The 144,179-nt window shown below is 41.9% G+C and overlaps 3 protein-coding genes across 3 annotated transcripts; 1 reads left to right on the top strand and 2 right to left on the bottom strand.

Annotated features, from left to right (window-relative positions):
* Positions 1-23,094: 23,094 nt before the first annotated feature.
* hagh (hydroxyacylglutathione hydrolase) lies at positions 23,095-52,604 on the bottom strand. The gene is made up of 9 exons (XM_041206238.1): positions 52,444-52,604; positions 50,238-50,404; positions 48,918-48,982; positions 46,760-46,877; positions 45,874-45,982; positions 36,789-36,892; positions 35,324-35,425; positions 27,035-27,114; positions 23,095-25,601 (listed from the first exon to the last, which is right to left on the bottom strand). The coding sequence occupies exons 1-9, from the start codon at positions 52,505-52,507 to the stop codon at positions 25,502-25,504; spliced, it is 909 nt and encodes a 302-aa protein (XP_041062172.1). The 5' UTR covers positions 52,508-52,604; the 3' UTR covers positions 23,095-25,501.
* A 14-nt stretch (positions 52,605-52,618) lies between these two features.
* fahd1 (fumarylacetoacetate hydrolase domain containing 1) lies at positions 52,619-54,325 on the top strand. Its single transcript, XM_041206239.1, has one exon. The coding sequence runs from the start codon at positions 52,763-52,765 to the stop codon at positions 53,420-53,422; it is 660 nt and encodes a 219-aa protein (XP_041062173.1). The 5' UTR covers positions 52,619-52,762; the 3' UTR covers positions 53,423-54,325.
* Positions 54,326-59,388: 5,063 nt separating this feature from the next.
* On the bottom strand, positions 59,389-122,546 carry meiob (meiosis specific with OB-fold). The gene is made up of 14 exons (XM_041206249.1): positions 122,477-122,546; positions 119,650-119,730; positions 117,696-117,753; positions 110,826-110,957; positions 109,303-109,375; positions 99,181-99,376; positions 94,643-94,743; positions 93,529-93,581; positions 93,324-93,419; positions 89,950-90,042; positions 82,186-82,339; positions 80,805-80,994; positions 70,171-70,257; positions 59,389-59,553 (listed from the first exon to the last, which is right to left on the bottom strand). The coding sequence occupies exons 2-14, from the start codon at positions 119,725-119,727 to the stop codon at positions 59,443-59,445; spliced, it is 1,422 nt and encodes a 473-aa protein (XP_041062183.1). The 5' UTR covers positions 119,728-119,730; positions 122,477-122,546; the 3' UTR covers positions 59,389-59,442.
* Positions 122,547-144,179: the final 21,633 nt, after the last annotated feature.

Here is a 144,179-nt window from a genome sequence, read left to right as displayed (position 1 = left end):
TTATTGCCTGTCTGGAATTGCCCTTGCAAAGCTGATAATGAGTTGCCACCACTGCAGTCTGTAAGTACACCCATAGTGCTGTTAAGACAGGACTCCCAAGAGATTGAAAAAACCGCAAGAGGAGAGTCATTCGGGAGATTGAAAACACCGCGAGAGGAGGGGTGATTGGGAGATTGAAAGCAGCGCGAGAGGAGAGTCATTCGGGAGGTTGAAAACAGCGCGAGAGGAGAGGTGATTGGGAGATTGAACATAAAAGAAGGGGAAGCTGAACAGAAGCGACCAGCGTGTGAGCGGCCCAGTGAAGGAGTGGAGCTTTGAGGCTTTGGCTCAAGAGGCTTCGGTGAGCAGAGGCTGAGGACAAGCTTGCTCCCAGTGAGGTAAGGCCGGGTAAGTTCCTTTAATTAAATTAGGAGTAGGTAATGGAGGCAGCAGTTAGGGCAGTCAAGTGCTCCGAATGCAGCATGTGGGAAGTCTGGGACAGCACAATTGTCCCTGATGACTACACCTGCAAAAGATGCATCCAGCTACAGCTCCTGACAAACCGAGTTAGGGAGCTGGAGCTGGAGCTGGATGAACTTTGGATCATTCGGGAGGCAGAGGGGGGGGGGGGGGGGTGTGGTAGTAGGGACAAACAAGCTGTGATAGAAGCAGATCATCAAAAGATGTCAACGACAATAGTACAATAGAACACATAGGTGTTAAAATTAAAGTTGGTGATATTATCTACAACCACACCCCCCACACCCCCCTCCACCTCTTTGTCTCTCTATCTCTCCGCCCCCCCCACACACACCTTAAACCAGCTTATATTTCAACTCTTTCTTGGACTCGAACGCAAGTTCTGTCGAAGGGTCATGAGGACTCGAAACGTCAACTCTTTTCTTCTCCGCCGATGCTGCCAGACCTGCTGAGTTTTTCCAGGTAATTCTGTTTTTGTTTTGGATTTCCAGCATCCGCAGTTTTTTTGTTTTTATTTGACTGGTCCAGTTAAGTTTCTGGTCAATGGTAACTTTCCCCCCATCGCCACTACCCCTCCCCCATGACCCCCCAGTATGTTGATAATGGGAGATTCAGTGATGGTAATGCCGTTGAATGTCAAGGGAAGATGGTTAGATTCAGTCATGTTGGAGATGATTGAGCAGCAATGTCCTGCCCTGACCTCCAACAACCACAACCATCTTCCTTTGTGCTAGGCATGACATCAACCAGTGGAGAGTTTTCCCCCTGGGTCCTATTGACTCCAGTTTTGCTAGGGCTCCTTGATGCCACACTCAGTCAAATGCTGCTTTGATGTCAAGGGCAGTCATTCTCATCTCACCTCTTGAATTCAACTCTTTTATTCATGTTGGGACAAAGACTGTAAAGAGGTCAGGAGCTGAGTGGCCCTGGTGGAACCCCAACTGAGCATGTTATTGCTGTGTAAGTGCCACTTGACAGAACTGTCAATGACTCCTTCCATAACTTTGCTGATGATCGAGAGTAGACCGAAAGGGCAGTAATTGGCCAGATTGGATTTGTCCTGCTTTTCATGGGCAGGACTTACCTGGGCAATTTTCCACATTGAGAGCTGTTTGTAGCTGGAACAGGTTGAATAGGGGCGTGGCTAATTCTGGAGTAGTCCATGTCCAATTACAGTAAATCTGGACAATATCCAGACTTGGGCTGACAAGTAGCCAGTAACATTCATGCCACACAAGTGCCAAGCAATGACCATCTCCTACAAGGCAGAATCTAATCATCGCCCCTTTACATTTAATGGCATTACCATCACAGAATCCCCCACTATCAACATCCTGGGGGTTACCATTGAGCAGAATCTGAACTGGACTAGCCATATAAATACTGTGGCTACAAGAGCAGGTCAGAGGCTAGGAATCCTGTGACGAGTAACTCACCTCCTGAATCCCCAAAGCTTGTCCACCATCTACAAGGCACAAGTCAGGAGTGTGGCGGAATACTCTCCACTTGTCTGGATGAATGCAGCTCCCACAACACTCAAGAAGCTAACACTGTCCAGGACAAAGCAGCCCACTTGATTGGCACCACATCCATAAACATTCACTCGCTCCACCACCGACGCACAGTAGCGGCAGCATGTACCATCTACATGATGCACTGCAAGAATTCACCAAGGCTCCTTAGACAGCACCTTCCAAACCCACGACCAGAACCATCTATAAAGACAAGGACACCAGATAGATGGGAACACCACCACCTGGAACGTTCACTCCAAATCATTCGCCATCCTGACTTGGAAATATATCACCGTTCCTTCACTGCTGCTGGGTCAAAACCCTGGAACTCCCCTTCTAATAGCACTGTGGGTGTACCTACACCACCACATGGACTGCAGCGGTTCAAGAAGGCAGCTTACCACCACCTTTTCAAGGGCAACTAGGGGTGGGCAATAAATGCTGGCCCAGCCAGAGAAGCCCACACCCTATGAATGAATTAAAAAAAGCACAAGTCTTGAGTACTACTGCTGGGATGTTGTCAGGGCCCATAATATTTTCAGTATCCAATACCTTCAGCTATTCCTTGATATCATGTGGAGAGATTTGAATTGGTTGAAGATTGGCACTTATGATGCTGGGGAGCTCAGGGGGAGGCCATGATGGATCATCGACTCGCCACTGCTAATTGAAGATGGTTGCAAATACTTCAGCCTTGTCTTTTGCACTGATGTGCTGGGCTCCCCTGTCACTGGGCTGGGGATATTTATGGAGACTTTTCATCTGGTTAATTGTTTAATTGTCCAACACCAATCATGACTGGAAGTGGCAGGACTGCAGAGTTTAGATCTGATCCAAAAACAGAAAATGCTGGAAAAACTCAGCAGGTCTGACAGCATCTGTGAAGATGGAAAAACAAAGTTAACGTTTTGAGTCCGTATGACCCTTCTTTAGAATCTGATCTTTTGGTTGTGGGATCGCTTAGATCTGTCTATCACATACTGCTTCTGCTGTTTAGCCTGCATGTTGTAGCTTCAGCAGATTGGCACTTCATTTTTAGGCACACCTTGTGCTGCTCCTGGTCTGCCCTCCTGCACTCTTACTTGAACCAGCATTGATCTCTTGACTTGATGGTAATGTTAGTGTGGGGTATATGCCGAGCCATGAGGTTATGGATTTTGGCTGAATACAATCCTGCTGCTGCTGATGGCCCACAGCGCCTCATGGACGCTCAATTTTGAATTGCAAATATATATTGACATTTAAAAACAACAACAGCTTGTATTTATGTAGCCCATTCAATAAATGGATATTACATTAGTTAATGTAATAAAACATCCAAAGGCGCTTGACAACAGTGTTATAAAGCAAAATTTGACACAGAGACACATAGGGTGATATTAGGGCAGATGGCCAAAAGCTTGGTCAAAGAGGCTGGTTTTAAGGACGGTCTTAAAGGAGGAAAGAATGTTACTGATGAGAAAATAGGCAGTCTCGGTGATGGTACAGATATGTGGTCAGAAGTTCATCTATTACACCAAAGTTTCAAACAGGCTGGTCTATTCTCAATCATGCACCAGGGAGTGTGACTGAGTCGATAGCTAGGGAACAGAGTTTGTGGTGGGGTTGGATTTTTGGGGGACTCCATAGGTAACAGTGCAGAAGTGGGAAGAAAAATTATTGTAGTAGGACAGTTTGCATTGTGGTTTCCAGGTGCTGCTGAGGTTGTTGAAGGACATTGGCAGCACCTCAATAACTGTCTTATCCACTAGACAGTATAACTTAATGCACCTCCCTTCCAATCACTAATAATAGTTACCAGTAAGGAAGGTGAAAAAAAGAAAATTCTTATAGCCAATTTCAGGAATAATTCTGGGAACTACTTTCTGAGCTCCAAGGAGAACTTTGTTGTCTATGCACTTCACTAATCAAACTTAACATGCAGACTCCAAATATATCATAATATCATAACGCACTCATTCTTACCAAAACACTAGTTGCTTGACTGGTGACCACCAGAGAGAAAGCACTTCCAAACTGACTCTTTGCCTCTGTACATTATAGACGCATCTTCTACTCCTATCATACAATATCTGATTGAGAAAAATGTACCCGAGAAACATTTCTCCACTTCGATTTAATAAAGCTGTAGGAGTGCTCAGGCCTTGTTTGAAATATTTTACTATTTAAACCTATTGAAGATCAAGAAGGGCACTTAGAATGTTAGCAAAATACCTTTCCCCATTGTAGTGGTTCTTTTTTTTGCGAAAGCAGAACGCCACAGATGCTGGAAATCTGAAATAAAAACAGAAAATGCTGGAAATACTCAGCAGGTCAGGCAGCAAATGTGGAGAGAGAAACAGAATTAAAGGCCAGGATTTTATGGCCCTGCCATGGTGTGTCCCCCCCCGCCAGCGGGACTGTAATATCCCGCCAGGCGGGAGGGGCCGTAAACTCCCGGCCAATGTTTCAGGACTATGACCGTTCATCAGAACTGGGGAAGTTAGAAATATAATAGGATGAGCAAATGAAAGGGGGATGGGGGCGAATGGTAGTAAGAAGAATAAAAGAGGTTTGTAATTGAGTGAAGGGCAGGCGAAATTAAATGACAAAAAATTTCATGTTTCAAAGCCAAAGGGAGTGGTAACCATAGTATTAGGGTGTTTGGGACTGTGAAGGTTAATGTGGGATTGGGGAAACAGTACTGCCCACATTACCATGTAGAGAGTCATGTGGGAGTAGTAGTGTGCAGTAGGGAGTTTGGCAGAACTCAGCATGCAGATAGCCCCTGGTGAGGACTGTAACCTTGGGCTGAATCTTACCTACGTCGGGTGGGCTGGGTGGGAGCAGGTGCAGAGCCGATCGCCACCCGCAATCGGATGTGTGCTGCCATTTTACTTGAGCGGGCCAATTAAGGCCCACCCAGTGTAATACGCACTCAGTGCTACCTGTGCGGAAAGGAGAAGGAGGGAGAGTCGGAGTCTGCGCTCTTTCATGGGGCTGCCTGAGGGAGATTAAGTGCATAATAAAACTTTTTTTATAAATAAAGTGAAAAATTATTTACACATGTCCCAGCTCATGTGACAGTGTCACATGAGCTGGGACGTGTTTGTCAATTCAGCAAAATGTAGTTATTTATTTTATTAAACCTTCGGGAAACCTCATCCCACCTGTGGATGAGATTTCCTGAAAAACACGAAGGCTGTTTGGGCTCTTAGCCTGCCCGCCAACCTTAAGGTTGGATGGGCAGTGTTGTCAACAACTCTAATTGCTTTTTTAATGGCCTTAATAGGCCACTGACAGTTCGGTGGGCATGCAGCTGCCTCCGGCATGCTCTCGCCGAATGAAATATCGAAGTGATGCGCCTTGATGTCAGGAAGCACGCCCAACGTCATCGCGAGCCATTTAATGCATCAGTGTGCCGGGTCTGCCCCTGCATGCCAATGACAATATTCTGCCCCCATGTGTATATATATATATATATATAATTATGTGTTATTAATAAACAGTTATTGTTCCATACAAGCCTCTAGACCTCTTCATGAGACAACATATAACCTTACAACAGTAATGACTGTGGCAAAGAAGCAAAAGATGTGCCTAGAGGAAGTGTGAATGGCAAATAATTACTATTCAAAAGCAAAGGAAATAGGGGAGAAATGAGAGAAAAAAACAAACCAGCAAAGAAACAAGAAACAAAAGGTGCAGGGGTAAATTGTTGAACTCAATGTTGATTCCTGAAGGCTGTAAAGTGCTGAGCTGAAAGATGAGGTGCTGTTCCTTGAACTTGCTTTGAGCTCCATTGGAACACTGTAGCAGGCCAAGGACAGTAAGGTCAGAGTAGGAGCAATGTGGAGAGTTAAAATCACAGACAACTGGAAACTTGGGGTTATGCTTGTGGACTGAATGGTTGTATTCCACAAAGTAGCCACCTAATCTGTGACTGGTCTCCCCAGTGTAGAGGAGGCCACATTGTGAGCAGTCACTACAGTATACTGAATTGAGTAAATTGTAAAGTAAATTGTTGTGTCTGGGGCCTTGCGCAGTGAGAAGGGAGAAGGTAAAAGAACAAGCGTTATGTCACCTGTGCTCAACTAGAAAGAGGGTGTTGGGGTGATTGAGGAGTAGACCAGGGTGTCATGTCCCTTCGGAATGCTGAAAGGGGAGGGGAAGTTTTAAATCATTTGTTTTGCAGAAATTAACATTTTTATGGGTATGTAAGGAATGCATTTAAAACCTCCATCCTACTGTAATTAGGATTGTGCAGCACATCAGTGTACCATCTTCACACAGATATGAAGCAATTACATCTAATTAGCAGTGGCAAAAAATGTGCTGTTCTCCATATGTGTGTAACTCCTGGGAACTATACATCTTAAAGATAAATGGTTTTAATTTTGTTGTTTAACGCAGCACCAATTAGTACCAATAATAGGTTTATTACAGCAACATCCACCACCCTCAAAATGCCTGCAGTGCTACACAAAAATATTCTAATTAAATATTTAAAATGCAAAAATTAGATATGCTCAATTAACTTTATTACTGATTAATGGTTGATGCTGGAAAAATAAACATTGCGCAGATGGTTGTATCCTGCTGACATTAACATTCTTACAGCCTTTTCAAATTGCACCTAATTAACATTAATTATGCCTCAATTCTAGACTGTATACTCCAGCAAATTAAATGAATCTTCCTACCTTGTCTCAGTAAACATTCAAATATCAGTATTAATGAAATAACCTATGAATATTATTGCATCTGGTTAGAAGTGCACCAGACACAAGAAACATATAAACTCTTGGCTTAAAGAGATCAGCAGCAGTGCTTCTCCCTGCCTGTTTACTTTTCTCCTTTGTGTAAAGCAGTTAGCCTCACAGCAGCAGCTCTTCTCCATATCGACAGTCTGAACTGGGAACTCACCAAGTGAGGAATGGTAGATTGCAAGTGTGAATCGTATTCTTTCTGAGTGTGGCATACCGGAGTATTGACAGCAATGTCTTTTTTAAGCTGCACATTTCAAACCTGAAATATCCTAAAGGAAATTTTCTCACTTTACTAATCTATAATTTTGATAAATGCATTCACTAACAGGAAATATAGCATGAATTGATATGAAAAAAGTTGTTGGTCCAAATCAATAGGCATTAAGGTACTCACTTCTAAGACTGTTGCGGCTTCAGTTCCACAAATGTTTTATCAAGTGCATGTTGGCTATGATTTTTTTGTGTGTATTAAGTAGCAATAACAGACTGCACCTGGAATTAACTGTAACAAGAGCATCTTTCTCATGGAATTAACTTTATTACTTTTGAGAGTGCAGAAAAATCTGGATGATTTGTGCTGGGTTACCAATTAAGGGACAATCTCTGAGCCTTGTGGTAGAACACATGCTCCAACAATGCTGATTCTGGAACTTGACCGTTAACTCACCTTTTTTTCTTTATACAAACAGCACTATCTCCGAGTGATAAAATTGGGTCAGTTTGACAGAAAAGGATGGGGTTTCTTCTGTTTTAGTTGTGTAGGCATCACAGAATAATATTTGTATCCTGGCAACATTTACATGGGAGGTTTTATTAGCAGAATAAAGGTCAGCTCTATCTGAAAGCAAAATAGCAGAATGTGTTAATGCCAGAGAAAGAGTCAGCGCTGTCTGAAAGCAAAAACATGAGAACAAGATACAGTCTGACACTTGGGGAAAAAGAAATAAAAGAAATTCAAAATAGAGGACAGAGTTCATGGTCAAAAGCTGTTGAGCTCAATGTTGAGTCGAGAAGGCTGTAAAGTGCGTAATCGGAGGATGAGTTGCTGTTCCTCCAGCTTGCATTGGACTTCACTAGAATATCGTAGCAGGCCGAGGACAGAAATGTGAACATGAGAGCAAGATGGTGAACTGAAATGGCGCGCACCTGGTCATGATTGTGGACTGAGTGATGGTGTTCTGCAAAGCAGTCACTTGATCTGCATTTAGTGTCCCCAGTGTAGAGGAGTTGGCATTGTGAGCAGTGAATGCAGTAGAATAAATTGAAAGAAGTGCAAGTAAATCGCTGCTCCTGGAAGGAGCATTTAGGGTCTTGGATAGTTAAGAGGGAGGAGGTAAAGGGGCAGATGTTACACCTCCTGCGATTGCATGGGAAGATGTTGTGGGAAGGGGATGAAGTGTTGGGGGTGATAGAGGAGTGGAACAGGGTAACACGGAGGGAATGGTCCCTTCAGAATGCTGACAGGAGAGGGGAGAGGAAGATGTGTTTGGTGATGGCATCATGCAGGAGTTGATGGAAACGGTTGAGGTTGATCCTTTAAATGCAGAGGCTGGTGGGGTGGAAAATGAGGACAAAGAGGGACCCTGTCATGGTCCCCAGAGGCTGAGGAAGGGGTGAGAGCAGAGGTGCAGAAAATGGATCAGACATGGTTGACCATAGTGGGGAAGGAGCCCTCAGTTGAGAAAAAAGGAGGACATGTCAGAAGCACCGTTGTGGAAGGTAGCATCATCAGAACAGATGCGACAGAGACAGAGAAACTGGGAGAATGGAGTGGAGTTCTTATAGGAAGCAGGGTTTGAGAAGGTATAGACAAAGTAGCTGTGGGAGTCAGTGGGCTTGGAATGAATATTGGTAGATAGTCTATCACCAGAAATAGAGATAGAGGAGTCAAGAAAGAGAAGGGACCATTCCTTCGTGACGCCCTGATCCACTCCTCTATCACCCCCCAATACCTCATCCCCTTCCACGGCACCTTCCCATGCAATCGCAGAAGGTGCAACACCTGCCCCTTTACCTCCTTCCTCCTCACCATCCACTGCCCCAAACACTCCTTCCAGGTAAAGCAGAGATTTACTTGCATTTCTTTCAATTTCGTACACTATTCACTTATCACAATGCAGTTTCCTCTACACTGGGGAGACTAAATGCAGACTGGGTGACCGCTTTGCAGAACACTCAGTTCACTCAGTTTATAAACATGACCCTGACCTTCCAGTTGCTTGCCATTTCAATTCACCACCTTGCTCTCAAGATCACATTTCTGTCTTTGGCCTGCTACAATGATCCAGTGAAGTCCACCACAAACTGGAGGAACGGCACCTCATTTTCCAATTAGGCACTTTATAGCCTTCTGGACTCAACATTGAGTTCAACAACTTCAGGTGGTGAACTCTGCCCTCCATTTTGAATATTTTTCTTTTTTCCCCTAAGTGCCGGTGTGTATCTTGTCCTCATGGTTTTATTTTCAGACAGTGCTAACCCTTTTCTGGTATTAACACCTACTCTGGACCAAAGCTTTAGTCTTTAGTATTATCATTACCTTGTCTTGTGTTCCATGACATCTTTATCATTTAATCTCTCCTGCCCTCTAACCTATCCCTGACCTTCTATTTTGTCCCACCTGTCCCTCCCCACATTTTTCAATAGTATAAAACCCATCATATTTCTGCCTCTCTCCGGTTCCAAAGAAGAGTCATATTGGATTTGGAACATCAACTCTGTTTCTCTCTCCACAGACGCTGCCTGGCCTGCTGGGATTTTCCAGCATTTTCTATTTTTGTTTCAGATTTCCAGCATCTGCAGTATTTTGTTTTTATTTATATGGAGCAGGTATTTCTTGTCAGCGAGCATGGGCAGGGCCCACTCGCCAACGCATCAGATGATGTAGGGATGCTTCGGACATGTGTCCCAACATCACCCCGCGTCATTTAGACTTTCAGTTCAGCTCGGCTACGCACCCACTGAACTGTCAATGGCCTATTAAAACCATTAAAAAACTAATGAACTTGATTGATGGACCTGCCTGTCCAACCTTAAAGTTGGCGAGCAGGCCAGAAAAAGCATGAAACCTCATCCACGGGCAGGATGAGGTTTCATGAGGGCTTTTAAATGTTTATCAAATGTTTAAATAGAAGTTAAGGAAATGTCCCAACTCATGTGACAGTGTCGCATGAGGGTACATGTCAGGGAATTTTTTTTATTACCTTTCTGTCAACTTTTGAATCGGAGCCAATCTCCCTGAGGCAGCACTTAGCCTCAGGGAGATCTGTGCGCTCTTCTGTGTACATACGCGAAAGAGCGCACTCCCGGCTGAGGGAATCCCCCTCCCGGCTTCCTGGCGGACGTCACACTGGGCGGGCCTTAATTGCTCAGCCCACATAAAATAGCGGTGCCCCTCCACCCCCCCCCCCCTGCCGACAGAGGGGAAAATGCTCCCCATAGGTAACGCTAGCTAAAGCAGGTTGGGTAAAAATCTGGCACTGATGTTCTGCATGGGCTTCTTAGACTTAAGTAGAATGTTGAGATGCAGCTACAGGACAGCTTGTACTTTTCTGGGTTTAATAGGCCTTTGGTCAGTTCTCAACCCAAACTGCTAGAGCTGAGAGCACCTCTCCACTTGGAGAGCAAACCAAAAAGATGCATCCTTTAAAATTTACCATTCCACTGCGTTGTTCTCTAAAGGATTCTGATTGTTTTTAATGTGCAATTTGTGTCAAAGTGGTTTAGCTTCTTAGGTAGAAGAAATGCTAAACCTTGCTCCCTGTCTCATTTTGTAAAAGGCAGCAGACCCAACCTCAGCCAGCACATGGACTTCAAATTAGCAATGGCATTGAAATTGCTGAGAAATCTCTGGGCTTTGCAATATCTTTAGATAAAGGAGACTTCTGTGAAGGAATAACTGGCAGCTGGACTTGACAATTTATCAGTTTTCTCATTGAAAACCTTAAGTCCCACTTGGTCTGCTGAAATTCCAGGAGTGAAGAGTGACCATTTCCTACTTATTGGTATAGATATCTGCCAGTTAGGAAGCAGGAACATCTATGGAAAGATATTTTCTGCCTGAAGGAAGCCACATGGAAGAATCAATACAGACTTGAAATTATGAAGAATTATTCCCATTTTGTCTTCTTTGCTTCTGTTGACTTTTCCAACACTTTCTTACTGCCAATAAAACACCGACTAATTTTCAATTAAAGTTACATTCAAATTTCTCATTCTGAATATTGAAAAAATAAGTTCTGGGAAATATCCAGGTCCCACAGAATCTCAGAATTTGCAGCATATAAGGAGGAATTCGGCCCATCATTTCTGTACTCGGTGGAGTCATACAATCTAATTCTTATTCCCAGCTTTTCCTCCTATCCTTTCATGTTCCTACTTTATAAACACATATCCAATTCCCTTTGAGGTCTCTTATCTGTGGTAAATAATTTCGCAACCCTCTCTGTAACAAAAAAATGTTTATAAATCTCCCTCTTCAGGTGATATTCTCAAGCCTAAACCTTCTTCGCCGATTCCCAAACAGCGGAAACAATCATTCACCATTCACCCTGTCAAAATCTTCCAGAAATGTACAAACCTCTATTAAGTCCTGTCTTAATCTTCCCTGTTCCATTGGAAAAAGCCCTACTTTACCTAACCTTTCTACATAGTTGCAACTGAAACATTGCTTGGTTATTGCATTAGTGAATAAACTGCAATTGTGATAGATTTGGATTTACTATCCTCAAAAAGGGTCATCACATGTGCTGTGCCTTACAAGAAACTGAGTACCCTGTGCTATTATACTCATTCACTCCTGAAGGCATCAGCCCCAATATTTTCCAATGTCTTTAGTAGGGAATTAGTGTGCATTTATGCCAAGTTGACACCATTGTTGATTTAGATGCAGATGGTCTTCCACAGCATTGGTACTCATTAGATTTACCCAGTCTATATGCAGATTGAAGGCACCCATGATCACTGTATTACCCATGCTACATGCTTCTCACACTCTGTGGAAGAGCAAGGTATCTCTGACAACAACTGCTGGATTTTCCTGTTTAACTGTAGGCATGTGTACCACAGAGTTCCTGTCAGATTTGATTTATTATACGGTTAATGGTAAGTGCTGCGAGGTTCCCCACTGTTGACATTGCAAAATCCAGGCCAATAATGTTTAATTCTTTGTACTCTTCCCAAAGTGCCTCTCTCCTAAAGGTCATAGTAACTTTTGCTCTCAATGGTTTGGTACCAGACCAGGCAGTGTAGTCACCCATTACCACTATTAGGATAACAACTTAAGCCTTTTTTAGAAAAATGTCTTCATGTCCTAATAGTTTGGAATCGTTTCTTTCAGATATAAGTAATAAATGATTGATACAATACTTTTCATTTCAAAACATTTTACAAATTACTTTCCTTGACAAAAAAGACAGAAAATGAACCTGTGCAGTCAAAATTATTTGCAAGCGAATGACATTAATATGTTGAAAATGACCTAACAGTTATGTTTGTTTAAATTTTATAGTAGCACTAAATGGTTGTATGAGTAAAGTATTTAAACCATTATGGAGTTTTTGCTTTGGTTGTACATATATTCAATCAAATTAATCATACTTGAATATATTAAAGTGATTTTTAAAAATCTTTTAAATTCCAACCCGGATTGTTTTGTTTAATTGTATCTCATGGCTTTGTTTTGCCCATTTGGGAACCAGAGTCGTGAACTATGGCCTCTCTGGTTACCTCTTCAATCACTAGATACATATAATTGTCTTTAAAGGTGACAATAACTTTTACCAAGTAAATGAACAGATGTGGCACGATGAACTGGAAACTGAACTTATTCATGCTGTGGGGGAGTTTCTGGCTTGAATGTGAAACTTAGTAGCACTTTCTGAATAAGTTTCTTCAATTTAAGAAGTAAGGGTCAGTTCACATTTCCATGAAGGTCATTGTTAAGTTCCTAGATAAAAACTAGGGTATCAAAGATCCATATTAAGTGCATTCCTTCATCCAGAAACTTCAGCTCACTGGTGACTCAGCAGTTAGTCATTTATACATTGCTGCAGGTAACTCCAGCAACCCCATAATCAGTTCAGTTAATAAATCATTTACTATTTTTGTGTACAAAACAAGAAATAGACCTTTCCTATTTTACTAATTTTAAAATGGAGATCCTTGCCTAATAAGGGAAAGTTGAGAGGTTTGGTTAAAACTTAGCTTATTCATCTTTAAGTAAAGTTAACTAAATTAAATTAATAGATGTATTATTGCCTCAGCTCCAGTGTAACCATTGATAACAAATATAATGAGAAGAAAGGTCTATTGTGGTTTACTTTAGATCTGCTTAATCATTGTAAACTGATCACATGTAACTTTGATGCTTAGTGAGTTAACGAAAAGTCCACTGACTTTGAACAGTGCAGGAGATTAAAATCTGGAGAAAGTGGAAATACAAATGCATATTAAATTAAAAATAATTTGATACAGTTAGAGAAATCACAGTATACTGGTCCCACATTAATCTATTTTTATCTAACACTACCTGTAACCATAATAAAGAAATCAAGAGTAAAACTGTGGATCAAGTGCAATTCAGCTTTCTTTTTAAAACTTTCCCAGCAAATTCTAGTGTAATAAGATTTATTGATGGATTAACAATGCACTAGGGCTATCTCAGGAATATCCAATTGTTGCATTATCATGAAGCAGTGTAAGTAATGCCTGAATCCATAGCTTGACCCATTTAAGATGAATAAGCTTAATGTTACCCAAACCTCTCAGCTTTCCCTTATTAGGCAAGGATCTCCATTTTAAAATTAGTATGATAGGAAAGGGCTATTTATTGTTTTATTCACAAAGCATAATAAATGATTATTAACAGAACTGGCTGTGGGGTTGCTGGATTACCTGCAGCAATGTATAATTGACTAACTGCTAAGTAACCAGTGAGCTGAAGTCTCTGGATGAAGGAATGCACTTCATATGGATCTTTGATACCCTGTTTTTTTTTCTAGGGACTCAACAATGTCCTTCATGAAAATGTGAATTGACCCTTACTTCTTAAGTTAAAGGAACTTATTCAGAAAATGCTACTAAATTTCACTTTCAAGCCAGAAACTCCCCGGTGAATGGAAAAGTTCAGTTTCCAGCTCATTGTATCACGTGTTCATTAACTTGATAAAAGTTATTGTCATCCTGGAAGGAAATTATATGTATCTAGTGATTGAAGAGGTAACCAGAGAGGCCGTAGTTAGCGACTCTGACCAGAGAGAAGAATAAGAATCACTGGAGGAGATCCGCTTACTTTGTTCCAGTGAGCTCAGCACTGCCACCTGATTTACAGTCTACAAATTGGCGTAAGGCTAAAGCTTGCTTTGCAGCAACACTAATCCTGTAGTGAGTGCACCGTAAGAACACATAGGTAAAATATACACTCCATGTGTTGGATTTGTTTTTGTCTTCGACCTTTTCCTTTCCCGGAGGCAATACCTTTCCACTGATGCTGTAAAACTCATGGGGATTCTGAGCAGAAAGTCAGCAGGGCTACTTGAACTGTTGGACATTAGGGATGAGAGTCAACTTGGTTACGTCCCCACCTGATGACCTGATTTGCACACTTTCCAGCAGGACATTACTGGACAGTGATTAAAGAGGAGGAACTTTGGCTAAACTTTCCCCCTTCCCTAATTCAGAGGTGCTGAGGCCAATGATAAACGGACAGTTTGTTAACAAAGTGCACAAAGCAGTTTCTAGTCTTCACGTGGAAGAGTTATCAAGCTCTTCTAGTCTCTCTCTGCATAATGTTTTTAAACTGTGCATCATCTTAGTAGTCATTCTCAGAATCCATTCCACTGCCTTTATGTAACTGTTTTGAATAAAACTGACCCAACATTCTACATGTGGTCTCACCTGTATTTAATTGAACATTATGGATAATTTTGTATAATATTTTCAAGGCAGAGGTGGATAGATTCTTGATAAGCAAGGGGGTGATAGGTTATCGGGAGTAGGCGGGAAACAGACTTCAGGTTACTATTAGATCAGCCATGATCTTATTAAATGGTGGAGCAGGCTCAAGGGGCCAAATAGCTTCCTCTTGCTCCTTGCTCATATGTTCGTATAATTTCCATTGACGTAGATTCTACTCATGTCCACTATTTGTCTCAGCAATTGCTGCAATTAAATGAGGCAACATTCTCAGCATCTGGTCAAAAATCACATCAATCATTTTTCCCTGATCTGTCCTATTTAGTGAGACATGATTCAACTGGTCAACAAATCTGCTACAAGCCTAAATCTATAAGCCTGACATTCACCTGCACAATTGTTAATTATCTGAAGACCCATTCATCATGCTCAGAACTTCCAGCTTTCCCACACAATTAGCCACAAAACCTAAACACCATAAATACAAACTCTCATCAGGATCATTTATAAACTGTATGAACAGCTGGGTCCCAAGCACTGATCCTGGAGCACTTCACTGGTCACAGTAGCCCAATTAGAACTATTACTATTGTTAACTACCCCCTGTTTCCTATTATCTAACCAATTTGTTATCCAATTTTCAGCTTCCTCCTTGGTCGTTATGGTCACCTTGTCCATAAACCTCCTGTGAACGGATCAGCAAATGTTTTCTGAATGTCAGGCAAAATAATAAATCATCATTTCCCACCAATTCAATTCCTCATTTGTTAGACATTAACGCTCCTTTATAAATCCATGCCAGATGAATGTATTCTTTTTGTTTTAATAGATGGTCTTGAATTGTTTCTCTTATGATTGACTCCACTATATTGTCCCAATGCAGGTCTCAAAATAACAGACCCATAATTCCTGTAATTGTACTTTTGACCTTTTTTTGGATGAACAAACATTAACTATTTTTTCAATCTCTTGCTACCAACCTATAATGAGTGGTGAAAAATTTCAACCAGCACCCCCTATTATCCTCATTTCTATAAGTACACTTCAATATATTCCAGCTGGTCCTACTTTCTTGTGAATGTACAATGCAAACTGTCTGAGGATGAAAAGTTCATTGCTGATAAGTTGACCTTTATTCATCCAGTTCCAGCACCGATCACTCCCAGATTAAGGACAGCAAACCCTAGATAGGAGGCAAAGCTTCCCCAAATTGTTCTGACAAAGTGTCTCCAAAGAGCAACTCCATTGTGTCAGTAAGATATTTGGATTTCCCAAAGCAGCTATCTTTAAAGTAACCTGAGTGAGATTGAAATTATTGTTACGAACCTGCGCTCATTAAGCACTGCACCAACGCTGATGCACAGAATCTTTACACTGCAGATGGAGGCCATTCAGCCCATCGAGTCTGCACTGGCTGTCTGAAAGAGCATTCTACCTAGTCCCAGTCCCCTGCCTTATTGCCATAACCCTGCACATTATTTCTTTTCAGATAGCAATCCAATTGCCTTTTGAATACCTTGATCGAACCTGCCTCCACTGCCCTCTCAAGAAGTTTGTTCCAAACTCCAAGCACCCTCTGGGTGAAAAGATTTTCCCTCACATCACTATTACTCCTTTTGCCAATTATTTTGAATCTGTGCCCTCTAGTTCTTGATGTTCTCTTGAATGGGAACAGCTTCTCACTATTTAACCTGTCCATACCCCTCAGGATCTTGAATACCTCTATCAAGTCTCCTCTCAGCTGTCTTTTCTCCAAGGAAAAGAGTCCTAAACTCTCCAACCTATCCTCATAGCTACAGTTCTTTATACCTGGAATCATTCTTGTGAATCTCCTCTGTACTTTCTCCAATGCCTCCACATCCTTCCTCAAGCATGGTGCCCAGATGATTTATTTAAGATACGTACATTCTTTCGTCTTTCAGTTTAGGTTCCAGGACCCTGTGCTGTATATTCCAAACCACCGCGCTACCAACTCTTAGTCTGCTGAGAGTTTTGTTCAATTTGTTCAATTGGTACTTTTAGGCTTTTAATATATCTGTTAGTAGATGTTGATAAAATGTTTCCCCTACAATTATTTCTTAATTTTTTTACTACTACTGGGTTGTACTTGAATTCTGATGCATCTCCCATCTCTCCAGTTATTCAATTAGAAATATTTTGGAGACTAAAAATTGTGATGAAATACTTTAGAAAGTACAAGGATCCCATTCAACTCCTCATTTTTTAACATTAATGTGACCTGCTAGACTGAGACCATCTTATTACAACAGTATTAAAGACCAAACTGAGTGTGTCTTTCCCTTTGTGCCATAAAACAATCACAAATTGTAGAATTTACCTTCTGCTTTGAAAGGTTTCCAATGTAATCACTTTAATTTAATGCAATTAAAATTGTCCTTGCTATTCAAGTTGATTACCAAATATATAAACATTGGTGATCACATAAGGTGTGCTTGTAAGTGTTGAATTAAAAATGATTTATTTTTTCAATATGATACAAACTATTTAAGAAAAGGATACCTTAATTGGGATTGTTAGGTGTTTGATAACTAGTATTGCAAAGTAATCATAATCTCACAATTAAAAATCCAACTTTATCATTGGAAATAACAAGAAGCTACTCATTTTAATTAGCAAGAATCAAGGGTCAGGCAGGAAAGTAGAGTTGGGATACAAGAATCAACCATGATCTTATTGTGTGGCTCAAGGATTGTATGGCCTAGACCTGCTCCTTTTCCCTCGATAGCCTCAAAGTGCCAATGCATTTTAAATTTTGACAGGCCAAGAAAGTGACATCTCCATGGGGAGAATTTTTACCTCATCGGGCAGATGCAGTGGGTGGGCCAGGGAGCAGCCACAAAACCAACCACCACCCGTGATCAGGCCAGCCAGCGTGAAATACATGCTGAGCGCGGCCGGAGCAGGGGCGGGACGAGCGTGAGCGGTGAGCGCTAAGTGTGTGCATGCGCGAGGTTGTGCTCAGGGAAAGCTCCCTGAAGGCACAGAGCTGCCTCAAGAAGCTGAAGATTCCTAACGTTAAAAATAAAGATTTCAAAAATAAAGAAAACGTCCCCTCATGTGACTCTGTCACATAAGCAGGGACATGTTAAAAATGAGGTTTACAAATTTTCATTGTTTTTTTAATCACTGTTCGAAACCTCATCCTGGATGAGGTTTCGCAAAAAATGCAAAGGTCGCTTGGCTTATTCGCCCACCCGTCAACCATAAGGTTGGACGGGCAGCAAAAATTTTACTTAGTTAATTGATTAATGGGCTTAACAGCCCGCTTAATTGTCAGCAGGCGTGCTGCCAACTCCCTGTGCTCGCCCGCCAACCGAAATATCGTACGAGTGCGCAATGGTACTGGGACGCTCGTCCGACGTCACCGTGCGGTATTTCATGCTCATGCATGTCGGGTGCGCACCCGCACACCGGGCTGAAAATCCTGCCCCATGTTACCACGAACTAAGGTGTTATCTACACCCTAGCCTGGTTCAATCCCCCTCCCTCCAAGCTCTCCCAAGTTAAACCCATCGAAATCTCAGTGTAATCTCAGTGTCCTGCTTGAATTGTACTTCTGACAGCTTTGCTAAAACCTTCCATTTTCTCCCAATATCATGCAGCTCCTATCCCTATTTCATCTTCAGAATCAATTTCTCCAATTTTCCTCACCTATCTCTCAAACTTTAATTCATCCAGAATTCCATCAACTGCATGATATGCATGTACCTACCACATCTGTCCAACTGGCCTCCATCAGCAACCCATCAGGCAGCTTCAAGATTCCCATCCTTATTGACAAATACCTTAACGTGTTCACTCCAAGCTACTTCTGCAACCTGCTCCAATCCTACACCCAGCTCACACCATTTACTCTTTGAGGGTCTGGATTACTGTGTTCTCACATTTTCCCAGCTTTCCCAAGCATAGCAGAGATGGGTGAGCTTTGAGCTATCATGGCTTTCATTTCTGAAACACTCTTCCTAAAATCATAGAATAGTTCAGCAAAGAAAAAGCATTTGACCCATCAAGTCTGCGTCAGCTCTTTGAAAGAGCAATCCAGTTAGTCCTACATGCCTACTCTTTCCCCATACCCCTTCAAATTTTCTCCAAGTATTTATCCAATTCCCTTTTGAAGGCCAAAATTGAATCTTTATCAACCAATCCATCAAATGGTGCATTCCAAATCCTAATCACTCATCACATAGAAAAATGTTTCTTCATGTTACCTCCTTTTTTTGTCAATCATTTTACAACTGTACCCTCTGGATTCAGCCATTGGAAACAGTTTCTCTTTATTTAGTCTATCCAAATCTCTTATGGTTTTAAACACCTCTATTAAAACCCCTCTTAGCCTTCTCTGCTCTTAAGGAGAACAAGCCAGCTTCTTCAATCTATTCACTCAACTGCCATCCCTCATCCCTGAAACTATTCTAGTAAAACTCTTCTGTACCTTCTCCAATGCCTTCACCTTCTTCCTAAGGTGTAGTGCCTAGAATTAGACACAATACTCCAACTAGGACTGAGCTATTTTTTAATATAGGTTTAGCATATATCCTAGTTTTTGTAATTTACACCTGTATTTATAAAGTATTTATAAAGCCCGGGATCTGTTATGCTTTATTTTAACTTGCCCTACCACCTTCAAAGATTTGTACAGATTAACACCCCCCATTTCTTTCTTCTTGTACTTTTTTAAGATTGTACCATTTAGCTTGCATTGTCTCTCCTCATTTTTCCTACCAAAATGTATCACCTCACACTTTTCTATGTTGAATCTCATCTGCCTTGTGCCCAGCCATCCCACTATCCACTTGAAGTGTATTACTATCTTCCTCACTGTTTACTACACATCCAGGTTTTGTGTCATTTGTAACTCTTGAAATTGCGCCCTGTACTTCTGAGTAAAGTTCCCTTTAAAATGTCATTATTGTGCAGTTAGTTTTTCAAGTGTGTGGAATCTTTAATATTTTTTGTGCATGACTACCATCCTCTTGCCATATTTAATAAGGCCTGTCTGATATCTTGCAGTGTGTTGCAGCTTAATGGGAACATTACTCCTAAATCATTAATGCATATAAATGAACCAATCTACCCAGCCCTTTCTTTCCACTTTTCATCCAGACAACAGCCTTTAAAGGAAAGCACAACACCGTTCAGAGCGATCAACTACTCCTTTGATACCAGTCTCAACCCAAAACATATAACTTACATTATTGTCAATTGCTGTATCTTATTTGCAACATCAGGGATATATAATCACAGCCCAGATCGAGGCTATGGACTCTGTTTCCCCCATCTTTTCAGGAAGAGAGTTTCAGAGACTCACAATCCTGAGTGAAAAAATTTCACCTCATCTTTGTTTTAAATGGGCAACCCCTTATTTTTAAACAATGACCTCTCGCTCAACCACAAGAGGAAACATTCTCTCCACATCTATCCTGTGAAGAGCCCTCAGGATCTTATATGTTTCAATCAAGTCGCCTCTCACTCTTTTAAACTCCAGTGGATACAAGACTAGTTTGTCTAACCTTTCATCATAAGACAACCTGCCCATTCCAGGCATTAGCCTGGTAAACCTTCTCTGAACTGCTTCCAATGCATTTACAGCCTTCCTTAAATAAGATGACCAATACTGTACACATTGCTCCAAATGTGGTCTCACTAGTGCCCTGTACAACTGAAGCGTAACCTCCTTATTTTTGTATTCAATTCCCCTCGCAATAAAAGATAACATTTTATTAGCTTTCCTAATTGCTGTACCTGCTGTACTTGCTGTACCTGCATACTAGCCTTTGCTAGTGCGATTAATGCACTCAGACACCTAGATCCCTCTGCATCTCAGAGCTCTGCAATCTCTCACCATTTAGATAATATGGTTCTGTTTCATTCTTTCTGCCAAAATGGACAACTTCACATTTTCCCATATTATACTCCATTTGCCAGATCTTTGCCCACTCACTTAACCTATCTTTTTTTGAAACAAAAAACAGACAAGGGCTGCATATGTAAAGAAAGTAAGCGAGAGCTAGCTGTCTGCATAAAAAACAACAGCACCTGCCATTCACCCATTCCAAATGGGGTTACCATCGCTAGCTGGACATATTCTTGAAGGTTTCACCACCTGACCCCCTGCCTTCAACTACCCAACCTTAAAAAAAGATATGTAAAAAAAAACCTCCAATATTTTACATAGAATTTACAGAAACAGGTCAATTGATCCAACTGGTCTCTGTCATTGTACATGAATCCCCTCCCAACCCTCTTCACTTCATGTTATCAGCAAGTCTTTCTATTTTATTCTTACTATAACTCCCCCTTAAACGTATGCGTGCTATTCACCGCTATGGCTCCATGTGGTAGCAAGTTCCACATTCTATTCACTCTCTATGAATATTTCTCCTGAATTCCATACTGGATTTCATAGTGACAATCCTTTTCTGATGACCCAGAGTTTTGGATTTCTCTGTAAGCAAAACATTTCCCTATGTCTACCTTATCGACCCATTCAATTGGTCAAGATTTGAAATTGACAGGTAGGATAAGATGATCTAATTCATCACTCCTGCCCCATGCCTTGATAACCAGAGCATCGTGACCAGACATACGAATTAGGAGCAGGAATAGACCACTCGGCCCCTCAGAGCATGCTCCCCCATTTAATAAAATCATGGCTGACCTGATTGTAAGCTCAACTCCGCATTCCGCCTACCCCCTATAATCTTTCACCTCCTTGCTTATCAAAAATCTGTCCACCTCTGCCATAAAAACATTCAAAGACTCTGCTTCCAATTCGTATTGAGGAAGAGAGTTCCATAGACTCACAACCTTCTGAGAAAAAAATCCGCCATATCTCTGCCTTAATTGGGCGACCCCTTATTTTTAAACAGTGACGTCTAGTTCTAGATTCTCCCACAAGAGGAAACATCCTCTCCACATCCACCCTGTCAAGACCCCTCAGGATCTTAAATGTTTCACTCAAGTCGCCTCTCACTCTTTTAAACTCCAGCGGATACAAGTCTAGACTGTCTAACCTTTCCTCATAAGACCGTCCATCTCTGGTATTAGTCTAATAAACCTTCTCTGAACAGCTTCCAATGCATTTACATCCTTCCTTAAATAAGGAGACCAATACAGTACACATTATTCCAGATGTGGTCTCACCAATGCCCTGTATAATTGAAGCATAACCTCCCTCCTTGTGTATTCAATTCCCCTCACAATAAACAGTAACATTCTATTAGCTTTCCTAATTATTTGCTATACCTTTTTTTTGATTCATGCACTAGGACACCCAGATCCCTCTGCATCTCAGAGCTCTGCAATCTCTCACCATTTAGATAAAATGCTTCTTTTTTATTTTTCTCCCCCATCCTCAAAGCCATGTAATCTCCTGAAGGGAGAAAATAGTCATTAAACAACTAATAACAAAAGTGTTCAAAGAAAATTATAAAATCTAAAATGTTTTTGAATGACGTGGTCCTCACAGCAATGCCCAGGTGATGAAGTTTTCATCTCTAGAGATTCTAGGATAATTATGGAGCATGCCAAAAGCCATTGTAGAATAAGAAAACAAATTTAGTTATGACTTTTTATTTACTACTTTACAACCTTAAAATCTCATTGACCCTATTGCCTGTAACAGTGGTTCCCAAATGCACCAAGGTTGGGGATGAGGATGGGGGGGTGGGGGGGCAGAAGGGAGGAAGCCTGGCAGGTTAATATGCTGGGATCTCAGGCCTCGGCCAGGAGAGCAGAGGCCGCCTCAACTAGATGCCCCTTCTCTACCTGGCCTATGCACCCTGCTGCTCCTCCCCATCCCACCAGCTCCTCCCCCGGGTCTTCAGTTCTGGTCCTGCCAAAAGCCCCCTGGAATCACCTTCCATCTGGTTCTTGGTGCTTCTTTGCTGAAATTGGACGCAGTCCCAGTAGCAACCACCGTCCCTGATGGCGCTGCTGGGACCAGAGAGCTGCCAACCAATCAGATGACCGGAAGCTCTCGGAGGTGGGATTTCCCCCTAGTGGGGGCAGAAGGCCCACCTCCAGCTGATTAGCACTCCTTGGAGCAGGGGTGCATTCCCCGCTGATCTTTTTGGTGGTGAGCCTACTCCATAAATCTTTCCCCAGCAGGATATGGATACATTTTGCTGCAGTCAAAATGTTTCTGGAATGATGGATTTATTGATGTGACGACACTTCAAAAATACTTCATTGTTTGTAAAGCTTTTTGATGTGTCTGATATTCGTGAAAGGCGCCATATAAATGTAAGTCTTGCCTTAAAAAATAAACTAGTGTGGAAAATGCACTGGTACAATAGAAGTTACTGTAACTCTTTGTAAAATTGTTTCATGATTCTGTAAATGTAAAATTGACATTCTTCTTCTTCTTATGAAATCCAGTTCATCTTTGAAACAGTGATTTGATTTCAATGTGAAAAAATGAATACCATAGAAAAGCATTTTATTTTCTCGATATATTTTACTAAGTGCAAAATTAACACTTCAATTCCAAGAACGCTGCTAAAAACAAAAGCGCAATCAGCAGGTATACAGTGCACTTGTCAACTGAGAAGCTTACTGGTAAAGAGATTCTACTAGAGGAAGCCAAGAAACAGGGATCAGGACACAAAAGTCATTCTCCCAATTCTAATGTTAACAAAAGAGTTGGAATAATTTTGAAAACATGATGTTGCACAGTCAACATCACATTTTGCAATCACTTTTTGTTTTGATCAATGTCTCATTATTGACTGCCTACACAGGCTTCTATGTTGAGATGGAAGGTTCTGGATTAATAAGCAAGGTATAACATGAACAAATTCAATCATGTTAGCTACAAGTCTGCAGGGAACCAATCTGCAACACACAGCAGTTAATTTTGGTTAAAATCTTAAATCAATGCATCATTCTCTAGTTTAGCCTCAGCTTTTAGATCATATCTTTGAGAGGGATCACTAAATATTTTTATTGTGGCAATCACAATGGGTTCTCGCATTCTTTACTCATCCCTCATGGCCCTTGACTTTACAAAAAGGAATTCCCAAATACACATCCTCTACACAATTGAAGACCTTCAAGGAAGGAGGCGAAGATTAAATGTGATGCGTAACATAACAGAAATTGTTATATCGTTAAGAAAGACACAAGTATATTAGGCTGATCCTAGTGGTGCAACAAAGAGAGGGAAACAAATCTGGTGTTCATGTTCCCAACTTCATGTGGGCTTTTCACAATTGACAGGGTGCAGGCTGTTTAATGTTTTCAGTTTTGATTCTTCTAATGAACAGATTCTTAACTGACAGTAAATCCTACCCTTAAACTAAATCAAAATGTTATACTCATTAAACGACAATGTAACATTTCCCATTTAATACCACCATCAGTCATAACTACATGAAAGGAGAATGATCTAATATTAAAGAGGATTTCACAATTTTCAAAATTCAGAAAATAATAAATGGGATTGTGTGGTGGAAAGTCAAAATGAGAGTCTGATGGAGTAGACACTTCAAGGCAGAAATGATACATATCCAAAAATAGAGTGACCAAATTCAGCCTGAGCCTGCATCTAAATTCAATTGTTGTTAACAGAGTTTTTTTAAACATCACAGACAGAATTTTATGACCCCATGGCGGGTTTGCAGGTGGGAGGCCAGTAAAATTCTGCAGGTGATTTTCCCGCTGCCAACCTGCACACCCGCAACCTCGCTGTAATTTTACGGGCAGTGGGCAAGGCCTAGGGTGCTACATCTGCACTCCACCACTTAATCGGCCACTTAAGGACCATTTCCCATCCACACTGCAATTATTTGGCCACAGGATAGAGGTTGGGGATGAGGGCTTGGGGGGGGGTGGGGGGGAAGGGAGGAAGCCTGGCAGGGTAAACGTGCAGGGATCTCAGGCCCCGCGCAGAAAAGGTGTGAGGGTGGGGGTACCTCCTCCACAGACCCTTTTTGGATCAGAAGCTCCTCAACTAGATAGCCCCTCCCCATCTGGCCTATGCACCTGATACTAAGCACCCCCCCCCCAACCCCCTCCCCGGGGTCTTCGGTTCTAGCCCTTCCAAAAGCTTTCTGGAATCACCTTCTATCTGGTTCTTGGCTCCTCTTCGCTAAAATTGGACTCAGTCCCAGCAGCGGCACCACTCCTGTTGGCACTGCTGGGACCAGAGAGCTGCCAACCAATCAGATGACCAGGAGCTCCTGGAGGTGGGACTTCCTCCCAGAAGGGGGCAGAAGGTCCACCTCCAGCCAATTAGCACTCCTTCGAGCAGGGGTGTGTTTCCCCACTGACCTTTTTTGGTGGTGAGCCTTCTCTATAAATCTTTCCCCAGCAGGATATGGGTACATTTGGCTGCAGTCACTTTCAAAATGTTTCCGTAATGATGGATTTATAATGGATTTGAGTGGGGCAAGCTGCAGTTACATTTCTTTTCCCCCATCTCTGGGAATGGAAATTCTTTGCAAATGCTTGGTGTTCATCACTCAATAATACATGATTGCCAAGTTTAAGTGACAAGTTAATGCTGGGATTTCAAATTGCAACGTTCTGCTTGAATATCAATGCAATTATTTGCTTGGCGCTTGGAAAATGGAAGTGCATTTAAGTGAAGGGGGAATGAAAGAGAGAAATGGAAGAAAGTAGGTCACAATAAGACTAAACCCCCATCCACGGGAAAACTTTTTGACAATCATAAATGATTTGCAACACATGAAAATCTATTTACATTTTACACATTCCACCAGCAAAGCAAATTCAATTTATTTAATGGAACATTCACTACTGAACACATATTTTGCAGCACACTGCCACTCCAGGCACACTAGATGATGCTGTGCTGGAGGTAAGTGTTAATACTTTCCATTGTTAATCCTTTGGTACTTGAAATCGATCTTTTTCTTTTCTGATTGCATCCATTGTAGAAATTGCATCTTTCTGTCCAACATGGTCTTGTACATCCTTCTCCCTGTAAAAAATAAAGTTGCTGTTTAGCACTTATCTGTCCTTCAATCCCAATCATGAAGATGAAGCCTGTGCTCAAATCTCAACCACAAAAATAATTACTTGGGCAAGAGGAAATAAATCTTGAAAGATGCTGTTTAGTATAGCAGAGGAGCTCTTTATTGGAATAGCCTAAAGCTGCAAACAAATTCCAGAGGATTGGATGCATGAAGGGATCAGAATGAATGAAGGAGTGAAACATGATAGAATCCAATGGATTACTTCACTCTAAATAGACTAGTTTGCAAGTTTCTCAGTGTTGGTTACAGAACGGTGTCCCTGAAAGAAGTCTTCATAGTCTTCAGTAGGTTAACAGCAAGCCTTTATAAACTACTTATGACTGTATACATATAGAATATGAAGGTTACGGCTAGGAGCTCTCTCAATGTTTAGGTTTTCACATGCCTCTGCTCAACACCACACTGACATGAGGTCTGGGTCTTGTGCCTTCTTACATACTGTATGGACGGTACTGTACTCAGTCTCACATTGACCTTGTATGGACCACACCCTTATATTATAACTCAGTTTCTCATTCCTCCATGCCCAGAATGTAACTCATCCCTGACTGGCTGGGGAATGAAGGCCTGTAACTGTGCTCTAACCAGCAAGCAGCATAAACTGAAACAAAATATAGACTGATGCTGCCTAGAGAAAACATGAAGGCCCACATAGATCAGCTCATTGGCAATGGAGCCATAAACTGCAACTTTAAATGGTAAATTATCTGGAAATGATCAGGGCCTGGTGTCATTTTACCAAATAGAAAAAAAGGCATGGTAATGGGGTTTGTCGAATTAAAGAAGCAAATCTGGTGCTTAAATTGATATGTCTCAGTGGCCGGTGTTTCCATAGTTAAAAAAAATATAGTCTATACAGGGCCCTTACTAAAAAGCAATTGTAAGGTGCTGTTTTGACCTACTTCAATTGACTTGTATATAATTGACTCGAGTGCTGAAATGAAGATATGCATGTGTCATGTCATGGTTGGCTGACTATTGTTCCTTTCATTTCGGTTTGTTGGGTGCAGGGCCAAGTGTTTGCAAGGACATCCTTAAGAGAGAAGAAAGTGGTAGAAAGTTGCTGAGCACTTTGGAGTTGAATTAGCATTCAACAAAGCCTGGACTATTATAGGGAATGTGTCACTTTCCTTCTCACTTTAGCTTCCCGCTATATCATAGGCAGTTTTTAAACTTTAATTTTGAGATTCCACAAAATGGAAATTATGGTCATTTATGTTGTGGTCATTCATTAACACAATCCATAACACTAATAAAAGGAAATTAATTCAATTTTTTGTGACTGAATCTTTTTCTCTTCCTTCCACGGCAATAAGTCTGAATTCTGAAGAAAGCAATACAAAGGTCTTAGAGAAGATAAACATGGATTTCACTGTACCTCACTCTCATGAAAGGGTTATAACTGAACTCCTCTCCAATAGTGGATGGGATGGTAGGTTTTCCAAGATCATAGTGTTCCTAAAAACAATTACAAAAATGCTGCTAATAGGCTAAGATTTAAATTTACCAAAAATTAGTAATGAGTTATATTATAACCGTTAACCACAAAGAATACATTAGATTCTTAATTTGAGGATCCAACTTAAAAAGAAACTAATAAATCTTGATTTAAATGTTATTTTGGTCTCAAGATCCACAAAACTTAAGGAAACAAATTTCCTCCAAAATATTTAAGCCAGTTCCAAAGAATAGTCATAAAAGACTCAAAACATTGTTTCTCTCTCCACAGATGCTGCCAGACCTGCTGAGGTTTTCCAGGAATTTCTGTTTTTAAGCCAGTCTACTTCCTGCTTGCCTATCCTATGTTAATGGCCAGATGTTTTGAACATGATATTTACCAAGCCTCACTGTCCTTTATGACTTTTCCTAAAGATGACTCCTTCCTGCTGAAATTCAGAAAAGGGGTGGAGACGTAAGCCTCTGAGTCAGAAGGTTGTGGGTTTGAGTTCAATTCCAGAGATTTGAGTACAAAATATAGGCTGACACCCCAGAGCAGTACTGAGGAAGTGCTACACTGTCAGAGATGCCCTCTTTTGCGTGAGGCATCAAATGAAGGCCCCTTCTGCTATTTCAGGTGGATGTAAAAGATCCCACAACCCTATTTTGAAGAAGAGGGAATGCCGATATCATGGTCAATATTTATCCCTCAACCAGGCTGAATAGTACACTCCAAAAACGAGGGCGATTTCCACATCAGCAGACATATTATTGGACATGACGATGTCGGGTGATGTCTGATGTCATCATGCCGATTTCAAATAATATATGGGTGGGCTTGTGCTATGATAATCTTAATTAAAGGTGCAATTAAAGTCATTAACAACCCAATTGACTGTCATAATATGCTTTGAAGGCAATAATATGCCGGAGCGGGTGACACAATCCAAGGGGTGGGGCCTGGTTGGAGAGCTCAAGATGGCGGCATGAACAGCAATGGCAGCCGGAGCTCTCACAATGCAATCGGCCTGGCGGTTGACGACTACTCGAAGTCTTGGCCCAGGTTTCTGGTTAGGCCATGTCCTCTGCAGGGCGTTGGCATCTGGCGGTATTCCGACTGATGAAGAGCAAGCAACTGGGATGGAAAAGATGATCATGCAGGCTATGAAAACTGAGAAGGATCCCTTCAATATGCTTAAGCCTAAGGGGTATGCTGGGACCAAAGACGATCCTCACATTGTACCAATTGTCACCAACAAGAGACTTGTAGGCTGCATTTGTGAAGAGGACAATAGTGCAGCCATCTGGCTCTGGCTTCATGAGGGGGATGCACAGTGCTGTCCCTCCTGTGGGGCTCATTACCAGCTCGTACCCCACCATCATTGAATGTGGACAATACTGGGTACACCCCATTCACTCATCTTCATTTGATGGATCTTGCTTAGTGTTTGTGGTTCGGGACTCAACACATAACACTCCAGGCTGCATGTCACCGTATTCTTACAGAAGTATAAAATATTAAAAATGAAGTTTACATCTAAAAAATAATACACCTTTAGAGTCAGAGTCACGCCATGTGGGGAATCCATTTTATCATGGATAAGCTTGTTAGGATGGGTTTAAAAGCTGCAGCTGAGCACAGAGTCTCAGTTTAGCAGTTAGTACATCAGTAACTGCTGGGAGTGCTCATTTGAATGAGCAGACAAAGCATTCTGATATCATTTGAGCTAGAGGCCTTTTCTCAGTTGTGGAGCACTTTGTTGAGTGCTAGAGTTTGTTCCTGCCCATCACACAGGGCTATAACATATCTGTGGCAGATGGCCATTGTGCTCTTGGTGGGAGACATAACCTCCAGTGAGGACAGGAGGAGGAGGGGGAGGGGGAGGGGGAGGGGGAGGGGGAGGAGGAGGAGGAGGAGGAGGAGGAGGAAAAAGCAGGAGGTCCAGGATGCACTGGTGCATGGAGGGGGCGGAGCTGCACCAGAGCCTGAGGGTCCAGAGCCACTCAGAGACCCTCAGCGGAGGCGCAGACGGTCTTATGCAGCCCCTGGAGTCTACAGGCAGAGATTGAGCTGTATCTGTAATTGTCAGAGAGTAAATGCAGGAGAAGAATCAGGCTATCAAGAGCCATAGTCGCATCCCTGTGACATGCTCACATCTGGGGGAGATCTCTTCCAACTGCGTAAGGGGGCAACGGATGCCGGTGGCTTTGAAGATTACTGTCATGCTCAAATTCTTCATGACAAGATCCTTCCAGGTAGTCTGCAGAGATCTTAGTGGCATCACAACAACTGTTGCACACCACTGCATAAATGTCTTCACTGATGCAATGTTTCAAAGGTCAGGGAATTACATCCCCCTCACACAGGATGTCCAGAGTCAACTGGAAAGAGCACAAAGATTCATGGTGACTGCAGCATTCTCTAGGGTGCAGGGATCTACTGATTGTACTTATGTCACCATAAGGGCTCCTGCTGGCCAGCCCTGCACCTTCAGTAACGGGAAGGGCTTCCACTCGCTGAACATCCAGCTGCTCTGTGATCACCATTGGCGGATCATGCAGGTATAAGCCAGGTACCCGGGCAGCAGCCTCGACTCCTTCGTTCTTCGAAACTCACAGGTGCCAGACCTGTTCAGTGGCCCAGATCCCCTGGATGGATGGCTCACAGGTGACAAGGGGTATCTGTTGAAGAGCTGGCTAATATCGCCTGTGAAGGTGCCCAGAACTGAGGTGGAAAGGAGGTAAATGAGAGTCACAGAAGCACCAGGCCCACAGTGGAGCAAGTCTCCTGAAGATGAGATTCAGATCCCTGGACAAATCTGGAGGAGCACTGCTTATTCCCCGTCAGCTGTGCCCCTGATGGTCGTGGTTTGTTGTGCCCTCCATAACCTCACTATCCAAAAAGGAGATGCTCTGGAGGATGAGGACTCACCAGGTACAGGCCAATCCTTGGAGGGAGAGGGCAAGGATGGGATGAGGGAACATGGCGACGTTCAGATTGAAGGCTCTAGCCTTGATTGCATGGATGGCCATGTTACCAGGGATGCCTTAATATGCCAGAGGCTTCAATAGTGTTCAATGCCACTGCATCAGACATGCTTGGGCGCCATCTAGGCGATCCCTTCCCCATGTGTCATGACTGAGTTCTGTCACCGTAATATCCACACACTATTCATTTCCCTGCATGAACTCATGACTCCTCTTGCCCTCCTTCAACATTATCAAGTTCTCCTTAAACTTCAGATACAAGTGCCACAGCCACAGCACATGATGAAAACATCAGCATGAGGGTATGTTAGATGTACGTTTATTTGCAAGCGTGAAAGGATTATTAATAGCAAACAATAAGCAACACACCGATGTCTCCCTCTTGGTGACTAACGTGGATCTTTTCTAAAGTGTTGACAGGTGCTCTGGTGCACTGGTTCCCCTCTTGCTTGTAGCTGATCTGCCACCTCCCTTGCCCTGGATGTCCTCGGCAGGCATCCTCTGTGTGGCTGTGGCCTTGAGCTGCCCAAAACTTTAGAAGACTCCTGCTGAGATGCATGAGAATCTTCAGTCACCATGACACTGCACGAGGATTGTGTGAATGGCGGGTGGACAGAGGAGATGCCAGCCCATCAGAAGTGCCCCAAGAGATGCTTCCAGATGGCAGCAGCTGGTACTCATCTTCTGCTACTGGGACCTGCTGGTCCTTCCTGCCAACCTGTGAGGACCCAGGAGCTGGGTAGGTGCCCAAGCTCCCAGTTCCCCAGTCGCCCTGGCTCTGGGCCCCTGAGCCCCGGTGTGCAGATCGGAGCGCATATCAGTGATTGCATCTACAATGCGCACAGTTTGCCCCTGCCAATCTGTCTATGAAAGAAGCTTGGCACTCCAAAGAGTGGGTGAGCACAGCCCACATGGCCTGGATGGACACCTCCATAGTCTGGGCCAGAGCAAGAAACCCCTTTGCTATATCCGCCACATCTTCATGGACCTCGTGCTGTACATCCAGCATCTGCCGCCTTATGGGTGACTCCAGAGACTCATCTTCTGACTCATAATTAGTCTCTGGATCACCCCAGACGCTCCTCTGACTGCCTGAGGCCTGCTCCACCCTACTCTCCGGTAGCTGCATGTGCGAATGTGAAGTGCCCTTATCAGTGTGTGTAGTCTCTTTCCGACATGCTGGTCCCTACCGAGGTGCCAGTATCTGTGATGCGCCTGGTGCTGAGAGAGGATGTAATGCTGCATCCTCTGAGAGTTCTACCTCCTCCTTGGAGGGAAGGGGCAGCATGCCTGTGGCAGAGGGTGAACAGAAGAGACTTCTACTGTGACGAAGACACATAAGTAAGGGGGTCAGTAGGCATCAAAGACTTGGCCAAATTAGCACTATTACAAGATGCTCATCAACATTTCTATTGTCCACATGAGTGATGAGACTCTGCAAACACTACGTACATTTGAATGATCATCTGAAGGTTCAGATGAGGAAGCTTGTCAGGGTTCCAATGTCTGAGCTATATTAACCAGCTTCATTGAATAATGCCAATCCTCCACTAAACTTCCACTAGCCTTGACCCCTTTTCTAGCTGACTGACGATTTGCCATCTCACCAGACCCAGGCCTTCATCCAATCTTGCCTTTGCCTAAACTCCTGGAGGACTCTGGGTCCGTGAGCATCAGAACTTCGTCTTTGAAAGGACTCAGAACTTCCAGGTTTGGTGTTCCTCTGCCTGTACAGGTTCTCTCACGGCTGTTGTGGGCTCGCTTCTCCTGAAAATATTTGTAAGAGTGCAGTCATTAACAATTTTAAATAATCTTATAGTATGCCAAAAACCCATTATCACCTCAGTACTGGCCAGCCTGGATGCTAGGCTCATGCGTTATTTGCCGATTCTGCAAACCACCCACCCAACTGGACCAATGCTTGAAATGCGTAATGACATCATTGAAGACAGCTGTGTCCTTGTTGAATCATGCTGCCTTTGAAGAGCAGCCAAATTCACTGCCCTCCTGCATTCATGAGCACACTCTGTAGCATGTTGGGCCAAGACTATACATACTGGGGCCATGGTCACTTGGCCGACATTGTTAGGTCATTTAGCCTTTTCTGGCATTGGGACGAAGTCCTTCTGACCAGCCCAACACTGCTGACCTTCTCAGCCACCGCCTCCCACGCTGCATGTGTCTGGCTCAGCTTCCTCCTCTTGCCTGGAGCTGGAATCAACTTTTCACTTCTGGCAGAGACCACATGTAGGAGGGCTCTGAGTGAGTCCTCGTTGAATCTAGAGGCTGGTTTGGCCCTTCTCCCCCACTTCTCCCCTTACTCCAATGGCACTGACATCTCTGTAACATGTAACAACTGTACAACTGTTCCATGCAAAAAGGTGGGGAACTTGTTCAGCTTAAAAAGAAAGCCACCTCTGAACATTACCAAGGTTTGGAGACAGCAGAACTCCAAATAAAATGCACTCACTTTAGAAGCCTGCAAACTGCTCAATGACAAATTATTCTGCAGAGTTTGAAGCGATCCTGCACTTGCTGGGTCCCTGACAGTGTCCTGTGCCGGGGGCCCTTTAAACTACTGGCCATGACCTCATTCCGGGCCACAGCCAACGACATAAGAGGCTGGACATCCCACCCTACAGCAGTCATTATGCGGGATGAAAGATGAATACAAAAGTAGGGAGGTTATGCTTCAATTATACAGAGCACTAGTGAGACCACATTTGGAATACTGTGTACAGTATTGATCACCTTATTTAAGGAAGGATGTAAATGCACTGGAAGCAGTTCAGAGAAGGTTTACCAGACTAATATGTCTTATGAGGAAAGGTTGGACAGGCTAGGCTTGTATCCACTGGAGTTTAGAAGAGTAAGAGGCGACTTGATTGACACATATAAGTTCCTGAGGGGTCTTGACAGGGTGGATAGGGAGAGGGTGTTTCCTCTTGTGGGAGAACTTAAAACTAGTGGCTAAAAGCAAAACACTGCGGATGCTGGAAATCTGAAACAAAAATTGAAAATGCTGGAAAAACTCAGCGGGTCTAACAGAATCTGTGGAGAGAAAGGCAGAGTTGACGTTTCGAATCTGTATGACTTCTTCAGAGCCCCTTTACCTCCTCCCTCCTCACCGTCCAAGCCCAAACACTCCTTTCAAGTAAAGCAGCACTTCACTTGCACTTCCCTCAGTTTGGTCTACTGCATTCACTGCTCCCAATGCAGTTTCCTCTACATTGGAGAGACCAAATGTAGACTGCGTGGCCGCTTTGCAGAACACCTGTGGTCTGTCCGCAAGCATGACCCAGACCTCCTGTCGCTTGCCATTTCAACACACCACCCTGCTCTCGTGCCCACATGACCATCCTTGGCCTGCTGCAATGTTCCAGTGAAGCCCAACGCAAACTAGAGGAACAGCACCTCATTTTCCGATTAGGCACTTTACAGCCTTCTGGACTTAACATTGAGTTTAACAACTTCAGATCATGAACTCTCTACTCCATCCTCGCCCCTTTTTATCCTCTTTTTTCAATATTCATTTTATTTTTTATCCACTTATTTTTATTTATTTTCTTTTTTATTCATTGTTTTATCCCCACCTTTTATCCTATTTTGATCTTTTTTCCCCACCACCACCACCCACTCCCCAACCCTACCCCCAATAGGGTCATCTGTCACTTGTTCATGTTGCTCTTTCCAGAGAGCTTACCCTTGTCCTCCTATTATCACATTCTGCTTTCTGACCTTAATGCCACCATCAGCACCTCCTTTAGCCAATACCACTACTATTAGCACCCCTTTGTCCTTTTGTTCATGACATCTCTGGTAATCTCTCCTTTGCCTCCACCTACCACTGGCCTTTTATCCAGCTTCACGTGCTCCACCCCCCCTAAAAACGGCATAAATTTCATCACATTTTTACTTCTCTTTAGCTTTGGAGAAGAGTCATATGGATTTTAAATGTTAATTCTGTCTTTCTCGCCACAGATATTGCTAGATTGTAGAACTAGGGGGCCACGGTTTAAAAATAAGGGGTTGCCTATTTAAAACAGGGGTGAATTGTTTCTCTCAGAGGGTTGAATGACTTTGGAGCTCTTTTCTTGGAAAGGTGGTGGAAGCAGAGTCGTTGAATATTTTTAAGGCATAGGTGGATAGATTCTTGGTAAGCAAGGGGGTGATAGCTTATCGGGGGTAGGCAGGATGCAGATTTGAGGTTACTATCAGACCAACCATGATCTTATTAAATGGCGGAGGAGGCTCGAGGGGCCGAATGGCCTACTCCTGCTCCTTGTTTGTAGGTTCAGTTTAATTAGCTCCAATTGACGTCTTATTGGGCGTGTTTCCAAGACAGGTCCAAGAATCGAAAGACCGCTGACTTCAGGGTGTGGAACCCGCTCTCAACGCCCCAGCCATTTTATTTAGCCCAACATCACTAAAACAAGGGATCTGGCCATTATTATATTGCTGATTGTGGGAGCTTGCTGTGCACAAATTGGCTGTAAACTATTTTGAGATGTCCTGAGGTTGTGAAAGGCTTTATATAAATGCAGGTCTTTCTCTTTCTTTTCCTGCCATTGCAATTTGTGTGTCTAAGTCATGAAGCAAATCTTTTCCCTACTTGGTGATCTGCTCTGCAGTCTTATATAGAACCCGTAAGTGCTAGTTCTGACTCAGACACAGGAAACAGGGGTAGCAGAATCACTGACCGGTGGTCATTTTGCTTCTTATTTTCATTTGTTACTGGCAGCTAGATGAGGTCAGTTTCTAACTTGCTTCTGTACCATCACTAAAGGGAAATATTTATTCCCAGTAGATAGCGGATCAGTAGTGTTCGCTCCAGCAATGGCTGAAGATAACAATTGCTGTTGTATGTAAGATGCATATGGTAGTAGGCTATACAATAAAACAAATCCAACCAGCTTCTTAAATCACGCAAAGAATAAAGTCACAGCATTAGTGAGGTGGTTAAATTGGGTCTGTTACTGTGAAACTTTAAGCTTCACATCCTTCTCAAGTCCTGTTTCATCCAATGGCTGGAGCAGAAAACCTGTTCCAGGGCTACCTGTGTGTGCGGCATTGAACTCAATCGATGCCACAGATGCACCTATGTTTCTTTACAGCTAATTAAAATGGCTGGTAGATCAGGAATTGATCATAAGATGGAAATGGACAGTTCACACACTAGTGTATCAAATTCCATGTGTGCTTCATTCTAATGACTTGTAACCTTCATGATGAGTAAGCTTACCTTTGCCCAAGCTAATTTCTGTTTGATTGCTTCATTGTTTGGTTCAACATGTTGGGCAAATTTGAGATTGTTGATGGTATACTCATGCCCACAGTACACCCTCTAAAAACAAAATATACTAACTTTAATATCACATATATAAAAATTTGGAATACAACAATACAAATTTAATTATAATTCCTAATAATACTTGCAATGGTACCAGAAGTTTCTCATCTTGTTCTTTCCCACTCCAGATTTTACTGAAGTAGTTGTAAAGGAAAAACTAGTAAAACTTGGAAATGAAAGATACCAATATTGTCTGAACTGGTCTTGTATACTTTAAAATAGAACTCCACTATTACTGATTTTTACTGGGATTTGAAAATTTTGAACTGGTTTTTCACATGTTATAGTATCCTTTTCATTAATTTCCTTTTTAAAAATTCACATATTTTGATGAATATTTGTGCTGATCAATGTAAGAGTACCAAAGTTCCATCAACAACGAGTGTGCAATTTTTACGTTATGTGTCAACTTGGCTGATTTGGTAGGGCTCGTCTTTGAACCAGAGATAGTAGGTCCAAGCATTCGGCCAAGATTTTAGCGCATATACTTGGCTGACATTTTGCTGTCAGACTGAGGGAGTGAAGACAGAGATTCCATCTTCAAGAGAGATATTAAACTGAGAGCCTGTCTACCTGTCTTGGTGGCTCAGATGAATATAGAAGATTGCATGATACCATTTAAAAAGCAGGGAGTTCTTCTGGTGCACTGGCCAATATTCCTTCTGCAAACAAACCCTACCAAAAACAAATTAACTGGCCACTCGCCTCATTTCCTGTTTGCAGGGCTTTACTGTACACTAATTGGATGAGGTGGTTGCCTAGATAACAATAATGACGGCACCTGAAAAGTGATTAATTGGTTAATTAATTCATTAGTTAATTAATTGTCTATCCTGAGGAGGTGATAAGGTGCTTTATAAATGCAGTTTATTCCTTTTCACTTCTGAAAAGCACCATCTACTATATTTCATTTCAGTAACACTCTATTCCTTGCATTTCCCATCCATATGGAATGAAATTACTAATTCAGTTCCAAGTTACAGACATTTTAAGGTAAAACTATGGCCAAGACTCATTTCTCACAGGATCCTTACAAAATGGCCCCTTGGGTGAGGTCTTGGAGAGTGCCTGGACTGTAACCCAGTAAGCACCTAAGACCTTCAGGAGTGGAGGAAGCAATGGGAACAAATACAAGGGCAGGAAAAGGAGCAAGGAAAAAAATACCAGAATAAGAGGATGTCAGGGACATTTATTTTAAAATAATTGCTGCAGAAATATAAAAGTGACAGAAAACAGATGATAGATTTCTTCTAAAAAAAATTTGAAAGTACATGTCAAAATGTTGATATCAAAGTGCTGAATGTCTAAAATGACAAGTTAACAGTTAGAATCCTTACTCAAAAGGTAAAACGTTTACCGTATCAGATGGCAATTTGCCGAGAATGTCAATCAGAGCACGGTACATCTCCTCACCAGATCCTTCAAAGAATTTCCCACAGCCAGCAACAAATAGTGTATCACCTGTGGGGAATCCAAAACCAACTTAGAAATCATAACAGGGACAACTGGACCTTGAAACAGATTTTGTAAACATGCATAAGTAAAAGTAAATATTTGATAGGGAAAGAGAAACAAACAGATAAAGGCAAAATGTCACCATCAGCACCTCCTTTAGCCAGTAGCACCATCATTAACACCCCTTTGACCTTTAGTTCATGACATCTTTGGCAATCTCTCCTTTGTCCCTACCTATCTCTGACCTTCTATCCAGCTTCACCTGCCCCACGCCATTAAACAGTATAAATTTCACCACATTTTTACTTCTCTTTAGCTCTGAAGAAGAGTTATATATGGCCGCGAAATGTTAACTCTGTCTTTCTCTCCACAGGTACTGTTAGACGTACTGACTTTTTCCAGCATTTTTTGTTTTTGTTTGAGAAAAAACAAGAGTATGACTGGCTTTTAAACAGTGTGAATCCATCACCTTTAATATTCTAAGTGCACCTAATACAAGGACATTAAAAAAATGTCAAAGGATTTAAATAATAGTCAGTATATGCCATATCTCTCACTTGACTTTATGTTAAAATCCCCCTTTGATTTGGGCTTTTATTTGGCATTTTTGTCAAATTCTTTTTCTAACTGTGTTTATATTTCCATTTATATTGATGAGTGATGATTTTACAAACAGAAAGTGTAAATCATGACCTAATTCTACTTCTTTCTAGATTTCCCCTCTGCTGTCCATAATCACTTTGATGTGTGCGGCAGTTCAGCTAATTTAGATTGTGGGCACTACACAGACGGATGCTAAAGTCTCTTATTGGGTTCTAGTCATGAGGCCACAGGAAAATGAAGTACCCTTGCAGGCATTAAAGGCTTGGGCTAGAATATCCAAGACCCTTGGGAGAGCTCGTGAACAGAACAGGGAAGCCAGGGTGTGAATGGTCAGTGTGGAAGCCAATAATTTGCAGCCAAATGTCACAGGGTATTTCTGAGAAATCAATTTTTGCTTGTTAAATTTGTTAACCTGGCAGTGCAGACACACAAGGTTTCATGGTTTACAAAAAAGTAAACCAGTAAAACCATGGGTTAGGTAAGACACCCTGGCTGTTTTGGCCATTGCATGAATTTCGATAGATGTTTAAGACTGTGAATACCAGTTGTACCATGGTAAGGACAAGGAAAGCAGAGAGAGGTTTAATGACCTCGCCACAAGGGAAAAAGTAGACAGTGGAGATGGCGGTGTAGTGGCACTGTCATTGGTCCAATACTCCAGAGGCCCAGGCTAATGCTCTTAGGGGACATGGGTTCAAATCCCACCATGGCAGCTGGTGGAATTTAAAGTAAATTAATAAAATCTGGAATATAAAGCTAGTCTCAGTGATGGGGACCATTATAAGCAATCATTGCTTGTTGTAAAAATCCATCTGGTTCCCCTTTAAGGAAATAAATCTGCCATCTTTACCTAGTCTGGCCTACATGTGACTCCAGATCTACAGCAATGTGGTTGACTCTTAACTGCCCTCTGAAATGGCAAGCCAAGCCACTCAGTTCAAGTATAATTAGGGATGGACAACAAATGCCAGCCTTGCCACTGACACCCATATCCCATGAAAGGATAAAAAAAACTTTAAGATTTAAAGTTAGTTCATAAAAATAAAACTATGAGGGGTTGATTGAGTACACGGGGAGCAACTGTTTCCAGTGACAGGGGGGGTCAGTAAGAAGGGGCACAGATTTAAGGCAATTGGCAAAATAACTAAGATAGTTTAATTGGCATTTTGGGCTGGATTTTGTGGGCAGTAATAAAGCAACATCACTCGCTAATAATCTTAAAGGAAGGTGCCCATAAAGATCTTGTGATCTCCGTGGTGCAGGTTTCTCCTTTTCGCACGTCAATTTTAATCTGGTGCCAAGTCAAGGAGATCTCCAGGCATCCAGCAGCAGTGATGTCATCAAGCAAGATAAGCAACCAATCACATTGAAGTAATCTCACAGACAGCAAATTAGAAAGTAAAACAACTGAATCCTTTTACTTTGATTTTTAAATTTTACAGATAGCAAAATGTATGATTTGGACATGCACATGGGGTTAAGGGAGGAACTAAACTGTAATAAACTTTTAATTTTCTTTTTTAAATGTGGAATTTCATATCATAAGAGAAATTTAATATTCAACTAATAAAATTACACTCTCAGGGCCAGTGAGTCTGTTCAGCAGTATTGAGATATTAAAAATTGTTACATCTCAACAAGGTGTAACCTTTTCAAGGGTTTTTACTGAGATCGTAAGAATGGAAGTTGTCATCAGTTGAATGATTTCTAATTGATTGCAGTCTGTGGTTGCCGCTACACTGCAGCTTGTTCAGAAATATAACGCCACTGGAAGAAACTTCTTACTTCTATGTTTGACTACACATTTGCACACTTGAGATGTTGCTGTCAGTTTCAGAGGAGTTATGATGATGAATACTGACAGTTTTGTCATTATTACTAAAGCAAAACCCAGGTCAGTGTCAATGTATCAGTAATTACATTATTTTTTCTGACCATGCTTTAATGAAGCTTCATGTTCGATACACTCTATGCCATCGTCAGATGGAGACTCGGTTCTACAAGACAGATTCATTCGGACACATTACTGGACCAGATGCTGAGCAGCAATTCAAACTTAAAACAGACTATAAATTATATACAGATTAGCATTGCAAAGCCCACAGCCCCTCCCCACCCTAGTAATTACACTGTTAATCTTTCAAAATGATATTTTAAACACTCAACTATATTTTAACTCAGTAAATATTTCAGTCTTTTCAACCCAAAAATGTGTATAGATACTGGTTCTCTGAAACAGCTACAATAAACATTTCACCTTGGACCTTGACAATCTGCTGCTTGACTGCAGTTACACTGTACAGCAATTACATTGTTAAAGACAACTGCTTGTTAATTGGTTTACCTATCAATATATTATAATTGGATGCAGCTGTAACATTCTGGTGTAGAAGGGACTAGAAAAGTTTGTTGCATGGAAGAGCTGGCTTGAGAATAAACCAGCTTGAGGTAAAAGACTAGTTTTGGACTCTTTCTTCCATGACAAGCATTTATTCTTAGTAACAGTCAGAATGCAAGGATGGGACAGTCTCATGCATAATAAAGACTGCCACAAGTCAGATTCACTTTAAACAAATATCTGTAATGTCCTAGTGCATAAATATCAGTAAAGCAGCACCACGCTCCTCAGTTAACATTTGAAGCATACGATTTGCATAAAAATATCCCACATCATTAAGAAAAATTTGGTCATTATCAGATTTGTTTTTGTGGGAGCTTGCTGTGTGCAAATGGGCTGCTGGATTCCCAGGGTTAGATTTTCAAAAAGCACCCATTTGGCTGTAAAGCGCTTTGCCTAAGGATGTGAATGGCACTATTTAAGTGCCAGTCTTTATTTTCTTTTACTGCAATTACTTCTGGCTGCTTAAGAAAAGGCTGATGTTGTTGGTGTCACAGTAAGTATCTCTGCAGAAGAAGGTGGTAATAAAGAGAAGGAAGGCCACAGCTACTGATGGAGGGCATCTTGACCTCTTGCATGTTTGATCTTTTCTAAAACTAACTTCAAATAAGGTTTTAGACTCAGAATCTAAACAGACGTTTAGAGCACAGGAGGCCATTCATGTCCACATCATGTCCACGCCAGTCAACAAAGATCTGACAACACTAACTCAGTTTTCCAGCGCTTGGCCCATAACCCCGGAGGCTATGGCAATGCAAGTGAATATCTAAATATTTCTTAACTGTTCGAGAGTTTATGACTCAACCATCTTTTCAGGCAGTGAGTTCCAGTCTCCCATGAGGGACCTTATCAAAAGCCTTGCTAAAGTCCATGTAGACCACATCAAATGCATTACCTCATCAACACTCCTGGTTACCTCCTCAAAAAATCCAATCAAGTTTGTCAAACATGATTTAACAAATCTATGCTGACTATCCCTGATTAATCTGTGTTTCATCAAGTGCAGATATATTCTGTCCTGCAGAATTCATTCTAGGAACTTCCCCACCACCGAGGTTAGACCGACTGGCCTATAATTTCCTGGTCTATCCCTTCCTCCCTCGTTTAATAATGGGACAATGTTAGCAGTCCTCTGGCACTTCACTTGTGGCCAGAGAGGATTTGAAAATTATTGCCAGGGCCCCTGATATCTCTTCCCTTGCCTCTCTCAACAGCCTGGGATACATCTCATCCGGGCCTGTGGATTTATCCACTTTTAAGGCCGCTAAACCCGCTAGTACCTCCTCTGTCTCTCTCATGTTAATTTCCTCTAATATTTCACAGTCCTCCACCCTGATGCCTATAACCTTTTCCATTGTGAAGACTGATGCAAAGTATTCATTGAGGACTGTACCCATATCTTCCAGGTCCACACACAGATTACCTCTATGGTCCCTAATTAGCCCTACTCTTTCTCTAGTTATTCTGTTGCTCTTTATATATTTAAGAATTCCCTTTGGGTTTTTCCTTTATTCTACTCACCAAAGCTTTCTCATGCACTCTCTTAGCTTTCCTAATTTTTTCTTTAAGAATCCCCCCTGCACTTTTATACTCCTGTAGGGACTCTGCTGTATTGAGCCCTCAGTATCTGTCATAAGCTTCTCTTCTTTCCTTAGTCTTAAAACTTCATGTCCCTTGACATCCAGGGTTCTCCAGACTTGGTCCCCCCTTTGTCTTTATAGGAACATATTTGCCCTGTACTCTCGCTATTTCCTCCTTGAATGTCTCCCACTGCTCTGACACAGTTTTATCTGCAAGTAGCTGCTCTCAGTCCACTTGGACCAAATCGTATCTCATCTTAGTAAAATTAGCCTTTCCCTAGTTTAGAACTTTTATTCCTGGCCTAACCTTATCCTTTTCCATAATTATCCTAAACTAACTGAGTTATGGTCACTATCTCCAAAATGCTCCCCTACTGATACGCCTTCCACCTGCCCGGGCTCATTTCTGAAAATTAGCTCCAGAACAGCCCCCTCCCTTGTTGGGCATTCTATGCACTGGCTAAAAAGAGTTCTCCTGGGTGCAACTTAAGAATTTTGCTCCCTCCCTACCTTGCACACTAAAACTATCCCAGTTAATAGGCAGAACTTTCTGCCTGTCAGGCAGGTGGGCCCGACCCAATCTCCGGTGGGTGGGGAGCTGATCCCTGCCGGAGAAGCGGGCCCCGCCGCCATTTTAAGGGGGTGGCCAATTAAGGCCCGCCCAGTGTGACGCCCGGCAGGAAGCGCTATTCACTTCCTGTGCTGGCGCGCGGGGGAGGGGGGGGGGGATTCTCCAAGTGCGAGAGTGCAGCCTCAGGGAGATCACTGACAGCTGTATAAATTTTAAAAATAGAAAAATAAAAAAAATTCTTAACATGTGCCCCTCATGTGACAATGTCACACGAGATGGGACATGTTAATAAATTTCACTGAAACTTTAATAAACTTTTTTAAACCCTACATGAAACCTCATCCCGCCACTGGATGAGGTTTCATGTTTTCTCTATTTGCCGCTGGGGCTCCTGGCCTTCCTGCCAACCTTAAGGTTGGACGGGCAGGTCCTTTAATTGTTTTAGTTATCCTGTCAATGGCCTCAATTGGCCATTGACAGGTCGGCGGGCGGACAGCTGATCTCGCTTTTCTGAAGATTTAAATGGGGCGCGATGATGTCGGGGGGGCCCGCGTCATTTTCATGTCAGTGAGCAGGCTCCGCCCCCTGCTCGCCGACGGAAAGATTCAGCCCAATATTTGGGTAATTAAAATCCCTGAATATTACTGCTTTATTATTCTTACACTTCTCTGAAATTTGATCACATAATCGATCCTCTATCTCTCCCTGTTTGGGGGCCTATAGTACATACTCAACAGCATGTTTGCCCTTTTTGTGTTTTTTTACTTCTACCCATATGGCATTATTTGATGATCCTTCCAAGATATCATCCCTCCTCACTGCTATAATTGATTCCTTGATCAATATTGTGACACCCCCCCCCGCCCTTTTCAATCCCCTTCTCCATCTCATCTGAATACCGTATAACCAGGAATGTTGAGCTGCCAATCATGCCCTTCTTTTAGCTAAGTCTCAGTCATAGCTACAATATCATACTCCCACACACCTATCTGTGCCCTCAGCTCATCGGTCTTATTCCTCAGACTCCTTGCATTAAAATATATTCCCTTTAGCCTTGCTAAACTCACTTCTTTCTTATCTAGCCTATGTTTCCTCTGCCTTCCAGACTTACTAGCGTTTTAACTTCTAATTCCATCTCAGCTCCTCCCTGAACTACTTTTCAGGATCCCATCCCCTTACCAATTTAGTTTAAATCCGCCCCAACAGCATTAGCAAACCTCCTCGCGTGGATGCTGGTCCCTCTCTTGTTCAGATATAACCCGTCCAACTTGTACAGGTCCCACCTCCCCCAGAAATGGTCCCAATGCCCCTGGAATCTAAAGCCCTCCCTCCTGCACCATCTCTCCAGTCATGCATTCATCTGCTCTATCCTACTGTTCCTACACCCACTTACCTACCACTGCGTGGCATGGGAAGTAATCTGGAGATTACTACCTTTGAAGTCCTGCTTTTCAATTTCCTGCCCAACTCCCTAAAGTCTGCTTGAGGGGCCTCATTTCTCTTTCTTCCTATGTCATTGGTCCCAACATGGTCCATGACCCCTTCAGAATGCCCTGCAGCTGTTCCATGACATCCTTGACCCTGGCACCCGGGAGGCAACATACCATCCTGGAGTCACGTCTATGGGCACAGACGCACCTGTCCAATCCCCTCACTAACAAGTCAACAACCACTATTGCCCTTCCACATTTCTTCCTCCCCCACTGAGCAGCTGGACCAGCTGCAGTGCCATAGCCTTGGCTCTGGTTAGCCTCCACAGAGGAGCAGTCACTCTCACCATTTCCCAAGGCTGAAAAACGGTTTGCGAGCAAGATACACTTGGGGGATTCCCTCACTACCTGCCTGCTCCCCTTCTTCTGTCTGGCAGTCACCCATTCCCTCTCTTTTTGCACTTCCTTAAGCTGTGAGGTGACCACGTCCTGAAACGTGCTATCCGTGAACCTCTCAGCCCCGTGAATGCACCGTAGTGCCCCCAGCTGCCATTCAAGCTCCAAAACCCAGAGCTTGGGTTGTCCCAGTCAGAGGCGCCTCCTGCACACATGGTCATTCATACCGCCAGAAGAGTCTAGGATTTCCCACATAGCACAGGATGAGCAAATCATGGGACTGAGCTCCCGAGACATATCTTAACTAAATGGAATATGGACCCTTGCTTTTATTTTACCCTTACTCCTACTTGAGTCTCTCTGTTTTAACCTCTGTCCCAGAATCTCTCTGCTTTAATCTCTCTGTCCCGAAGTCTCGCAGTTTTCACCTCTTGCTCCCAAAGTTAAACTGAAGACCCTGCCGCTCTCCTCGCCCTTTTCAAACTGGTCTCTCCTACTCTCTGCACCCTTTTTAAGAGGCATTGTGAACTAAAAGTGCCAACAACCCTTGAAACTCTCCATATTTGTGTCAAATAACGTCTTATAAAATACTGATAACGTGTTTCTTAAAACAACATGGCCTGGAAATTCAGCAGGGCAACAACAAAGGTGTTGAACAGCGGTCCTGAGCTTCCAATATAGCAGGCAGCAAGTGATCATTTAATAATAAGTCATACTAGTAGAAAATCTTTCCTACATTTTCCATTCAAGTCCAGAGAAGGAACCTAATTCCTATTTGAGGCCCCATCACCTAAGAATGCATGGTTTGGGCCGAGGTAGCTGTTGTTAGCTGCATTCAGGAAAAGCAGGTCTAAATGGGGCCTATAGCTAGAGGTCCTTAAAAGAAGCACTGCAGGCAGCCACCAGCAAGATAAGTTTTCAAAACACACTAAGCTGATCAAAGAGCCAGGATGAAGTGGGCTGCTGCTGGTCATCGGGATCTATCCTGCCCCCACCCAATCATTGATATTCAATGCACCACACTCACTTCCTCTATCCCCTAAATCACCGACACTAACTCCCCCGTCATTCCGAATGCCACCACTATATGCCCCTCTCCCTCCCCATCCCAACCCCCTTCCCCCGACACTGCCGCTTATTAACTGTATATTTGGGGTTTAATTGTATACAGGTGGTGGAGAATTAACTGGGGATTCAACCATGCTCATAAATACAGGAGCAGGCTGAAACTGTGATTGTTCAGTTGGAGAATTGGGGTTGCATGTAATGTGTGTGTCTGTAAAGTGTATAAAGACTAGGTTCCAGTTCTATTCTTCAGCAGCTGGGCTAAGATATGACACCAGTAACCTCCCTGTTTACCGCTTACTCTTCCTTCTTCTCACACCCCAAACACCAAACACTTCCAGTAACTACCTCCCTAATTATTCCTGCTAAGTACTCCTTCCTTCCAGCTACCCCAACTGCCCACCCCAGTTACCTTCACTCTCAACCTCCTCCACTTCCTGGTTACCTCCCTTCCTCACTCACCTGACCATGCATTGCAGGGGGCCCCACCAGCTCAATGTAAACAAGGCTCAAGACCTGAATGGAGAGTGCCTCAAAACTCACAATTCAGGCACAGATTGGTTCTCCGCATTGCACGCGCCCAACCCGAACACTCAAAAACGGGTGGGCCCAAATGTCTTAATTTGAAAATTCATAAACTTGGTTAATCAAAACTAGCAACATGAGATTTCTCTCTAGACAAATGTAAACAGAGTCAATACAGTAGGCAGTCAAGAATGTTTCAGATCTAATCTAATCTATAAAAACTTAAAAGAAAGTCATTAGGCCTTATTACATTAAGATTGCTTAGTACTCAACAAGCCACACTCTCAGCAGAGGCAAATGTGGCTTACTTTTAATTGAAAGTAACAAATATCTATTGAGTATTTAGTACAGGCTAGAACTATCTATATGTTGAATGATTATTTTGTTACATTGTAGAGGGAGGTTTCAGCTACACTCACCAGTGAATACAGCTGGTGCTTCACTGCTATTCTCTTTTGTCACAAAGTAGCAGATATGTCCTGATGTATGACAGGGTGTAAACAGGCATTTCACATTCAAAGAGCCAACCTGAATGGTTAAGCACATAACGTCTTGTAGTTAGTTTAATTTTTAAACACCGTTTTATTCACTCTAAGTATCATTGACCTAGCCATTTTGTTAACATTCTATAGTATCTCTTTTCCCCAACCATTTTGATTTCATAAATTAAACTATGAACAAGCTTTATATAAAAAAGTAGAACAGGCAGAGGACAATCTATAATTCATTTTCCTTGTGCAAAAAAAATCCTTATTTAAAAATAACACTGCAGGGGATAAGCTGCAAAACTTGGCCAGTAGATGAGATGGGTACATTCAGAGGTGGAAGGTCACCTAACACTTGCCCTCAGTGGTAGAAAATTGAAAGAACTTCTAGCAAGGCTGCATTTATGGCAAAATATTGCTTTGGGGGAGGGGAGAGAGAGAACAAGCAGACATACAAAGCTGACTCATTCAAACTACTGTAACTATATCTCCTGGGAAACCAGTTAATCATCAAGAAGTCCATAGCCCAAACCACTTCAAGCTGGGCAGTGTACTGAATTAGCCTCCAGGGAAATGAAAGACAGCAAACTTGACCTTTCTTAATGAGGTGGCAATTATCTGTCTTGGAAAATGGATACTGCAGCAGCAAAATAATTTGAATCTTATTCATAAGCTCATTTATAAATTCACAAACGCGATTGAAATTAATTTACATAACACAGCTATGGCTGACAAACTGAAAGCAACAGGAGCTTATTTACGATGATTATGATACAGGTGATCCTTCTAGTTAGTATATGCTCAGATTCTGGTGATGTACCTGGAATGTTTTCTTGTGTGTCACTCTACAAGTGAGAGCTCCAATCCGGTCATCACCGCCATAGACCTGAAGACCTGGTACTTTCTTTACCAGCTCCTTGTTACCTCCAGCATGGTCCCTGGAAACAAAATGGCAGGACAATATCATCAAAACTAGGTATCAAATAATACAGGAAATTAGCTATTGCATGTGTGCACAGTTGCAGGGCGGGTGGTGAGGGAGATGATAGATACCCACTGACAGAAACATTCTCTCTATAACCAGACTGTGTATCAATTGTCCCCTTGATTGGCACTGCAATCTCTCTCAGTTTTTATTGATAATCCCCATTGCTTTCCTTATCCATTGCCACTGTTCCAGCCAATTTTGCATGGGAACACCATCTCAGTGCCATTGCTTGCACTTCGTGCTGTTGTCTTATTTTGCAATGCACCATTATCCCAAGGTCCTGCACCCTCTATATTATTCACCAACTCCCATGTCACCACCATATCCTTCTCTATAATTCCCTAGCTATTCCTATCAGCATGTTGATACAAATTAAGTTAAAGAACATATTCATGTCCTTACCACCAATGCTATCCTCTTCTTGCCTCTTGCTGAGGCCAAATCAGTACCGTGCATAATCTCAGCATCCTATTCAACCTCATATAGCATCAGCAGTATTCCTCTCACTAAATCCTCTAACTTCCACCTCAGCAACAGCATACCTCTAAATCCTCCAACTTCCACCTCAGCAACAGCATACTTCTCACCTAAGTCCTCCAACATTCACCTCATCAACAGCATACCTCTAAATCCTTCAACTTCCACCTCATCAACAGCATACCTCTCACTAAATCTTCTAACTTCCACCTCATCAACAGCATACCTCTCACTAAATCCTCTAACTTCCACCTCATCAACAACATACCTCTCACTAAATCCTCTAACTTCCACCTCATCAACAGCATACCCTTCACTAAATCCTCCAACTTCCACCTCAGCAACAGCATACTTCTCACTAAGTCCTCCAACATTCACCTCATCAACGGCATACCTCTAAATCCTTCAACTTCCACCTCAGCAACAGCATACCTCTCACTAAATCCTCTAACTTCCACCTCATCAACAGCATACCCTTCACTAAATCCTCTAACTTCCACCTCATCAAAAGCATACCCCTCACTAAATCCTCCAACTTCCACCTCATCAATAGCATACCCCTCACTAAGTCCTCTAACTTCCACCTCATCAACAGCATACCCCTCACTAAATCCTCTAACTTCCACCTCATCAACAGCTTACCTCTCACTAAATCCTCTAACTTCCACCTCAGCAACAGCATACCTCTCACTAAATCCTCTAACTTCCACCTCATCAACAGCATACCCCGCACTAAATCCTCTAACTTCCACCTCAGCAACATTGCCTTCCACACCCAACACTGCTGAAATCCTTATCCACACCTTTGCCACTTCTAGACTGAATACTTCCAATGTCCTCCTTGTTGACCTTCCAAATCCCACCCTTCACAAACTCCAATTGTGGTCCCCACCATCCTGTGCTGCATTAAGTTGCTTATCTCTATTGGCTCTCTGTAACCACCAATTTAAAATGTTTGCTACTCATGGTCTTATCTCGCCATACCTCTACAATCTTATCCAATCTTACCTCCCAACCAATGTCCTTTGGTTCTCAGACTTTGAATGCCTGTGCATCTCTCCCCTCCTTATTGCATCATCAACGGTGATAGATCCTTCACGCTGCCTCAACCTTACGCTCTGGAGTTCCCTCCCTAAAGTTCACCACACCCTTTCCGCCTTTAAGCATCTCCTCAAAACATTTATTTTTGCTCATACTTTTGGTTATCTCATTTAACTCTTCCACTACTGCCGCATCTATTCTACAGACTGCCCTTGCGTGTTTTCTATGTTAAAAGCACTATATAAATGTGAAATGCTGTTCTCTAAATCTTGCTTTTTTGTTAAGTCTAGACCTGAATACAGAAGCAACTGACACACACCTGTAAGGAATAGACTGAGCTAAGAACCCAAAATCAACTTGAATCCTGAGTTTTATTGCAGGTTTATACTGGCTACCATAGGTGTTTTCTCTGTTGGATATATTATTCACTCCCTTTTTAAAGTTCGCTTTTAAAAAAACAGCACATGCTTACCAGTGGTGATGTGTGGTAAGAACTGTGGTCAGTTTTACTCCATGCTTTTTGACTGCTTCAACTACCTAAAATAAGAAAACACAGACAAAACAGAGATAACTCACTTGGAACTGAACTTTATTTGCAACTTTCAAAGCTCAGATCGTCAAAAATGAACTTCAGTAATTTGGTAAGTGAATGTTATGAACTATAATTACTAATTTACAAAGAAATTGGAAAAGTATATCACTGGTGATATGATGTAGAAACCAAGTGAAACAATGGATTTCATATCCTATTTGTAAAATCTATCAGAATTTTCCATTTTCTTCATCTAGGTGGTTACATTACACATTACACACATAACATTCATTTTTGTTGGTCAGTGGGTTCGGATAAGCTCTGATTGCATGATATGGACTGTGCACCATTTCTCCATAAGAATGCAGTTCAGAAAGCTATTAGGCATAGGTTGGCAATTGCCAAAGCTTAGGGCCCTCTCTTATTGTGTATAGGCACACTACAGGAGTTTCAGCAGTTTAACTGGTCAATCGTCAATATATTACATTTTTATAATACTTTTCATGACTTCAAAAAGTCCCAAAGCACTTTACAGCTTCATAATGAAATACTTTGAAGTGTTGCTATAAAGCAGACTTGACAGCCAATTTGCACACTCCCGCAAACAGCAATGTGATAAATGATTAGATCATCTGTTCTTGGTTAATCGATTAACCTTCTATCCAAAGTTATATGCCTGCATAACAACATTGTCTAAAGTATAATTTAATGTTGGAAATAGATCAGTGATTTATCTACTGCAAAAAGTAACTTTACCAAACAGTTATTTTAAATTTGAAAATTGTACTGTTGTGCTCTGTTAATTTGAACTTTAAATGCCGTATTTCCAAATTTTATATTAAGTTGAACCAAGTTAATAGTCAAGTTCTTTTTGAAATATACTTCTGTAAGAGCTGATTTTAAACCCTATAATAATAGTATTACAGATGTAGCAGAATAAAACCACTATAAGTAGATACTTCTGTGAGTTTTGAATTAATTGATACTCAACCAGTACTGTACTTCATTCATGTTAAAGGCCAAACTGTGGTTATGCTGCGTTAATTGAATTGGCTTTTGTAAGATCACCCAAGAGCTGATTTAGGGAATACATATAAACACCTGAAAAGAATCATAAACCCGGCCCATTTATGTTACAGCCACAAAGCACGTACAAGAGAGAACTTCTGATCTGCTTCAATAGCACTATAATCAAATAAGAAAGTTTACCAACATCTAACTAGCCGAAATATTTCAAAAAGATTTTTTTTTTCTGCTTACCTTCTGTGGCTCCACTGGATCCACTATTGCTGCTTCTCTGGTCTCATTATCAATGAGGAGATACATATAGTTATCAGCCAGTGCTGGCAACAATTCAACCTTCATGTTTGCCTGAATAATGGTTTCAGACTTTCTAATGACACTTCCAGAGTGTAAGTAAAATGAACCTGCAAACAGATATGGTAAATAAACACATATGAAATTATATAAATGATTCCTGAACATTTGTATCAACATTGAAAATCACGAACTGTTAACTGACAAGAGTATAAAATTGTTTTTTGTTATATAAAGGGGTCTCTAGTTTTAGAATCAAAGGATGCTACACAACATCCTAAACCATGATTATTTGTTTAAGTCTTTATCCTTCTCCCCCTCCCCCCCATTCCTCTCTCTCTCTCTCTCTCCCCCCCCCCCGCCCCCCCCCCCCCACACCATTCCCAACTTTCTGCTCTCCTATTCTGAGCACTTAGGTTTGCTATGGTAATTTTTATGGATGCTATTAGCCCTCCCCTACTGTGCCCAAGTGAATATTCTCTCTGTGCTCATTTATATTTCATTTCTATCTTATTCAACAGCATCAAAATGCACTTCCAGCACAGATCATTCTGTAAGCATCATGGCCTATTTTAACTTTTCCTAGACCATGATGCTGAGGCCAGTTGTAACATCCAACCACAGACCTGGCTAAGATCAGATTGGTCCAGATTTAACTTGTTTTGGAAGTAGATATTCTGCAATAAAGGAAGCCGCATTCTTTAATCTCATCTTTAACTTAGGCCAGGAAATATTGTCTCCATTTCCAAGTGTATAGTGATGCATTTTTAAACCGGTTGGATTTGAGTAAACAGTTTCATTTGAGCTAACACAGTTATGGCCAAAGAGCCCCATTTTATATTGTCATCTCTTTGAATTCCCTTTGTCCTTTGCATTTCATGTCAAATCACGAAAAGGCTCCATTACCCCTGATTGATATCAGTCATAATCAATTGGATTAAAGGAAAGTTGGCATTGAAAGAGGCCTGCATCTATTTGAATATGATTATAATATTCATTATATATTATATAATGAATAAACTTCTGAATAAGCTTCGGAACAGTTATACCTGTACAAGATGTTTATTTAATATGGAAAACGTTGCATGTTGTAACACAAAGCTTATTTATTTAGAAGAAGCACTTCCTATTTAATAGGGGAGCACCTGCAGTATTATTCACGTAAACTGTGGCGTGCTGTTTTATGATGTGGAGGAGATAAAGAATTAAGCATAGAATTTCCTGGATGTTGGTAAACTCCAGAAACCACACACTATCAAACATCAGAATATTGGCCTACACCCATGTACGTACATCATCTTGGTTTAATATGCAATTTGTCAGTTTGTTAAGAGTCGTTCGTTTTTATCACACTACTTCAGTTTTTTCCGCTCCTCATCCTTTGCACATTATTTTTTTAACCAAGAAAACGAGTGGCCTCTTTGTCCAAGTTTCCATTAATAGTGCTCTATAGTCGTCCACTAGGATATTCACGAGAGTGGACCAGATTGCGTCTCTCCGTTTTCTATTCCTTTGGCCACTATCTGTCAGTGACAGGCCAGCCATGACGTTTCCAAAACAAACATGTCTTTATTTCCTTGAAAGCATCTGAACAGAGAATAGGAGCTCGTATTTTAAACACTGCTCTATAAAATTAAAATCCATAATCTTGTTTGAGCACCTCCCCAGTGCAAAAAAAATTACCAGGGCCTGATACACTGTATTAATTCCTAGTCAATACTTGTAAACGTTCAGCACGGCCTCTGTGCTAACTGGCAGGCCCACAAGAAAAACACTCTCAAAACCGAGGAAGAGGCATTTTGCCACTTTAATTTAATTAGCTAGAATAGCTTCTGGATTAGAGGAGTATTTTAAAATAACATCATGTAAAGTATCATAAAACATTTAGGTACAGGAAAAGTTAAACTCGACAAATACGAACGACAATCTTTGCTTTTGACAGAATATAAACCTTTTGAAAAATACTACAAAGACATAATGATACAAATGTTTGCAACTAGGAGAACACCTGAATGTATTATTGAAAAGAAACTGTTGTTGCATTTGACACAACACCAGCTAGAGTGACAAACGCATCTGTAATTTAGCTGATTGGGGAAGGTTGTGTGACAGTCACCCTGAGGGCAAGGGAAAGGAAGCGAGCGCCTACCGAGCCTGCGACTAGCAGCTGTCAGCACAATCACACTGCCGAGTCGGTGCAGCTTCACCAGCATAATCAGAGCTGGAAACCGGGAGCCGGAGATCGGCACTGGGAGGATCCACAGCCACACATCAGCCTTTCACCTCCAACCCTGAACTGCTCCTTCATTGGGCAATCTCAGCCAATTGCAACATTTTCCCATAACCCTTGGGCGGCGCACAGGTTGCCATTTCTGAAGGGTAAAATAATCAAAAAGGGCCGGAGTGCAGTTGGGATTTTGCTGAAGGGGTTGTCAGAGATTGAACCCGGTGTGTTTGGGGCTAGTGTGATGTCTGCCAGGGATTTGCACTCATTCTGGGAGTGGGGCAGGAAGATTGTTTGCGTGGGCAGGAATTATGCTGAACACGCTCGGGAGTTGGGGAACCCGTTGCCCGGTGCCGAGCCGCTGCTGTTCCTCAAGCCGCCCAGCGCCTATCTGCGGCCGGGCTCTGCGATCCGAACACCCCGCTACAGCCGCCGGCTGCAGCCCGAGGTGGAGCTGGGCTTGGTGCTGGCAAAGGGCGGCAGCTCCATCCCGCAGGAGGAGGCTATGGGCTACCTGGGGGGCTACGCACTATGCCTGGACATGACGGCCCGGGATACCCAGGAGGAATGTAAGAGGAAAGGACACCCCTGGACTCTAGCCAAAGCCTTCGACTGCTCATGTCCGGTCAGCGACTTCATCCCCAAGGACAGGCTCCCCGAGCCGCACGGCCTGACTCTCTGGCTCAAGGTCAATGGGCAACTCAGGCAGCAAGGGCACACCTCGCAGATGATATTTCCCATCCCCTTTCTCATCAGCTACATCAGTGGGATAATAAGACTGGAAGAAGGGGACCTGATCCTCACCGGAACGCCTGCAGGAGTGTCTGATGTACAGGAACACGATGAGTTGCAAGCTGGCATTGACGACCTAGTTACCATGAAGTTCAAAGTGAAAGGCGATTAATTTTGTTTAAAATGTAATTGCTTGCATTGCAGTTTTCTGTACAACTGTAGCATGGAAGTGTCTGTCAATCATTCAACAATATGCATTCAACCGGGGAGCTACTAGTGGCCCGAGTAATGACAATGTTAATGCTGCATCAGACTGGCCATTGAAGATTTTCAAAAACTGCAATTGTAGTTTTTCAACCTCTCTTGGCACAAGTAAATTTCTATGGGTTTTCTGTGGACTATAAACAATTTAAATGGTGACTTAGCACAATGAATTACTTCCTACATTACAACAGTGACTACAATGTCATTACAAATATAAACTGATATTCTCATTGCAGATTGTGTGCAAAATGGCTGCTGCGTCATTTGCATAGTAACAACATTTCAAAGTAATTCAGTGCTTTGGGATATTCTGAGAGCTGTTACATGTAATTTAAATGCAAGTTCCTTCATCTCAAATTGGTCGCAATATTACCACCATTTGCAACAGGACTTCATTCCAGTGTTAGATAGCTCAAAATGATCTTTCTAACCCTAACTCGTGGGAAAAAAAATTGTACATGCTGGGTTTTTCAGAATTCAAATGTACATACAGAGGTATATGTCCACCAGTACTAAAATCTTAGTGACAACATTATCTTAGAGAAATGGACATGAGCCAACTCAGAAGTTCTAATCTTTAAACACATTTAATATTTGGGGGCTCATCAAATAGTTTGAATAATTGGTGTCATGTTTTAGGAGTTTATCATTTTGTTTCTTCATGGAAATGATTTTGGAATTGAGTTCAGCACTATTTTTTAAGGGTTATATTTTAAGCCAAAATTACTTCATATAGGTTGAAAAAGGCTGCAGTCATTGAATGTGCATTGGAGCCAGAATAGTCTGTATAATAAACATTTCAAACTACCTTCATAATTGAAATTGATAGAATTTGTGGGATTCATAACTGGTAAAATGAAAGACAGCTGTCTCATTCCAGGCGCATTCACCAGGGATAGCTACCATGCAACATGAGAACAGTAGTCAAATATCCCAGTTAACCTCGGGTTCCATCTGTGGTTAGAACAAAGAACAAAGAAAAGTACAGCACAGGAACAGGCCCTTTGGCCCTCCAAGCCTGCGCCAATCATATTGCCCATCAACTAACACATTTTGCACTTCAGGGGTCCATATCCCCCTATTCCTATCCTATTCATGTATTTGAAAAGCTGCCTCTTAAACACCACTATCGTATCTGCTTCCACCACCTCCTCTGGCAGCAAATTCCAGACACTCACTACCCTCTGTGTAAAAAAACTTGCCCCACACATCACCTTTATAGTTTTCTCCTCTCACCTTAAATCTATGTACCCTGGTAATTGACTTTTCCACCCTGGGAAAAAGCTTCTGACTATCTACTCTGTCCATGCCACTCAATTTTGTAAACTTCTGTCAAGTCGCCCCTCAATCTCCGTCTCTCTAGTGGGAACAATCTGAGTTTCTCCAACCTCTCCTCAGACCAGGCAGCATCCTGGTAAACCTCCTCTGCACCCTCGCCAACGCCTCCATATCCTTCTGGGAATGTGGTGACCAGAATTGTATGCAATATTCCAAGTGTGGCCTAACCAAGGTTCTATACAGCTGCAGCTTGAGTTCCCAGCTTTTATACTCAATTCCCCTGCCAGTGAAGGCAAGCATGCCATATGCCTTCCTGACTACCTTATCCACCTGCGTTGCCACTTTCAGTGACCTGTGAACCTGTACACCTAGATCCCTCTGCCCATCGATGCACTTAAGGGTTCTGCCATTTACTGTGTAATTCCTGCTTGTATTAGACCTTTCAAAATGCATTACCTCGCATTTGTCCAGATTAAACTCCATCTGCCATTTCTCCACCCAAGTCTCCAACCGATCTATATCCCATTGTATCCTTTGACAATCCTCTTCACTATCTGCAACTCCTTCAACCTTGGTGTTGTCTGCAAACTAACTAATTAGCCCAGTTACATTTTCCTCCAAATCATTTATGTATACCACAAACAGCAAAGGTCCCAGCACTGATCCCTGTGGAACTCCACTAGTCACAGCTCTAGAAGTTGAGAAAAAGGAAATGCCAAGAACAAGTCAAGTGCTTCTGCCTGCCTTTAAAAGAACTGAAGAAGCATATGAAAAACAAGTTTAAGTTACTACTGAATAGTTAGATTTTGGGTACTACTGGTATACTCCTAAACACACAAAACTGTGTGTGTGAATGGCGAGAACTTATTAACATGTTGCTCGTCAAACAAAATGGGTTGGGAAGCCAGAGAGATGTTTACCCAGCCATTAAAAGAGCAACAGGTGGCTGCCAGGGACTCAGGTGAAAGTTAGTGAGGTAAATGATGATGGGATGGGAAACCTGGGGCAGAGGTGGTCTAGAGGATCTCTTCAGGTGCGGTTCCTGGCAGGTATGCCTGGGGGGATGGCAGGGGGGAAGCTATTACTGTTTGCCAGTTCAGGCCTCAGGTTATAAGAGCAGATGCAGCCCCAATGATGTCAGAGCCTAATCTGCATATTTAAAGAAACTCCAATGGTTTGCTGGGTATCCTGCAATTGGCCAGAATGAGGTGGGAAAGAAACAACTAAAATGCCTGCTCTATTATAGTTGCTTCTCCATGCCCACTCCCCAACCTGAATTCAGGTGGGGCTGGGAGGAGGTTTAAAATCAACCCCACTGAGTCTGGTTGGTGACCTGCAACAAGTAAGCATCAGCCTCTGACATGCAATGCCAAAAGGGTCTACTTCATTTGAACTGGCAATAATGCAGTATTTCTGTCATTGTCTGTGAATGGACTGATGCTGGGAATCGGTCATTATGTACTCTGGACATATTGATCCAACACCTGAGAGACTTTGCTTAACCGTATCGTTTCTGTCATCCCCATTGACATCAGAATGGAAATATCTGCAAGAGTAACCATTTATCTGAATTACAAATTACAATTGCCAGATAGACCGCTGAGACTTATTCTGTGAACCATTTGGTCAATATCAGATGGAATACATGAACCCAGCATCATCTAGTTTCTCAATCCGCTGAGTGTATTGGCTGTGTGGCGTAGAATCAATAGAATACTATTACCAAATTAGATGTTCTGAATCAAAAATAAGGCTAAAGTGGCATTTTAGAATTTTATATCAATTGAAATTTTACAAAACTTATTGGACTGAAAGAAAACGGCAAGTCTTGCAAAAAACAAAGCACTGCATTGTTAAAAGTTTTACAATTCTGTATAATAAACATTTCAAACTACCTTCATTATTGAAAGTGACAGAACAAAATACATGAAATAGTGTGAAAGACAACATCAATTTTTCTAACATTAAATTGGGAGCTGAATATTGGGAAGAATATCCACCATAGTAATGTTGACTGCAAAGAAATATAAATCTATGGATTATTCACAAGAAATGAAACTAATGAACCCTTCATTTTTATTTACATTTTTCTTTCTTTCCCAAAACAGAGATTATGTTGGCAATAGAAGATGTATCTGTTTTTCAAAATTGCACAAATCACTTAGATAAACAATAGGCAGTTACAAAAAACTGTTTCTTCAAAGTGTTCAGGAATTATATATTTGCAGAGGTAGTATGTAGTAACTTAAATAGGCATCCTTTTTATAAAATACATGTGGCTTTAAAACAAAATTTGCAACTTTCACAGCACTTTGGGAAAACCGGAAACATCAACATATCTTGAAATGAAAGTTTGAATACATGAATCAACATCGCTGAAACTGGCCACAATTAACACTTAAAACTGTGCTCATAAGTTAGTATTGTGCCTAAGCAAAAAAAAAAGTGTACTTTCAACTGTTCTTATTTTTGATACTTTAACAATTAGCAAAAAAGCCAGGAGGGAGATGAGGAGAAATTATTCTATGCAGACAGGTATTATGATCTGGAATGTAGTGCCCCACACAGTGGTTGAAGCAGGATCAATAATAAATTTGAAAAGTAAAAATTTGCAGGATTATAGGAAAGAGAAAGGGAAAGGAACTAATTGGATAGCTCTTTTAAAGAGCTGGCACACACAATGGAAATGAAAGGGCTCCTGTGCTGTTTGATTCTAGTCAATACCCCTAACATTCCATGCAGGGTGTCAACACCAAGTGTAGTCTTCAGGTGAAGTGTGGCTGGGGGCTAGGAGAAACAGTAATTTCACCAGTGCACACAGATGTAACTGTCTCCATTTTACAATCTTCATATCTGCCTTTATTTTTATTTTTTCCACCATAACGTATTATGTCCACATTTACAATAGAAACTAACTATGTAAATGTGTTACAATGTAACTTTCCTCTCTCTCTGGCCAATGTTGGCTTCAACCAGTAGGGTTTAGGGTTCATGTGATAAGTTCATGTAGGCTGTTTCTTTCACAAATATAAAGATAGTAAGATATAACTGAAAAAGCTGGCACCAAGTATTTGCAGACATTGGATTTTTAATATAATACACAGAGAGATGGAAGTATTTGTGTTCCCAGAATAATTTCATATTTTTTCTTGGATTTGAGGTCCTGCATTTTAAATAACAGCAGCCTGCAATAGGTTACTGCTGGAATTTAAAGTAACAGAGATCAAAAATCCAATCTAATAACTTTTGAACATGTCTATAATATATATTTCCACATTGAAAATTGTGTTTGCCTTAGTCATCATTGTTGACAAACTGTCAATGACAATGAACAAATAAAATTTCCAAGTGATTGCGGTTTATTAGTTTTATTATAATTTAGAGATGTCTAGCTCATAGCAGTGACTGTACAGTAAGCACAGATGCAGTGAGAACTGTTAGGATGCCAGCAGAAGTTTGCACTGTGCTCAAAGACAAAAAAGGTCTGCACCATTCCCTGGAAGGTTACATTTTAGTGACAGAAGAGCAGATGGGACTTGGGTTTGCAGTATGAAATCCAAAAAGTACTATTTTCTACAGAAAGTTGCATACCTCTTGTGTTTAGAGTCTTCAAATAGATATCAAATGTCCAAGTTAACTTTGGAGTTGCATTTACATTGTCATATTAACACACATTCAAGACCACGTCAAAGCAAAAGTGGTAATATTAGATGGTATTAAGGGTTGAGAATGTCCTAATGTTTTAAGCAAATAGTACAGTCTAGATTTCAATATTATTAAAACACAGTTTTTCAGATACAAAGCTGTAGCATCAGAGAAAAAGAAGCTTTCAAACCACATGGATGCCACTATCTGGTGCAAATTGAAAGGGACTGGCAAATTTTACAACAGAATTTTTTTACCTACCTGGTAAAAACCTGGTCACATTTGCTGAGCGTTTTATCAGTTAAAATATAAACTGACAAATTCCATAGTTCTTCAAGATGACAACAGCTATTATGACATCATAAAGCAGCTTAACTGACATCATGAAAGTTTACAATAACAGCCTTGTGTTTAAATAAGAATAAAAAAGTTTGGATATTTGAAACCTTGTGCTATATCTGATGGGTGTATGTGAAATGTTGTGCTATAGGTGACACACAAGAGTGAAACACATTGTAATTTTCCCCTATATATTCCTCTATTTATAAGTGATAGCTTTGTCAATTATAGTGAGTGCAGAGAAATAGGATACATCGATGAGGATCAGCTGAAAGATCTGAGGAATGGCTCTAAATTCCACATTTAAGGCACTTAAGAAAGATAACATTTTGAACCAGATCCTGGGTAGCTCAAGAAAACTATAGTGTCCAGGGGAAAAATACAGTAAGTTTCAGCATCTGTAAATATTTTCTACTTGGCTGCAGTTTTCTTGTTATCCATTTACTGTAAATTGATTTGATGAGCTTTTATTCCAGAAACATCGTTTGATATTGTGATGTTTGATAAGCTTCTTCAAAAACAAAATAATGGAAAGCAATTACTTAGAGACTAATTAGTCCATATACACTGACAACAGAACTTCTGGCTAATATTTTGCAGGCTAGTTTTCCTTGGAGGTAAATTATTTGAACTCTTGGGGGATCATCAATATAATTACCAGCTGTTTCAGAAAATTGCTATGGTAGACAAAGTCTGACTGGCCTCCTCCGGATCAGCTACTTTGCAGAAAAGCAGACTTGTTCTTATTCCATTTCTTGCACTGCCTGATGCAAGTAACTGTATACAATGACAAAAAAAGATTGGATTTTTATACTAAAGCAAAAACATGAACTGGTGAAAAATTTTACTGATTAATAGAAGTTAAAATGCATAAATTAACTTATTTTCCGCAAAATATTTAGCCTAGTGGCTTTTCAACTTTTTATTGCGAGACATAATTAAAAAAAGCAAAACCACAATTTCACAGAATCACAGAATATCACAGTGCAGAAGAGGCCCTTCGGCCCATCGAGTCCACACTGACACGTGAGAAATTTAAAGAATATATTTAATTCGCACAGTACACAATATACATACAAAAGCAAAACACTGCAAATGCTGGAAATCTGCAATAATAACATAAAATGCTGAAAATACCCAGCAGATCTGCAGCATCGGTGAAGAATTCCTCTCTCCAGTATCTTGCCATATTTTTCTTTCGCTATAGCATATATTAATTTAGTAAATAGTCCAAATGGTGGCTTGGAAGTATCTAGTTACATGGAAATCTATTGCTGTGGTCACCTTCACAGCCACAGCAGTGCTATTTTTGGTGGAACTGATTGTACAGTTTGGCCACATGCTTCCCATTAATGGCTCAAAATGCATTCAGAATTCTTTTCACCACCAATTTTTTCAGTAATTAAAATTCCTATGTCCAAAAGAAATGTTTAAACAAAATTTAAAATTAATCAGATGAATTCCCTAACCTCTTATATTGTGATTACAGGTTGCTTATGCTTTGAAGTAACTTCTGATATCACCTTACTAGCTCTGCTGACATCTTGTTTTTCATCCAATTATTGGGTGATATGTGTCTTTTTTCACTTAATTTAAAAAAAAACATTTAAATTGGATATATTTAGCTCTCCCATAACTTTTTCTGCTTCTCTACTCCCTTCCAGAGCAGAACATTGTTTCCCTGCTTCTCCAATGTCAGCTGCTTTGAAAGCAGTGTCAGCCTAACCAAAGCGCTTCTGCTTCCACTATTCTGACCCATCCTCTGCAGTCTCAGCTGCCTACCCCTTTTCTGCCAGCCTACTTGGTTCTTTTCCCTGGCTCTATTAATTAATTAAGTTGCTGCCACTCCCAATAAATCTTCTTTGGTTCTCTGCCTTCAGGCAGTTCTGATCCACAGCACTGTTACCTCCACCATGGGTGGGGACAAGGAGACAGGTCTTGAATGCACCCCAGACAGAACGTGGATCGAACCCCATGCTGTTGGCACCAATCTGATCCACACCAGCTGTCCAGCCAACTGACCCCACCAAGGAGTATGAGTTGCTGTAGCAACATGCACTTTTACAAGCATATTGTGGTGCAGAGCTATGAATAGCGATGTTAGAGGCTCAATTTTTTTCCATCACATGGCTGACTAGGAATCTCCCATTTTTGCTGCCTGACATTGGTGAATATTGGAAGTATTTACAAGCTGATACTCAACCTGGTTGGTTGTGTTATAAATGCACCTTCCTTGCCATCAAGTCGTGGGGCTTTGGCTCAGAGGTAGGGAGACTACCCACTGCACAAAATACCTCCTCCCAATAAATAAATGCTGCTTTTAAACTAATCTGCTCATCCAGCTCCAGATCTTTGCCTTGTTCTGCCATCTGCTGCTGTCCTTTTCAATCCTTTCATTTTTATTATTGGGTGCTTCTAGCTCTGGTACATTACTTTCCAATTCTTTTGCTTCACTTCCTGCCTTGCTATGCAACCCCATTACCATCCTCTTTCATCTTTTGTCTATTTAAAAATTCTGGCCTTGCTTTCCTGCATTGCTCTTCAGGCCTCTGGCTATAAAGGTTTTTACTTCTGTTGCTCTGCACCCCATTGTTGTCTCTTAGGGCCTTTACCCCTGCCTCCAACCCACCTAGAGCTGTGGGATCAGAAACGAAATGGAACAACAAATATCACCACATGGATCTGGTGGATTTTAGGACAACAAAAAAGGGTAAATATTGTCATGCCCAGTACCTGCAATACTTTTAAAAATTGGGCACGAACCAGCTGTTGAGATGGCTGCCGCAGATCATGTGACAGACAGTAAATAGATTCTTGACTAACGGAGTCAAAGGTTATTGGGGGTAGGCGGAATGTGGAATTGAGGCAACAATCAGATCAGCCCTGATCTAACTGAATGACAGAGTAGGCTCTAGGAGCCAAATGGCCTACTTATGCTCTTAATTTATATGTAAGTCTCAGTCGAATATCTAATTATATACAGACATCCATGGAATTCACACATCTCTTTGTTTAAGGATGGGCCAATACAAAAGACTATGGAGTTAACAGACTGCCTCTCTAAATATCCCATTCTGGACAAAAGATAGAAACTCAATTTGTGGCAGATGGAAGTGAATGGCCACTATCAACTTCCCACTGTATCACAATGGTTTTCCCCATCCAAACTAGACTGGGTGGCTCTCAGAGGTGTTAATCCACAACACAGGATGTGGAATCAACATGGACACCACATCTTACTTGGAAAAGACCTTGAACCTGTGAAAAGCCACACAGAGATAGCTATGTTTTCTTTGTCTGTTTAGAAGATCAGCTAGGAGCTGTGTGCAGGCAGTTCCATCAAAAGTATCAGAAACATAAGTTCAGCCAGTCTGTGAACCAGAGTTGGAAACAATCTGTGTGGCATCAGGCAGCCTGAATATGTAACCTGTTCCAATGTAGAGTTTGCTTGAGAACCAACCCCCTTAGCTACAAGAAACCTCACAACCTGCTGTGGACCCTTCACTTTAAAGACCCTCACTCCAAAGTTAAATCATCAAATCCATTCAAAAGACCACAGGTTTGCCACATGGGAGACCGAAGATCATAAGTCAGAGACTAAGATAACTGTAATCTGTAAAAGTGCATGCTCTTTATCTGTATCCAATCTTTGTGTGTGAATGTGTGTGAATGAGAATGAGTGTGTGTGACACTGAATTTAATTCAGGCAAGTGTGTGAGAAGAAATAACCTTGTTTATTTGTAAAATCACCAAAGCTTATTGCCGATATATTTAGTTGGAATACACACTCCAAGAGTAATAAAAAACTTCCCATACAAAACATACTGATTACGGGAGGTAAGAGAGCAGATAGATGTATTCTGTTTGTGACAGAATAAAGAGCATAATCAGGAATTGTGGACACAACAGGGGAGTAACATCAAGAGGATCATATTGGGCCAAAACATAGTGAAAAGGCAATGGAAATAGAGTACATACAGAAACAAAAAGAAATAGAGGTCAATTTTCACCGAATACTTTAGGTACTAAAAAGCCCCCAAGGTGGCCAAGATGGGTCTTAAGCCTCGATGTGTTTAGCATAAGTTGTCATCTTGTTAAAGGTGTTGAAACACACGCTAGGAACGGCCGTTTGAAAGCTTGTTAAACAATGATTGCCATTTATAATGCTTGCCTGTGCCCATAAAGAGGTGATACAGCATTTTGATGACCAACACTGTTCTAACATCCTTTCCTAACAGCGACCGGCTGTTTGGGAGCGTGCAAGACATTGATATTGATTTCAAGTGCTACTTAAAGGGATGCTCACCATTTAATGGTCATTGCTCTAAAGCATATTGAGAGATTTTCTGGGACATTTTGTCAAGACTTCATTATAACTTGAGTAACATTTTATCCAGAAATTCTGAGGAATTCACCGAAAAAACATATAGCAGACACCAGGTGGAAGGGAATGATTGGTCATGAGAATCTTCCTCGGAGTCCCCTTTGGTCAGGAGAAGGGATGCGAGGAGGACATAAGGCTAGGCAGAGCAGAACCAACTGCTACAGGAGAGAGGGACTGGAGGAACAGGACCTTCTTCTTCAATCTCTTCCACCATGACCCTGAATGCCTTGTCCTGTGTGCTATCTCTCTCAGACCCGGAGCCATCCTGTAATGTGTCACCGAGCTGTCAGAGCTCTCCACACCTTCAGAAGAAGTGGATGCAAGGAGCTCACATATACTGCTCCTCGAAAATTGTATTAATCGGCATTTGAATCTAAACGTGCAGGCTTATGGTTTAACATTTCCAGCCTAGTTTAAATAGTAATCAGCAATTAGGACCAAAATTGTGTGCTAAATCCAAAGTTTCAAACAGGCTAGCCTTACTAGCACCATACCCGTTTAGCACCTGTGTTCATCCTTTGGCCAAAATAACCTCCACAGAATGAGATACCATATATGCATAGCTGAAGGTAAACACTGAGATAGGAATGATGCAGTGTATAAATAGTTAAAAACTTAGGACCAACACCTGGCGATGTCTGGGAAAGACAAGACAGGTTGTAACAGAGAAAGAGAAGTTGAAGGCTGGAGGTATAAGAGAAAGATAATTTCTTACAGAATATGCATTTTTTTTCCATTCTGAAAGAAGAGTCAGAAGAGCTTCCTCAAGTATGGGAGTAGTATTGGAGTTTGGTCAACCGTTTGCTTTTTTGACATTTAGGAGTTGTAGAGCAGAAATAATGTTTCCTTCAGAAAAGGAGTCCAAGCTTCTTGGAAGCAACTTTAGGAACAGAGGAGATCTGCTAATCTAGTAATGCATTATTCAAACAGTAGCAAATACATTATGACACAGTAGCTGTTAGTAAATTTGTTAGCAACAAACACTTTTAATGGGGTTTTTATACTGTTAAAAATTATGCTTTATCGAAGTTAGGCTATAGTTCATTAATTATAAATCTGAATTACAAGTTTTTAAAATCCATCAAAAGGTTACTCAATTGTCTTTCTGAAACTCCTCATGTGGTAGACTCTCAATATTAATTGTGAAGTCAAGAAGTGTCTACAGCAATCATCTTGGGAGAAGTTAGATGGTACGGCAGACTACCTTATTGAGGTCCCTCTCTCCTGTAGCAGTTGGTTCTGCTCTGCCTAGCCTTATGTCCTCCTCGCATCCCTTCTCCTGACCAAAGGGGACTCCGAGGAAGATTCTCATGACCAATCATTCCCTTCCACCTGGTGTCTGCTATATGTTTTTTCGGTGAATTCCTCAGAATTTCTGGATAAAATGTTACTCAAGTTATAATGAAGTCTTGACAAAATGTCCCAGAAAATCTCTCAATATGCTTGGAGGAGAGAGGGCAATTAAAGAACTAACAAAAAACTGAAAATGCTGTTTCAAATCTGATAACATTTTTGGCAGAGGAAGCAAAGCAGCAAGGAATGGGAGGGCAGAGCAACAAAACCACTTTGCCACCCAGACACCACACAACACGAGCAAGATGCCTGAAGAGATTTGTACAGTGGATGATGATGGAGACCTTTACTTTCTAGGCTGAGATTGCTCAACATATGTTCTTTATCCTCAGGATCTTCTATTCCAACAAAGAAATCTTCTGCTGAGAACTTACCTCCAACGCTCTGAACAGGATCCAAAATGAAAGCCTGACTGATCCTTCAAAATTGGGGGGGTGGCAGGGATCTGAAGATTGAAATCTTCCCCAACATATGTAAGTGTACCCTCACTATTGTCATGACAGTGGATCATAGTCCCAAATTACTTACGGGCATATTAAACTTTTTAAAAGGAAGATATGTGTTTTTTTTAAAAAGGGCACACAATCAAAAGCTGGCTGAGAATTCTGGAAGATTCATATGCGGAGTATACTTGACCAACTGGTCCAGAGGGAACATGGAATGTTGCACCTAAAAAAGGCGTCAAGGCCTACTTCAGACAGAGACACTTGAAAGGGAGAGGTGCAATGCAAAAAACTGAACTTTAATCTCCTGCAGTTGTGGAGACTGATTACCACATCTCAGCAGTCCTGTTGAGTTATATCTCAGAATGTGGAAATGGTCTGATGAAAAGAAAGCAGATTCTGAGTGAAAGACATGTTTGTTTATTCCCTTCCAGGAGTACACAAGAAAAGGGGTTAAGAAGTTAGTTGCAACCTGATTGTGTGTTCCAGTTCAGGTATGTTAGTGTATGCTGTGAAGGTCACAGCAAAGAACATAAATTAGACATCCCTGCAGCTTGCAGGTAAAAGTCTATCTCTCTCTCTGTGTGGCTGGAGGCAAATCAGCAAAGCCACAGTCAAGAAGGAAACAGGGTAGCTTCTTCAGCTAAGCTGCAGAACCAAGAGTCTCCAAACCAACTGCTCAACTCCCAAAGTCAGCTCTACCGGAATCACCCAACTTAACAGCCACAACGTTTTGCCATCGACTCCTCATGGACAAGCCAAAGACTGATTAGTATATCTTTTTAAACTTTTATTGTTGGACTCAATTTCTCATTTCTAATCTGTGTGTATGTGTGCTGCATTTTCATTATTTTTTCCTCGGATTTTTAGTAACTAATAAATTTACTCTTTCTTTGGCTCAAGAAAACCTGGTTAAATTAGCTTTTTCTAAAACATAAATACATTTGGACTGGGAAAAGATATCAAGGGAAGGGATCCTTTTTAAATTAACCTTGTTGCGACCAACTGAGGAGGTTGAATAAAGAAGGGGAGCCAGCTCATTCCTCCTCACCTTGGAGCATAACAAAATTGGGGTCCCGTTTGGGAAGTTTAGAATTTGGGGTATCTCATTCAGGATCCTAACAAATTAGGGGGGACCTTGCCCGGGGACCAGTCATAATACCTTCATAGACACTGAGATTGGGATGACCAAAGCTGACCTGAAAACAACTTGGAAATCATTTCTAGGTCTGGCACCAAAGAAGCTTGATGAAAGCTCTGCAGACTGGTGTAGATATTTCAATGACTGGCAGTTTGCTGTTAGTTCTATTCTGCCTACCTGGTGGATGAGAAGATTACTGCGTTCACCAACACAACAATGACAAAAGTTATGAATGTGAGGTTTTATAAGATGATTAGGTTTTGTGACTGCCTCTTTAATTTCAGGTAAAATGGAGTAGTGAAGAGGGAAATCGTGTTTAACCAACTTATTGGAGTTCTTTGAGGAAATAACATGTGCTGTGGATAAAGGGGAACTGACGGATGTGCTGTACTTAGATTTCCAGAAGGCATTTGAGAAAGTGCCACATCAAAGGTTATTGTGGAAAATAAAAGCTTATGGTATAGGGGGTAACGTATTGTCATGCTGGCTAACAGGAAGCAGAGAGTAGACATAAATCGGTCTTTTTCAGGCTGGCAAGATGTAACGAGTAGTGTGCCACAGGGATCAGTGCTGGGACCTCAACTGTTTACAATTTATATTTTACTTCTAAGAAGGATTGAAGGGATGGTTGCCAAATTTGCTGATGGCACAAAGATAGATAGGAAAGTTGTGAAGAGGACATAAGGAGGTTACAAACACATATCGAAAGGTTGAGTGGGCAATGATCTGGCAAATGGAATATAACGTTGGAAAATGTGAAATTGTCCATTTTGGCAGGAAAAATAAAAGAGAAGCATATTATCTAAATGGTGAGAGATTGCAGAGTTCTGAGGTGCAGTGGGATCTGGGTGTCCTAGTGCATGAATCACAAAAGTCTAGTATGCAAGTATAGCAAGTAATTAGGAAAGCTAATAGAATGCTTTCATTTATTGTGAGGGGAATTGAATACAAAAGTAGGGAGGTTGTGCTTCAGTTGTACAGGACACTAATGAGACCACATCTGGAGTATTGTGTACAGTATTGGTCACCTTATTTAAGGAAGGATGCAAATGCGTTGGAAGCAGTTCAGAGAAGGTTTACCAGACTAATACCTGGAATGCGTGGGTTGTCTTATGAGGAAAGGTTGGACAGGCTAGGCTTGTATCCGCTTGAGTTTAGAGGAGTAAGAGGTGACTTGATTGAAACACAAGATCCTGAGGGGTCTTGACTGGCTGGATGTGCAGACGATGTTTCCTCTTGTGGAGAATCTAGAATTAGGGGTCACTGTTTAAAAATAAGGGGTCGCCCATTTAAAAGAGATGAGGCGAAATTTTTTCACTGAATGTCGTGGGTCTTTGGAACTCTCTTCCTGAAAGGGTGGTGGAAACAGAGTTTTTGAATATTTTTAAGGCAGAGATGAATAGATTCTTGGTAAGCAAGGGGGTGATAGGTTATGGGCAGTAGATGGGATGCAGATTTCAGGATACTATCAGATCAGCTATGATCGTATTAAATGGTGGAGCAGGCTCAAGGGGCTGAATAGCCTACTCCTGCTCCTTGTTCATATGTGATCTTTTCTGAATTTTGCCAGCCAACAGACCATGTGGCTTAGTTGCTATGGAGACCCAGGCTCAGGCTTACTGGGAGCAAAGTATAAAACGTTCACATATGAAAACAAAGGCAAGACCAGCTGTGCTGACTGTGGATAGATTTTCAGTCTCCAAGATTTCAGACAGAAAGAGAGACAGAGGAGGTCTCAGAGAGACAAAGGATTGCAGCTAGTGTGGTTAGCAGATAGGAGAACATCTGTTCTGTGAGCTACCAGGCAGAAATACAAGAGGAAAGGTCATCTATGGTCAAAGGATGCATCCCATGGCAATCTAAGGAATCTGAAAGGTTTGTCCTAGTATGGTCAGAGGGAAAAGAATTGCTGAGTGGTCCTTACTGCTGGTATTTGGTTCAGCATTTTTCTGGAAATTGAGAAGGACCTTTTGACATTATGACTCAGCGAAACAGGCAGAAGTGAACCCACTGGAAGCTGGGAGTGATGTTGAACTGGTTCTGGTGAAAATTGTTATTCTATGGAGAGCAGACATAAAAGTATAACTGTAGCATGGAGTTTTCTTTTTAAATTATTCTTTCACAGGATGTGGGTGTTGCTGTCTAGGTCAGCATTTGTTGCCTGTTCCTAACTTCCCTTCAGAAGGTGGTGGTGAGCCACCATGTTGAACTGCTTCAGTCCATGTGGTGTAGGTACACCTACAATGCTAGTAGGGAGTTTAGTTATGCTAAGAAGTTAAAGAGCAGCTATCTTTTCTATGGTTTGGAGTGTTAGTTGCCAACTAGTGTTTGTTGAAGTTGCTTTTAATTTGTTCCAGAAAAAATCTTAAAACTTGAAATCTTGTCATGTAATCGTTTCAGTTGGTCACTGGGAATTCAAGTCTCTTGTTTAAAGTTATCGGTCTCTACAGGGTTGTAACAGAAGACATTTGCCTGGGATTCATCAGCTGGTGGCTTTCTGCCATGTGGAAACCTATACTGGAAAGAGCGATGGGGATGACTTTACTAGTATAGTACCCACTATATTGTGGTACCCACAATCCCAATTACATCACGCAGGAGTATGGTGAGTTCTACAAGAGTCTTACTAATGATTGGAAGGACCATCTTGCAGTGAAATACTTCTCAGTTGAGGGTCAACCTCGAATTCCATGCTCTCTTTTTTGAGAAGCTGTATGTTCACAGAGTCTTCATCATGGACAGCTATAAGGAGTTGATCCTAGAGTGCCCCACTTTCTTTGTTGTGTGGCGGACCTGACGACCTGCTCTTGAACATTTCCCGGGAGATGCTGCAACAGAGCAAGATCTGAAGGTCATCTGCAAGAACATCAAGGAATGCATGCAGCTATTCTGAGCTGGCAGAGGACATGAGAACTGCTTGCAGAATTTCTTGTAGTTCTCCAAAAACCTCAAGCTCAGTATTCACAAGGACTCTCAAAATCGCAAGAAACTGCCTGAACTGCTGCATTATTGTACCTCACAGTCTGGAATGAACTCATTGCATGTCTCCTGTATGAAGGAAAACTAGAACTGCATCAACTACATAACTGGTAAAAGCAAAGAACCAAGTTGCTAATTTTGCCTTTGCGCAGTGTGCGAGCAGGGCCCTGAGTTAGTGTATATGACTAAGCCCAATATTGTGTGCAGCAGCTGAAGGAGTTTGATAGAAAGCAACTTGTCTCTGCCACAAAGGAAGGCCTTGAGCTGTCTGAGGATGATGAGAAAAGTGTGAAGAAGACTGAGTCAAGTATCTGTGCAAGCTCATGAAAGAGATCCTGGACAAGAAAGTGGAAAATGTGACAGTTTCCAATCAACTTGTATCCTCTCCATACTGCATTGTGATCAGCATCAAAGGCTGGACTGCAAATACGGAGGCGACCGTGAAGGTTCAGGCCCTGAAGGACAACTTGACCATGATAGTCAAGAAACATCTGAACATCAATCTTGTCCATGCAATCGTGGACGCCCTGAGGCAGAAGGCTAAGGCAGCCAAGGATGACAAAGATGTGAAGGACCATGTCACCCTACTCTTTTGACTACACTCTTATCCTCAGGGCTTTCATTGGACGATCATCAGACACACTTTAACCGTATTTACTGAATGATCAAGCTGGTTTTGGGCACCAATGATGAGGTAACTGTGGAAGAGCCCACTCTACATACTGTGGAAGAGATCTCACTCCTGGAATGAGATAAGGATACATCTTACATGGAGGAAATGGACTAAAGACATCCTTTCTCGCATTCTTCCTTAATATATTCAAATTGGATTACTGCATTGAATTTTAACTTTTTAAAGGATTTGTTGTGCAGTATGTGTAATGATCATCTGACCAGTGCGCTCAGGTCAACATTTACAGGGACGGCTCCCTTTAGGTGTGAAAGCCTTGCACTGCAGCCATTATCAGATGTTATTGCTCTTTTTTATTTTAAAAAGCATGTAATTTTTTTATTTTTGTTGCTATATGCTGTAAAATAAAATTAGAAACCACTGGTAAAAAAAATACATTGCTAGGGAAGAATAAAATTCAAACCTTTAGATATATTTTGCACCTCTCCAAAAGAAAGTTCCATTTTAATGATGTTTTCTGCTCTTCTGTTAAACTGCAAAACTCATCAGTCTAGGAATTATAGCATAAGATAAACAGTATCAGTTTTGTAATATTAATTCATCAGATAATTAATAAGGTAAATTTCATGTTGCTATACCATCACTTAATACAATATGTATCTCAAGATGTCCCAGCCAAGAAATTGGGCTTATTAGTGCTTGCCTTTATAGGTGCTACAAGATTCTTTGAAGCTCCAGACAGCATAAAATATGGGGAAGGTGGGATATGAAAAGTGGTATTAGGTACAGGAACACTGTCATCTTTGACGGTTTCAGCCCCACCGATCCTCAAGGCCTCAGCAATGACCGACTCATTAATGGCCAGCACTGTCTCCTCCATTGGAGTTAGAACATGCAGACACGTTTCTGATTAGCTCTGGCTGCCTCTGGTTGAGCACTATCTTGTCCTGCAACAGAAAGTGAAGTGTGTCAGACTGTCAAGCAATCTGTTTGGGAGATGTGAGGTACAGTGAATCATGTGAAGCAGTGTTTGAGGCTAGTGGTGTAGTTAGTACTATATGGCAACTGAAGATACATTCATTGATCTTGACAACTCATGTGAGGTCAGTGAACTTCTTGCTGTGCTATATCCAGGTCCTCAGTGCTTTAATCTCAATAATATCTACATCCATTGCCTTCTAAGCATGTGTCTGGAAAGCCTTCTGTGGGATACAAGATGTCTCTTCTTCTTCCACTCCCTCCAGCAAGGGTTCTGCTGCAGCATGCAAAAACCTTGGCTTCCGCTCTCTCCCATGTTGTGTTAATCCTGTTTCCCAGGTCAGATGCGCTTCCTGCATGACTGGCAGCATGCAACCATGACACACCTTGCCTTTAAGACTAGCTTTACACAGTGCAGGCTAACCTTAAGTGGTACTAGTCACTCATGATATTGGCCCCCTGCTGATGCATTCACCTTATAATCAACACCATGGTTAACACTGGCTTCGGGCTGAGCATATTGAAATGAAGTTGTGGGCTGCCTGTGTCGCAATTGTTGCTTCAATTCTGCCCCCTTCCATTTTACTGATTTTTGTGTTACTTTACAACTGCTCCAAACTCTGAAAATATTTTTAATACACGCAAATTTATGTTAAGTAAACATCACACTTGAAGACAGTCCGATGCAATGAAAACGTATCAGCTAAAAACAGAACAAAGGATCCAAAATGTAATATCTGAAAGATGCCCTTTCTATTCACACATTCCCCAGGTACTTATTTATAAAGCTTGACCAGAATTCATCCTAAGTTACCATTACTCATCTTTGGTGTTCCTCCAAATTACAGCTTTTGCTTGGCAGACTCCAGCCTTTCCTTTTGTTGCATGAAAGGTGGCAAAAGCAAGTTGAAGCTGAAGGCAACAGTAAAAAGGATACATTCACAAAGCTATGGTGCTGCCAGGAGAGAGCTTGGAGAAGAGTTCCATGAACTTGATAAGCAGTGTGTGAAATGTGCTTTAGCTTCCTGTACATATTTTCTCAATTTACTGAATGTTGAATTATATATCCAGCTCTTCTGTTCTTACCATTACAGTTATGCAGTAGACCAATCAACAGATCACACTCCTTAACTTCCATCACTGACCATTACATCATCCTCTTTCCAACAACACAAAAAACACACAGAAAATGCACTTACCAATCCAATTCTAAAAAATTGCTCATTAAACTATGCGTACAAAATTAAACTAATTACCAATGTGTTCCTTAATGCCTCCCTTCCTAGTGCTCCTACAAAAGTGCTTCCCCTGTGTCTGTAGCATAGGTGAAGGAAGGATACTAATCCACAACAGAGGAGATGGTTGATGGCCTTGAGGCCGATCTTGAGCAGCTCTGGGTTTAGCAAACTCGGCTTCAGCTACACTATCTTCATCTGGGCTGCATCCATCTGGGTTGGCTGGCTTAGGGACAACAGCATAGGCAGTTTCGGATTGGTGAGGTGGGAGTAGGAATGCTGTCATTCTGAGAGAATACAGCAGGTTTGTGTTCCATGGAGCCACAACAATTTTCCTGGGGCACCCCGTCAACAATTCCACTGATCTGTTGGAGAATGGTTTATTTAAAAGGAGCAGTAGGCCATTCGGCCCATTAAGCCTATTCTGCCATTCAATAAGATCATGGCTAATCTGATTGTGGCCTTAACTCCACTTTCTTGCCTGCCCTCCATAACCCTTTACTCCCTTATAGATCAAAAATCTGCCTAACTCAGTCCAAAATTTTTCAATGACCTGGTCTCCATTATTCTCAGGGGAAGGGAATTCCAAAGGCTAATGACCCTCTGAGAGAAGAAACTCCTCCTCATCTCAGTCTTAAATGGGAGATCCCTTATTTTTAAACTGTGCAAAGTTCTGGATTCCCCCATGAGACAAAACATCCTCTCAGAATCTACCCTCTGAAGCCCGTTCAGAATCTTAAATGCTTCTATACGATCACCTCTGATCCTTCTAAACTCCAATGAGTATAGGCCCAACTGCTCAACCTTTCTGCGTAAGATAATCCCTCCATCCCAGGAATCAGAGTTGTAATCTTCTTTGAACTGCTTCTAATGCAACTATATCCTTAAGAGACCAAAACTTACACAGTACTCCCAGGTACAGTTTCACCAATACCATGTACAGTTGTGGCAAGATTCCCTACTTTTATACTCCATCCCCCTTGCTGTACCTGCATGCTAACTTTTTGTGATTCATATACAAGGACATCCAGATCCCTCTGTATTACATGTTGCAGTCCCTCTCCATTTAAATAATATTCTGCTTTTCTGTTCTTCCAGCCAAAGTGGACAACCTTACATTTTCCTACGTTATATTCCATCTGCCAAATTTTTGTCCACTCACTTAACCTATCAACATCTCTTTGTAGGCTGTTTATATCATCCTAACAACTTGATTTCCTGCATATTTTTTGTATCTTTAGCAAATTTGGCTAGAATACAGTTGGTCCCTTCATCCAAGTAATTAATACAGATTGTAAATATTGTTGAAAAAAGACACATGTTGTCGAAATGTTTCTTCTTGCATCTGTGTACGTATGGGCTGCCCAAGACACACAGAAGTGATGTCCTTTTGTGCACTCTCTTGTCTATGACAAGTTCTGCACAACATGAAATGGCCAATGGTTGGGCGAGATGTGACAAAGAGTTTTGAGCAAGTTTTCCACATACACGACTCATACAGGACTCGCATATCAATAGCGATGCTGTGTCCATGTGCTCATTTGACATTGTCTAGTCTATTCATCAATGTATTGCTCAAGGAAGCCATAGACATTTGCAGTGCAGCACTATATCATGCGATCTAGTCCTGCTGCCATTATTTAATCAGTATTCATTAAACTATGAACTCAGCAACTCGCGCAGTTGAGTTCAGTTTTAACTACATCATGTATGCCCAAAAAGATGGTGTTGTCATAGGTCACCTCTAGGCCCAACTCTCACAAACATCTTTATTGGGTTCTGTGAGAAATCCATCTTTGATGGAATAACACCCACCCTCCTACCCCTTGCATTTATCTGATATGTTTTCTATAGTTGAATCTGCAGCTGCATGCAAGACTTTCCTCACACACCTTAATGGGCTCCATCTGCACTCTAATTCATCTTTGAAATGGAGCAGTCAAATGAGCTCCCTTTCCTTGACATGCTAGTTGACAAATCTTAAAGGGGGCCCTGTACCACCATCTAGCATAAGCTTACCTTCACTGGTCAATATATGTATTGGGATTCCTACAGTTTCACGCGCTATAAGATTGGCCTTATTGGCAACCGCGTTATTAGGGCCGGAGCCACCATGCAAGCTTAATGCTGAAATAGGGCACATCAAAGCCATTCTGCGAAATAATAGGTATGAGATCATTGCTTGCTGTATGTGCAAACTCATGAATGGGCCTAAGGCCACCACTTTCAGGCCTGAGAAGTGCCCAGTCTACCTCAGATTACCCTGGAAAGGCAAGGTTTCTTGAAAATTTGATCATCAGGTGAAGCTATTTCACACTGCTGCTATGCAGTAGCAACATGAGTGCTGGTCGCCACTAACAGGATACTGCCATTAAGCCAAAAAGGCATTCTGCCTATCACACAAACAAGCAATGTGGTATATGAATTTCAGTGCCAGTATGATGTTAGGTATGTAGGTCGTACATCCCAAAGACTGGCAGATTGTATCAAACAGCATGTCCTTCAGCTATTTAGAACAGGCAAGATACTAACCATACCCAACCAGCCTGTGCTTGCAAAACTCAAAACATTGTCCAACTTTAGATGTGATTCCATGATTGGACAACATTTGCTAAACAATCCTGAGTGTGCTGAGAATTACGCTGACAATTTAGGATGATCAGTCGGGCTCGCACTTATGCATGCTAGAAGCTACATATATTAATACATAGGGCCCTGTTTTTTACAGGCAGAAATAATATGTACACACATTGCGCTTCTTTCAATTAAACAAAATAGGTAACAGCCATTCTCTGGTTCATTCCCCAGGGCAATTCTTGACCAGAATCAACCTGCCAGGTCTGAATTTAAACAAAGCTTAGCTGTTAACTGTCAGTCAGTCGTCAGTTAACTGATGCATTCTCCATGCCAATGCCTCTGCCAGAGTCCACTTGCCAACTAATCTGCACTCTCTTCTCATGAAGTATAAACTGTTGTTCCCTTTACATTTGGTATTCTTGCGAATTGTCTTGATGAGTGCAAGATGAAAAGTTTCGACAACATGTCTTTTTCAACAATACTCAAGTTCTGTCCTATTAAATGACAGATTATAAATAGTTGAGGCCCCAGCACTGATCTCTGTGGCACTCCATTAATTATAGTTTGCCAACCTGAAAATGATCCATTTATCCCGGCCCTGTTTCCTGTTTGTTAATATATCACCTACAACACAATGAGGTCTTGGCTTGTGTAGTAATCTTTTCTGTGGCACCGTATGTGTTGCCCTGGAAGTCCCTTTGAACAGTGATATCTAGATGGAACAATCTGAGCTTCCGTGGCAGTAGTCTGAGATTCCAGCACATAGCCTTTTGGTGCAAGTTTCTTGTGCTGCAATGGAAGCTGTGACATTGGCCATCAGATGTTGTATCCTGATGTGCTGATGGAGGTGACCACTTATTCCATGCTGGAAAAGATGAGTTCCAAGCTTCGTGCGAAGTCCTGTGCCAACTTTGTGCTGAACTATTCCATGCTCCTTAACATTATGCACATGCTTCCTATCAGCCTTTCTGGTGCAACATCTGTCAGCCATCTTCCATGTCCTGGCCCACTGAAGTCCTCATCTGTGATTCCTCTGCGACAGAACTAGTATGCAACCTAGCCTTCAGGTGAGCTAGTACCTGCACTATCCTTCTCCACCCTGGATTCTGTGCACTTATGCCAGGTGTCAACCAGGAAACTGGTTACTTTAGACCTGGTAATGTGCAAAGAATCAGAAATAGTTAATTACCTCATAGTAAAGGAGCATCTAGGCAACAGTGATCATAACTGTTTCACGTTCAGTTTGAGTGTGAGAAGTGTGGGTCTAAGACTAATCTGTTAAACTTAAATAAAGGCAATTACAAAGGTATGAAGAGAGAGTTGGCTAAAGTGAACTGGGAAAATGGGTTAAAAGGTGGGACAGTAGAGGAGCTAGTGGCAAATTTTTAAGGAAATATTTCATAACTCAGCAAAGATATATTCCATTAAGAAAGAAAGACTCTGAGAAAGATGCTAAGGAAGTTAAGGATTGTTATACAAATTGAAAGAAAAAGCATACAATACTTCAAAGATTAGCGGTAGGTCAGAAGATTGGACAAATTTTAGAAAACAACAAAGAATGACTAAGAAAAAAAGAGGGAGAAATTTTAGAGTACAAGGGAAAATGAGCTAGAAATATAAAAATAGATAGTAATCATTTCTACGAGTATTTATAAAGGAAAAGAGTAACTAAAGTGGGCATTGGTCCCTTTGAGGGCGAGACTGGGGAATTAATAATAGGAAAAAAGGAAATGACGAAAGCGTTGAACAGATATTTTGAGTCAGTCTTCACCATAGAAGAGATAAAAACATCCCACGAATACTTGAAAATCAAAAGGTAAAAGGGAGGGAGGGACTAAAAACAATCACAAGCATGAGGGAAAAGGTACTGGAAAACTGTTAGAATTAAAAGCTGACAAGTCCCCAGGATCCCCTGCATCTTAGAGTCTTAAAAGAAGTGTCAGTCTCTGACATGATTGAGTAACAGTGGCTTTTCAGTTTCATTATCTTCTTCCTCCTTTGACTGCGAAGGTACCAAATCTTGGATATCTAAAATGACAAAGTGACAAATACTGGGTTCTGGTGAGGGGAGAGGAGAAAATAAGAAGTGCATGCTTACAACATCTGTAGCTTGTGAGTCATAAGTGATTCTGGGATGGAGAACTAGGATGAAAGGAGGATTATGTGTGCAGATACCCTCATCAATCCATTCCACCCCACCGCTAACCACAGCCTTAGCAATGATGTTTCCCATCAATGCCAGCACTGTCTTCTCCATGTAGTTAATACATGCATGTCTGCTTGTCCTTTTCCAGTTCTTTCCTACTGCCTGTTATTTTGTGCCACCTTCTCCTGCAATAAAAAGGGAAGTATGTCAGTGAGTGTCCTGTAATATGTTTGGGTGCTGTGGCGGTCATGGTTGAATAACAGTCAGTGTGTGCAAGCTGTGAGTGCAGGACTTGCGACAATACTAATTGTGTGAGAGTGAGGTAAAACATATGAGTTCAAGGGTTGATTACTGATTTTTGGTTGCTGTGTGATGGGGGTATAGTGAATCGAGCAACAGATCAGGCTAATGGTGCAGCTGGTAGGATATGGCATTTGAAGACTGAACTCATGCACCTTCATTATAATATTTAGATTTGGGTTGACAACTCATGTCAGATCATTAAATTTCCCCCTGCACTAGATCCATGTTCGTGAAGCTACACCACTGGCGTTGACCTCTGCTGTTACTTTTCTCAAGGAGCAGCAAATTAGAAATAAGTGTGGTTGTGATGGCTCCTAGAGGCATACACAGAAGTTAAACATTTGAACAAAGTAGTTTGCATGTGAGGCTCGGTAATTTGATACTGCAGCACTGTGGACTGTCTAACAGTGCTGTTAGTTAGACAGTCCACAGTGCTGCAGTGTAGTTGCTCTGCACTGCAATTGTGCAACTGCAAGTAGATTTCATTGCAGTATGTCTCCTACTTATCAGTGGTGTTGATGAAGTGCAAATTAGATGCATGATTTGATATTTACTTTAGGTGTCAGCAGAGTATTTGCTCTGAAATAAAAACAGAAAATTTGGAAACACTCAACAAGCCAGGTACATCCTTGGAGAGAGAAACAAAATTAATGGGTGGGATTTTCCGGCCCTGCCTGCGACAATTCCTGCCATGGACGGGACTATAAAATCCTGGCCAATGTTTCAGGTTGATGACCTTTCATCAGGATCAAGGCAAGTCAGAGATGAAACAGGTTTTAAGCTAGGACAGAAGCAGGGAAAATGGGAGAGCTATGGCTGGGTAACACTGGGATTTATATGAAAATGAAGCCAGTGTGTTAAGTAATAAAACATGGCTTAGGTATAAGTTAGATTCCCATCATTTTTAGAGTCATTGAAATCTAAATCAGAAAATTAGAAAATATACAACAAGATGTAACAGCTTTTTTAAAAACACAACCATAGAGCCATAGAAAAGTCACAACTCAGAAAAAGGCCATTCAGTCCTTCATGTCCGCGCCAGCTAAAAAAAAATAAACTAGCCGGTCATTTTAATCCCACTTTCTAGAACCTGGTCCATAGCCTTGCAGGTTACAGCTCCTCAGGTGCAGATCCAGGTACTTTTTAAATGAGTTGAGCGTTCCAGCCTCAACCACCAATTTGGGCAGTGAATTCCAGATGCCCACTACCCTATGGGTGAAAAGGCTTTTCCTCATATCCCCTCTAATCCTACTACCGATCACCTTAAATCTATGCCCCCTGGTAATTGACCCCTCAAGCTAGGGGAAACAGGTCTTTTCTGTCTACCCTATCTAGGCCCCTCATAATTTTGTACGCCTCAATTAGGTCACTCCTTAGCCTCCTCTGTTCTAAGGAAAACAGCCTATCCAATCTTTCCTCATAGATGCAATTTTCAAGCCTTGGCACCATTCTCGTAAATCTCCTCGGTATTGTCTCCAGAGCAATTATGTCCTTCCTGTAATGTGATGACCACAATGGTACACAAAATTCCAGCTGTGACCTAACCAGCGTTTTATACAGTTCCAGTACACCCTGCTTTTGTATTCAATTCCTTGTCCAAATTAGGAAAGCATTTCATATGCTTTCTTTATCACCTTATCCACCTGTCCTGCCACCTTCAGGGACCTGTGGACATGCACTTCAAGGTGTCATACTTCCTCTACCCCTCTCAATATCCGCCTGTTTATTGAGTATTCCCTTGCTTTGTTTGCTCTCCCCAAAGCATTATCTCAACAACACCAGTTTTCATATATACACATAAGCAATATTTCAAGATATATTTTAAAATATATTTCTATACAAGAGATGTAATATTCTATGTATGTGGATTGGCTGGGATTTAAAATTATTCCACAATGCAGCCTGGTTAATATTAGATCTTTTACATTTGTGCAATAATTATTTTGCTGTGTTAAATTTTCACAAGTACATAAATTCAGAACTGCAGGATTTTTTTTAAAAAATGCTTCATTAATACGTGTTTCTGTTTACTTTTAACAATTAAAGAAACTTTAAAAGTTTCAAAAAAAGAAATGTCCCTATCTACAGTGTTGCTTTTATTTTCATTGAATGTTAAGAGCTCTGTAAAATGCCTATCATGTGTATAAAACAATTTATTGAAATACAAAATGTTAAAAAAAATGGAAGGTCACTATTCAAAATTGTGCAACAAACTGTATTGACCACTAGTGGGCAGTAATAGATTTGGGAACATCCAAACAAAGTACTGGAATTTGAAAAATAGTCCAAGGCGTTAATAATATACTTTCTATGTATATATTATGACTGCCAGCTAGACTTACTTTTGAACCCTATCTGATATACACACAGCGAACAGTGCAAACATTATTTTAATTATAAATTTACATTATCAATCATCTAAATCTTAGTCATGGAATTCTGTAAAGAAACCCAATTACAAACAGAAACATTCATAATAGACATCTGTATGCTCTTTGTTTACTTTCTCACACATGAGTGGTATAACTTGTAAATACATCTACAACTGGATGGTTGAACCAGCAGGACATATACTTAACGGCTGCAGTTTTCTTTCCTTCTGTAAGGTAACTTAACTAACACTATGAAATTATCTGATCGAAAACTGTGACTGAGTGTAGCTAGGATCATCATCTCAGGTTCAGTTATGTCCAACACTGCAGCACTGTGTTATCAGACTGTGCCTAATGCCTTTCTACATGGGGTGTCAGTGACGGCCTTGATTCCAATATAAAATTATCTTGTCCTGGTGAGAATTTTCTTAACATGTAAACCTATGTATGAAATTTATTGTATTTGATTTTTGTATTGTGTTTATTGGAGTTTGATGTCAATGTTTATTTGTTGAGAACTAATCCTTACCCAGGAAAGCCAGGAATATCATATTAAATCAAAATTATCTTAAAGGTTTGTTTTATATTAAAAATTACATTTTTGATGAATGTTGTAAGAATAAATAAAAATTGAAAACTAGCCTTAACCAACAGAGCACTTGATTTTCCTTATTTAGATAAAATTTAAGACAGTGATGTGAGCCAATACAAAACATAAGAATATTTTCTTATTAAATATATTTACTCAGTTTAAAATAGATTTCAATGCAGCTTTTAGTGATCCATTGAATAGAAGTGTGCTGCTTGATTTTTAAGTACTATCTTATTTTCAGATGGGATGGCAAAATTGAAAAAATGAATTCGCTGTGGTAAAATGAAATAGTCATTCTGATTCTTGCTATACAGTTGTTTTTTTATGGAAAAATTGTTAATGTGACATTGAGATTTTTTGTAAGGAATCAGAGGACACACCAATTTATTCATTAAACATTCTAAAAAGGTGATGAAAAAGAAATGTTCCTTATTTATTTTCAGTTTTAATGCTATTGTTTTCTGTTCAACCAATATCTCCAAACAAGCTTCTTCTGCCCCTCCCTAAGGTGTAATTATCCTGGAGAGCCTGGCCAATGTAAATGAAGTTCATCACACATACAATGCAGTAAAGCAGTAATTCTCTAATTCTTTTGTTGAAGGTTCCCTTATCAAATAGATTAATCACGTATTTCTTCCTGCCTCCTTCTAAATTATACTATATAATCCTCATAACATGGAAGCGTAGCATGTGGAGAATATTTTAATAATGCCTTTGAGTAAACAGATATTTACCTACAGGTGTCAATGAGATGATGTGCCTGCTTCTCACATTTCACACTCCCTAAGAAGTCTCTTCAGACACCAGTTTAATGGAGTAAAGGACATTGAAGAAAACACTATCAGTTTTTGTACTGCAACTTTAATCTAAAACTTCCAAATACCAGATACTTACTGTGTAGCCAAGTGTTTTTTCAGCTGTGCTTCCTGTTAAGTTACATGACTGAAGAGTGCCTGTATGGTCAGACACATCCACCCAGAAATCAAAGCTGGTGATGATGCTTGAGGGGTTAATTGAGCAAGACGAACAGGAAGGATTTGTGCATACATTTGATCCAACATCGATCAAAAATCTGCACCTGCCACTTTGATAAACACAGAAGTATGCATTTTAGGATTTTTGTTAAATACCATCTGAACACAACATAATTTTACAATTATAAAAACAAAAAAACTGCGGATGCTGGAAATCCAAAACAAAAACAGAATTACCTGGAAAAACTCAGCAGGTTTCTGTCGAAGGGTCATGAGGACTCGAAACGTCAACTCTTTTCTTCTCCGCCGATGCTGCCAGACCTGCTGAGTTTTTCCAGGTAATTCTGTTTTTGTTTTATAATTTTACAATTGTTGTTTGCCATTTTAATTCTGCACCTTACTCCATCCTGACTTCTGTACTAATGAAGCTCAATGAAATCTTAAGGAATAGCATTTAATCTTTCAATTAGCCACTTTACAACCTTCTGGGCTAAACATCAAGTTCCACAATTTCATATCATAATCACAGCTCTCATTTTTCATTGGACATCAGTTACTTATAATGATTCTATTTTTGTCATTTTTAGCTCCTTCAAAGGGCTCTGACACTCCAGCTGATTTACTTGGAGCTGTGCTCCTGAGCAGGCTTTACACCTGCTGGGAAGAGCTCTAAGTAAATCTGTGTTAAAAAAACAGGATATGTATAGGACAAACTGCCCAAGTCTCCGTGAATAGGTCCATCTCATCCCATTGTTGAAGGGAATTGTGCAGCAGTCAGGGCAGGGTAAAACCAACAATCAGAAGTTTAAACTTCCCACATAAGTACTCCACCTGTGCACATGTCGGGACTTCCTCAGGGTCCCGAGGTGCAACAGCAGCTTAAGTTGAATCATTTGCTGCTCCTGATATCGGAAGATCCATGAAATGTTTTTTTCATTCCAGCATCGTTTTACAGCTTTTGCTTACATTGTAATTTCTAACGGGAGGAAATCTTCAAGTTTAACAATATTGATTCTGCAGTAGTATAAATCCTATATTTGGTAAATATTTAAGCTACCTAACCATGGTCACTCAGAACATAGAAAGGTTGTGTACAGAACAGGGGAATTGCAGAATCGATGGTCAGGCAAAATTTTATTATATTTTTGTTAAGAAAACTATAGAAGAAAATAATATTGTCCTTGGTCCTAACATTCCTTTATATATTGAACAGATAACCTTTACATTTGGTACAGCACCAAGCAAAATTGTTTGCTTTTTAACTATACAAATTTAAAGTTAGGTATAAATGTCATTCTCACCATTTGGATTTTATTATTTTTGAACTGTCAGAATCAATATTAAACATTGTAATGTAAGCATATATGATTCCATAGGTGGGCTCTGACTTGCTGACTTTGTCCATTACTTGATTTTTTAACTGCTGCACAGTGAATACATCCACAATTGAATGCACTGCAAAGATAAAATTAAAATATGTAAGTATGACAATTCTTAAACATTATAAGTTGTTCCTCTCCTACATAAGTAAAAGGAGTACACAATACAGAAATCCAGTACTCAAATCATTACAGCTAAGTCATTCATAGTGAGTTCTATAGAAAAGAGAACATGTTGGCTGTCCACTTACCAAGTGAAACGTCTATATTGTGTGCACCATAGAACTCTTCAGAGGTGTGCAAATAAATGTTTTGTGCTATTGATATACAATTACAGCACAAATAAATAGTGGTAGCGACTTGAGTGTCTCACATTTAATCACTGACTGGAGCCAAATAATTATTTTCTTTATTAGTACATAACTTAGGGCTTTGATAATATGCTAGAACCACAATGAAAGCAGAAATTTGGATGTGGGGCATACCATATCTTTAGCAGTGGTTAACATACGGAGCTAAGACAGCCTTGAAAAGGCTGTTAATATTCCTTGGAATAATGGATCCCTGTGTTTTTATAATGAGCAAAGTGTAAACATTTTTACTTTAGTTGTCATCAAGATCAATTTCTTGTAATGAAACTGAAAATTTATTGTAAATCGTTTATTTTATGTGCTTTCATTGTAAGCAGTTTGTAAAATAAAAAACGACATCATTGAAAAGTTTACTGAGTAATTCTGCCCAACAAAAAAAGGATGTTAAACTGTAAAAAAATATTGAGGGACCCACCAAATAAAATAATGAAATCAATTTTGCGGCAGTTCTTTTGTTACATAGAAATTAGCTACCTGTTCTAATGGAACCTGTCTCACAATGAAAACTAGTGCCCCCAAGCATACAGCTGCTTCATCTCAACTCTTCATTGATTACTCAAGCATGTGCTGAAAATGGATAAAATTGGGCCATAGCTTTCGAGCTCCCCCACATCAGATCTGGGTACCCCAAAGTTGCGCTAGGGAATCCCTCTTGGAAGTTCCCTGGCAAGGGTTTTCACAGCAATTGCCCAGAAATGCTAACTTCCTCTGGACAATTGCCCTGCTCTGGGAACCATCGAAAAATATGATTTAAATCACAAACTTTGGATCCACCAGGGTTACACCAATAGTTACCCAGAAAAAGTTATGAGAATTAAAACCTCTTCTAACTTCTGGATAAATATTGAAAACACCCAAACCGACCCCCACAGCACTCCCCCACAACATCCCCGACCACCACCCCCCCCAATATGGGACGCCCCCACACCCCCGACCACTCCCTATAAGGATTCTCCCCCACCCCCTACAAGGATTCTCCCCCACCCCCTAACTTCCTATCCTACTTCCCTGACCACCCCCCACCCCGAGCCCTGGCCCTCCCCGCTCTTTGATCCTGCCCACCCACCTCCCCAAATCCTATCCATGTACCTTAGACACTTACCTTCTTCCTGGCTTGTCAATTTTACGGGTCCCTTTAAACTTACTTGCTTTGCAGCAGCTAATGCTGTAAAAAAAAGGGGACATGGCCTCCTTGAATCTGCCGGAGGTGCGCTTCACTGGAGCCTGTGTGGAGTCTTTCAATGCAGGCCCCAAGCAGTTCCAGTGATTGGAAATGTCAGCTTAATTTTCAAGGGCAGGTAAATATGTATTTATTTCTTCTAAATCCTGCAGAGCATCTGTCGCCATTGCTAGTTGGAAGTTACGACTCATTATTTACCAGAATCCTTCAAGAGTGAGAAAGCCTGGTTCTCTCCATGGCTTCAGAAATCTCCAGGAATAGAAATTAGCTATTTTTCTTGGTGTATGTGTGCTTTCATTCATGGGACCCCTGATGTCAGGCTGCTCTTGCCAGTTGGCAGCAATTAATTTTGTATTCTGTTTGAATTCAATGAATCTCATACAAATATTCTTTCATAATCATAGTATTGCTGCCATCACATCAATAAGGTCACAAACATCTTGCGATTTGTGGCATTTCTTAGATGTTGATGCATGTACCTTGGGCCTTAGAGACTTTTCTTTGCTAGATTCCCCTGCATAATCGATTCAATTTTATTGTATAATATTAATGAAATAATATCTTAACCGATGCCATACAACCTTGATGCTGTTCAAAGACTAGCTGCCATGTCAATAAATGTTGCAGAATCAAAGTTAAACGTACATGGCGAACAGCCAAAACTGTTTAGACTTACGTATTTGATAAAAAAGGTAGTACGACTTCAAATATACCTACTATTTCTGTATTAAAATCAATGAGTGGTCCTTTAAAATCAAAATTTCATTTTTATACACAGAAATGGTAGAATTGTTAATCAATGGTCTGGAATGTGTAGTAGTAACAATGTGAAATTGTAAGTGTTCACTTCTATTACTTCTCTGAAACTTAATTTAACTTCCGAAATCTGCACAGGCACAGTTTAATGTGGAAATCCAGAAGTCCCTGTCAATGATTCTACTTTTCACCAAAACATGTGTTATTGAAGTCCCCAGATTGCAATCAAATAGAAATAACTGAACTGACAAGAACTTGGCCTGTTTATGCTATTTTACAGTCTCACTGTAAAAACCTTTGAAAGAGTTACACCTTGACGAATGAGGCATATTTGGGTATGTAACAGTGTACTAACTTAATAATTTCTGCCCAACATCTTCGCTGGCTTGAAAACCTATTTTCAGCTTTGCAGTATGACAATTTTCTCCATTATGATAAAAAGTTCCACGTTTTTCAATTCTTTTTAAAAAGCTTTTTTATGTTATTCAAGTGTTGACCTTCATCCTGTGGGCTGAATTTTCCCTTTGGTGTGCGGGGCCACGCGTAACATGACGTGCGGCGACTTCGGGCACATGTCCCAATGTCACCGCGCGCCATCGCGATATTTCGCCAGGCGCGTGCCCGCTATTAATTAATAGGCCAGATAAGGCCCTTGAGGCGCCAGACGATGCCGATTTTTCGGCGCCTGTGCGATCTTCGGGTCAGCACACGGGCAGGCAGGTAGGACACATATGTATTAACCTCATCCACGGGCGGGATAAGAAGGTTCACTGGGGTCGCGAGTGTGCACAGTCAAGCATTTATTTCTGAAAGTTTTTCAAACTTGCCCGTGTACTCTGCAGTACTTCAAAACGCATACCAGCTGTTTTTTCTGGACTCTTAACCTACAGGTCAGCACTCTGCAGTGAGTAATCTTTTCTGGGTCTGCCAGGTTTCAGGAAGCCTTCCCTTAGCCTGGGGATGGGAGCTGAACTGTCCACTGGAAGCAGCTCCTCTGAGGAGGAAGGGAGAGCTAGAAGGGGGACGAGGCCAGGAGTGCACATTCAGCCTCCGGGGAGCCACTTTTGGGAGTACAAGCGTAGGCACAAGGGGTGCAGGGCCAAGAGGTAGTCCAAGGCAGAAGGGGCCGCAGAAGACACCACTATCCTGCTGCCAAGGTATACAGGCGGTGAAGCAGCTACCTCAATATGTCTGAGGCGCAGTGCTGAAGGAGGCTCCGTCTCTCAAGGGAGACAGTCAACTAATTCTGTCAGATGATAGGGCCTGAGATCTCCGCTGTGTGGGTGGACACCCCATGCCAGTGGCTCTGAATGTCACAGCTACCCTCAACTTCTATGCCTCTGGCTCCTTCTAGTGGTTGGTGGGTGATCTTTGCAGTATCTCCCAATCAGCTGTCCACACTTGTGTCAAGCAGATTACAGATGCTCTGTTCAGGCATGCAGTGACCTTCATCCACTACCGTTGTGACGAGGCGAGCCAGACATAGCGAGTCAGATGTTTCACGGAGATTGTTGGCTTCCCCTGCGTCCAGGGTGCAAGACTGCACAAATGTGGCCATCAAGGTGCCAGCAGGTGAGCCCGGTGCCTTCGTCAACAGGAAGGGCTTCCACTCCATGAACGTGCAGATAGAGTGTGATCACAGGATGCTGATTTTACAATTCTGTGCAAGGTACCCAGGCAGCTCCACTGACGCCTACATCCTCAGACACTCCCAGGTGCTGTGGCTCCTCAGTGCTCCAGCCCAGCTTGACGGATGGCTGCTGGGTGACAAGGGCTATCCCCTCAGAAGGTGACTCATGACGCCTCTCCGCCATCCAACAACAGAAGCTGAGAAGCGGTAAAATAGGTGCCATGTCTCCACAAGAGCTGTGGTGGAGAGAGCCACTGGTCTTCTCAAGATGCGCTTCTGATGTCTGGACTGCTCAGGGGGTGCACTCCAGTACCCCCCAGATCGTTTCTTGGTGATAGTGGTTGCATGCTGCACTCTCCACAATCTTGCGCTGGAAAGGAGGGATGCAGTGGATGATGAAGACGTCGATGCAGTGGCTGCGGCTGCACACGATGTGTCCAGCATTGAGTCCAAGGATGAGCATGCACAGGGGAATGCTGAAGGGGCAGACAGTGACCCGGGCATGCTCCAGGGAGGCAGGGACACCCGGGAGGCTTTAATCCAACGAACCTTCAGCGAGCACATCACAGATGGACCACCAGGACAAGCCTGGGCTGTAGGCGCCATACTCGACACCTAAGTACAAAATCTGCCAGGTTAGGAACAGTCATTGAGGGCCTTGTTAATAAAGCTGAATTTCCAACCAAGCACTCATTACAATTTTGGAAACCATACACATGCAGAAGAAAAGAGGTACCCTCAGCCATGGTGACATATCCTAATTTATTCTGTCAAGCAAACCAACTTATTCCAAAAAAAAGAATAGTGTTACCAAACAAAACAAATCATAAGGACCTCATCTTGGGTCAAGACAAAAGCACCAGTGAAAAATCCGTGGCGTGCCTAAGGCGCCTTATGTTTATGTTGCTGGGTGCTGCCCCATCTCTGGGAGTGGCATCTGAGACAGCCTGCTGACTCTGCTGTCCTGTTGGCCTTGATGACCTTGGTGGTCATCCTCTGGCCTGTGGAGCCAGTACTGGCCCCACCTGGGAGGGAGCAGCCAGTTCCACAGCTGGCATCTCCCCAGTCGTTGCAGCCTCACCGGATGCTACAGTCACTGGGATAGGGGCGGAGGAGCTGCTGCCCTCATCCGGAACACCCTGAGAGGTGCCCGCAGAGACAACAGGCAGCTGCTGTGCCGATGTGAGACCGCTTCAGACCTCCCTGCTCACTGCTTGGATGGATGGGCACCGAGCTGGGAAAGTTGATGCATAAACCATCTCCCACACTGGCACTGACCAGCTGAGGTTCAGGAATTGGCCATTCGGCCCTTCGAGCATTCAATAGCTACTTAATAAGATCATGTGAAAACTTCAATCATCATCCAGTTTGTAACATCCGGACCAGCTGAGATCAATGCCGATGTGAGGGCTTGCAGGTCAGAGCGCAACCCCAGGAAGCCCTGACGGGTCTCCTGGAGGATGCTCTCCATGACAGTTGCCACTCTCTCCATGGAAGACGCATGGTGCTCGGACATGTGGCTCATTGCTTTGGTGATTGCCACTCCTCCACCACGAAGACCAAGTAATGCTTTGCCTCAGGTATCTCCCCCAAATGCTTCCGCACACCCGGCTGCATTTCCTGCACCTGCTGCGTCGTGGACGACTCCAGGGGCACATCATCAGGCACCGACTGAGCATGTGCCTGGTCCCTGCAGTCCTATGATTGCTGGCGCCATGGGCACCATCTGCCTCTGCCAGCTCCTCCAGTGACTGTAAAGTGCCCTTACCACTGTGCCCTGGGACACTAGCTTGATGTTCAAATTCCCAGTGAGGTGCTAGTATCTGCGCTGGTGCTTGCCTGGCAGAGATGGTGTGAAGCTGGTGAGACTTCAGGCCCCTCAGGTGTGAGAGGGGGCCTCTGCTGCTCCTCCTCCCGGCCCTGCTCCGATGATGCTGAAAGGAAGAACAAGGACAGTGGATCAGTTAATGTGGAGATAACGACAAAGTGTATCCCTGTCCCCCAAATCATTATGCGCTCTTCCTTCCATAACCAACGGTTAAGCAATGTTGCAAAATTAAATCAATTAACATTCAGCAGTGCTATGGCTGTTGGGAGAACAACGCTGACCTCACTATTGGACATAAATACCTGGTGGTATCACCCCAGCCTCACCAACACCAGTGGACCTTGGCGCATGGCGCCTCTCCAGATCCTGGGCCTCCTGCTCGAAGCGGCTAAGATTGGTGATCTGTGTCTGGCCACCGCCAGTCCTCGCACGTCCTGCTGTGTTATGAGCACTCTTCTCTTGAAAATGAGAGACGAGCACTGATTAGTGAAAATTGCACATGGGCTCTCTTCAAGCACGGCCCACCCCAACCAGAGTGGGACATATCAGGGCTCCAGAGCCTCCTCATCCCACTGCTGCCGAACACTCACACAAAGATGCTAGGCCTGCTCTATGCCCCCCCCCCACCCCAATCCCACCTCGGACACATGTTACCTACATCACATTAGGCACCACACTGTATATACTTCCATAGCAAGGAGGCGCAAGCACGTGAAGCGCAGAGCACAGCAGATGGTTCATTGCCACACCACCTTGAAGATCCTCTCCCAGCATGTCATCACCCTGACTTGGGCATGTCCTGGAGTTCAGACACAGCGCCTAGGTGCAGCTCCTCCAGGTTGCCCCCAAACCAGTCATGTTGGACTCAGTGTAACACATGCTGCAGGGGCAATACACAACTCTTCATCACCCTCTCAGGCTGACCTCAGCATGTGTAGTATTTGTTTGCCCATCCAGCAAAGGACAAATGCCGTCAAAGATTCAATGCAGTCCCGACAATCTGACTTCGGGAGGGAGAGGAGCAGCAGGGCAGGTAAGCCGACCTGCTGGGTTACGTGACCAATGCCGACATGGTACTCACCCTGCCAGAGCGCAACAAGTCATTGAAGCACTTGCGACACTGGATACAGGTGCGCCACACCAAGTCGTAGGAGCTCACCACATCCGCCACCTCCTCCCAGGCACGTTTTGTCATGTGGGGGAGCCTCCTCCTCCCATCCTGGGGAACGAGCACCTCCAGCCGTGCTACCACCTCCTCGAGGAGGGCAGCAAGGCAGTCATCCGAAAAACGAGGGGCACACTGGCCTCCCGCCCTACCCTCTGGCCTGGCCTGTCCTGCTGCCCTACCCTCCAGCCTTGCCTGCTCTGCTGGCCTACCCTCTGGACTGGCCTGTTCACCAGAAGCCTTCTGGTGAGCCCTTCCACTTGACATTGTGAGCAGCCTTGCAAAGGCCCAATTACGGGCGGTGATTGCATCCATCCCCCGCCCCCCCACCCCCCGCCGCACCAAACAGAAAATTCAGCCCCATGTGCATGTTCCAATCTTATTTCATACCCTGTTAAGTGATATTAAAAAGTGAAGGATAATCAGTGCTTCAAACTTCCTGCAGAATGCTTCAAAGCAATTAGCTGTTTACCCTACTTGATGACTTCACTGTTGCTGGATGACTGGAGATCCCCTTGACTTGGCACAAGTTTCAAATGGATGTTGTGAAAAGGGAAATCTATGCGGTAGATCTTTGTGGGCAACTTTGAGGTCAATGGGAACACTGTCACATTGCTGTTGACTACAAAACCTAGCCCTGTTTATCACAATTAAGTAAAGCAATTTACGTAGTATGTCTATTTTTTACATCACTTATGAGTATAAAAACCCACTTAAATTAAATTGTATTTTCAAATATAAAACTCAATGACTTACAGTTTATTAATTCATGTGTTTGTTCTGGATCTTCACCATCATTTTCTGCATATTCTTTGGCAAAGTTAAATAGCAGATTGGCTTCTTTAGTGTCTTGATATTTCCAGGTAGAAAGACAAAACTTAGCAATGATACATCTCTTTTACTGTATCACAGTATTTTAGATATCTAAAGTTAATAATGTTCTTTTCTGTTCAATCCAGAAAGAATCTAATTAAATTCTACTTCAGTCAGTGAATCATAATCCAGTCACAACAAAGAAAAAGAAAAACATGACTTGCTTTTTCAGTGATAATACAATCAAGAATATACTAAATACAAGTTACTGATCTATCACCTTACAAAAATAGATTATGTCTGTACAATATCATCGCAGATTAAAATTAACTATAGATTACATGACACTCTTTGAAGTGGAGGGAGATCTCCTGAATCTTGGCCAACATTCCCCCATCAACTAATACCAACAAAAGCAGATTAACTGGTCTTTCGTTTAATTGTTGTTTATGGCATCCACTCACAATATGACATAAACTGGAAATAGACTGGTTATCCCATTTCCATAATTTTGACCACCAAAGCATTTCCCCCAACTTAGTCTACTGCATCCGTTGCTCCCAATGTGGTCTCCTCTACATTGGAGAGACCAAACGTAAACTGGGCGACCGCTTTGCAGAACACCTGCGGTCTGTCCGCAAGAATGACCCAAACCTCCCTGTCGCTTGCCATTTCAACACTCCACCCTGCTCTCTTGCCCACATGTCTGTCCTTGGCTTGCTGCATTGTTACAGTGAAGCCCAACGCAAACTGGAGGAACAACACCTCATCTTCCGACTAGGGACTTTACAGCCTTCTGGACTGAATATTGAATTCAACAACTTTAGGTCGTAAGCTCCCTCCCCCATCCCCACCCCCTTTCTGTTTCCCCCTTCCCTTTTTTTTCCAATAAATTATAAAGATTTTCCTTTTCCCACCTATTTCCATTATATATATAAAAAAACCCACTAGAGCTATACCTTGAGTGCCCTACCATCCATTCTTAATTAGCACATTCGTTTAGATAATATCACCAACTTTAATTTTAACACCTATGTGTTCTATTGTACTATTGTCGTTGACATCTTTTGATGATCTGCTTCTATCACTGCTTGTTTGTCCCTACAACCACACACCCCCACCCCCCCCTCCACCTCTTTGTCTCTCTATCTCTCCGCCCCCCACACACACACCTTAAACCAGCTTATATTTCAACTCTTTCTTGGACTCGAACGCAAGTTCTGTCGAAGGGTCATGAGGACTCGAAACGTCAACTCTTTTCTTCTCCGCCGATGCTGCCAGACCTGCTGAGTTTTTCCAGGTAATTCTGTTTTTGTTTTGGATTTCCAGCATCCGCAGTTTTTTTGTTTTTATCTCTGTATTCTTTTGAGGCCTGGGTTAAGAGTTGTGAGATTTTAATTTATATCTGGGCCATGCATTACCTGATCTAGGAGTATTTCATGCTGCCAAGAAGTCCAGAGTTTTTTTTTAAAGTATTTAATTTCACAAAAAGTTAAGTTCATGAGATATCAAAGAAAAACTTGAAGAATTACCATACTGTAGTATTTTACTGGGTCCCTTCATTGATGTAACAAACTAAATCTCTAAGAGATATTCAGGAAAACAGTACTATTTAGGCAGGTGACCAAAAGTTTTGTCCAAGAGGTTTCATAGAGCGCCTCGAATGAGGAAAGAGGTCAAGAGGCAGGGAAATTTAGGAAAGGAATTCCAGTGCTTAGGGTCTTGATTGTTGATGGCATTGTCACCAATAGTGGAGAGCTTCAAATAGGGGATGCTCAAGATATCATGAAGGATTACAGAGATAGGGAGGGACAAGGCTCTTTTTGGACTTGTAAGCAAGAACGGGAATGGTGGAATCAAGGTTTTACTTAATCAGGAGCTAATGCAGGCCAACAAGCACAGGGGTGATGTGTGAACTGGACTTGGTGCGAGTTAGGACACGTAATCATTATCATGCTATCCGTTCTCTTCAAAGGTATTGACTGACTTCAAAGTCACAGAATTGTTACAGCAGAGAAGGCCATTCAGTTCATCAGCATATCATTATTAGGCCTGCCCGCCGGAATCGCACCCTCGGATTGCCTGTCCACGTTGGCGGGAAAACACGCCGATGTGTGACACAACAGCACATAAGCAACATACGCCTGGCGAGCTGCACTTCGCTTGGGACTTCAAGATTTGTTTGCCTATCTTGCTTCAGTCAGCACTTGTAGTTATCAGCACCAGGCTTCACAAACGGCGCCACATCACTTTTAGGGGGGCTCACTGCAGGTCTCTACCTATCAAGTCAGCCATATGTGGGTGACATTTCAACGGCTGCAGGGCTAGGGCTTGCTTGGTGAAGGGGGAGAAGTGGCCCCAGGCAAGGGAAGAGGCTGCAGGACAAGGACTGTACTGGGGAAGCAGGGTATCCTAGGGTGGGTGTGTGTGTGTGTGTCAGGGGTGGGGGGGGAATATGTTGATCTGTGCAAGTGGCCTCAAGATGATGATGCCTGAGGAGGCAGTCTCCAGAGGAGATGAGGCCAGATGGACATGGGAGGGTATATGTATGAGAATAGGTGGTGATGTCCCTTGAGCTGGCAGTGAGATGCCAGTGAATGTGTGATGGCCTTGAGTGTGAGAGATTAGAGTGCTGAGATGGTTGCCATACCCTGACTGCACGGATGAGATCATTCACCCTCTATCTGCATTGGATGGCCAACCTCTTCTGTGCAGCACTGGCACTGATCACCACTGCAATCGCCTACCAAGCCATAGTGGTAATGTTGCTGCCCCTCCTGCAGCCAGAGCAGGGATAGAGGACATCACAGCGGGCCTCCACAGCATCCAAAGGGCGCTCAAGGGCTGCAGTCTTCTTGGCTTTCGGGGCCATGTCTTCTTTGCTGCAGTCCTGGGCAGGAAGCACTGAGCGCGGCTGTACTTTAAACATGGTGCCCGGTGTGCTGAAGCGAGGTGATGGCATGGCAGGCGAATCGAAGCCCGGCTGCCATGGAAAGGGCGTGTTTCCCGGGAATGCATAAATAATGTTGTGGGCTTGGGATGATACGGCGTGAAAACCCGTCAGCGCGGCCAGCAGATAAAACGTTGTTTTACCCGCCCACTACCGCAGTTAGTGCAAATCTGGGACAATTCTGCCCATGATCTCACCAACTCCCTATACAATTGTAGCAAAACCTCCCTACTTTTATATTCCATTTTCCTTGCAATAAATTAATTGCTATTTCTTAAAGTGTAAAAAAATCAGTCTGAATGTTCACTAATCTGTTGTTTTGACATTATAAGATCATTAAAAATGTAACAGAACTGAAAAGCCTTACCAGGATTTGTGGTAATTATGGTTTTAGCGATCACTGTGGCAGCCATGCTATTGCGAAAACCATCATAATTTACTCGTACATCAGCTATAAATAGTACTGTAAGAGTTACAAAAACAAAGAGCTATAAAAAATATTAAGGCTCGTGTAGAATTATTCATTTCAGAATAAGAAAGATATACCTCACACAAACTGAAATGTACAATACCTGTTTCCCTGGGTATCCATGTCTGTGCAAGCTGTATAGATTCATTATCCCAGCTATGGAAATTATATATATATATAATTAGTCAGCTAGTAAAAAGGTTGCTTTCCCCCTAACATATAAAAATTCAGTTATCTTCTCATTAGAGAATTAATCACCATTATGCAGGAAAAGAGTTATCTACTATGATGTTTTAAATATCATGAGTGGGAATAATAATAATGTCCCAAATTATTCCAGTAATTATATTCAGATTCAGTGCAAATGGTTTATTTCTTGAATTTGTATAACAGGGAAATATCAAAAGCTCTGTAAAATATTATGTCGCAATCTGAATTCTTATATGAATCTATCAATGTTGCATAGCATTACTGTATAATATTCAATATTAAATTGTACTTTGAAAGTTCTAAAAATTTTTCTACACTGAGACATGGCTAACAATTTCAACATTTTTAAATTGAGTGCAAAAGCTAAGCAGAGACTGGTAACAATTACAAATACTATAGCTCTGAGATAAAAGAAAAAATGCTAGAAATCAATTGGGTTGAACTCCCCAAGATCATACTAAAGTTGTGCAGCGCCTTGGTCAGGTGGTGCCCAAATACCATGTATACTAGTTTTACTTGCAGTGACATAAAGGAATAATTCAGAGCCCAGAAATGTGCAGAGAGGTACATAGAGGCTGATCACTGGTATCAGAGGAAATAATTATATTAACTTGACAGGTGCAGGCTTCTCAGCCCTAAAAATGATGTGATAAAGGGGAATTTACAGAGGTATATAAGATAGTTAATAGGACAGTTCAATTAAGTTCCAAGTAATGCTTTCGGTTATGGTGGGGCAGCAAGACAAAGGGCACAGGTTCAGGGTTATGAAAGTTGAGACAGAGATCAGAAAGTATTTGTTTACACAGACATTGACAACAGCTGGAAGTGGTTGCCAGAAACAACAGTTCAGGGCACTAGACTCAGTTGGATGCATTACCATAAAGATGATAGGGCTGGTATTCTAAAAAAAAATGACAACAAATATCCTGAGCAGCCCATCCAAATCTATCTCAGCAACTTCCAAAATTATTTAACTGCATTTGTTGAGAGTTCAAAAATATACTAACCAGTTCATTAGGAATGAAGGTACAGTTTCATCAAACAGTCTTACTTCGCATCGCTGTCCTTTTCTTCTGTCTGCGGTCGTAAAATGCTTCTGCTCTCCTACCTTAAGACAATGTTTTTTTTCTAATCTTTAAACTAATACAGTAATGAAGTACTTACATTTTCAACATAAACATCAAGGGATTAATGTCACATTGGAGTTCTTTGAAGATTCAATAGTTTTTGAATCGAAGATCTCAATCTTAAATTAAGCTCTACTTCAACATATTTCCCTGAGCTTCAATTAGAATAATGAATAAAAATAAGCCATAAAATACCACTACAGCAATTCTTGAAGTATAAGTCTATGCAAGCCTAGCTACCTATGGGCAGCAGAGTTTTGAATGATCTCAAATTTGCAGAGGGTGGAACTAGGGAGGTTGCCCAGGACAGTATTGAAATAGTCAAGTCTAGAGGCAACAAAGACATGATGAGGGTTTCAGCAGCAGATGAGCTAAGGCAAAAATGAAGTAGGACGATGCCAGGGAGGTTGAAATAGGCAGTGTTAATGATGGTGGGGATATACAGTAGGAAAGTTATCATGGGCTCAAATGTAACACCAAGATTACAACAGGCTGGTTCAACCTCAGGCAGTTGACAGTGAGAGGGATGGAGTCAGTGGCAAGGAAACAGAGTTTCTGATGAGGACCGAAGTCAATGGCTTCTTCCTTCCCAATGTTTAATTGGAGGAAATTTCTGCTCATCCACTTTGGATGTTGGACAGGCAGTTTAACCATTAGAAACAGTCAAGAGAGGTGGAGATTAGATAAATCTGGGTTTTGTACATGTGGAAACTGATGCCAAGGTTTTGACTGATGTCTCCGAGGGAGCAACAAGTATGTGAGAATTAGGAAGGTGACATCATTCATCATGTTATGAGTGTGGGAAGAGAAGCCATTGCAAATAATTCTCCAGCTGTGACTAGATAGATAAGAATAGAATCAGATGACAGCAGTCTTAACCTGCTGGATGACAGTGGAAATACAGGGAGCAGAATTTTGTACTCAACCATGTCAAAAGCTGCAGATAGGTTGAGAAGGAAGAGGATGGATGGCTTATCTTTGTCACTGTCATATAGGGAGCCACTTGTGACTTTGGTAAGACGATTTAGGTACTGTGGTGGGGCAGCTGCATGATTGGGCAGATTCAAACATGAAGTTTCAAGAAAGATGGGGGTGGATTTGGGAGGTGACAACACATTCAAGAACTTGAGAGGAAAAGCTGGTTGCAGGTGAGATGGTAGCTTGCAAGGATACAGTGGTCAAGGGTTTTTTTTGAGTAGTGTGGTGATGACAGCAGATTTGAAGGCTAGAAGGGCAGCATCTGAGGAGAAGGAATTGTTAATATCAGCTAACATTGGAGCCAGGAAAGGAATTTGGGTGGGTCTCATCAACAGAATATTTACAGTGCAGAAGGCGGCTATTTGGACAATCGAGTCTGCACTGGCTACCTGAAAGAGCAGTCCACTTAGCCTCATTGCCCTGTCTTATTCCCATAACCCTGCACATTCTCTCTTTTCAAAGAGCAATCCAACTCCCTTCTGAATACCTCGATCGAACCTGCCACCACCATTTTCTCAGGAAGTTCGTTCCAGATTCCATACACCCTCTGGGTGAAAAAACTTTTTCTCACATCACTTTTACTCTCCTTTTGCCAATTATTTTGAATCTTTGCCCTATAGTTTTTAATGGTCTCTTGAATGGGAACAGTTTGTCACTATTTACCCTGTCCATACCCCTTAGGATCTTGAATATCTCTATTAAGTCTCCTCTCAGCCTTCTTTTCTCCAGGGAAAACATTCCCACCCGCTACAATATATCCTCAAAGCTAAAGTTCTTTATCCTTGAAATCATTCTTGTGGATCTCCTCTGTACTCTCTCCAATACCTTCACATCTTTCCTCAAGTATGGTGCTCAGAACTGGATGCAGTACTCCAGATGAGGCCTACCTAGTGCCTTATACAAGTTCAACATGACCTCCTTACTCTTATACTCAGTGCCCCTATTAATAAATCTTAAGATACTATATGTTTTATTAACTGCTCTCTCAACATGCCCTGCCATCTTCAATTACTTATGTACATATACATCGAGGTCCCTCTTCCTATACCTCCTTCAGAGTTTCTCCCTTTATGTTGTCATTCCATATTCTTCCTGCCAAAATGAATTATTTCACACTTATCTGCATTGAACTTCATCTGCCACTTGTCTGCCCAATCCACTGACATGTCTACATCTTTTTGAAGTTCAAGACTATCCTCATCACAGTTGACAACATATCCAATCTTCATTCCATCTGCAAATTTTGAAATCATGCCCTGAACACCACAGTTTAGGCCATTAACATATATAAGGAAGAGCAAGGTTCCCAACACTGACCTCTGGGGAACTCCACCACAGACCTTCCTCCTGTCTGAAAAACAACTACTTTATTTCATGTCACTCAGCCAATTTATTATCCAAGTTTCCCTTTCATTCCATGAGCTAGAATTTTGCTCATAAATGTGTTGTGTGGCACTATAACAAGTGCCTTTTGGTATAAGATGATCTTGGAGAGAGAATGAGGAAGATGAGAGTTAAACTAGAGAAAAGATATATATTTAAGGTTAGGGCAAGGGGAAACTTTAGAGGATGTTAGGCCCAGTGGGATAGGGGAAGGTGAAGAGGCAGCTGAATGGAAGGTCTCTATCTTTGTAACAAGAAAGTCCTTGCTATCCTTGCATTTATTGTTGAAGGTGAGGGTCGACAGGGCAGGGAGGGTAGTTTAAGAAGAAGGTACGTACTGGAGAAGAGAGGCCAGGTGTTATCTTTAACTTGCTGGGTGATCTTTGAATAGTGGATAGTTTTATCAGGACTTGATAATGCTTATGTGATGCAGCTGGATCAATTAGAGACCAGAAGAAATCCTGTAGGCTTGCGGCAGAGGCAAGTGGACACCCAGAAAACCCACACCATCATTAAACTGTCAATCCAAGGAAAATCCAGGCAATTAGATCTTGGCAATGCAAATATCAATGATGGTCATATTTTAGGGGAATCCAAAGTGTTAGTAACCTGTAGTTTAAAAATAAAATTGCAGAACTTGTATTCCTTGAAAATAAATGGAAAATCTTATAGCTTTTTCAAATTGAAAACGAATACACATCATTTTAAACTTTTAATTTAACTTTCCTGGGTGTCAGCATAATGCTATACAACCGCTGCCAGAGCCAGTAGAAACAGCAAGAAAACTGTGTTTTGAGGGGAAATCCCTATGAGGATATTTAGAAGTGATAATTTCTGATGAAAATGTAATTGACTGCTGGTTTGATCCATAGTTCGTGAAGAATGTTGAATGGGATGGTGGTGGAGGTTGGGGGTGAGAATCAGGCAGTGGTGCTTGCAGGGCAAGGGCAGCGGCAGGGACAGCAAAATTGGTTGGTTAGGTTGTCAACCGAAGCTCTAAATTTATTGCAGTGGCAGGCAATTGAGAAATAGATGAATGGTGGTTGGTATTAGTAACCCTTTCTGGCTGCTCATGAAGGTAAGTTTTCTTTTTACAAAACTCAAGCTTTTTTGATTGCAGCCTCCAGTGATTCATTTAATAACCACTGGTTGGGCCATGGGCAAACCTGGGTAACCCTAAACGCAGGAAGCTCAATGCCTCTTACATTCCGGCTTGAGTCCTAAAACAGGCTCCTTATTAGCATATGGAAGGGCATAATATTTACCTAAGATGGAAATAAGGGACGGTTCACTAACTGACTGCCAAAATGGGCAAGAAGAAGGTGGCCAAGAGGTCCAAGTTCAAGTCCTTTGTGAAAGTATATAACTACAACTATCTGATGCCAACCAGTTAACATTCCCCTGGATAAGACCATTGTGAACAAGGATGTTTTTAGGGATCCTGGTTTGAAACGCAAAGCCAGGCAGGAAGCCAAAGTAAAGTTTGAGGTAAAGTACAGGACAGGAAAGAATAAATGATTTTTCCATAAGCTCTGATTCTAATTTATATTTCAGAATAAATAAATATTCAATTAAAAAAAAACACCCAAAACCAATATGGCAGTGGATGTGTTTCTGGCATTCTTTAGGCACTGGAGGATCATTCCATAAATTAGACCTCCTTGAATTGTGTCTGGCATGTGAAATAGCTGAAATAATGTCAACAGAAAACATCACTAACTCAGGATCTTTCTGCAGTTTCCTTTTTTGGGTGTACATATTAATTTGTGTCACAGATTCATTAATGCCTCCAAGTCAATTCCGAAGATGTCATCGGCAATCACCAATTAAAATAAGAACAGAGATCCATAATAAAAAGTGTTTATACCACTAATTTAAGAAAATGAATTAAAAATGCAGGTGAGTACTTCCTAAAAAATGTACAAAAGAATTGTCAGAATCTAACATTTAGCGTTAATTAATTTTCTTCTAACAAACTCATAGGATTTGTGCGTTGGTGAATGTACACTGCTTGGAAGAAAAATATATCTATTATATTTTAATTACAAATAGCTCACCGATCTAACTGATGCCAGTATATTGATAATGTTTCCATTCAGGCTTTGGCCATTATGAACAATATCTCCAAGTGAATAATAATCCTGAGGGTCTTTCGCAGGTACATGCAACAAGGAGAGAAGCCTAGTTTCAAGCTCCAGGTCATGGCACATCCTGACTGTTGAAAAGTTCTCACTGACCAAAAGTTTATAGCAACTAAGTATGAAACAAAAACAATGTTAATATCAAAGATTTCATCATCAAGCTGAAACAGAAGAAAAATCTTGATTCTCTCAATTATTCTGTTAAAACATTTGGAAATTAGATCAATTTGTTTTAAAAAAATGTACATCATCAATCTGTCTCCTGCCTTATGCATTTGTGTGTCGCTAATTGAGAGATTCTAAGAAGGTCCCCAACGGAGCTCTAGAAGGATCCACAAGCAAAAAAATGTTCAGTGTGGCAGTAACCTTCAAAGCAACTGGCATTGGATGCCCTCCAAGTCCATGTGGCATGAGCTCCTCACTTGAGAATGGGGCAAATATAAGCTACCACATCCCTAGACAAGCAAAGGGACTTGCAGCACTGTCTTTCACTCATATCTGTGTCTGAGCTGTATCTTTTGTAAACCCTTGGTCCCGCCAAACATCTTTGTGGATTTGGCCCCTCCTTGTCGGCTCGTCCTGGGGTCCCACTGGTTCTTGGTACTCCACTCTGTTCCTTGACCATCCCCTAGTCTTGCCTCTGTCTCCCTGCGCCACTCCAGTCTTCCAAACTACCCATCGCCCCCATTCATGCCTCAGTCTTCCCCCTCCCTACCTGTATCCCACCCTACTCCCCCGAGTCCTGCCTCGGTCTCCTCGTCCTCCTGTGTTCCACACCTCCTACATTCCACCCCACCCCACCCCCCCAGTGAGTCCTGCCTCTGCCCCCCCCCCCCCCCCCCCCCCCCCCCCCCCCCCCGCGCTGATATTGCTTCCTGTGCTCTGCTTTGACGCAGCTTGTGATACAGCCACCCGGAATCTCACAGCAACACTCTTTAAGGCAGGTGAAAGCAGCATCTACTGACCTCGAAGTCACTGAACTAAAGCTCGCCAGGTGCGCGCCACTTAGCTACAGTCAGGAAACAGATTATTCCAATTAGCTACTGGCATGGCACTTAATTTGGAGGGGTAACATAATTCTGGTGAGTTGGCCTTTTAATGAGTATTCATGAGATATAAATGAATGCAAATATGGTTCCTGACATGGATCAGCGGGGAACTCAACCCACCTTTAACCTGCCAAAATCGGGAGAACAAAATTCCAAACTAATATCCCACTGGTGGGAAACTGACCTTTTCCATCATGCCAAATTTACTGCCCCTGCCCTCCATGATCCCCACCACTGGGAAAAAGTGGGAATGGGAAAATTTTACCCATTGTCTTGATAGCTCTCTTGTATTTTACTCCCTCTTTCTGTAGGTCCAGAGGTGTCTCATAAATGAGGGAGAGGCAAGAATGACTGCCCTTGACATCAACGCAGCATTTGACTGAGTGTAGCATGAAGGAACCCTAACGAAATTGAATTCAGTGGGAATGAGGGGAAACGTCTCCAACTGGTTATAGTTATACTAAGCAAATGGAAGATGATTGTGACTGATGTAGGCCAATTACCTCAGCTCCCAGACATCACTGCAGGAATTCATCAAGGTAATGTCCTAGCCCTAGTCATCTTCAGCTGCTTCATCAATGACCTCCCTTCATCATAAGGACAGAAGTGGGGATGTTCACTGATGATTGCAGAATGTGCCATACCATTCGCAACTCCTCAGATACTGAAGCAGTCAGTGTCCATATGCAGCAAGACCTGGGACAATATTCAGGCTTGGGCTAATTAAGTGGTAAGTAACATTAACACCACAAGTGCCAGGCAAAGGCCATCCCTAAAAAGAAAGAATCTAACCGTTCCCTCTTGATATTACCATTGCCGAATCCTGCACTTGAAACGTCCTGGGGATTACCATTGACCAGAATCTTAACTGGACTAGCCTACATATGTTGTTGCCACAAAATCAGGTCAGAAGCTGGGAATTCTGTGGCAAGTAACTCATTTCCTGTCTCACCAAAGCTTGTTCACCATCTATAAGACTCAAGTCAGAAGTATGATTCTCCGCTTGCCTGGATGATTACAGTTCCAACATCACTCAAGAAGCTTGGCTCCATCTAGGACAAAGCAGCCCACTTGATTGGCACACCATTCACCACTTTAAACATTCACTCCCTCTACCACCGATGCTTAGTGGCAGCAGTGTGTACCATCTACAAGATGCACTGCAGCAACTCACCAAGACTCCTTCGACAGCACCCTCCAAACTCGCGACCTCTGCCACCTAGAAGAACAAGGACAACAAATGCTTGGGAACATCGTCACCTGCAAGTTTCCCTCCAAGTCACACCATCCTGACTTGAAACTATATTGCTGCTCCTTCACTATTGTTGGATCAAAATCCTGGACTTCCTTCTTAACAGCACTGTGGGTGTTCCTGTACCAGATGGACTGCAGTATTTCAAGAAGGCGGCTCATCACCTTCTTAAAGGCAATCAGGGAAGGGCAACAAATGTTGGCCTTGCCAGTAATGCCCACACTCTGTGAAAGAATTTTAAAAATTGGATAGCTCCCTGAAAATAGGCATGGGGATCATGATGTGTGAATTCCCAGTAGCTGTAAAAAGTAATGCAGGCAGCTTTCAAACTTCATGCTGTCTGCTAATTATAATGTTTGCAGTGTGCAGCTGAGTGCTGAATGTGCTGGAGTAGCTCTATGCCTCAGCAAGGGGGCCAAGTTCATGCGAGTAGCACCACTTAAAGCCAGACTTTTAACTCTCGAAGTCGAGATGCATTCTGACTGCTATAGGGCTTGCAACTGCTTTAAGAATGGAAGCCTCTAGGAGGAAGCTTCTGAAATGGCTCCACAACCAAGCACACATGCCCCAAGGTTCTCTGGTGTCATGATGGGGGCCTTGGTGCAGGAGTTGGACAAGAGAGAGCTCCTCTTCCCTCAGGAGATTGGGAGGCACTCCAGACATATAGGCCCAGATCTTCCAATCTCCGGATCATTGGAGACAGAGATGTACGGCCCAAGATGCGCGTCGGGACCCCACAAAGTCCTGACACGCTGACTCCATGGGAATTGTCAAGGAATTTTAAACTTTTGATGAGCAATTTCCCTGCTCCCCAGGAACCCCGAAAAAGTCTCCGACTTTGCGTTAGAGTTGGAGACTTTGGTCAGTTTCGGCTTACTTACCTAAGAAATATTGGACAGAAAAATCCTAGCCTATCTCCTGGGTAACTATATAACTGACCACCCCCAAACACACACCCCCATCACATACTTATTCCCACCATCTCCAACTCCTCTCTTGGCCTCCTGACTACCCCTCTGACTCTCCAACCCACCTGCCATCCTACCCAATTACCCACTTACCTCACCCACCTATCCACTTACCTCACCCACCTACCCACTTACACATTACATACTCACCCATTCACTAACACACCAAAAAGCTTGGGGATCTTTAAACACTTACAGCAGCAGAATACAGCAGCTACTGCTGTAAAAGTTGTGTGTGGCTTCTGTGCAGATTCTGTTTGCTGCGCTCTGTGAGGATTCCTGCGCTGAGGGAGTTATGCAGGATCCTCCATTAGAGGGTTTAGACAGAAAAATTGTATGCAGGCAAGTGGATAGTTTTCGCCTGGTCAGTGTTAGACGAAGGGGTTCCAAGCCTCTCCACCATATCAAGGTGGCAATCAAAGAATCAAAGCATTTGACTCATAAAATCACAAAGCTCTGTGGAATGTCCTCCAAAGTTTTGGATGTCCAAGAAACTTCATCACAATCTTGCAATTGCTTCATGATGATATGAGTACAACTGTCTTGCGAGGGAGATCTGAAACACACACCTTCAAAATCCAGACCAGGGTCAAGCAAGACTGTATGATAGCGGGCATACTATTTACAATCTACATGACAGTGGCTACTCATCTCATCAAAGATCAATTACCTTCTGGCATCAGTATTAAATACTATCTAGATGGAAAACTCCAACCTCTGTGTCAAAACTAAACTGACCACCATCGACATTCATGATCTAGTCTGCGGATGACTGGAGTGTCATTGCCCACTCTGCACCAGATTTGCAGGCCACTCTCAATCTTTTCAATTCTGCACACATGAAACTTGGCTTGTCCTTGAATGCTGCCAGAACAAAACTTGGTGAGCCAAATATTCCACCTCCCATATATGTTGATGGAGTGTTTCTGGAATATGTTAAGCATTTCCCACACCTTGACAGCCATCTTTCTCAAAAAATCACCATTGATGGAGATCCAACACTGGGTCAGCTCAGACTTCTACAAACTACTGCAGCGAATGTTTGACAACAAAGACCTCCACAAATCAACAAAAGTCCTAGTGTACAGAGCAGTTGTCATCACCACACTCCTGTACAGCAGTGAGATCTGGACTCCTGGACTGTGCAGCAGTGACATATAAAAGTGCTTGAAAAATTCCATCAGCAAAAGCTCCGCCACAATTGGATTCATTGGGAAGATGTCGAGCAAGTGCTAGTGTCCTTCTTGAAGCCAGCTCCACAAACATTCAGGCAAAACTCCAGCAAAATTAACTTCAATGGATTGGACATTGTGTCTGGATTGCCGAAAACTGTCTCCCCCATCAGGTCTTGTTTTTTCAACTCTCAAACGGCCAATGTTCCAGGAGAGGACAGAGAAATGTTTCAAAGACTTCCTGTAGCTCTCTTCGAAGCATGGCAGCATTGACATTCATGACTAGGGGTAGCTTGCTACCAATTGTTCACATTAGCCATGTCCTTCAAGTTGCATCACACTGAGTTCCAATGTATTAATGAAGAGGCAGACTGGCAGCAAAGAAGGAATGAAAAGGAAGCAAATCCTGTGCTCTGGATCCTACTACCTCATGAGATATCCTGTCCCATATACCCAAAGATATTCAGGTCAAGAATTGGCCTGTTCAGTCACATGAAGACTAATGGGAAAAACTTGCAATCCTGTGCAGATATTATACTTGAATTGAGGTACAGCTGATAACTTACCACTTGTAGCACAAAGTTGGGTGTTATTCAAGTCTTGCAGTAAGTTGCCATGGGTTCCTTCATTATTGATGTTTTTGGTGGACATGTACATTGTCAGCAAATCGAACCTTGTGTTGGAAGCAAGGTCATTGATGAAACAGCTGCAAATGGATGGGCTGGGGACTGCAGAGATGATTGACCTCTTAAGCATGGCCATCGTCTTGTTTATTAAATATGATTCCAGCTACTTAAGGTTGACCCCCATGACCTCAGCTTTGCAAGTGTTACTTGATGCTATATCCAGTCAAATAATGTCTCAACCCTGAGGACAGTACTTTTACCTGTAGGGATGACAGTAGGCCATTTAGCCTTTTGAGCTTGTTCCACCAGTCAATGAGATCATGGCTGACCTGTGACCACCTGTGCCCCATATCCCTTAATATCTTTGGTTAACAAAAATCTATCAGTCTCAGATTTAAAATTGACAACTCTTAATTCGGGACATCCCTAGTTACAACCTTGCAATTAGAGTACCTGCCCATTACCCCTACTTTCAGTCTCCTGCTGTTTAGTCAATTTTCCGGCCAGGTCAATGATTTGCTTCCAATTCTAGGGCCTTCAACTTTAACCAACAGTCTCTTTAGCAAATGCCTTTTGGTAGTCCATATAAGCCATATATCCATAGATATATATATGTAATCTCCAGAAACATATACCCTTTCCAATACTTTCGCACTTATTCAGAAAGTTCTATTTGTGGCAGAGTTCCAAACTTCCACTACACTTTGCATGTAGAAATATTTCCTAATTTCCCTACTGATAAGCATGGCTCTAAGTTTTAGACTATGGTCCCTAATCCCAGACTCTCAATCAGTGGAAACAGTTTCTCTCTATCTACCCCATTATTCCCCTTAATATCTTGAAAATTTCAATCAAATCACCTCTTAAACTTTCTAAATTTCAGAGAATACAACCCTAGTTTGTGTAATTTCTCGTCATAAAGAGCTAGGTACAAAGCTAAGTGGAAAGGTAAGAGACGAAGTGACAAGTTAAGATAGTGGGCAACAAGATGGGATATAATGTGGGGAAATATGAAGTTTTGATCATACAAATAGAAAAGCAGAATTTTTTGAAAGGAATGAAATTTGTAAATGTTGATATTCAGAGATATTTGGAAGGGCTTGTATGAGGAATGCAAGAAGTTAGCATTCTGGTACAACAAGCAATTAGGAAAGCAAATCACATACAAAAAGAGAATTACCTGGAAAAACTCAGCAGGTCTGGCAGCATTGGCAGAGAAGAAAAGAGCTGACGTTTCAAGTCCTCATGACCCTTCCACAGAACTGAGTGAATATAAGGAGAGGGGTGAAATATAAGCTGGTTTAAGGTGTGTGTGGTGGTTGGGGGTGGGGGGGTGTTGTAGGGACAAGCAATCAGTGATAGGAGCAGATAATCAGAAGATGTCACAGACAAAAGAACAAAAGAACACAGAGGTGCTGAAGGTGGTGATATTATCTAAATGAATGTGCTAATTAAGAATGGGTGGTACGGCACTCAAGGTATAGCTCTAGTGGGGTGGAAAGACTAGCAGGGCATAAAAGATTTAAAAATAATGGAAATAGGTGGGAAAAGAAAAATCTATATAAATTATTGGAAAAAAAAGGAAGGGGGAAGAAACAGAAAGGGGGTGGGGATGGAGGAGGGAGTTCAAGATCTAAAGTTGTTGAATTCGAAACTCAGTCCGGAAGGCTGTAAAGTGCCTAGTCGGAAGATGAGGTGCTGTTCCTCCAGTTTGCGTTGGGCTTCACTGGAACAATGCAGCAGGCCAAGGACAAACATGTGGGCAAGAGAGCAGGGTGGAGTGTTAAAATAGCAAGCGACAGGGAGGTTTGGGTCATTCTTGTGGACAGACCGCAGGTGTTCTGCAAAGCGGTCACCCAGTTTACGTTTGGTCTCTCCAACGTAGAGGAGACCGCATTGGGAGCAACGAATGCAGTAGACTAAGTTGGGGGAAATGCAAGTGAAATGCTGCTTCACTTGAAAGGAGTGTTTGGGCCCTTGGACGGTGAGGAGAGAGGAAGTGAAGGGGCAGGTGTTGCATCTTTTGCGTGGGCATGGGGAGGTGCCATAGGTGTGGGTTGAGGAGTAGGGGGTGATGGAAGAGTGGACCAGGGTGTCCCGGAGAGAACGATCCCTACGGAATGCCGCTGGGGTTGGGGGGGTGGGTGAAGGGAAGATGTGTTTGGTGATGGCATCATGCTGGAGTTGGCGGAAATGGTGGAGGATGATCCTTTGAATGCAGAGGCTGGTGGGGTGATAAGTGAGGGCAAGGGGGACCCTATCATGTTTCTGGGAGGGAGGAGAAGGCGGTTGAGGGCCCTGTCAACGACCGTGGATGGAAAACCTCAGTTAAGGAAAGAGGAGGACATGTCAGAGGAACTGTTTATGAAGGTAGCATCATCAGAACAGATGACACAGAGACGAAGGAACTGAGAGGATGGAATGGAGTCCTTACAGGAAGCTGGGTGTGAGGAGCTATAGTCGAGGTAGCTGTGGGAGTCGGTAGGCTTGTAATGGATATTGGTGGACAGTCTATCACCAGAGATTGAGACAGAGAGGTCAAGGAAGGGAAGGGAAGTGTCAGAGATGGACCATGTGAAAATGATGGAGGGGTGGAGACTGGAAGCAAAATTAATAAATTTTTCCAAGTCCCGACAAGAGCATGAAGCAACACCGAAGTAATCATCGATGTACCAGAGAAAGAGTTGTGGAAGGTGGCCGCAGTAGGACTGGAATAAGGAATGTTACACATACCCCATAAAGAGACAGGCATAGCTGGGGCCCATGTGGGTACCCATAGCCACAACTTTTATTTGGAGGAAGTGAGAGGAGTTAAAGAAGAAATTGTTCAGTGTGAGAACTAGTTCAGCCAGACGGAGGAGAGTAGTGGTGGATGGGGATTGTTCGGGCCTCTGTTCGAGGAAGAAGCTAAGGGCCCTCAGACCATCCTGGTGGGGAATGGAGGTATAGAGGGATTAGACGTCCATGGTGAAGAGGAAGCGGTTGGGGCCAGGGAACTGGAAATTGTTGATGTGACGTAAGGTGTCAGAGGAATCAGGGATGTAGTTGGGAAGGGACTAGACAAGGGGAGAAATCACATGTTGGCCTTTATTGCAAGGGGATTGGAGTATAGGACATCTTGCTACAATTGTACAGGGCTTTGGTGAGACCACACCTCAAATACTGTGTGTAGTTTTGGTCCATATTTAAGGAAGGGTATACTTCAGTTGGAGACTGTACACAAATTAAGGTTCACTAAATTGGTCTCTGGGACAAGGGGATTGACCTATGATGAGATGCTGAGTAAATTGGGCTTATATTCTCTGGAGTTTATGAGAATGAGAGGTGATCTCATTGAAACATACGAGATTCTGAAGGGTCTTGATAGGGTAGATGCTGAGACATTGCTTCCGCTGATAGGGGAATGTAAAACACAGCAATGCAGTCTCAGAATAAGGGGCCTATTATTTAGGACTGAGATGAGGAGAAATTACTTCACTCAAAGGGTTGTGAATCTTTGGAATTCCTACCCCAGAGAGTTATGGATGCTCCACTGTTGAAATATTTAAGGCTGCAATAGACAGATATTTGGCCTCTCAGAGGGAATAAAGGGGGTATGGGGAGTGGGCGGGAAAGTGGAGTTGAAACCTAAGATCAGCCATGATCATACTAAATGATGGAGCAGGCTCAAACGAGCTGTATGGTCCACTCCTGCTCCTACTTCTTGTGTATAATTTTACCCTTAAAGTCCAGGTATCATTCTGATAAATCTATTCCGCACTTCTTCCAAGGCCAATATATCCTTCCTAAGGAATGGTGCTTAGAACTGCTCACAGTACTCCAAGAGTGGTCTAATCAAGACTTTGTATAGCTGAAGCATAACTTCTACTCCTTTCTATTTTAGTCTTCTAATATAAAGGCTAGCATTTCAATAGTCTTTTTGATTATTTTCTGTACTTTTCCATTACATTTTAATGACTCATGCACATGGACCCTCAAGTCAAGTTTCCTTGGGCTTCACTACTTCTAGCTTTTCACCATTTATAAGGTACCCTGTTCTATCGTTTTGAGGTCCAAAGTGAATGACTTCACATTTGCCTACACTGATATCTATTTGCCACAATTTTGCCCATTTGCTTAAGCTATCAATCTCTTTGTAATTTTATATTCCTATGCAGTGTAGACAATCCACACTGCTTACAATGCACTGTCCTAAGTTTATGTCATCTGAAAACTTGGATATGTGGCTTTCTAGCCCATCATTGACATCACTAATAAATATGATGAATAACTGAGGTCCCAACACAAATCCTTGTGGGACACCATTAGTCACATCTTGCCAATTAGAGCACCTGCCCATTGTCCTTACTCTCTGTCTCCTGCTGCTCAGTCAATTTCCTAACCAGGTCAATAATTTGCCATCAATTTCATATCTCAACTTTAGCTAACAGTGGCTTATGAGGAGCTTAATTAAATGCCTTCTGTAAGAACATCCATCGACACTCTGTTGACTACCTCAGGCACCTCTTTAAAAGAATTCAGTTTTCAAGAAAACCAATTTTTTTGACCTGCACTTTTCAGTGGCGGCCAATTCATTTTACAAGCTCCAGTCTTCAAATTTTCATAATTTACAAGGCTATATGTCATGAAGAATGAATGTAGGTCTGGCCTACTAAATGTAGAATTTGCACTTCAGGCAGCACTGTGGAGTTGACACGCCAAAGTGAATTCAAGAAGGGGCATCCCAATGTACAATCAAAACTGTGGTCTTCTTAAAGGCTTTTGGGTCCCTCCCAACATCTTCAATCACTGCCTGCACTCATCTCTTAGGTGGCCATGTACGCTGAGGACAAGGTAACAGATGTAGTTTAGCTATATTTAAACAGAAACTGTATCTATTAAGACACTAATAATTTAGCAATTTCAATTATACCAGAAGGCTTCAAATATTAATATGATAACTACATAGTGCAGATATGACTTTGAATATACCTTGAAGTAGATGGACTGAATCTTTCTTCCTTTTCTGTATCTTTGGCCTGTACTAGTGGATTTTCAATTACAACTAGCAAAAAATATTTTTCAAATTATCGGTAAGTATATAGAAGCAACATTTTTGAGAATCTGTACCACTATAATAAACTAGGGAAATGCAATCAAACAAATGAGGAGAAAAAAATAAATCCTGCTGTAGGTCAACCCAGATTGTTTGAAGACATCCAAGTGGTAAACTCAAGTTAACTAATAGCAGATATAGGAACAAAGTTGTGTTAATACAACTGAAAAATCTATAAGAATTAAAGAGGAGTAAAATAAATGTAAATTAGCAATAAAGAGAGCAGTTAAAACATGATACACAATTAACTTCCCAGAATAGGAATATTGTGAAAACAGTTCAAGACATTTTTTGCAGTACCCCTCTTCTAAATTAAGTCTAATATCCTATCCACACATTTAAGATAACAGAAAGTTGATATTTCAATCTATTCATTCCATAATTTTAAATGAAGTCTCAGAAAGAGCTGCCATATTAGATTCCTTTTACAGGAGACTATGTTTTCTATTTCAAAGATAGATTTTCTTAATAAATAAAGCAGAAATGTCCCAAATTACATAAGCAACCAGCTTGACAAAAAAATTAAGAAATGCTCTAATAATCATCACTTAATATGGTGTCTGGGAATTGAATTTTCTTTACTTAAGCTCAGCAAAAGAAACTTGTTACTTAAATATAAGGAAAAAAGAAGAGGATAAAAGCTTTGTAAATATGATAGAAATCAAACAAGTCTATCTGGTTTGCATCCTGCAAACAGTGCACTGCATCAATTAAATTATTTTGCACGATTCTACTTCCTGAGATTAGCATCCAAGAGCATAAATGTTGCTAATCCCTGCTCAACAGAAGATAACGGGCTTCAGACAAACCCACAGGCTAAGTCATCCAAGCCCATCTTTTCTGACCAGGAGACTTTACATCAGTGTTGCACTGTGCACATACTGAAAAGCAAGCCTCAAGTCGCTTCTGGTTTGAAGCCAAACTCTTGAAAGCTGCACCAACATAAAGTTAGTTTGATTGATGTAACCTGATTAAACAAAAGATAAAAGGTAAAAAGGTACAATTATAACAGAAGATTTTGAAGAATAAATTTTCTTCATGAAAAGAATGGGGGTTGGGAGGGGTGATATTGTAGAAAAAATATTTCTACTTAGCATCAAAATATGAAAGCATTCTCTAAGGGTCAGATAATATAAACCTAAAAAATCATCAGCATTTATAATCACCTAATTAACAAGAAGTTCAGAGTTGAGTGAGACAGATTTGTAAGCAAAATATTTGCCTGGAATGAGCCAATTTATCAAAAACGAATATGCATGCAGTTAACAAATTTTTTCAATGACGCACATTTTCTCCAAAATATTACCTGAGATTGAATACACACAAAAAGTACACTTCTTATGAAATATTTCTAATTTTGACGTCTTTTTAAATCAAAGATCAGTTACTTAAAACGTACCACAATCCCCAATTCTGAAACTGTTAGAAAGTCCCCTTACGTATTCTTCTCTGCCCCAGGAAGCTACATTGATGAAGTAAGTTGGACAATCTCGAATTGTGAAAGTAAAAGTGTATCTTTCTGTTCCAATGTCTAAGGAAGTAAACAAAAAGTTAACAAATTGTATGTATTTGTAGTTCTAAAATAATATGCAGATATTTAATATTGCTATCAGTAAAAATCTAATGTACATCTGAATTATAAATTTAAAACTTTGGTCTTACAATTTATTAAAAAGAATAAAGAGAAAGTAACTATCTGCTGCTGGGTTTCTCCTGACCTTCAGAAGGACCCTGGGATTTACAAGCACCAGTTCTTCTAGAGAAAAGCTTCCCCATTAATTGTTAATTATCCTGATTACATAATAATTACAAACCATATACAACACATTCAATGCAACCAGTCCATGTTGGTGTTTATTCTTTACACGAGCAGTAATCCTAATCCTATAAGATCACCCTGTTTTGATATCCCTTTCTCCACCTTTGGTTCAACCATCTACCTTGACTGTTCTGAAATGTTGAAATGATCTCTGCTTCTATCACTAACTTGGAGTGTATTCTACAGTCTCAATATTCTGTGTAAAAAAAGGTTTCTTCATACTGTCCGAAATTTATACATAGGCCAGGATTTTCCCGTTGGCGATTTGAGGGCGGGGGCCACTCGCCAACGGGAAAATGACGTGGGATGACGTGGGGGAGGAACCCCGATGTCATCCCGGTCCCTTTAAATTTTCAGGAAGGCGGGCAGACATCAGCTGTCCACCCGCCGACCTGTCAATGGCCAATTAAGGCCATTGACAGGCTAATTAAGATTGTTAAAGACCCTGCCCGTCCAACCTCAGGGCTGGCGGGCAGACCAGGAGCCCCAGTGGGTTCCTGATAATACATGAAACTTCATCCACTGGTGGGATGAGGTTTCGTGTCCATTTTTAAAAAGTTTCATAAAGTTTATGTGTTTCTTATTAACATGTCCCAGCTCATGTGACATTGTCACATGAGGGGGACATGCTAATAATTTTAATATTTTTCTATTTTTGGAGTTTTTTTTACCAGAAAGAGCGCACTTTGACAGATGGGGAATCCCTCCCCCCCACCCCGCACAGGAAGCACATAGTGTTTCCTGTTGGGCAGGTCGCTAAGGCCCACCCACTCAAAATGGCGGCGGGCCCCATTTGGGCGGAGGAGTTTGGCTGCCCGTCCGCCCACCAAGGGCAAAACTGTGCCCATAATCTTATAGCTAGAACCTCGAACATTAGGGATGGGATTTACAAAGGGTCGGGACCTGATGCAGCACAGCTTTGAAAATCTTGATCCCAGGACTTGTATTGACATCCCGATACCTCTGGGACAGTTCCAAATTTTCAATGGACTGGTATTGGGAAGAGAACAAGAAGGTGCTCACCTCCAGTTAATGATCCCTTAAGCTCCATAACAACTTAAGGGGAACGGAATGAAATTTACAAATTTTTTTACAGCGAGCCCAAACAGTCTTGTGCACATTAGTGCACAGTTGTTGGGTCTGCTGCAAGGCACATAAATTTCTTTGGAAATGGATTTGAGGGGAACCTATGGAGCCAACTAGAGTCACCATTAACACCGGTCTTACCTTCTTGCGCAAGACCACTGTTCACCTCATTCAGCATCCTGGCCTGTCGAGGAGCTCCCTGCTCAAACTAGCAAGGCAGCAGCAGCCCCCAACATGGCTGCCACCTGCAATTGCTGGTGCCAGTTTTGGCGCCTCTAATTGGGTGCCAAGTTTGCTTCCTGGCCAATTAGGCCATTTGATTTTGAAGATTGTATTGTGAGTGGGAAGCAGCTCAGCCACAGAGTCGGGACCCGGAATTCATCTGAGCGCTGGGTTCCTGATCCTGAACTGAAAATCTGGCCCTGGATATTTCTACTTTCTCTATCTTATCCATTCATGATTTTAAACACCCTAACAAATATTATCAGAATGTGCCTATTTACAGCAGGTTAACCTTGTGGCCTTTAGTGGACATCAGGCTAATGTTTGCAGAATAGTACATTTAGCATTATATGGTCTTCTTCTTCTTAGGCAGTCTTTCTGGATAGGGGGTGACATGCTTCCACGCTGGTTTGATAGGTTCTGGAATGGCTGATTAGTGCAATGCACGATTTGTAGACTCTGTCACATATGGGGCAGGTGGTGCTTGAAGGGTTGGGTGGCTGAGTTGTTCAGAGGTTTGTGTGCTCCCTCTGATGTCTCAACTTCACCTCTGCATTTTCCCAATGAAGTCTCTCAATGTATTCGATGCCTTCCTGAATGAGCCTTCTCCAGGCTGATCACAAACCAGGGTTTGCCATGAGTCGCTGGGTATGTTTGATCTCTAAATTGTTTTTGCTGTCTTCCTGGGAGTCAGCTCCTGTGACTGAGTTCCAAGTAAAGCAGTATCAGCCATACAAACAATGTATACCGCCCAGAGGAACTGCTTTTGAGGGATTAGCACATTAATGCTAGGAAAGTTGGCTTGGGAGAGGATGCTGCTATTGGACCACATTTCTTGCCACCAGATTTGGAGAGTTTTGTGAAGGCACCACTGGTAGTACTTCTCCAGTGCTTTGAGGTACCTGCTGTAGGTCATCTAAGTCTCTGAAACGTATAGAGATCACTGCTGCCTGGTAAATCATGATCTTACCCTCGGGTTCTTTTCCTCAGTTCGCCGAAGACTGAGTTGACACATTACAGGCGATGATAAATTTTGTCATCCATGTCTGCCTTCGTCAAGAGGAAGCTCCCAAGATATAGAAAATGGTCCACATTTTCCAGGAACTTGCTGTTGATCTTAAATGACGAGGGGGAGGTACTTTGCTGTGGGAGCTATTTGGAAGAGGACTTTAGCTTCCAGGTGTTTTAGTGAAAGCCTATTTTCTCATACACTTCGGAAGAGTCGACAATGATCTGGAGCCCAATTTCTGAGTGAGTGCACAGACAAGCATCACTTGCATACTAAAGCTCTATGGCCGAGTTTAGAGTGGTTTTACATGGTATAATGCTTCTGTCACTACAAAATAGCAGACCCTCAGACTTATCATGAGCAATGACATCAGCACAATGATATATGTTCCATACAGTCAAACTTTGTTTTTGCAAATTTATAAAAAGGGGTTTATATTATCCAGGTAAGCGCTCCTTTATTGACTATGAGCTAACCACATTAAGGAAAAGTCAGGGCGAGGTTCACAATCAACAGGTCTATTATCGTAATAGAGCCTCAATTATGATGACAGAAAATGTATTTTAACTAAATTCTGTTTGTAGTTTTTATTTTTGAAAACAAATAAAACTAAATGACCTAAATGTTAATAAACTAAAATAAATAGTATTTTGAATTTCTTAAACTGATGTCAACAGATTATTTTATTGTAATACTGGAATTAATAGTAACCAGAATACGCAATGCTAAAAATTTACAGAAACTGTAGGGCTTACACAAAATGGAAAGCTAACATATTTTGAGAAATTATAGCAAATGTGAAGGAAATAGCTATTAATCTGCAGTGTAACCATTTCCCCACATTTGCTATAATTTCTCAAAATATGTTAGCTTTCCATTTTGTGTAAGCCCTACAGTTTCTGTAAATTTTTAGCATTGTGTATTATAAAGCTGTGGCACAATAATGAATGTGTCATAGGGAGCAAAATTACTAAACAATGACCCTAAGTACATTTATATTTTCTGTTGTAGAAACACATTTAATGCTCAACGCTGCAATAGGAATGCTCCCATAAAAATCCTCAAATTATGTTAATTGAAATAAAGTATTAATTTCTAATATTTACAGTAGCTGATTACTTTTAAAAATATTATTTGAAATTGAGTTTCGTTAATTTGTTTTAAAATCCTTTGGTTGCCCCAGGCTAATCTGCTCCCAGACCCCTGGCAATGCTTCTCTGAAATATCCACTAGGGGATGCACAAGACTGCTGAGAATGACACTCCTTTAACGTTCAGCAACATTTATTACTTTAATTGCCTGTCTATTTGCATTCTGAATTGACCCAGATCCTGCCCTGTGATGGCCATTGTAGACGCACATATTGCTGACAAAGGTAGAAAAGCTGCTTGCACAGACCGGAGACTGAAAATGATAATGATCCATATGGTTTAAAAGAGAAATAAATATAAGATTGTCTCTAAGAGAATATAATTTCAAACACTTTTTAATTGGATAGGAGAGGGAAGTGTTTTGAATTGGAAGGTTTTCCCTTAATTTCTTTTCTCTTTTCAGTTAATATAATTCAGTGTCATGGGAGTTTGTAACATCAGTGCTGCAGTGCAGCACAAGTTCTGTTTATCAGATTGGTTTGTGTGCTGTTCAAACTAAAATATAACAAGTGATGAGCAATTAGAGGAACTTAACACAGTGTCAATAGGCACTAAGGGGGAGCTTCAGCAGAGAAAATTAGTAAACATGTCATATTACTCCAAAGAATAAACCAGTGAGTCTTTCAATGGCAACCAACCATTCCAGCTTGAACCAAAATATATTTATTTCAAGAGCTTTAATAGAGATTTTTGGAGCCAATTGTACATATTGGAAAATAATGAGCAGCATTTTATAAATTGAATGTTATACTTACATTTACCTAAACATATTGTACTAGTGGGAGAATTGTTTCAATTAAGACAGAGAAGCTGTCCATTTTTATACGGGCTAATTTCTGAAGAAACTTTTGAATATAGTTCTACATGTTAATTATTGAAGTATTTTCAAAGTGGGTCTCTGCTTCTGGCACAACAAGCTAAGTCAGCAAATTTATATTGCTGAACCAGTGCACAATGAAAGACCACGCATTTAGTGTTGCCTGCAGTTTTTCAACATAAAAGCATTTACTGTACACTGCCACGTCAGGTGTACCACCAGCAGATAACCATAATGAGCAAAGCTCCCTCTACTCTGCTCTAACAAGATGCCTTAACCCCAACCTTTTGAGATTACTCCCTACTCCACCAATGTGAGCTGTTCCATTTTCCTCATCCATCATGAGAGAACTGACAATTTGCCGGTGTTGCATTGTGGGTCCTCACTAAGGAAATAGATTGAGGCTGCCACTAGTCATATAATGTAGCCCCCATCAAAGAAATAGCAAGAAGAGACCTTGAACACATTACAGTGTGCTAGGTGAACTCACAACACTCTGAATCAGAGGGCACAGAACCAAGCTGACAAAACAAGAGCTGTTATTGCATGAGCCCCAAGAATGACCAAGTTAACAGCTGTATTGGCAGGATTCTTTAGACCAGGATAGAAAGTCTTGGAAACAGCACTAGGGAAATTGTCCATTATTATCAAGGGCTGCAAGGAGGAATAAATATTTGGAGTAAACAAGGTGACATCACTTACAGTGAGAATAAAATCGAAAGAAAATAGGCAAATTGCAACAATGGGCAGAATTCTTACCTTGATAGGCGGGCCGGCCCCACTGGCTTGGCGGCGGGCGGGCAGCCAAACCCTGCCGCCAAAACGGGGCCTGCCACCATTTTGAGTGGGCAGGCCAATTAAGGCCCGCCCAGCGGCCTGCCTGACAGGAAGTGCTATGCGCTTCCTGTGCGGGGGGTGGAGGGAATTCCCATCTGTCAAAGTGCACTCTTTTGCACACTGCTCCCTGAGGTAAAGTCCTGTCTCAGGAAGATTCGTGAGAGGTAAGTAAACTCTAAAAATAGATAAATATTAAAATTATTAACATGTCCCCCTCATGTGACAATGTCACACGAGATGGGGCACGTTAATAATAAACACATAAAATTTATTAAATTTTTGAAAAAATGGACATGAAACTTCATCCCGCCAGTGGATGAAGTTTTATTAATAATCTGCAGCTACTGGGGCTCCTGGCCTGCCCGCCAGCCTTAAGGTTGGCTGGGCAGGGTGTTTAATAAGGTTAATTAGCCTGTCAATGGCCTTAATTGGCCATTGACAGGTCGGCAGGTGGACAGCCGATTTCATTGTCCGCCCGCCTTCGTGAATATTTAAAGGGACCGGGATGACGTCGGGGGTTCCTCTTGACGTCATTTTCCCCTTGGCGAGCGGGCCCCACCCCCAAATCGCTGAGGGGAAAATCCTGGCCAATGGAAATGTAGATAGGTCAGCACTAGACCAGACCCCAACTTCCCAAATACAAGAGCCACGTCACTAAAGCTAGCCTCAAAACAGGCCAAAGGTCAACTGAAAAAACTGGGGGCAGCAGAACACATATCCTGCCCCTTGAACAATAATTCAGAGACTGGATATGAATAAATTACTTAAAATACATAAATATATTCTTATTTCTCTTCAGTTGAGTTACCTTCCTAATTGCTGCATCCAGCAGTAATTTGAAACTAAAGTTACAAAAGGATCATTAAGAAGTGTGATTTAAAAATAAACAATTCAAACACAGACACAATGAGGCTACCAATGTTAGATTTAGTAATATGTCATGCATAAACAGACACCCCAATTAAATGCTACATAAAGGTAAAAGCTGATTAAATCTGTCAATTTAATGAACACAAAGGTTAGGGCTAATGTTTATTTTTTGTTATTATATTTTACAAGGACATTATATGCTCCATACAAAGAATGGCATGTATTTATTAAATTGCCATTACAGGAGTAGTTTGCACTTTCATTCACTGAATCCAGTATCAGGCTCCTGAATGAACGCTCAGTTTCAGTATCATAGATAGTACTTGTGCATTAATATTGAATCAAGGTTAATCTTAACATCCAGAATTTTGCAATTCTACAAATAAATACTGGAAAATTGTCAATTAACCAAGAAGTGATTGAATACAATTTTTTTTAAGAACATAAGCATACTTAACTTTTTCGGTCAGGAAATCCTTTAGCATCAATTTTTCCAATCACTACTCCAGCTACACTCTGAATTGGATAAAATAACATAATGAGAATAATGATAGAAGTATTCAATGTTTACTATGAATGTTAGTTAAACCATTATATGGACTAGCGGTGCAGTATGTTCGAAGAATGGTGGGTTTCACAGAATTACAGAACCGTTGCAGCGCAGGGGGCTATTCAGCTATTGTGTCTGAACCAGCTCTCCGAATGAGCAATTCACTTAGTGCCATTCTCCCGCCTTCTCCCATAACCCTGCACATTCTTCCTTTTCAGATAACAGTCTAATTCCCTTTTGAATGCTTTGATTGAACCTGCCTCCACCACACTCTCAGGCACTGCATTCCAGACCTTAACCACTTGCTTTGTGAAAAAGTTTTCCTCATGTTGCCTTTGCTTCTTTGACCAATTAATTTAAATGTGTCCTCTCGTTCGAACGGTTCGAACTTGATCCTTTCACGAGTGGGAAAAGTTTCCCCCTATCTATTCTGACCAGACCACTCGTGATTTTGAACACTTCTATCAAATCTCCTCTCAGCCTTCTTTTCTTCAAGGAAAACTGTCCTGTTTCCATTTTGGGTCTCCTGACACCAATATATTGCTAGCAGGCTCCATTATTGCAGTCACTTGTGTGCCAGGGATAAGCAGTTTGAGTGCCCAACTGACAATATAACTTGTTTCAGATCCTGATCTGGCACTCAAATGCATTGAAGTTAAACAGTGCTAAACCCACCTTCAGAAGGCCATCTTGTATTATTTGGCTTTGACGCCTGAATGGAGTATAAGTTCAAATCAGTATGAACGCTGGTCCCTTGGGTCTCCTGGGATTCTTTAAAATTTAATACCAAAGTCTTTTTAATATTATGAGCAAGCAGACCCATTACTACCCATTCTCCAAATATTTAAAATAATCTCTGAGGAAGCAGAGCTCAGGCCACCAGTTCAAGGGACAGATGCAGCAAGGTTTCTCCTGGCAAAGAATGTGAATCTTAACCGACAGCATGATTCTGGCTTTGTTAGGTGTATATCACTCTGTAGATACCAGTCTCAGATTGATGGTGTATAACTGAATATCTAAATACTGTCATAGAAGCACATTATTTGCATAATGTTAAAAATCTTGGGGTAATTTTCACTTAGGTTGCAGGTGGAAAACAGATGCTTATGGATCAGCCACATGGTATACACTCTGTCCAATTTTCCACTCCTTTGAGGTCAATATACTTTCTGTCAACTTTTCCCACTAGGAATTCCTGTAGCTACATTTAGGATGAAAACTGCCTACATAAACTTATCCAAGCTGTAATTACAACATCCTTTCAGTAGAAGCAAGAATTCAAAACCAGTTTCCACAAAAATGTAAACATAGGAATGAAAACTGCAAATGTAAAAATGAGAGAACGTATGATGAAAATGAGGGCTACATTATGAAAGCATGCCCTGGTCCAATCATCCTTGCCTTTATTCCTGCTTCATCTGAAGACTTGACTCCATGAACAATGCTACAGGAAAGTGACATATGTTTTAATATAAGGCAAAGAGACAACTCATCCTTTTCTACAAGATGAAATTCTAACTTGCAAACATATGTGTACACATTCTGGCTAGAATATGGAAGGGAGAGATGGAGATTGTAAGTAGCAGAGAGCATCCCATAATGGAGAAAAATTGTAGTTTGTTTCTTCTCTTTCATTATTGTTCCCAGTTTGTGATGAGCGTTCCACAATAAAAGTGATCTAAAGTTACGAAATTCTACAGCTCTCTGTTGGTACCAGAAGCAGGAAATGGGGACAGATTTGGATCAAGCTTAAAAAAAACCTCAGTGACAAATCTTTGCAAAACTGATAAACAAATCATATCAAGCAAATGTTTAAGATCTAACTTTGTTTAAGACCCTCTTTGAGTGCAATTAGCACCTACAGGACGTGCTGAGTTTGGATGAAGATCAGAAATTGGAACCAAGTTCTGGCCAGAGGAACTGAAAGCCATCATCATCATATCCTGTAATTTAAAAAAAAAGTTCAGATTCCACACATTTTCAACAAATTTAATTCAGTTAATTAAGACTTTCCCGTAAGTTTTCACTTGAACCAATTTCAAATATGGCAGCTCAACTGTGCATTTATGAATGCCATCAGTGTCTATCCAATTCATTTTTTTCTCCCGAAAACAAATTCAATTTAATTACTTCTTCATTGGGAGCTTGTTGCTAATGTTTCTTCTGTCTGTAACATCCTATTCACACAAAAAGAAAGCTCACCGTCCTACAACTGCCACAGAAACAGATATCTTCCATTTCATGTGTCAAAATAGAAACTGCAAATAAAATCCACTCCCAAAAGATGTTCCTTGGGATGCCACAATTTAACTTGTGTTTAAGGTATGGCAACGACATTGTGGTGAAGTTTAATCCTAAAGCCTTTACTGGGACAATCTGAGATAGTGTACCTCTCAGATGATTCCCCTCAAATTTATTTTGAGAAAGACAGATAATAAAGCCACTAAATGGGTGGGAAGGACTGATCTATCTCTCCTCAAAGGGGTCACCCTGCACCCCCAAGAGGGAAGAAGCATCCCTGGATAACCTTTTTCCACCAGATTATACTATCCTGGATATTATTAGGGTCTGGGAATAATTCCTCAGTAATGTATCCCTGCCCAAAAGAAAGAGGGTAGGGGGTTAAGTTCATGAGCTAGAAATAACAAAAAACTATGAGATAATATAAATTCAAAACCACACAGTTGCTTATTAAAAATCCAAACAGATCCACAGGAGAAAGGGGTATGGGGGGTGTGGGGGGAGGAAAGGGGTGGTGGCATATGGGGAGGAAGGGGTCGAGGGAGGAGTGGTAGGGGTGAGAGGGGGCGAGGGAATGAGTGGGTGTGTGAGTTTTTAAAAAATTAATTCATGGGATATGGGCTTTGCTGGCTAGGTCAGCATTTATTGCCCATCCTTAATTGCACTTGAGAAGGTGACGATGAGCTGCTTTCACAAACCGCTGCAGTCCATGTGGTGTAGGTACACCCAAAGTGGTGTTAGGGAGTTCCAGGATTTTGACTCAGTAACCGTGAAAGAGCGGCAATATATTTCCAAGTCAGGATGATGAGTTGCTCGGAGGGGAACCTCCAAGTGATGTTCCCATGTACCTGCTATCCTTGTCTTTCTAGATAGTAGTGTTCATGGGTGTGGAAGGTGCTCTCCTAAGGAGCCTTGGTCAGTTCCTGCAGTGCATCTTGTAGACGATACACACTGTGTACCGCCACACAATGTGGCACCACTGTGCGTCAGTGGTGGAGGGAATGAATGTTTGTGGAAGGGGTGCCAATCAAGCAGGCTGCTTTGTCCTAGATGGTGTCAAGCTTCTTGAGTGTTATTGGAGTTGCACTCATCCAGGAGAGTATTCCATCACACTCCTGAATTTTGCCTTGGGCAGGCTTTGGGGAGTCAAGAGGCGAGTTACTCATTGCAGGATTCCTAACTTCTGACCTGTTCTTGCAGTCATAATATTTATATAGGCAGTCTAGTTCAGTTTCTGGTCAATGGTAACTCCCCAGGATGTTGATAGTGGGGATTTAGTGATGGTAATGCCATTGAATGTCAAGGGGCGATGGTTAGATTCTCTCTTGTTGGAGATGGTCATTGCCTGACACTGGTGTTGCACGAATGTTACTTGCCAATTATCAGCCCAAGCCTGGATATTGTCCAGGTCTTGCTGCATTTGGACATGCACTGTATCTGAGGAATCGCGAATGGTGCTGAACGTTGTGCAATCAGCAGCAAACATCCCTACTTCTGACCTTATGATGGAAGGAAGGTCATTGATGAAGCAGCTGAAGATGGTTAGGCCGAGGACATTACCCTGAGGAACTCCTGCAGTGAAGTCCTAGAGCTGAGACGACTGGCCTCCAACAACCATAACCATCTTCCTTTGTGCTAGGTATGACCCCAACCAGCAGAAAGTTTTCCCCCTGATTCACATTGGCTCCAGTTTTGCTAGGGCTCCTTGGTGCCACACTCAGTCAAATGCTGCCTTGATCTCAAAGTCAGTCATTCTCACCCGACCTCTGGAGTTCAGCTCTTTTGTCCATGTTTGAACCAAGGCTGTAATGAGGTCAGCAGCTGAGTGACCCTGGTGGAAACCAAACTGAGCGTGATAGCACTGTTGATGACCCCTTCCATCACTTTCTTGATGGTCAAGGGTAGACTGAAGGGGTGGTAATTGGCTGGGTTGGATTTGTCCTGATTTTAGCGTACAGGACATACCTCAGCAATTTTGTACATAGCCAGCTAGATGCCAGTGTTGCAGCTGTACTGGGACAGCTTGGGAAAGGGGGGGGGGCGGTGATGAGGGGGCAGGAAGGGGTGCAGGGAGTGGGGTTGATGAAGGTCTGACAGGAGGGGACGACGACGAAGGGCTGACGGGGTGGGGGGGGGAACGAAGGGCTGACGGGAGTGGGGGTTATGAAGGACTGACGGGAGAGAGGTGTGAAGGGCTGACGGGTGGCGGGCTTTGGGGGCCGGGTGAAGGGGCAATTTGGGCTCCAGTCTTTGACGGTCGGGGCGCGTGGCGGCGGTTTGAAGGGGCTGCTCTGCAGCCGCACCACACGACGCTCGAGATGGTCTTGCCTCGTTTCCCACATTCTGAATATCGGATGGTTCATGGTTTCAGGTCACCTATTATTGCTTAACATTTATGTTTGGCAGTTTTGTTTTCCTTCTTCTGGCCGTAAAGAAAAATAAATATACCTGAATCGCACCCGTTTAGTCTTTCATGCAAAAAGTTGACTGGCAAACTCGCCGGGGGTGACGTCACCGGAACTTCGAGCAGTGACTGTTGAGCACGTGGACACCTGGACATGGGGTGGCTGACGACTGACCGGAAACATTTCCTCTAGAAGGTATAATATGCAAATTAAATCATAGGCTAATACAATAACAAATTGTATTTATACAGCAACTTTAACTTAATAAAAAACCCCAAGGTGCTTTGCAGGAGCATGATAGGACAGAACTTGACACGCAGCCTTGGGTGACCAGACATCCTGGGACAGTGTTGTTCTAAAGAAGTCATACCGTCTCGAAACATTAACTCTGTCTTTCTCTGCACAAATGCTATCAGACCTGCTGAGTTTTTCCGCGATTTTTGTTTTTGAACTTGGGACAATCCTGGGTTTTCACTAAAAGCCCCGATATCCCAATCGTTTTCTCCAAACTACTCAAATGTCCCAGTTTTCAGCTCCCCTCACGTTCCATTTACAGTTGGCAAACCCAATCCAATCTTCATTCGCTGCATTACGCCATGGGAATTGCAGTGCCTTTCAAGAGGTTGTGCTGGGATGCTACCCCACGCACAGAAATCCTTCTATCTGGCATTGGAAGCTGGGAGGGAATCGGCTTCTGGGTGAGGAAAGAAGATTGACAGCAATGTCCGCCAACCACAAGCCGCACTTGTGAGGTAGTCAGACGGTGTCCATCGGTTAGAAGGTGGCCAGGCAAGTTCAGGTGAGCTGTGCCATGTTTAACCAAACTTCTTATTGAAAGATTGCTTGCTTTCCTACTTGCATTACTGAGTGCAAACTAAATCTCACACTTGAGAGACGTTCGCTAGTTTAAAATTTAGCTACTGGCTGAATATATTTTGGAAAAATATGCTTTATTCATAAAATATCCAAAAGAACATTACAAAACATTTCAAAATGTCCATCACAAAAAGTGTAATCGTATTCCAGTTTTCCACATCGATCATGAGGTGCTTCAATACAATCGATGAACATTACAGACATTTCAGCATGGTCATTACAGTCAGTCAAACAGTGCAATAGTATTCAAGTTATCAGCATAGATCATGTTGCATTCTGAGGTGCTTCAATACAATTGTGATACATGTAATATTCACTGCATACATTCAATGTGAGTCATACAACCCAATTGGTCTAAACCATTCCCAGCCCCTCGGTGCACTATGGCAGAAAGGTCTCAGACAGTGATCTTTTCCCATTGCGCCGTTGTAGCAGCTGCCCAAACTTTAGTGCATCCCTCAGCACGTAGTCCTGGACCTTGGAATGTACCAGCCTGCACTCGGTCAGGGACAACTCTTTGCACTGGAAGACCAACAAGTTTCGGGCAGACCAAAGAGCACCTTTCACTGAGCTAATGGTCCTCCAGCTGCAGTTGATGTTTGTCTCGGTATGTGTCCCTGGGAACAGCCTGTAGAGCACAGAGTCCTGTGTCACAGAACTGCTGGGGATGAACCTTGACAAAAGGTTCTCTCTCCAGACCTCCTTTGCAAAGGCACACTCCACAAGGAGGTGAACAACGGTCTCTTCCCCGCAACAGCCACTTCGAGGGCAATGTGCAGAGGCGAGACTCCTAGCGTGTAAGAAGGATCTGACAGAGAGGGCCTTTCTCACCACCAGCCAAGCTACATCTTGGTACTTGTTGGAAAATTCTGGCAATGAGGTATTCTGTCAAATGACTGACAGTTTGCTCAGGGAACCATCCCACAGGATCCACCGTCTCCTTTTCCCGCAGGGCCTCTAGGACGTTACGTGCGGACCACTGCTTGATGTACTTGTGGTCAAAGGTGTTTCTCTATGTAAATTTTTCCACGAGGAACAGTTGATCCAACTACTTGGAGCGTTCCACGGCAGCATGGCCATACCCATCCTTCGTAACACCGGGGACAGGTAGAACCTCAGCACGTAGTGACACTTGGTGTTTGCGTACCGAGGGTCTATTCACAGCTTGGTGCAGCCACACACAAAGGTGGCCATCAGGATGAGGGCGATGTTGGGCACATTTTTCCTCCTTTATCTAGAGGTTTGTACATTGTGTCCCTTTGAACATGATCCACTTTTGTCCTCCAGATAAAGCGAAAGATGGCTCGGGTGATCGCCACCGCACTGGAGTGGGGAATGGGCCAGACCTGTGTCACGTACAGCAACATCGAGAGTGCCTCACACCTGATTACCAGGTTCTTACCTGCAATGTAGAGGGAATGTTGCTCTCACATGCTCAGTTTTCTTTTCATCATTTCCACTCGCTCCTTCCAGTTTCTTAACGCATGCCCTGGTCCCTCCGAACCATATCCTGCTAATGGCTGAAAATGTTTACTGTTAGAACCCAGTGTGCAAATTAAAATAAACGAGGCTTTTAAATGGAAACTGGTCTTACCATTGTGCATTGCACAGTAAGGTTAGGGTAGAATAGAGGATCTTGGCTGGGATGTTGTGACCAACCTTGGTTCTTTGTTTTAAAAGAAAATGAGGCAGAAATGCCATTGAAACAAAAGTCTGTGATTTGTAACTGCTGTGTTCAATAATTAAGTGTCTTAAAGGGGTAACCAACTCTGGCTGGACATATTCCAAGAGATGTAATCACATGACTCTTAACTTCAACTGCTCCTCCCCCAGATTCATGCCATTGGTCAGCCAACATGTCAATGATCGCTCTCCCAAGGCCTTTTCAATATGTTTCAGGTTTGACTTTTAAAAATCTGACCACGATAACAAGAACCATATAATTTGATATTACTCCAGACGACTGAAAGCTTGTCAAAATGATGGTTGATAAGACAGATGTTCGACCTGCATTGTGGTGACTCAATGTATCATGGGAAAGAAATGGGGTGTGTCTTAAGGGATAAAAGAAAGGTGGAGATGTTTACAGAATCACAGAATCACCCAGTGCAGAAGAGGCCCTTCAGTCCATCGAGTCTGCACCGACTGTGAGAAACAACTGACTTACCTACCTAATCCCATTTACCAGCACTTGGCCCATAGCTTTGAATGTTATGACATGCCAAGTGCTCATCCAGGTACTTTTTAAAGGGTTTAGTGAAGGAATGCCAGAGCTTAGGGCCTAGAAAGCTGAAGACATGGCCAACAATGGTAGGAACAATTAAAGTTAAGAATGTTCAAGAGCCAGAGCCGATGGAGTGCAGAGGTCGGGTTGGGGTTGGGTGTGGGGTGCTGTAAATCTGGAGGAGATTACAGAGATAGGGAGAAGCCAGATCTTGGAGAGATTTGAAAAATTCTGGTCTTGGTGTGAGTTAGGATATGGGCAAAAGAGTTTTGAATTACCTCAAGTATTTGGAACATATGCAGAGGCCAGCCAAAAGTCTGATAGTGGTTTCAGCAGTAGATAAGCTGATGCAAGAGTGGAGTTGAGCAATCTAAATTATGGTGTATATGTATGGTAGGTAGCTCATCTTGGAGTCAAATATAACACGAAGTTTGCAAACAGTCTGGCTCAGCTTCAGACAATTGCCCAGGGAAAGGGATGGGATCGGCAAGGAAGCTTGTGACTGGAATGAAGACAATGGTTTCTGTCTTCCCAATGTATAATCTGAGAAAATTTCTGCTGGATGTCAGGCAAGCATTCAGACAATTTTGAGACAGTTTGGGATCAAGGGTAGTGGAGGTGAGGTAGAACTGGGTATCATCCACATAATTGTGGAAAATAATGTTGTGGTTTTGGATGATGTCTTGGGGGGCAGTATGTAGATGAGAAAAAAAGAGGAAGCCAAGCATTAATTCTTGTGGACACCAGGGGCAACTGTGCAGGAACAGGAAGAGAAGCTGTAGATGATTCTCGGACTACCATAGGGTAGATACGAAAGAATAAAAACACAAAATTTGCAAATACTCAGTGGCCAGGATTTTACAGCCCCACCCCTCAGTGGATGCGGCAAGCCATTTAAATCTCCATTCAGGTTGGTGGGACCGTAAGCCCGCCGGGCGGTAGGGGCTGTAAAATCCTGGCTAGTAAATCTTGTGGAGAGAAATGATGATGCAGCAGAACAGTTCTATTGAAACATCATTGACCTGAAATGTTGTTATTAGCAATTGTTAAAAGAATACCTACAAAAAAGTCCCCAGAGGCCCCACCCCAGCTATTGAGAGGAAAATCAATAACAGGTTACTCTCTCTAAACAGTGATAATATTCTATCCAAGTCTTTGCATAATAAACATACAAATTAGGAGCAGGAGTAGACCACTCAGCCCTTTGACCCTGCACCACCATTCAATAAGATCATGACTGATCTGATTTTAACCACAACCTCACTTTCCTGTCTATCCCCGATAATCTTTCACCCTTTTGCTTATCAAGAATCCAACTACCTTAAAGATATCCAAGGACTCTGCCTCAATCGCCTTTTGAGGAAGAGAATTCCAAAGTCTCACAACCCACTGAGAGAAAAAAAATTCTCGTCAAGTGGTATAAACATCATACCACTTCTTCCTATCTGATTTCATTCAGACAATCGCAGATCCACGAACTAGATGTTCCACTGAGACCTATTGTGTCCACGAAAGGTTCTCCAACATACAAGACAACTCTGCACCTATCCAGGATACTCCCACCGCTAACAGGGAAATCCATATCATTAGCTCTAAATATATCATTAAGTAGATATAGCAAACCACAATCAGCTCATCAGATACAATGGTCAGTTTCAATGTTGAGTCACAGATCAGCATAATTGCCGTCCCAGAAGCTTTCCTTATCATCAAACAACATTTGGAAGAAGACATACCATTCAGCTCACCACCACTTTCTCCAGAGCAATTAGGAATGGGAAATAAATGCTAACCTAGCCACTGATACCCACATCCCATGAATGAATTAAAATAAAATGAATCGATCTACTACCAACACAATAACTTATTACAGCCTTGGTTCAAACATGGACAAAAGAGCTGAACTGCAGAGGTAAGGTGAGAGAGACTGCTCTTGACATCAGGGCCGCATTTGAACATATGTGGCATCAAGGAGCCCTAGCAAAACTGGAGTCAATGGGAATCAGGGGTAAAACCCTCCACTGGTTGGAGTCATACTTAGTACAAAGGATGTGGTTGTTGGAGGTCAATCATTTCAGCTCTAGGACATTCCTGCAAGAGTTCCTCAGGGTAGTGTCCTATGCCCAACCATCTTCAGTTGCTTCATGGATGACCTCCCTTCCACCAGAAGATCAGAAGTGGGGATGTTTGCTGCTGATTGCACAATATTTGGCACCATTTGCGACTCCTCAGATACTGAAGCAGTCCATGTCCAAATGCAACAAGACCTGGACAATATCCAGGCTTGAATTTCAAGTGGCAAGTAACATTCATAAGAACATAAGAAATAGGAACAGGAGTAGACCATTAGGCCCCTCAAGCCTGCTCCACTATTCGATAAGATCATGGCTGATCTTCTTGCGTTTCGATTTCCACATTCCCATATAACCCCGATAACCCTTGATTCCCTTGTCTAACAAGAATCTATCTACCTCTATCTTAAAAATATTCAATGACCCCGCCTCCAACACTCACTGAGGCAGAGAATTCCAAAGTCGCACTACCCTCTGAGAGAAAAAATCTCACCTCACCTCTGTCCTAAAAGGGCAACCCCTAATCTTAAAACAGTGCCCCCTAGTTCTGGACTCACTCACAAGAGGAAACTAAGATGTAATTTATGACTTTAGTAAGAGCTGTTTCATTATAATGATGGGTGCAGAGAGCCGATTGAAGGATTTCAAACAAGAAATTCTGAGAAAAATGGACAGGGATTTGGGAGGTGACAGGGAGGTTGCAGATGAGGTTTCAGCTTGCAATAGCAGAGGAATCTAGGGCTTTTTTTTTGAGGAGAGGCATGGTGACACCAGAGTTGAAGGAGAGAGGGACAGTACCTGAGGAGACAGACTATTAATAATATCAGTTAATAAAGAAGACAGAAAGGGAAATTAAGTGGTTAGCAGTTTAGGAGGAATAAGCCTAGTAAGCAAGAGGTGGATTTCATCAGCCAGATGAGCTTGGAGAGGACATGAGGGGAGATGGGAAAGAAGCTAGAAAAATGCGTAAAGGGTTAGGGTAAAAAAGTAAGAAATTAGGCTAGGTGGGATAAGGGAAGAGAGGGAAACAATTGAACAAAATAGCCCATGAGCTCCTCATTACTGGAGGTGAGGGTTGTGGAGGTAGGCGGAGTGGAGTAGGCGGGGTGGTAGGGTGGGGGTAGGGGGTGTGGGTGAGGGGGGATGGAGATGGGGGATTGGGGGTGGATGGGGGAGACACGTAAAATCCTGGCCAGCAAGAACTGGAGAAGCTCTGAAGAAGGGTCATACAGATTTGAAATGTTAACTCTGTTTCTCTCTCCAAAGATACTGCCAGACCTGCTGAGTTTTTCTAGCGTTTTCTATTTTTATTACAGAAAGAACTGTCCTTGGGAAGGAAATGTAGGTAGAAAAAAATAGAAGGAAATGATTGGAGATTGTTTTATCATACTAATGCTAGGGGTTGGGGAGCCACTTGTGATGACAAGATAAAGTGGATTGCTGTTTGTTGGTAGGAGAGTTTATATGAAGGGAGAAACTTATGAAGGAAAAGAGGGCAGTAAACTCAGGACAGAAAGCAAGAAGAAGTTGAAATCACAAAGAATGAAGTCGCTCAATGCAGAGGTAGGAAGAAAAAACAGAAGATATCTCAGTGAGATGTTTGGTATGATATTTGTTGGGTGGTACAGAACAAGGATTTTAAATGAGGTGTGATGAGTGGAAAAAGGTGGGATGGTTGAATGAGGAGAACTTGCAAAACAAAAGACTGGTTGGGGGGAAAACCAAGGTGTGATTTAAGGTTAAGGGCTACACCACTGTTATGAAATTTTAAACAGGATAAGTGGTGGAAGGGATATCCAGGTGGGGAAGCTTCAGCAAGAGGAAAGATATCATCTCCCCTCAACTGTCTCTGTCAAGGCCATAATGTCAGTGTGATCATCCGCAATAAGATCATGGATGATAAGGACTTCATTAGTAAATGAATATAAATGAATATTTTGGAGAGAGATGTGGAGGAAAGCAGTGCCAGCCATTCTACGGGAAGTGTTCACAGAATCAGAGCTGGAAGTGATGAAAGGGACAGAGAGGAGTTGCAAGATTAGCCCCCAGTAGGCAGGAACAGAATAGGTGTTGCTGCTCATGAGGAGGCAGCAACTTGTGCCTTTATGCGTCTTTTTAACAATGCCAAGAGAGCACAAAGGGAGACTCCAGGGTTATTTAAGAAGGAGTCAAGCCTAAGATGGCAGCATCAGAGCAGGAGAGATGACGAATACTGAAAAATTGGAGACTGAAAGTGGATTACCAGAGGGTAGAAGCAAAAAAAAGGAGGAATGATATTGGGGAGGGCTAAAAAGAAAAGGGAAGAGGGGAGAGAAGAGGTGAAATAGAAGTGATGGGTTTGAGTCCAGTACAGCAGCCAAACGTACATGGAAGGATACGGGAAAAATTGGGTTATGTAGGCGGTAAGGTTACAAATTAGATCAAAATAGCAAAGACTGAAATGCATGGGGAGTAGAGAGGACCTAACGTGAGTAAAAAAAAATGTACATTTAAATAAAGGTATATGAAGTTGATGTAGTGAAATCGGTAATGGATTGAAGACCAGGTGCCAAGACAGGTGAATGGAAATAGACAATTCAAAGTCTGTGGATGAGTCCCTTGGGAATTGTTGCAGGTAAATCTGACAGTTGAAATAATGAGATGCTATACTCTTCAACTGTCAAAATGATAGATCAAGGCCATTGTTGAAACCATCAGTTGAGTTTTGAAAGAGAGTAAATAGAGACTGTGAAGAAATTTCCAAATCACAGTCTGCTGCTTAATCTAAATGAGAAGAATGAAAGCAGTTCATTGAAATAGACCAGAGCTGCGGAGCGAATCCATGTCTCTTATCAATATTGATATTGCCAATTTCAGTTACTTCACCAGGGCTAATTAATTTATGTTTAAATTCACTCTGGTCTAACAGAGTAATTATTCCACTGGAAAATGTTGAGAGATGTCAGATTCCAGACCCTCCTTAAACCAAGCACAGTTTAGCAGAGACAAGGGATAGAGTAAAATGATAACTGAGGAACACTGCAAAGTTTATAGCCATCATGTTTGAAACAACCCGCTTTGTAGTTAACACAGTTAAACATTCTAAGGACTTCACAGCAGTGATACCAAACAAAATTTCGTACTGAGCCACAAGGAGGTATTGGAACAGATGTCTAAAAGCTTGGTCAAAGAGGTAAGTTTTAAGTAACATCTTAAAGGAAATAAATTAGATGGAAAGGTTTAGGGAGGGAGTTTAAGAGCTTAGGGCCTTAGCAGTGAAGGAATGGCTGCCAATACTCAAGCAATTAAAATTAGGGTAGTTCAGGAATTGGACGAACACTAAGACCTTGGAGGGCTATAGGAGATTATAGGGACAGGGAGGAGTGAGGCCATGGAGGAATTTGAAACAAGGAGGAGAGTTTTTAAATCAAGGCATTGCTTAACTGGAAGCTAGTGTAGGTCAGTTTGCACAGGGGTAATGGGTGATCAGGATTTGGTGTGAGTTGGGACATGGATTGAAGAGTTTTGGACTATCTCAGGTTTATGGAGGGTAGAATGCGTGAGGCTGGCCAGGAGGCTATAGGAATTATCAAGCCTAGAGGTAATACGTTGGGAAGAGGGTTTCAGTAGCAGGTCAGCTGAACACACATAGCACAGAAAGAGGCCAATCCACCCATCATGCCTGTGCTAGCTCTTTGAAAAATCTGTGTAATTAGTTCCATTCTGAGCTCTTTCTCCATAGCCATACAATCTTTCCCTTTTGTGAAATTTAACAAAAGAGCCAGAACAATAAATACAGGTAATAAGATGTCAAATTTAAATGGACAAGGCCCTGGTTAGACTATAATAGACAATAATAGCCTCTCCAATATTGTTTATTTTAACTTCAAAAAGAGCATTGACAAAATTCCACATAAAAAATTACTAATTAACGTGAAAATCCGTGGAAATTCAGGGTAGAATTTGGGACTGCAATGGAAATGGCCAATGCCTGGCATTTGTAAGTACGAATGCTATTTGCCACTTATCAGTCCAAGCCTAGAATTTTTCTAGGCTTTGCTGTGTGTGGGCATGGGTGACTTCATATCTGAGGAGTTATGAATGGAACTGAATGTTGTGCAATCATCAGTGACCATCCTCACTTCTGACCTTATTTTTTTCTCATTTTAAATAAACCTTATTGTAACTGACATCAGCTACAGCATCAATTGACAAAGGAAATGTTTAACATTGCAGTGAAGAATGGTTCTGAGAGACACGGCTGGAATGTTGATCTCCTGACAGACAAAGCTCAAGGGGAGAGAGAACGGAGGGTTAAACTTTGAGCTTTTAGTTTCTTGGTCAGACTGCGGACACTCCTTCACTCCCGCTTCTTGTACTTCTCAATGTGAGCCAGAAACCAGGCTGCAGGAACCAGCATCACAGCTGACATTACAGTGAGTCCAATCACCGACTCCGCGGTGCCGATCTCCCGGGCGGAGATTTTGCTGGTGAGTCGGGCCCTTTGGCCGAGCAGAGCCTGGCGGAGCGGAGCCGAAAGGCCGAGAATCCCTTTGAGCACAGCGGACATGGCGGCAAGGTGAGCCGGAGGGTCATTAATGAAGCACCTGAACATGGTTGGGCCAACGACACTAAAGAACTCCTGCTGAGATGACCTAGGTCAGAGATGATTGACCTCAAACAATCACAACTGTCATCCTATTTCTAGTTATGTCTCCAACCAGGAGAGTTTTCCGCTGATTTTGCATGACTTCAGTCTTACTAGAACTTTTTGATGCCACACTCAAGTCAAAAAGGAAGAAAGCTGTAGACTACCAAAATGTATCAATAAATTGGCCAAGTGGGCAGAAATGTAAAAAATGGAATTCAATCCAGAGAAGAGGTAATACATTTAGGGAGAACAAATATGGCAATGGAATATACTGTAACTAATAGAATGTTGAGAGGTGTAGAGGAACAGAGTGCATGTTCACTGGAGGTAGTAGGATAGGTAGATAAGGTGGTTAAGTAAGGTATATGGAATACTTTATTAGCCAAGGTGCAGAATATAAGAGCAGGGAGGTTATGTTAGACCTGTATAACACTAGTTAGGCCCCAGCTAGAATACAGCATATAGTTGACAGATGTAATCACAATGGTGAAGGGACAGAGGAGATTTATTAGCATGTTGTCAGGAATGAAAATTTTAGCAATGAGGACAGGTGGAAAGGCTGGGGTTGTTTTCTTTGGAACTGTGGAGGCTGAGGGGAGATTTAATTGAGGTGTAGAAAATTATGAGATGCTTGAAGTGGATAGGAAGAACCTATTTCCCTTAGTAGAAAGGTAGCATGGATTTTTTAAAAATTAGTAGAAGGATTAGTTGAGGACAAACTTATTTTCACCAGCGAGCGGTGGAGGAAGAAACCTTCATTGAACTTTAAAGTGCTTGGATAGGTACCTGAAGTCTTGTGGCCTACAGGACTGTGGACCAAGAGGTGGAAGGCTGAATAGCTCTCTTTTGGCTGGCACAGACATAATGGGCTGAATGGCTGCCTCCTGTGTGTAAGTTTCTGTGATTTTGAATGATTTTAAATTCTACCTTTATGTCGAGGGCAGCCACTCCCACCTCACTTCTGAAATTCAGCTCCTTTCATGTTTGGGTCAAGGCTGTAACAGGGTGTGAAGAGGAAATGTCCTGATGGAACTCAAACCAACCATTGCTAAGCTGATTATTGGCTCTATTGATGGCCCCTTCTATCAGTTTGATGACTGAAAGTGGACTGATAGCTGACCAGCTTGGAGTGGCTTGCTTTTTATGAATAGAACATAGTGGGCAGTTTTCCATACATTGGTGAGAACAAGGTCAAGTAAATTTTTCCCTCATGTCTGGCTGCTATTTCCTTCAGGGCTCAATCAGTGATGGTACTACCGAGTTACTCTTGGCCTAGGATAATTGGAAGAGCTCAGCTATGATTGTCCCCACAGTTGAATTGCCTGCTGGTGTTGCCTCTCAGCTCAGGCAGGAAGAACGGGCATTTGGAGAAGTAATGCAATGCCTGTAGAAATATATTTCATGAATTACCATCTTCATGAGAGGAGGTAGAAAATAGAGATGAAAAGAAAATACTGTTAAGTGGGACAATTAAAATGATTTTAATTATACACCACATTCATGTATGGTTAATGTGTACATACATAAAATAAAATATTCTGTTTACTGAAAAGTAATTGTGAAAAAATGCAATATTCAGTGCAATACTAAGAATTTATTATAAAAGATAATCCAAGTGACACGTTGAGGATTCCTTTTAATATAAATATGATTTCTACACATTTCTGCATGTATAATTTTCTGTAAATCTCTTTCTCTAAACATTTCATCCAGAGGACAAAATCCTCAGTTTCTGAATTCATTTACTTCAGTTGTAATTCTGTTAAAGTTATAATTTTGGTGCAAGTTATACTGCTCAACAGTTTCAAAGAGTTTGACTATTACTGATCTTGTGCAATATCGCTCGAGATTACACTTTACCAATCACACTTTGCTTATCTTATCTTTGTTTTTCCTTTATTGATCCTTCAATGTATCTTTACTTAATGTAGGTCAATCCTTTGTTTATTGTTCAAATAGTAAGAAATAATCTTCAGTTGATTTGCTTATTGCTGTAGTGTCATTCAACTTCTCAAAAAAAATGAATATTGAGCCGTTTTATTGCAGTATACCAAAGGACCATTACCCATCCACCTTTATCATGCCTACGATGTAAATCAATGATAACTAAACTATAACAGCAATGACAAGATTTTGATCCTGCTCAGGTGAAGGTTACAGCCTTAATGTCATCAGTGTTGCAAATGTTCATACTGGTTGAGTAATAGTTACATCAAGTAACCTCATATTACAACATCTTGCATTGCAGTAGTTAGTCCAATGAAAATTAATATCAACATTGCTAACATGTTTATTATGTCAGTCTATTGTAACTCTTACCTATCAAATGATCTGTGTCAGAATTTTCAGTTTCTACGTTGGCAAATGATTAGTATTTATTTCATTTGCAGATGACTACTTAAGATTGGCACTGAAGAGATCAGAAGATATTAAAACATCATTGTCACCATAAATAATAAAGTTTAAATGATAAAAATGTAAAGCAAAAATGTCTGCCATATTTATACTTATGTTTTGTTAGTAATGCACCAAACTGTATTCTGATACAAAAAGACCAATAAACTTTACTTTCTATTCCTCAGGTACCAACTTTACATTCTTAGTCAAAAACTGAATCAAAATACTTATTAAACAATTCTGTCATTCCCTCACTTCCAAGTATAAGATACGTCCTCCTTTCTTTGTGGCTCCATCCCTTTTTGACTGTTCCTTTACGTCTTCAGTGATAAAAAAGCTCGAGCTCTATGCCTTTGCCAGACCAGGTTATACTTCTCTTATCTGCTTCCCATATACTTTTCTTCTAAAAATATAAAAATTAGGCTAAAAAAAGGCTCTTCTTGAAACCTAGCGTTTTCTCTAATCTGTTATTTATACCTGGAACCGCAATCTTTGCACCCCTTCCTCCTAGCCAAAACGTCTTTAACCTATACCTTTTTCATCTCATACAAAAATATCTCCCACCACTGTACTGCTTTGATGCATCAATATTTTTCCAATCAGTTAATCTGGGCTAGGTCCTCTTTCATCTAACTGAAATTAGGTACTCCCAGTGCAGCATTTTCATCTTCAACTCTTTTTCTGTATCCAATTTCACATGGTGATATTTCTAAACTGTTCTGCAACATTCCGTTCACATACTTCCCCAGAATAATTGTCTAGTACCAAATCTAATAGTGCATCCTTCCTTGTTGGACACACTAGATGTGTGCTATTTTGTCATCCTTCCATCTATGAAAGATAATGAACATACAGCAAACAATCCATTTCAGATGGGGTGTCTTAACATGGCATGCCTTTGCTGATGGTTGAAGGGGACCAATCTTTGCAAGGTAGGTTCTGCCACAAGTGCTGCACATGAATCTACCAAGTGCTGTGGGTTGTTGTTTTCAGCATTGGCATCTGTTGCCAAGCCACTGGCCATCGTGGTGGTTCCTGCCAGTACACAGGAAATGTTGCCATTTTCCTCTAATCAGCTGGTGACTCCAAGGTGCAAAATATTTATGTCTAAGGCCTTCATGTCATGCTTGCAGGCATCCTCGAGGTGAAGCTTTGAGTGTCCTACTGGCCGTCTGACTCCAGCTACCTCATGATACAGAATGGTATGCGACAATGTTCCATCATGCAGACATGCCCGAGTCAATAAAGCCACTCTGTTTGAAGAGGCCTAATAAACTTGGGAACTCTGCCTTTGAGAGGACTGCCGCATTTGTAATTTTTGTCCTGACAGGATATATTCATAATATGCCACAGACAGCGAAGATGGAAATTTTTGAGCTTCTTTCCTTGAAAGCTGTAAGTCGTTCATATTTTGCAGCCATACATTGAGGTGCTGGGAACACAGGCCTCATAAACTGTCAGCTTAGTCCTAAGAATTAGTTTGATGTTATTCCATGTGCATTTCATGAGTTAGCCAAAGGTGGTAGCTGCTTTCCCTATTCTTGTATCAACTTCTGCATCCTGAATTCATGCTAAGAATCCTCATTTTGAGCACAAAGGTTTTTCTTATCCAAGTCTACCTAAGGAAATGTTAAATCATCAACTATTCTAACTCTATTACTACTGCAAACCTCTCTAAATTGCCTACAAATCTCAATCTCTCTTCCACTATTTAGTGGTCTTCAATATGCTCCCAATATGAAAAAGATTATTTTTTTAGTTCAAACCAGGCAGTTTATCTTGGCCATCGTGTCAGCTGTGGCTCGGTGTGAACAATCTCACCTGTGAGATAAAAGCCATGGGCCCATATTCTATTCCAGAGATTTGAGAACTTAATCTGGACTGACACTTCGGCACATTACTGAGGGAGTGCTGCATGGTTGGAACTGCCATCTTCCAGATGAGATGGTCAACCAAGGCCTAATCTGCTCTCTCAAAGTGAACATAAAATATTCCATGGCATTATTTGAAGAAGAGCAGGGGAGTTCTCCCAGTGCCCTTGCCAATATTTATCTCTTATCTAACATCATTAAAACATATTGGGCGGAATCAACCCAGATTTGCACTAAGTGCGCTAGCAGGCGGGTAAAAGGATGTTTTACCCGCTGGCTGCGATGGTGGGCTTTCACGCCTTATCATCCAAACCTGCCGCATTACTTATGCATTCCTGGGAAACATGCCATTTCCATGGCAGACGGACTCTCATTTGCCCGCCACGCCATCACCTCGCCGCTTCATCATGCCGGGCACCATATTTAAAGTCCAGCTGCGTGTACACATATCAGTGCTTCCAGCTCACAGCTACTGCAGGGAAGCTGTCCACAAAAGGCAAAAAAACTGCAGGCCCCAGGTTTAGTGATGCGTCACTGGATGCCGTGGAGGCCTGTTGTGATGTCCTCTACCTTCGCTCTGGCATCAGGACAGGCAGCGGCATCACCAATCCAGCGTGGCAGCAGTGGCCAGTGCCAATAAGCTACCCAATTTGGCTATCCACTGCAGATAGAGGACGAATGATCTCATCCGTGCAGCTAGGGTATGGCAACCACCTCATCACTCTAAACCCACACACTCAAGCCCATCACACATTCACTGGCATCTCACTGCCAGCTCAAGGAACATCACCATCCTTTCTCACACACATCCCCTCACATATCCACCTAGCTCCATTTCCTCTGGAGACTGCCTCCTCAACCCTCACCATCTTAAGGCCACTTGCACAGATCAACATGTGTCTCCACACACAGACCCCACTGACAATAGGGGTGGTGGGGACGGGGAATGAGTCCAGCGGGCTGGCTTTATAAAGATATGCTGATGTATTACAATGAAGTTCCCTTTTTAACTCTATTACTACTGCAAACCTCTCTAAATTGCCTACAAATCTCAATCTCTCTTCCGCTGTTTGGTGGTCTTCAATATGCTCCCAATATGAAAAAGATGATTTTTTTAGTTCAAACCAGACAGTTTATCTTGGCCATCATGTCTGCTATGGCTTGGTGTGAACAATCTCACCTGTGAGTCAAAAGGCCATGGGCGGGCTGAGTGAACGTTCGCAAGCTGGTTTCACGTGGTCGCGAAACCGATTGCGCCATATTGCTTGTCACGCCACCGAACATGCCCGACGCCGGCGGCCATTATCTGGCTGTATGTCTCATTGCTATTTGTAGAATGCATGAAAATTGCTTGCATTGTAATAGGTGCAATTCTAAAGTGTACTTATTTGCTTTAGAGTGCTTTATAAATGTAAATCCTTTCCTTTTCATTTATTTGAGCACTGTTATGTTCTTAAATAGTAAGGACAGCTCTCTCTGTGTCTTTCTGTATCTCTCCTGAAAATTTCCTGTGCAGGAATATTTAGTGCATATCTCAGCCCAGCCGAAATCAAATTTTTGCCAAGGCAATATTATTTTAGACTGTTTAATATTATAGATACCTTGGTAATTAAATTTCAAAATGATGAAACTGAAATTTCTAACATAATTCTAAGTTAATTGCTTGTAATGAATTCATAAATTGATGTTAACTATTATAATGGCCTGAAAGGACAATGAACAGTTTCAGCCTCCTAGCTGCAATTTGACCAACAGACTAGGAATGCTGGACTGGACTTCAATTGGAATTCATAAAATGTGTAGTAGAGTATGGCCGGGATTTCCACCCGAAGTCAACGGGCCTTTTGCTGGCCCATCAAATTTTCCATCCAGCCCACAATAATTCTCGACATGGGTGAGACCAGAAAGTCCTGGTCGATTGGATCCATCTCAAGTTCCTCCTTAATGTATTGCCTCCTGCATATCTAAATAAGGAGGAAGGTTTCAAAGTGGCTTAACATTAGTCCTAAAATAATTGGGAAGACTGAAGCCATTACTTTTGGTTCCCACTGAAAACTAGGTTCCCTAGCTACCAACTTATTCCCTCTGATTTACAACCGTCTGAGGCTAAATCAGATTGTTCACAGCCTTGGCCGTACTTGACTTGGGGATGAGCTTTCAACCATATATCTCTGCATCATTAAGATTGCCTGTTTCCACTTCCCTAACATTGCCCAACTCTGCTTCTGCTTGAGCTCACCTACAGCTGAAACTGTGATTTATGGCTTTTCACATCTGGATTTGACTTTTCCAACACACTCCTGGCTAACCTCCCATGTTCTATCCTCTGTAAACTCGAGGTCATCCAAAAAGCTGCTGTTCAGTCCTAACTCACACCAAGTTCTATTCAAACATCACCCCTATTCTCACTGACCTTTGGTTTCTGGTTAAGCAACACCTTGATTTTAAAATTCTAATCCTTGTTTTCAAGTACCCACCATGGCCTTGGCCCTTCTATCTCTAATCTCCTCCAGTCCCACAACTGTTCGAAATATCCACCCTCCTCCAATTCTGGCCTTTTGAGCATCATTAATTTTAAATGCTCCAACATTGGTGGCCATGTCTTCAGCTGCCAAGAGCCTAACCTCTGGTCCTCCCTAAACTTGTCTACCTCTCATCCCTCCTTTAAAATGCTCCTTAAAACCTACTTCTTTGACTAAGCCTTTAGATGTATGTTCTAATATGTCTCAGTGTCAAATTTTGGTTTATGATACTCCTGTGACATGCCTTGGGACATTTTATTAAGTAAATACATGTTGCTGTTGTTATGACTGCACTCAATATTTGAAAGAACAGAAATATAAAGATAAGGATGTAGCTAGAATTATGGATACCATTAGGTGAATATATAGTTCCAACCTAAATATAACAGAAATTAACTCCTTTTGGGTGTTTCAAAACTTTCATATATTCATGCTGTTGTTAGAAGATACTCCAAATTCAGAAATTAGTTGAGTTAGTTTCAATCTGTTAAACTGACAGGAATGTAAAAACTTCGAATCCTTCACCAAGGTAGGCGTACTGGAATACATTGCAATAACTAACTGTTATAAAGCATTCTGAGGATTGTCAGAATTGTTTTAGTATATTAAAAACTAGAATCTGTGTTTCAAGATTTTCAAAACAATGTAGCATATTTTTAACTGCTTACAGAAATCTTTTTGATTTGGTTTGGTAAAACCTTTTAAACTGATTTTAGTTAGGATTCTAGCAGTCCAAAACCCATGGTTAAGAACATGACTACTGGAAAATGCTATAAAAATTCCACAGCTGCATTTCAAACAGACTTTTTAATCAACTAATCTTTCCATTCCTAGTTTTCTTAAAACATTCAAGCATAAATAAAGGACATGGTGAGGGTAAGACTCATGGGATTGAAATTTCTCTGTGCATTAGATATATCTGTGCCATTTGCTTTGAATAATAATTTTATTTACTAATTTAACAGAGCGTTTACTCAATTTTGGCCACTGGCAGTGGATGCACTCCATGTCACCGTGGCGCCAAATCCTGAAGCAGGGGCAAATGTGACCGATCAGTTCTCTAGACATACGCAATCTTCGGTGACACTGGTTCTCAGTCATCTGCAGGAATGACAGGCACAGCCTATAGACCCTGGGTCTAGTGAGGTGCCCATGAGCAAATGCTCGCTGTTGATCTTCAGTTGCGTGCACAACAGGCCCTTCACACCAACCTTTCATCTTGAGGGAGGTGCTCCTCCCTTTGCTGAGCCAGGTACCTCCGTCCCTCTTCTTCTACTTCTTTGGTCTCTGTAAGGCATGAGGCATACCATTAAATCACCATGCCCCATTATCCTGAGTTCTCCTCCTGCGGGATCAAAGAGAGAGACGCCTGGGTTAACATAGGTGTACTAAGAACCTCTCTTGGTTAGGTCTGAAGGCCACTTCATACATGCAGAAGAGTGCTGGCTACCACTTGATGGCCAGTGTGTAGTGTGCTCATTGGCCATCCAAAACCCCACCCACCTCCGCCCCACTCCACTTGACCAATTTGCAGCAGCTTCGGCCACTGGACTGCATGCTGTGCTCTCAGGTCAGGCGCAAGTGTTCTCCTAACAGCACAGACTTGCAGTGTAGGTTAGCTTGAACTATAATGGACAGTGGTCCAAACCCTAAAGCAAGGGGCTGTGAGTGCCTCCACCAGTGACTGTGCAATGGCACCTACAATTTGCCCTTTCGGCCAATTGTTCTGCTGCCCACTAAAAGCACATTAATTTGCGGGCTTTGCCCGAGGGGTGAAAACTTCTGAAGCATTTGGTGGCACTTTCCTGCTTTAGCATTGCTTGAGTGGGCAGAAAAGCTTCAGAGGCCCGACTCCAAGCATGTTAATGGAGCTGCAGCTGAACAGTCTCAGCTGCGGAAGAATGCTTACTTTTGAAAAGCTTTTCCAAGTGCGTGGCTGCTTCCCTCACTCCCACCCCTGGCCCCCCCACCCCCCTCAGCAGGTGCTTGAGCATTCCCTTCAATCTGTGCTGTCTTTACCCACACCCCCCCGGCCTAACCTGCACTGGAGCTCTTGCTCTGGCACCGCACTGAAAGCCAGCTGGCAAAAAGCAATTTGCCTGTGCCCCCTGTGAATGCGTGACACCTCTTTCTTGATTCCTACAAGCAATGCCTGTGAGCGCTGTGCTAGATTGTATGCACTCACTTCCGAGTTCTCCTCAAAGTTCAGGACACCATGTGTATGCCTTTTAAAGGCAGTTGTAAAGCATGCCGTTCTGAAGTCGTGTTGACGTGGGTGGTATATTTGACGTAGTGGAATGATTCTGGCGAGCAGGGGTCATAATTAGATGCAAATATATTAAAATGAGTTCCTGACGTGCTGCAGCGGGAAATGCGGCCTGCCATTGATGGATGGAGTGGACGGTCGCAAAATGATTTCACGGCATCATAAAACTGATTTTTGGTCTTCTCAACATATTGTGTCTCCCATGATACCCGACTCCAACGGGGCCAGAAAATTCTGGCATTTCGACCTTTTACCACATAAGTAGGCAAAATGGACCTTGATTTCACATCTCATCCAATATGCAATGCAACCAAATCCCAGAGCTGGGCACTCAAGCGTCAGCTAAGGTTTTTTACTCAAGTCCTGGATTCCCTATTTATTCTATGGTGGCAACAAGTTGACAGGCTGCCTCCTCAGAGTTAGGGTTTAGCCTTCAAAATATCTCGTCACTATATGAAATCCAAGTAACTTCCCCAAAGGGCCCACAAAGTTTGAGAGGTAGAAACATTAACAAGTAGGCACTTGGCACATTCAAATAACATGTCCTTAGGCCAACAAATCTTTCACTCATGCTGCTGCATGCTATGGTGCTGCTTTGTGTTATGAGGGCGTATCTGTAATACAAAGAAAAGGGTGTATAATGCACCCTTTAGACATGTTTTTGATGCACAAATAATAAGTGATGCATTTGCAGTGGACCAGACATTGGTTTACGTAGCTGTAACATAAGTTTACAGATAAGATGTAAGACTTAACTATGCAAGCCTGGAGCATATTCCTCTCTGCAAACTTTCATGCCTTCCAGCCAGTGATCTCCATTTTTGCATTTAGAAGGGAATGTGGGGATTTGACCTGTTGAATCCCTCCACATATGGGCTGTTATATATTTACTAATTTAAACTATTTTAGTTCAGTAAAATAAACTATGCGTTGAATGAACAGATATTTTGCAATGTGTATGTTATGCTGTGATGCCATTTTAATTCATTATTTTTGTGCTTTACTAAACTGTTTATGGAAAGTTTAGGAGCGCATTGTCATTGTTAGGTGTATGTGTTAATAATTATAGTCAACCCTACATTTTTTTCTCATCTCCCTCTTTTTTGATCCCTTTTTGGCCTGCTGTTCTAGTTCTCAAACATCTCAATTATACATCTCTGTGTAAATGCAGAAGATAATTGGATTAATTTAGGTTAAATAGGGTAAGCTATTCAAGAAAACTTGTCTGACACCTGTAATTAAGGGCTTACTTTAACCTACGGCAGAAATTAGGTTTAGGGACCAAAGATGGCTGTGAACTGTATTGTCCCCCAGGAGATTTTAACTCCCTGGTTTCAACTGCATGTCCTGACTCTAATCCCTGTCCGAGGCCAGCCAATGTCAACACTTGTACAGGCGACAGGCCATCACCAGGAACCCACAAATCCATCCTGGCAAAGTAATAGGGATTCAGGGCATTGGCAAGTCTGCAATCAGGGCTGGGGCAAAGCTGGAACACAGAGGACCCTAGGTATCCTTCTGTGGCTATGTGAAGCACTCTTGCTTTCTGTAGACCATAAAGAATCTTTATCTAAAACATTATAGGTTTACCTGGGCCTGGGTTCTTAGTTCTGCCCAGATTTTATTGGTGGGCTCAAGATAGTGTAAGCTATAAACAGGTCCTCAGTTAAAATGCTGTGTATGTCCCAGTGGCATTAATGGGACGTGACATTATCATTCATATCAGGACTTTGCTTCACTTTTTTGGATAACCTTCTGATGACTGAAAGCAGGTAAGCAAAACAGGTGTGGTTTGGAAAGATTGCTGAAAGCTTTCGTCATCTTGCTCACTCGCCTAAAATGCTTCCACTCTTGACATCATTCATAGGCTGACAACACCCATCTCTACGTCTCTGCTACCATTCTTGATTCCACAATCAATGTTGTCTGGATTAAATGCTTATCTGACAATGCATCATGAATGAGCAGGAACTTTCTTCTGGGTATGATCTAATTGCCTTTCTTCTTAATTTTGCCAAGACTAAAGCCTGCCTGTCAGCTTCTGACCACCTCCATTCCCCACCTTAACTATACCTCTATCCTCGACTGCTCGCTGAGCATCAACGATGCATTTACTTAGAGTTCTGAGGGATGGTGGGGATGAATCCATCATCCTACTCAGCACAGCACAGTGTCAAAGCTGGCTAGATCTTGGCAGGTCCTGACTTTCAAGTTGCATTGGGAGGCAGCTCACCTGTCTAATTCTAGTTGGGGTTTAGGGTGGCAGGGTTCTGTGATGGCCAGGAAGACATCACTTTGTCGAATTGTGGCTTGTTTTTACCCATCCCAGTCTCTAGGCCTTGAATTTGAAAGGTATTTGAAACAACAAGCCTAATTTCAAAAACATTAGATCTTAAAAGATGGTAAAACAAAAATAGAAAATGTTGGAAAAATTCACCACGTTAGATCTGCAGAGAGAAACAGAGTTAATGGACAGAATTTTCTGCCTACTGGGCAGTTGGGCCCGACCCAATCTCCGGCGGGCGGGGAGCCGATTCCCGCCAGAGATGCGGGCCCTGTCGCCATTTTACGTGGGCATGACGTCCGCCGGGAAGCACTATGCGCATGCGCACAAAAGAGCGCACATCTCCCTGAGGCTAAGTGCTGTCTCAGGGAGATCGCTGACAGTTTTAAAAACGTTAAAAATAGAAAATAAAAATCCTTAACATGTCCCCCTCATGGAAACCTTATCCTGCCGGTGGATGTTGTTTCATGTTTTTTCTATTGCCTGCCGGGGTTCCTGGCCTGCCTGCTAACCTTAAGGTTGGATGGGCAGGTCCTTTAATTGTTTCAATGATCCTGTCAATGTCCTCAATTGGCCATTGACAGGTCGGCAGACCCGCAGCTGA

Source organism: Carcharodon carcharias, chromosome 15 (assembly GCF_017639515.1).
Source record: "Carcharodon carcharias isolate sCarCar2 chromosome 15, sCarCar2.pri, whole genome shotgun sequence".
NCBI classification, from domain to species: Eukaryota; Metazoa; Chordata; class Chondrichthyes; order Lamniformes; family Lamnidae; genus Carcharodon; species Carcharodon carcharias.
Note: the sequence above shows the minus strand (reverse complement) of the source record. Positions and strands in the feature narration are given on the sequence as shown.

What these genes read in the sequence shown, in the direction of transcription:
- hagh (XM_041206238.1), bottom strand. Translation starts at nt 52,507, where the DNA reads ATGCTGGTGAAGCTGCACCGACTCGGCAGTGTGATTGTGCTGACAGCT. An exon ending in AGCTGCTAGTCGCAGGCTCG is followed by an intron (nt 50,405 to 52,443) that starts GTAGGCGCTCGC and finishes ATCTGTTTGCAG; the next exon opens with GTTCATTTTACTTACACTCT. An exon ending in AGCACCAGCTGTATTCACTG is followed by an intron (nt 36,893 to 45,873) that starts GTGAGTGTAGCT and finishes GATTCCCCACAG; the next exon opens with GTGATACACTATTTGTTGCT.
- fahd1 (XM_041206239.1), top strand. Translation starts at nt 52,763, where the DNA reads ATGTCTGCCAGGGATTTGCACTCATTCTGGGAGTGGGGCAGGAAGATT.
- meiob (XM_041206249.1), bottom strand. Translation starts at nt 119,727, where the DNA reads ATGATGATGATGGCTTTCAGTTCCTCTGGCCAGAACTTGGTTCCAATT. An exon ending in AGGATTTCCTGACCGAAAAA is followed by an intron (nt 110,958 to 117,695) that starts GTTAAGTATGCT and finishes TTACTTCCTTAG; the next exon opens with ACATTGGAACAGAAAGATAC. An exon ending in AAAAAACACTTGGCTACACA is followed by an intron (nt 70,258 to 80,804) that starts GTAAGTATCTGG and finishes TATAATTCCTAG; the next exon opens with ACTGATGAGTTTTGCAGTTT.